Source organism: Drosophila montana, unplaced genomic scaffold (assembly GCF_035044405.1).
Source record: "Drosophila montana isolate Dmon_TW-CO22-7 unplaced genomic scaffold, ASM3504440v1 contig_3218_1, whole genome shotgun sequence".
NCBI lineage: Eukaryota > Metazoa > Arthropoda > Insecta > Diptera > Drosophilidae > Drosophila > Drosophila montana.
In genome coordinates this window covers 1,194,736-1,316,181 of record NW_026998098.1, presented here as the reverse complement: position 1 = coordinate 1,316,181, position 121,446 = coordinate 1,194,736, and the positions used below count along the sequence as shown (strand labels likewise).

At 40.2% G+C, this 121,446-nt stretch overlaps 7 protein-coding genes across 10 annotated transcripts; 1 reads left to right on the top strand and 6 right to left on the bottom strand.

The window, feature by feature from the left end:
• Positions 1-37,442: 37,442 nt before the first annotated feature.
• On the top strand, positions 37,443-38,242 carry LOC135433495 (uncharacterized). Its single transcript, XM_064689604.1, has one exon. It carries the CDS (start codon positions 37,546-37,548, stop codon positions 38,041-38,043), a length of 498 nt encoding a protein of 165 aa, XP_064545674.1. The 5' UTR covers positions 37,443-37,545; the 3' UTR covers positions 38,044-38,242.
• A 794-nt stretch (positions 38,243-39,036) lies between these two features.
• On the bottom strand, positions 39,037-41,764 carry LOC135433737 (glycerophosphocholine phosphodiesterase GPCPD1). The gene has a single exon (XM_064689967.1). The coding sequence runs from the start codon at positions 41,218-41,220 to the stop codon at positions 39,127-39,129; it is 2,094 nt and encodes a 697-aa protein (XP_064546037.1). The 5' UTR covers positions 41,221-41,764; the 3' UTR covers positions 39,037-39,126.
• Positions 41,765-41,876: 112 nt separating this feature from the next.
• Positions 41,877-42,807, bottom strand: LOC135433741 (uncharacterized). Its single transcript, XM_064689974.1, has 3 exons — positions 42,628-42,807; positions 42,474-42,540; positions 41,877-42,407 (listed from the first exon to the last, which is right to left on the bottom strand). Exons 1-3 carry the CDS (start codon positions 42,805-42,807, stop codon positions 42,091-42,093), a joined length of 564 nt encoding a protein of 187 aa, XP_064546044.1. The 3' UTR covers positions 41,877-42,090.
• Positions 42,808-44,013: 1,206 nt separating this feature from the next.
• Positions 44,014-51,892, bottom strand: LOC135433738 (glycerophosphocholine phosphodiesterase GPCPD1). Of its 3 annotated transcripts, none has more exons than XM_064689970.1 (2): positions 51,744-51,892; positions 44,014-46,353 (listed from the first exon to the last, which is right to left on the bottom strand). In XM_064689970.1, exons 1-2 carry the CDS (start codon positions 51,753-51,755, stop codon positions 44,446-44,448), a joined length of 1,920 nt encoding a protein of 639 aa, XP_064546040.1. In that variant the 5' UTR covers positions 51,756-51,892; the 3' UTR covers positions 44,014-44,445. The 3 variants fall into 3 exon arrangements, with proteins under 3 accessions (XP_064546040.1, XP_064546038.1, XP_064546039.1); XM_064689968.1 differs by lacking the exon at positions 51,744-51,892 and adding an exon at positions 48,841-49,177; XM_064689969.1 differs by lacking the exon at positions 51,744-51,892 and adding an exon at positions 47,170-47,247.
• Positions 51,851-54,201, bottom strand: LOC135433739 (tRNA (uracil-5-)-methyltransferase homolog A). Its single transcript, XM_064689971.1, has 4 exons — positions 53,930-54,201; positions 52,585-53,878; positions 52,201-52,522; positions 51,851-52,138 (listed from the first exon to the last, which is right to left on the bottom strand). The coding sequence occupies exons 1-3, from the start codon at positions 54,134-54,136 to the stop codon at positions 52,209-52,211; spliced, it is 1,815 nt and encodes a 604-aa protein (XP_064546041.1). The 5' UTR covers positions 54,137-54,201; the 3' UTR covers positions 51,851-52,138; positions 52,201-52,208.
• A 245-nt stretch (positions 54,202-54,446) lies between these two features.
• Positions 54,447-56,310, bottom strand: SmydA-2 (SET and MYND domain containing, arthropod-specific, member 2). Its single transcript, XM_064689594.1, has 3 exons — positions 55,199-56,310; positions 54,865-55,126; positions 54,447-54,802 (listed from the first exon to the last, which is right to left on the bottom strand). Exons 1-3 carry the CDS (start codon positions 56,213-56,215, stop codon positions 54,492-54,494), a joined length of 1,590 nt encoding a protein of 529 aa, XP_064545664.1. The 5' UTR covers positions 56,216-56,310; the 3' UTR covers positions 54,447-54,491.
• A 1,173-nt stretch (positions 56,311-57,483) lies between these two features.
• On the bottom strand, positions 57,484-103,350 carry nkd (naked cuticle). 2 transcript variants are annotated; one of them, XM_064689735.1, is made up of 5 exons: positions 102,275-103,350; positions 63,987-64,498; positions 61,034-61,888; positions 59,922-60,277; positions 57,484-59,299 (listed from the first exon to the last, which is right to left on the bottom strand). In XM_064689735.1, the coding sequence occupies exons 1-5, from the start codon at positions 102,336-102,338 to the stop codon at positions 58,291-58,293; spliced, it is 2,796 nt and encodes a 931-aa protein (XP_064545805.1). In that variant the 5' UTR covers positions 102,339-103,350; the 3' UTR covers positions 57,484-58,290. The 2 variants fall into 2 exon arrangements, with proteins under 2 accessions (XP_064545805.1, XP_064545806.1); XM_064689736.1 differs by lacking the exon at positions 59,922-60,277 and having other exon boundaries at positions 58,885-59,299.
• Positions 103,351-121,446: the final 18,096 nt, after the last annotated feature.

Here is a 121,446-nt window from a genome sequence, read left to right as displayed (position 1 = left end):
CCAGAAGTCTGTCCTATGCTTCCCTTTTTTTCTATCTCTTTCTAGCTTCTGTCGGTGCTACCCGCATGTTTTCCTAGCATTAAATTCCACATTTTCCATTTTATTTCCGTTTAGGTTGGGTTCTTCAAAGCAAACCAAAACAATTTTCTATACTGACCAGTCGCATTGTTCACAAGTATAGATAGTTTTCTGGCGCGTTCCCAAATTTATTTCCTTCCTAATTTCGTTGAGGAAACTATGCATGTGAACTCATTTATACTCTACATTTATTGGTTGCATTTATTATTTTCCCTATTTTCATTTTTTTCCCATTTTTTTTGGCTGAATGCAGGAGAAACCCAATTTTGGAACTTCATTTTTGTTTTCATTATAAAATTGCTTCTTCAAAGCGCTATGCATGTCACGCTCTATCAACGCAAAGCAACCTAAAGTATTCGAATACCTGATACCCTGTAGCGGATGTTTTCATAGATATAGACTGTAATTATAGTTAACACTAACATTTAGGTCTGTTCTTGATTTCCATTCGGCTTGAAAAGTAAACTCGTATTAATTTCGAGTCGTTTTTGCTTTGCCTTTCTTGATTCCGAGTGAGTCAGAGTCTATTTCGAATCGTTTTCCTTCCTTTTTAACGCCAATTAGTAGCTGCTAGCGTAAATTGTATTTGGTAACATAAATTGTATTGCTTAAAATGTCAATGTCAATGATTTGTGATTGTCCTCAGGCAAAATGACGACTCATGATATGCCCAATTAAGAACAGTTCGGTTTTATATTGATATGACTCGTTTGGCCTGTCGCAGCAAGCTTTTTATGATAATTTTATAAAAAAAAGTGCCCAGTAAAATAAATCAAAGTTACATCGGTGAAAACTGCAATAGTTTCCCCATATAATGACTTTTAAAATACAAAGTATTTTGGTGACAAGGAACATACAGAGCCAAAGCTCAGAAGCAAAACTGAAAACGACTTTATTTGATCAGACTTGAAATAAATAACATCAATTCATTTCAATTCCGAAATGTTTAATCGGAGCCGAAAAAACAAGCCCGATTATTGTTAATATTCTTAATATTAATAATGTCAATATTCCCATTATATTGAATACTATTTTAAGAAAAAAAGAACTAACATGTGAGGACACAAACAAAATATGAGAGCGCGTAATGTGGATGGTTTTCCAAGGTGGAGATTAGCCTCAAGAGGCCGGGTTTTGAGGGGATGAAAGCCCAATATACAGAAAATTTCACTTCAAAAGAAAAGAAAACAATTTTTAACTATTCTTATAATTCGTGCTAGAATTCCCATTTCAAATCAACCTGCCTGTTGCATTATTACAGGGTGTTAGATGCCAAACACCAACTGCAAGGTCCATTAATTATGCGCCCTATTTTCTGTTAATTCGAATGTCAAACAGTCGAACAGTCAGATAGTCAGGTGGTCAGATAGTCAGCACCGTGACACGCACACAGAATGGCGTTCAAATTGCATTATAGTCCTGCCAATTTGCAGGCTCATTTTTGTGGCAGCAAATGAGCTGTCCCCTCCCCCTCCCCCCTCCATCCATCGTGCCTTACCCATTGACCGGGCGCTAAATGCCATACAAATAGTTTTGACTGTGTGCGTGCATTGATGTGTTTATTTTGCATAATGGACTCTAATTGCTAGCCAAAAGTGTGGACCAGACTGTTGCGGTTGCATTGTTGCTAACAACAGAGCTAATTGCACGGCAGGAGAGTATAGTAGTAGAAGAGAGAGAGAGGGAGACACAAGGAGACAGACATCTTGCCGTCCATTTTGGATTTCTTTAGCCCACAAGACTCGACTCGGATTTGGGTGCTATTCACGCCCAAAGGATGACAAATAATGATTGTGTAGCCTTATTTGGGTTATTTCAAAGAGGTGTCGTCTTGTGCCTAGCTCTGCTTTAATTATGGCATAGCACGTGCTAATTATGTTACCAAGATCTTTGATCTTTTAAGCTATTACATAACCGTGTCGAATAGTTCATTTTCGAAAACTTCTCAAGCTCGGCGATTTCTGTTTTATGCGCATTTAGCAAAACAAACGCAAAGCACATGACAAATGAAATGTTTGCCAGTTATACACGCACACACACACACGCACACACACACAACACACGCACACAGAGACATACTAAGCAACGCCCAACGTTCCGCCCATCATCTTAGTGGCAAAGGTCATTGAGTTTTGCTTGTTTTGCCAGCTCGTTGTTGTTTTTTCTGGCTTTCAGCTTAGGTTTATGTTCGCTTTCCAGGGGGGGAGAGGGGTGCCGAATGGTTTGGGAGGAGGCGTGTCAATGATGGCCAACGCCTTGGAGCTGTGAAGTGAGGATGAATGGGAGAGAGGGGAGGCGTGTGGGGCAAACGCACGTAGAGAATACGTGTCGGACTGATTGCATATAAACGCTTGAGAGTGTGCGTGTGTGTGAGTGCGTGTGCGTGTGTGTGTGTGTGCGCGTTGGCGATGTGTTGGTATTTTCGGGCTACATTTGAAGGGGGTAGCGCGAGGGTCGTGACGTGTGGGGCCTTGGACAGGCGCTAATACGACGCATTTTGTGTACAACTTTTCACTTTCAGATTTTGGCTTTCAGTTTTTATTTGCCTTTTAGCTCTTTTGTTATTTGTGCGCTCGCCGCTTTCTATTTATTTATTTATTTGTTTGTTTATTTGTAGTTGTTAGCGTTTATTTGTTAAACTGTTTGGATATTCATTTGAAATGTGCGAAAGTAAATGGCGTTAGCCACATGTTGATTGCTTTGCATACTTAAAATAAAAAAAGAACCCTCCGGCGCCCGGAAAAGTAGGCAATGCCTTTTGAAAACCCTGCATAAAAGAGTTTTAAAGTTTTCACTGGAACAATTTTGTTATTACAAGCTGTGCCCTGAATATCAGCTTAGAATGAGCTGCAATTTGTGGTTATGGCTCTTCTAGTATGCAACAAAAGCTGTTTTAAGACAGTTTGTGCAAATTGTGGTTAGTTTGTGGCTTACTGCTTGGATACAGGCTAAATTATTTGCCTTGGTGACTTTGGTTTCAAACTAGCAAGGGCTTTTTAATACAAGAAAAATAGCTTGTTTTGAATGCCTGCCTGCTTAAATAGTTTATCTTAGAATTTACAACTTCAGTTGAATTTTTCAATATAAGTTTCAGCTGAAACTGCTCAGAACAAATATAATCAATTGACAAAACTAAGCACAATTCTACCGCGAACTTTAAGATTTTCGGTAATTAAATTGAGAGAGACAAGCTATTTGGCATATCTTGTCAAGAAACTAATTATTCTTGTAATAAAACACATATTCAGCACACAGTCATAAGCAATAATTCATGCTGTCAACCTGACCAATTATTCTGGGTAATTCACATAAGCTCATCGCATATTCATGTTTGAAGCCATTCACTCGTTGTAAATTAACAGGGTAACACAAGCACACAAATCTTGATTTATAGTGCAAAATATTTAATTACTCGGCAACGTGGCCCTAATGTGTCGCATATATCAAGTGCGCACCGTAACGACAGCGGCATTGAAACTAATTTATGCCAAACGGCATACGAAGTAATTGCCCCGAATTGGCATGACCGCAAATGTGAGAAGTGTGTACGGAAAGTCTGAGGGCAATGGGTCAGGTGAAGGCGGCGGCAGCTCGTTGAAGTCATATGCATGCACTCTGGTCACATCTAAGCAGCCAGGCAATGCATCAATATTGAAATGGAGCCAGCAGACAGCAGCCAGCAGCCAGCAGCCAGGAGATTGCATCAGAGCCCATTAGGCGCACAGAGCGCTGCACGTGACCTGGTGAAAGAGTTGAGCCGGCATCGTGTGTGATCGATGCCAAGTGCAGGGCACAGCCAGACCGACACTTGCATCCTGCGGCTTGTTCTGCCACACATCAATGTCTGCTTAGCTGAGCATCCACTGTCAAAGTTGAATTACAAATGGGCCCAAGTCGAGAGCCAGCATGGCAGCTGTCTCTGCTGATGCTGACAGTTTTTCACAAGTGAGCGGTTCGAAGGTTTATCATTGTTTGGCCCGGCCCAAATCCGCCCGTTTCTACATGTCCCACAGGCAGGCTTGCAATATAAAAAGCGACTATTCACGTATGTCTCGCTCTTTCGCTCTCTCTCCCTCTCACTCTGTGTGTTGCCGTTGCCTACCGACTGAAGTTTTTTCTGTGCAACTTTTGTCTTTCTCTGCAACTGCAGCCCGGCACTTCAGGTACGAGTAAATATGCATAATTAATTACAAAAAAAAAAAATAAATACTATCAGCTCCGCGCAGTGCCTCAATGTATGCTACGTTTCTTTTGTGTGCTCTGCCTTTGTTCGTTATTATGCAGAGTCAAGTATGGTAATCAATAAGAGTGCGAGCGATGTGTGGAGGATTTAAATGAGGTTCCACAATTTAGAATCTCTTTTATTGTGACTAATACGCAATAGCAATAAGCGAAGGCAAGGCTATTTTATTTTTATATTAGATATTCCCAAGCTGTATACACTTAGAATTAGGATGACAAATTATAATCAGACCAAAATATTATATTGCTACATATAAATTACTCAAGATAATAAAATTTCGAATTATGGATAATATACATGCTTGGCTTATATAAAGAGTACTAAATTCTGATTTCATTTGCACATAAAAAACATGTTTTTCATCCCAACTTTTAATGGCGAAATGCACGCGAAATGGATTTCAATTGCCTGCCCAAAACATACAACAAAAGCTCGACGCATATGCCACGAACTCCTCGTGGCACAGCCGATTGTCTGCCACTTCCGCTCTGCAGAACATTTTCAATAAAATGCGCAGAAATTTGCATATTTATTTGAGTTGAACATTTTTTTTTTGGTTTCCGCCGCGTAACTCAAGACGGAAAAGCCAAATTAAAAAGTCATTTCAAACCTTTAAACGCAAGACGCAAGTAAATTATGTAAACATTATGGTTGGCCCTCGCCGCAAAAAGCAAAAGGACAACGGGCCGCAGGACGAAACTGAACAAAAAAAGAAACTTAACCAAGGTCATATGCGCCGTGGCGTCGCTTTTTCTTGTCCCCTCCCGCTGCCTAGAGGCAATTTTATGAGAATTTAACTTGTTTTTGGTTGGCGGTGAGTTCCTGGGGCGATGGCTTCAAATGACACTAATAATTTCCATTTAAATGAAGCCATGAATAAAACGCAAATGCAAGTATATGCTTCTTATTTTTTATTTTTATATTATTTTTTCATCTATTTTTTGCAAGGGGACCCGCGTTCTGTCAAATGAGTTTTCGATTGGAATTGTGGCACATGGGGCGTATGAGTTACGCGTTTACTGAAGCGATTCGAAATTTGTTCTATTTTCATGCTGTGTGGCAAAAATATTTAAAGCAAATTATGCACGAATTATACCCTAGATTGGTTCAACAAATTTTTGGTTTTTAGTTTCAATAATTTGCAATTTTAACTCATTTAGTTAGGCTTATCAGATTGTATGCTACAAAATTTTAAATTTTATAGATATTTATTCAGCTTGCCAATTTGTGGTTTGCATTGATGTTGACACGTTCAACTGTTCAGTTAAACATGAGCCCTTATTTCTATGATTCCCCCAAAAGCCGTTCAACACAGAGATTGAACACAGTTCAAATGCGGCATTTGACTCTGTAAATAGCTCTACACACACACCAAATACACACAACTGCTGTGTCGTGTCATCTAAATGTGTTAAATGAAAACTTTTGAGCCAAAATCAGGAAACATAAATCAGTTAACTTGTAAACAACACACAGACACCTAGAAAACTCTTCCAAATACCTGAACACCTCAGCGTGTCTCATGTTTGTGTGTGTTTGGGGTTTAGTATGTTTGTGTGTGTGTGCTTTATCGCAAACTTTTCACATGTCTCTAGCACCTCATTTGCAAAACTGAAAGTCAAAACTTGTTCAAAGTTGCTGCCTGGCTTCTCTTTATATCTATAGCTATCTCTGTCTATCCCTTCTCTCTCTCTCTCTCTTTCTCGCTCTCTCTCACAGACTTGCCAAGAATTTTGCCACCACTTGCAAAGAACCTTGCTCTTTGATGCGTTGTCTCTTGTGTGATGTAAAATAAATTGACATTTAGTTGTCAATGCTGCCGCCTTGCCACCCCGCCTTCCCCTGTCTTGGGCAATCTCAGCTGCAGGTGTCATCACGTGTTAATAGATAGTTAACGTTCCCGACTCCCTGACAATGTACTTGCATATTGAAATTTTCGTTTTGTTCAAGCTGTGCAGACAGGCAACAAGCCCGACTAGAGAGCTTCAGCTTTAGCTTCCAGGTGCGCCGACTACGGCCACGGTTAACAGCGAGGCATTTTGACACCACGCCATGTTGACACATTTTGGGGGCTCGGTCTTAAGGGCCGTGTGATGAATTTACCGCACATGTCAGTCCCCAGGCGATGAGCTGCGCTATTCGACTTTGTACTCGCTGCCATGATTGCAATCTCACATTGCGCGGGCTAGTTGCGAAAATTGAATATACACATGCTGCAGATACCCTGTATACGTTATGTGAGGAGAGATTCCTCTATTATAAAAGTGATATTAATAAAAAGGTTTTTCTTGTTGTATGCTTCCAAATTTGTACCATAGAGTATATAATACATATTAAATATAAATTTTAGGTACATTGCAATCAAGTTTTATTACTTTTCTTTAAGCTATCAGACAAAAATTTGTATTTAAATATACATTTTTTGCGAAATAAATGTTCTTTGAGCCCAATAAAGACATTCTTGTATGCGTCTGTTTGTGAGGCGGTTGCCATTTAAGAAAATGCCTTATGGGAAATTCTCTTTATCGTTACAAACACTTTTCATCTGCTATTCATATGCATTTTGCCTGACCCCCGCCTCCCTCGGGGCTTGTGTGCTGTTACTAAAAGACTTAGCCAAAATTAAAGTAGATGCATATTCAGACCACAAAATACAGTGGAATCCAGTTTTGTTAAGTTACTTCAATTTAAAATTTAAAATATTTTCATACAATTCGAAAAATGTGCAAAATATTAATTTAAAAATGTATAATGTATAATGTATTCATATGTAAAATATGAATTTTCAATAACTGTTACAATGAATAAAAAACATTTTGGTTTATGCTTCCAGCTTTAAGCTCTATTTCGCTGTTTAAATTTAAGGAGATCTCCAGCACTTGAGCTGAGCAAATGTTCTATTAGCCAAGCATCTGCCATGAATACTCAACTAGCTGACAAGCTAATGCAATTAAGCCCAATCCAATTTGTATTTTTTCATCAGCTCAACACCCCCGGTTGTCTCTTAGCTTTCCCATATTTTTTTATAGAACCCGTCTCTAATTCCATTACGAAAACTGCAAGTTTGTTAATATTACCTGCTGCTCTGTTGGTTACCCTTTAGCCCGATGCCCGATGCCCTACTCCCAGATATGTTCACTTACAAACATACACACTCAGCGGTTGTTGTTGCTTTGGCCAACAACTTTCGTCCTAATAACCTTTGCAGCTCATATAAGGAGCGCCTTAATGTGTTTTTGTTTAGCATAAGCAGCCAAAGCATTGCCCCCATGTTAGCTGTCAGACCCAGCCCCGGCCCAGCCCCCTTCTTCTCCTACTCCTAGCGAAGACTTCCATTAGCAGCATCAAAGTACAGCCAGCGCACTTAGCATAATAGCAAAGCCAAAATCGAGAAGCGCTCGACGATAAATTGGTCGAAACGCGGTTTCTCTTATTTCGGCTAAGAGAGAGCGCTTCGGCGAGCTTAAGAGCGAAAGCTCGTGCGGCGTGCAACAGGCCGTCGCGACTTTGGCTCCTTTAACCCCCGACTTGGTTTTGACAAACGTGTTTTGATTTCGCCTAACAGAAGTTCGCCTAATGCTGAAATAGTGCCAAGAAAAGTGTGAAACAAAGAAACTGAAATTTACTTTAATGCGCCAACAATTCAGTTCGAAAATTTACGATAATTGCGACAATTACATTTTACAAATGATGCTGCAAACAAGTGAAGGGAATCAGCACACAGTTTAAGGCCCGCGCTCCCGGTGCCCTCTATGACAAATAGTTTTCAACCCCCGCGCCCTAGACGTCCCTCGTGGCTATAAAAGCAAATTGAAGCCATTGACTTGAGCAAATCTTGGCTGGCATTGCATTAGCTTGGCTTGTCCTTCAAGGTTTTATAAATTTCAATTTGTTAAATGCTTAGCATACTTTGGAGCGTTGCACAGAGCTCGGCAGCCGTGGCGACATCTACGCAGCTCGGACTACAATCGTAATCAGCAACTTTAGTTTATCTTGTTTAGAATGTGGGCTTGAGGGTGCATAATTATGTTGGAGTTGGAGCTGCCTTTGGTGCTTGGTGTGCGGCGCAACTTGGGGCAACAAGCTCTTAAGTGCGAGTGAATCTATAAGAATTTCATATTTAGCAGAGCTAAACATAAAATGTTAAAAAATTACAATTGAAAGAGCAAAGACTAGAATATATTTAATGTATTGATGATGTGAAATAATATGTACTCACCTTGAAAACCCAATTAAATCACATTGCAAGTGCAAGCGGCACCGCATCTTCGTGAACACAAAAATCTATACTGTTGACTCTTCTTCTTGATCTGTTTTTCTTATTCTCGCATATCATATTTACACATTTATACTTATCATTTATACTGTTCGCTCTTATTCTTCAATCTGATATGTTGATTTGCTTTTCATTTTTTTATTTATAAACAACAACATACAAATTATCACACCATCTGCACACGGCGAGCTCGCGGCTTCAACTGAAACGCGGCTGCAATTGGCAGCCCTATTTATACTGCTTGCTCTTCTTCTTCGAACTTAAATGCATGATCTGATTTTATATTTTTATTAAAGCACACACCCAAAAAAAAAAATTATCAAACCATCTGCACAGGGCGAGCTCGCGGCTTCAACTGAAACGCAGATTCAATGGACAGCCATATTTATACTGCTTGCTCTTCTTCTTCGAACTTAAATGCATGATCTGATTTTATATTTTTATTAAAGCACACGCACAAAAATATTATTAGACCACCTGCACACGGCGAGCTCGCGGCTTCAACTGAAACGCAGCTGCAATTGGCAGCCATATTTATACTGCTTGCTCTTCTTCTTCGAGCTTACATGCATGATCTTGATTTTTATATTTTTATTTAGGCACGCACACACAAAAAAAAATTATCACACCATCTGCACAGGGCGAGCTCGCGACTTTAACTCAACCGCAGATTCAATGGACAGTCATATTTATACTGCTTGCTCTTCTTCTTCGAGCTTTAATGAATGATCTGATTTAATTTTTTTATTTACGCACATGCACACAACAAAAAATTATCACACCATCTGCACAGGGCAAGTTCGCGGCTTCAACTGAAACGCAGCTGCAATTGGCAGCCATATTTATACTGCTTGCTCTTCTTCTTCGAGCTTACATGCATGATCTGATTTTATATTTTTATTAAAGCACACACCCAAAAAAAAAAATTATCAAACCATCTGCACAGGGCGAGCTCGCGGCTTCAACTGAAACGCAGATTCAATGGACAGCCATATTTATACTGCTTGCTCTTCTTCTTCGAACTTAAATGCATGATCTGATTTTATATTTTTATTAAAGCACACGCACAAAAATATTATTAGACCACCTGCACACGGCGAGCTCGCGGCTTCAACTGAAACGCAGCTGCAATTGGCAGCCATATTTATACTGCTTGCTCTTCTTCTTCGAGCTTACATGCATGATCTTGATTTTTATATTTTTATTTAGGCACGCACACACAAAAAAAAATTATCACACCATCTGCACAGGGCGAGCTCGCGACTTTAACTCAACCGCAGATTCAATGGACAGTCATATTTATACTGCTTGCTCTTCTTCTTCGAGCTTTAATGAATGATCTGATTTAATTTTTTTATTTACGCACATGCACACAACAAAAAATTATCACACCATCTGCACAGGGCAAGTTCGCGGCTTCAACTGAAACGCAGCTGCAATTGGCAGCCATATTTATACTGCTTGCTCTTCTTCTTCGAGCTTACATGCATGATCTTGATTTTAATATTTTTATTTAGGCACGCATACACAAAAAAAAATTATCACACCATCTGCATAGGGCGAGCTCGCGGCTTCAACTGAAACGCAGATTCAATGGACAGCCATATTTATACTGCTTGCTCTTCTTCTTCGAACTTAAATGCATGATCTGATTTTATATTTTTATTAAAGCACACGCACAAAAATATTATTAGACCACCTGCATACGGCGAGCTCGCGGCTTCAACTGAAACGCAGCTGCAATTGGCAGCCATATTTATACTGCTTGCTCTTCTTCTTCGAGCTTACATGCATGATCTTGATTTTTATATTTTTATTTAGGCACGCACACACAAAAAAAAATTATCACACCATCTGCACAGGGCGAGCTCGCGACTTTAACTCAACCGCAGATTCAATGGACAGTCATATTTATACTGCTTGCTCTTCTTCTTCGAGCTTTAATGAATGATCTGATTTAATTTTTTTATTTACGCACATGCACACAACAAAAAATTATCACACCATCTGCACAGGGCAAGTTCGCGGCTTCAACTGAAACGCAGCTGCAATTGGCAGCCATATTTATACTGCTTGCTCTTCTTCTTCGAGCTTACATGCATGATCTTGATTTTAATATTTTTATTTAGGCACGCATACACAAAAAAAAATTATCACACCATCTGCATAGGGCGAGCTCGCGGCTTCAACTGAAACGCAGATTCAATGGACAGCCATATTTATACTGCTTGCTCTTCTTCTTCGAACTTAAATACATGATCTGATTTTATATTTTTATAAAAGCACACACCCAAAAAAAAAAAAATTATTAGACCACCTGCACACGGTGAACTCGCGGCTTCATCTGAAACGCAGCTGCAATTGGCAGCCATATTTATACTGCTTGCTCTTCTTCTTCGAGCTAACATGCATGATCTTGATTTGCATATTTTTATTTAGGCACACCCACACAAAAAAAAATTATCACACCATCTGCACACGGCGAGCTCGCGGCTTCAACTGAAACGCAGCTGCAATGGACAGCCATGTTTATACTGCTTGCTATTCTTCTTCAAGCTTAAATGCATGATCTGGTTTCATTTTTTAATTTAAGCACATGCACAAAAAAAAATTATCACACCAGCTGCACAGGGCAAGTGCGCGTCATCAACTGAAACGCAGCTGCATTTGGCAGCCCTATTTATACTGCTTGCTCTTCTTATTCGAACTTAAATGCATGATCTGATTTTATATTTTTATTAAAGCACACACCCAAAAAAAAAAATTATTAGACCAGCTGCACACGGCGAACTCGCGGCTTCAACTAAAACGCAGCTCCAATGGACTGCCCTATTTATACTGCTTGTTCTTCTTCTTCGAGCTTACATGCATCATCTGATTTAATATTTTTATTTAAGCACACACACAAACAAAAATTATCGGACCACCTGCACACGGCGATCTCGCGGCTTCAACTGAAACGCAGCTGCAATAGGCAGCCCAATTTATACTGCTTGCTCTTCTTCTTCGAGCTTACATGCATGATCTGAGTTATATATTTTTATTTAGGCACACACACACACATAAAAGTTCTTAGACCATCTGCATAAGGCGAGCTCGCAGCTTCAACTAAAACGCGGCTGCAATGGGCAGCCGTATTTATACTGCTCTTCTTCTTCGTGCTTACATGCATGATCTGATTTGCAGCATTTTATTTAAGCACACACACATATAAAAGTTTTTAGACCATCTGCATAGGGCGAGCTCGCGGCTTCAACTAAAACGCAGCTGCAATAGGCAGCCATATTTATACTGCTTGATCTTCTTCTTCGAGCTTACATGCATGATCTGCTCTTCATTATTGTATACAAGCGCTCGTTTGTTCGATCAATTTTAACAAAAATTATTTATAAAACTTAAAAAATAACAAAAGCGAAATAAAATATAACTAAAAGAAAATGATCATAAATCCTGGTATTCAAATTTTAATTCTTTGAATATTTTATTAAATTTGCAAATTTTCTTTACGATCTGTTAAATATTGTATAGGCACGCCTTTGTTATTTGTACATAATAAAAAAAAAATATGATTGCGAACACTATCTATATAAATAAAACTGATTGATTGATTGCTTGACTGATTGGTTACTAACACATAGCCTAACCCGTAAAAGCTAGGAATCAAATATTCTTTTTTGAAATTTTCACATGGAATTGTAAAACATTGATAGAAGATGTTGTTTGAATATTTTATTTTCTTTTTTGGTTCCCAATGATATTTGTGAAGAGGAAATTAGAACAATTATCGTAATTTTTGTAAAGCTCTTCATTATGAATATTCTACCAGTTTTTGAAGTGAACAAACCTGTTCAAAAAAACTTCGTTTAATATTTAAAGTGTTTCAATAATATATCTTTGCATTAAAAGCAGTGTAAATTCAGTGTAATTTTATATAATAAGGATGCACAGTCAGGCTCCCACTGAAACATCATTTATATTATATTCATAGAAAATTCAATTAGCGCACATCCACACATACGCACCGAGACACACAATGATAGCGCATAATTATTGCGTGTCATATTTATTGCTCATACGACATGTTGTGCACACAAATATACTCCCCATATATGAATCATAATCAAAATGCAACTTGCTGCTTTGACTTTTGTATATTAATTTGGCACGAGCGCATACTCCTAATCACAATCATAATAACAATCATGAGCTTATCACGCCTCGTAAATTAATTTAAATTAGAACATGACAGTCATACAACCAAATTAAGTGAATTGCAACTTCCCCATTAATAGTCAAAGCAGCTGAAATTAAAATGTAAAGGATTTATTTCCAGCCAACAAATCGAGCGATTTGTCAAGTTTTGGTGTTGATTTTTACGTGTGTTTTATTGCATTGCGGTTGGCACTGCAAATTGTCAAGCCACAGAAATTTATCGGCTACACCGACAATTGCATTATTAATGGCAGCTTAGACCACATGCAGTGGACAACGGGTCCGCACACGTTTTAAGGGCCTCCCCAATGGTAACAGTTGCTCTCAGTGGGAGACCGGAACGACAGCATTCACAGCAGCAGCAGCCACAACAATAAACCAATTTAAAGAAACCTTATATACACAGCTTTATAATGGATTATATGTGTATGTGCGGATTATATAGGTAGCTGCTGCTTGGGTGTCTGCATTGTGCTTAAAGATCATTGAGAAACAGGGGACAAATTTAAGATCAAAATACAACATAATTTATCAAAGAATTTATACTTAATTTCTTTGGAATATATTCTTAGTTATTTAAAAATTATATGTATTTATTTTAATTAAATTTATTAAGGACAGTGCTTAAGTTTGAAACAGATATGTGAGAAGCACGGTTAATAAAGCATGTAATCGATGAGTCTGGTGGAAATATCTATTGCTATTGGTTATTTCAGTTCAATGTTGATACGATATGGATTATAAATAGGGAGTAAAGTGAAACTAGTTAATGCTGCATTTAATCTAAGTATATTGATAAGCCACAAAGTTGTTCATACAAGAACTTTATTTTTGACCGAACATTCCTTTGTGAGCTATACGATATAGCAATCCGATAGGTCTGGTATATTTGAATACGTAACACACTTTATGACAAAATATTAATTCCCTTCAGAAGGGTATAAAAACACAGAAAGCAAATGAATTAAAATGATCCACTAATAAAATGCAACGAAAGCATTTAACATAATCATTGCATGCTGATTGCACATTTAACAAGCGCGCGCCAATTATCAATAAATATAGAATAATTACAACAAACACTCCGTCTCGGCAACTGCAACAAGATTAGCATCTGCTTATAGGGTTATAATCAAAATAATCTCATGATCTTCACATTTCCCTGTAATTCCTTGAAAAATATCATCCGATTTTTTCTATAAAATAACTCTGTGCACCTAGCTGATGCTCAGTTTCCAAAAGACATTCAATCCTGTCAGGCACTTTTGCAATGGATCACAATGCTTGGGTATATATGGCTATCGCCTTGTGCTGCCTCATGCTGCTTCAGGCACCTGTAGTCCAGTCGGAGTGCTGCGTCGATGCAAAGAAACTCGAGTACACTGTGGAAGATGGGACTTGTGCATCGGCTGGAGGAAAGTCATCCGACAACGGCAAATGTGTTATCACCATATGCGGCAATGGAGAAGCTCTCAGAGGCGCTTACTGTGGCAGGGGACCATGCAACGTGTTCGGCTGCGATTGCGACGGCGGTTGCCTTGGCTCTGGTTGGGAAGAAACTTTTCTCCAAAACGCAGTGCAGTCCAAAGTTTCCCTCTTGGGATGGTCATGGACAAGTCTATCTGCAGCAGAGCGCGTTTATGAAAGCGGATTGAAGATCTTAGACAACGTTAAGGTCGGTTAGATGTGGGTTGACTTAACATAATTCTCCATTGTACAGACATGCGATAAGAAACTGAAATTGGATTTGGCTTATATATAACAAATGAATATTTTTGCTGCAATCCCATTGTACTAAATATATAATGCTTTTGACTATGAGCATAATAAAAATTCAATTTTTTAATATTATATTATCAACTTTGATTCAATTTTTTAATATTATATTATCAACCTTGAGTCTACAATGCAATGAGAAAAGAGCCAAAAATGTGTTAAGTTCATAATAAATGTGCCCATTTGCATTTGGGGATACCCTGAACCCTTTTTTACCAACACCAAATGCAATTTAAAACTGAGAGACTATTTCGCATAAAAACAGACAGACGTACGGACGGACAGACGGACATGGCTACATCGACTCGTCTGTTGATACTGATAAGGAATGTATATACTTAAAGGGCTCAGAGAAAATGCAAACACGCCCAGGCAAAACACACTTTCTTTCTTCTTTAATAACTTTTGTTTTTCTAAACCAATCTTGATGAAATTTTTAACAGTAGATATTATTGTGCTCTTAAATATTCGTACATTCTCAAAAATACAATTGCATTTAAATTGCGGCTTTTGTTGGTGAGCATTTCAAATTGGCTATTTTATTTGATTTGTAGCTATGGTGTGTAGGCGGGGGGCGGCGATAGCTATAAAATGAATGATATTTTATATAAATACTATTCAAGAAGCTATCTATATTTAATTTGGTTGCTCTAGCTCTTATAACTTATGATATTATATTAAAAAAACACAATTTCGATATCGATTTTAATCGATTACTTGGCAACGGGGCAAGTTATCAAATATCGGAAACAGACTCGTTCTGCGCGGGCACTAGGATGACAGCTACAGCTAAAATTTGAAGTCGCTAGATCTAATAGGTTCTCAGATCCTTGCGTTCATACATACGGACAGACGGATGGACAGACAGACGGGCGGACAGACAGACGGACAGACAGACGGACATGGCTAGATCGACTCGGCTTGTGATGCTGATCAAGAATTTATATACTTTATGGGGTCGAAGATGCGATTAGATGTCGCGCTGTCGAGGCAATTAAATTAATTAGGCGCACTGTCGTAGAACATCGAAAATGTCCGCCTAAATTTATACCACAGATTTGCACTGCGACAATCAAATTATTCTTTTGATGAATAGAAAGCTGCAAAATTAGAAGTTATTTAAATTAACGTAGTAGGAAAGGGATAGAGAAAAAAAAACACTGGAACAATATAAGTGAAAGTAATAACAATGTTCACGTGTGCTAGTATCTACTTATGCTAATGAAAAAAAATACCTGAACTGAAGTTTAGCCATTTAAATGACAATAAATCTTGAAATTGTATTATGAATAAACCATCGTTGCTAATTTAAGGTTTGCTCCTTAAGACATGGTGACATAAAGAAAAAGAAGAAATTTTGATGGGATCTTCGCTAATTATGCGCACGAATAACATCTGAGACCTCACCTTTAATAATCAGCAATTGTGTTTGTTTGAATATTCAAAAATAACAACAAGCACTACGTTTCGGCAACTGTTCATTTCATCAGAATTTGCTTATCTCCACATTTCGGCAGAATTCATTGAAAAATAGCATCTGCTATTCTCCTATAAAATAACTCTGTGCACCTAGCTGATGCTCAGTTCCCAAAAGACATTCAATCCCGCCAGGCACTTTTGCAATGGATAACAATGCTTGGGTATACATGGCTATTGCATTGTGCTGCTTTATGGTGCTTCAGGCACCTGTAGTCCAGTCGGAGTGCTGCGTCGATGCAAAGAAACTCGAGTACACTGTGGAAGATGGGACTTGTGCATCGGCTGGAGGAAAATCATCCGACAACGGCAAATGTGTTATCACCATATGCGGCAATGGAGAAGCTCTCAGAGGCGCTTACTGTGGCAGTGGATCCTGCAACATGTTCGGCTGCAATTGCGACGGCGGTTGCCTTGGCTCTGGTTGGGAAGAAACTTTTCTCCGAAACGCAGCGCAGCACAAAGTTTCCCTCTTAGGATGGTCATGGACAAGTCTATCTGCAGCAGAGCGCGTTTATGAAGGCGGATTGAATATCTTAGACAACGTTAAGATCGGTTAGGTATGGGTTGACTTAACATAATACTGCATTGTACAGACATGCGATAAGAAACTGAAATCGAGTTTGACTTAAATATAACAATTGAGTACTTTTGTTGCATTCACATTGTACTAAATATATAATACTTTTGAATATCAGCATAATAAAAAAGTATATTTTAATATAATATTATCCACCCCAGCTTGGCTCCATGTTTGAGAGAAGCACCAAAAATTTGTTGAGTTCAACAGCGTTAATAAATCAAAATCCTAAATAGATTCTGGTTTGTGCTTTACAAGGATTTACCCGAGATGCCCAACAAGGAGATATACCGAGCCTTCTAGCTTGCTGTTGAAATAATACAAAAAAAAAGGGGAATATTGCAGCGCAGTCTATGAAAAATGTGAATTGAAATTGATCTCTCTTATCCTAGTCAAGTTTCTATACTTTAAACTTCACTTTTAAATCTTCTTCTTTTTTAAATCTAGTTCTTTCTTCACCGGAACCATATCCTTGTTGCTGTCAGCTGCTGGCAGCAACATGTTGAAAATTAAAGAAAGTCAGCTGATCTGAAACCCAGCCAGATGCTAAACAAAATTGAAGTATATAATACTATCGGCAAACGGCAAATAAAAATGCATATTTTAATATATTACTAATTCCACAGAAGATGTGGTAAGTCCTTAAAAATAATTGTGCCCATTTCCAATCTTTGTTTCCAACCTTGTTAGTAAATGGGAAACCCTTAATAGAGTCTGTTTTGTGCCTTGAGTTGATTTGCTTACTTGGCACATAATATTGAATAAAATATGCGATTGTATACCTTAAGAAGAAAACAACTAAAAATACCCGACTAAAAGATACTCTGAGCCCCGCGCCGATCTATACAGCCATTCTAGCGGTCTTTGTGTAATTCCCATAGCATGAATATGGCACTCTATCATTCTAGGCTCTGGGCGTGGTTCTTTCTTTCAAACTAAGTTTTTTTCAAATTTGCGTGGTGAAGGTATATATAAGTGAAATACTTTAGGCTTGAAAATACATAGTATACGAGAACCTACGCTCCAAACTTGGTGTATATTGTATTTTCTTAAGATGTGATCCTAAAACCATGTTCCAAATCTTTTTTTGAAATGCGGCAAGATATTGACAAAAGGTCCGTATGGTTAACTGGAATATAAATTTCAAGTTTCAAGTCTCTAGATTATGTACTTACCGAGATCCGCAGTCAGATGGACGGACAGACGGACGGACAGACAGGCAGACATGACTGAATAGACTCGGATAATATAAATGGAAATAATATTAAATATATAATATAAATACAACTAAGCCATGCCAAAATAATAGGAATAATAAAATTAGATTTCATTCGAAAAAATAAAATCAAACATCACATTATGATCTTCACACTTCACCCCAATTTCTTAGAACACAGCAGCTCTTATCTACTGTTCCCCTATCAAAGAACTTTGTTGTATGGCTCATGTAAGCATCACTGAAAACACACTGAGAGATAGACTGCTAATTAGTGTTAGAGTGTGAGCAGAGATGCAACTAATTAATCAGTTATAGTTTTAATTCAAGATTAATTGAATTATACGTAAACATGATTTTTATAATTTGCAGCATAATCTATCTGTTTCGGGGGGAGACGATAGATTAATAAATCTTCTTAATGGAAACAATATACAGTATATATTTTCTCCCTAACAGTTGTGTTGGTTAATTGAAATTAGCGACTGCACATAAAGAATTTCAAATTGGAGAGTTCTGAGTGAGCTCTGGATCGAGATAATTCTGCATATTGAGTGATTCTCAATGAGTGAGTCTCTCTCATTGAGTGAATCTTAATCAATGCTGTGTTGAGACTGGCATTGAAGACCTCGCATCAACACTATCAACAATGTGAGGTGAACTTGGACTCTTTCGTGTCCTAGTAAAGTTTCTATAGTTTAAACATTACTTTTCTAATCATTTCCCACTGTGGGAGCACTTAAATCTTATTCTTTCTCCGCCGGAACCATGTCCTTGTTGCTGTCAGCTGCTGGCAGCAAGTTATACTCCTGGCAACATGTTGAAAATTCCATTTGTTTGTCAAGCACAAAGGAGAACTGAGCTGATCTGAAACGCTGCCACATGCTAGGCAAATGGTCTGTCTGCATACACGCACAAAGTATAGAAATTCATATTGTGGTTGTATGTATATGGTCGTGGTACAAATATGAGTACAGTCCACTAAGCATTAGTCCGCCTCTCATGGCCGTCGAGCTGTTGACCACCTCTGGCGCAATAAACGGTAGCACAACTTGCAATGCCACCAGGCAATCCAGCTGCCCCTCTTCCCGCTCCCTGTTTCTCTCTCTCTTGCTGCCTCTGTTATCTGGCAGTCCCTGTTTGGCTCTGCAACAGACGCAATTGGCAGCCATTGTCAGCGGGAGTTGCTGACCACACACAACAGTTCCAAGAATCATTAGCAAAGTCAGGGTGTTGTGCAAATTTGTATGCGCTGCGAGTGAAACTGTTCCTGACGCTTGACAGGTCAGAAAATTCCATAGAATTGCAAACTTATCAATAACATAGTTAGGTATGCCAACGTTTAACTATGCCTCATAGTAGAAGCGGGTAATTTAACATAATACATTCTGATAACTGGAGCAGAGCTTTGCAATAAATAAGAGATCAAATTTATATATCTATTTCTACCAAGGAACTCCGAATGTGGATGATTATTATTCCGATTGTTAACTTAAAAGGTCAACTAATCCATAAGAACTTCTTTGCTTTTCCTTAAGGAAGTATTCACATTTTCATTCTATAAAACTTTTTATTCTAGTCTATCGGGATACTCATCAGGGCCGTTTGAAGTTAGGCATAAAAATAAACTATTGCATATTCTGGGAGATGTCTAGAGACGACAGCACTTAAGTTGCTGCAAGTCGCCTTCCTGACCGCCTCCCTGCCCGCCGGCCTGCCCGCCTGCCGCGTTCCTTTGCCTTTGTGGAAATTGGTATTTTCATTTAGAGGATTTTTCCCTGTGGCAGAGAGCAGTGTTCAGCTCTTGAGTTGATGAATTTAAGGCTTTAAATGCTTTCAGCTCTGGTGCTTGCATATAATTTGCATTAAATTGCGTGGAAATCAATTTTTTGAGAATTTAATGCTTAGCAAGGACACATGTATAATATAGCCTAGAGCTAAGCTGTCCTGGAAGTATGCCCTCTGCGATGCGAATAATAAATGTGAGCCGAAATGGAATTATGTCTAGGCAACGTCAACGCTCGGGCATATTGAATCGTAGGGCACACACATTCAAATCACGCATACGCCGCGTGTGATATTTGTTGTTGGTTTTTATTTTATTTTATTTTTTTGCCTCGCCTGACAGCTGTCAGCACTGCGCAGCTCTCAATTCGTCTGTCTGTCAAATCAATTTATGCTGTCATATAATTATACAGTCGCTGTAGGGCTGAATCAATTAAAAAAGCGTCTGGCTGCATACAAAAAAAAAAAAAATGAAAAATTGATTTGCAAATTGAAAACGCTGCGAGCTACTGCTACTGTTGCTGCTGATGTCAAGTATAAGCTCCTACACGCAACGAAAACTTAATTTCGCCCCCTTGATAAATCACTTGGCAGGAGGCTTCACTGTTTGCGTTTTGTAAATTTTAACGAATCCGCTTGCAGCATATGCAACATGCCCAGCATTGTTTGGCCACGTGCTCAGGTGCCGCTGCCACATCAGTCGTTTCCAGTGATTTCCGTCCCAAAAGCCCTAACAGGCATTGCCTTGCCCACATACCAATGAGGCGGGCATTCATTCGGTTAACTGGGCCATGTTCTGTGCCTGCCAAACACGCAATGCGCATTTTAAGTACAATTTAAGCACATTTTCAATGTGGAAGCAGACAAACATCTGAGCGGCATGTGTCGGCTGGGAGCCACCATAAAGGATGGAGAATGTGTCATTCGAACTGAATGTTCAGCAATGTTCCCTGTGAACAACTGAAACCTAGATGCGCTTTCTACTTGTCAAATATATACCTGTTCAAGAAAATGCTAAAAGTTTTCAGCCTGGGTAGCCTTGTAGAGAGAAAAAATTTAAGCAAACAAATAGTAAACAGGCAACATGACGGAAACAGATGTTGTTTGCTTTGATTTATCAAAAATATATAATAAAAAAATTTAATCAAAAATATGTGCAAAAAGTAAACCAACTTTAAGCTCTGCAGCTTATTTGTGTTTAATCAGAAAATATAAATATAAATATATATATATATATAATCTTTATTACGTGGCAGACTTTACGTGACGTGTATTAACTTAATTTTTTTGGCTGAAATCACATTTTTTTTTTTCGATAGAATTTGTATAAATTGGTTTTATCTATCTGCACACTTTTCAATATGAAAGCAAACCTATGATAAATTGTTTTGGCTTTCGATCACATGTTTTCTTTGTTTTTGTTGTTTGTTAAAAATTGCTATCTAGTTACTTTTTACATTTTTATTGTCATAGGTAAACAAGCCACTGTGTCGATAGATGTTGTCTAATATATAAATTATATATATTATATTTAAAACTTTAATAGACTGGCCGTGATGCTGAGCGTATTTAATACCAACCGGAAAGCCCTAAAGTCATGAAACTGTCTGATTTCTCGGTTGGCTTAGTATCCGTTGCTCGGCTTAATTTCAAGTTGGGCACTTGAAGCAAATTAAAATTTTATGGACTTCAGAATTGGCAACTCTGTTCAGGCAATGCCTTGTGTACAATTTTAATTGAGCTGCCATCCTTGATTAATTGACAAATACAAGCCAGCCAGCAGCTAAAAGTTCTTACTCCACCAGCAAACCACCCAGGTGTACAATCGTGTGTAACCTTGCTTAATGACAGCCACAGGTGCGATGTTTACCAGGCAAATTAAACCCTATACTATACGCCTTTTTGCCAGTGTTGCCATGCATTCGTTTAATGGCCAGTTTTCAAATTAGCAGCTCATTCAAGAAGCAGCAGGCAGCAGGCAGCTGGTTTAAAAAACACTTTAATGTTATGCTTGAGCAATGCCCATAAATAAGCCAAAAGGGTCGCATAAATTTGTGCGAAACCCTTGGCTACAAATTTTCGGTTTTCAGTTCGATTAGATCGGTTTGTGTCTGTTTGTACGACTGTCTGTCGAAATGCGTAAATGTTTCAAAGTTCTTGAAATGTGTTCAAACTAAAATACTGCTCGCTGCTCAGCTGAAAACATAAGCGCATGTTCACTGTCCGATTCGAATGCTGTGCAAACTTTGAACTGGCTATGGATTCAATGAATTTATTCATTAGTTCGCTTTGATATGCACTTCACCGCCCATCGGCCCCTCCCCCCCTTCCCCCTCTCGCCCGTGCAGTCGCCTGGCTACACACAGCAAACTAAACAGGCAAACTTAAATACTATTCGCCACTAGACAGCACTTCACACTGGAACAAAACTGTATAAATACAGCATTTCGTATAATTAAATTGATAATAACGCGATTCAATTAATTGTTATTCCAAAAGATAATCTACCCAAAAGCTTGTTCAATAACAACACAGATAGAATTTATGATTGAGAGTTATTTTTTAAACATTGTATTATACATTTATGTGCAGGCTGTTGAGCATGAACTTTAACTTCTTTTATTTCAATCAACAGACTTTACCTTTCTTTCATTAGGCAATCAAACGACAGGGGTTCTTTTTAATCATTTTTATTCCTTAACCTTTAAAACTGATAAGAATTAATTGTTTATATTTTAAACTCAAATTTTCAACTATTTGTATTTTTGACTGCTACTTTGTACACTTTCGTCCCAGTGTGCAGGCCGCGTAAGCAGCGGAAAGAAAGCATGTGTGTTGGCAGCGTCCAGCAGCATGCATCCTGTGCTTACCCACAAACAGCCGCACCCACACACACCCACACACACAAACACAAGTTGGCACACACATGAGTTGCCAACTTAAAGGCTTAGAGGTGTGCGAACCTGGGCCCAGCTAATGCGATTTATTTTTATGGTCAATTTGCTTGATTAGGTTTCGATTTTCATGCGCCCGCTGCACTCGCCGCGTTTGCAATCGAGTTCATTAAAGTTGCGCAGCAACAAAGTTTATTGAAATACGGCTTCCCAGCAGCCGTAGCAGCAGCTGCGAAAGGACCCAACTTTTCAGTCGTTCGACAGTTAATAAAGCGCCAAATGGAAAATTAATTAATATTTTCCTAGGCGAAAGCAACAAACAACAACTATAACAACAATTGTGGTGGCTAACTGTATTCAAGTCTCGCTCTCATTCTCTCTCTGCCACGGCCACACACACCCAATCGAAATCTGCGCGTGTGTGTGTGTGTGCTTTGTTATGTTTCCTGCGCACGAAAGTATGCAACGGCATTGAAAACGTGCAGGCGAACAACCAGAAGAAGAAGAAATGAAAATATGCTCAAACAAATTAATCGACTCAAAAATGCCCTGAAATCATGAAATTAATCAACTAAAATCGAATTAAGTTTGGGCAGCAATGAGGCGAAAAATTATGAAAAGTACTTACAATATTTTCAGCACTAGCCTCAAAATCAAAGGTAGCTTGAAAATCATTGTAAGTAGTGAGATATAACATACTACACTATATATTTATTACATAGATATATATATATGATGTAGCGGAAGTTATCTGCAATGAACTATTGCTTCTACAAGGACATTAACATTTAGTCGCGGATATGAATTACATAATATATATATTCTTGATCAGCACCAATCACTGAGTCTATCTTGGCCTAACCCTCTATATCTCCGTGCATTGCACGAATGGACCTCAGATTTCATACGAGCTAGACATATTACATTTAGCATGGTGCTCAGAATAGTTTTCCGAGTAATGTTGATTTTCATATTCAGTTCTTTGAGTACATATCGGAGTTGTTTGCCTTTTTCAACTAAAGCCGAATGCAGTTTGGGAAACTACCTATGAAGCGAAAAATGATGATAAATAGTAGCAATATTTTTAGCACTTTCTCATAGATATCGAAAGATCCTCGAAAGTGGAAGGTAACTTGCACAAGCAATATAAGTAAGATATGTAATATATATAAATTACAATATTACCTATATTGTGTATTTAATATTGCAGTTAATTTTTCACTTTAATTTGATACTAATATTATAAATTAAGATTTCAGGCTTGGATATAGGCAATGCCTCATTAAGTTTGGCAGTTGTTGAATATAAATATTTGAAAATAAGAATAAAGAAGGTCTTAACTTGTAAGGCTTCAAGCAAAAACTGATGCTTTAAAAATATTAATTTTATATTGTGTAGTAGGATAAATGCACGAATGAACATACACATAGTCTAGGCCATTTGGTCAGCAGTTCCCTTTTAACCCAAGTTCGCTCAATTATAATATTCCACTTGTACTTTAATTCTTGCAAAAAGAGCTCGATAAATCGGATTTCTTCTTGTCTCGTTAACTCATGCACAACACTTTTCACATTTATTTAGTCTGCAAGTCGCGATCGAACATCAGAATAATTTGCAAGCGACATTTGTCTTTTACAATTGTTAACAACGATTTCATCTTTCTAATAGAGAATATTGAATTTTATACACATTTTTATCTATTTTTCGTTATGATTCGTACTGCTTTTCCAACTTTCACAGTTTTGGTAGAGTATAATAAAAATGAACATCGATGACACTGCAAATAGTGCGGGTTGACTTGTTTAGGGTGGTGAGGGGGAGGAGGGGAGACAAGAATCGGAAATACCGCATGGCATTATGACATTTGTGTGCCATAAAAATATGCTGCACGCTTTTGTGGTCCAACGTGCGTGTATTGTGCGCCATCGTGGAACGAGAACTAAAAAATGTCGCAGCGTCTATATATACACAAACATACACAAGCATTTATGTATATGCGTGTAATGTATGTGAGTATGCAAGCTTTTGCGTGTTTTGCGCTTGTGTGGATGTACAAGATTCCAGGGTAAATAAAAAAGTTCGCAGTGACACCCTGGAGACTCGGGTGTTCCTAGAAATAGATGTATGCCAGAAGCCCTTCCTTCATTTCACATCAGGAAATGTTTTCAGCATTTTTATACGCTTCACTTTTTATTATTATTATTTCCATAGCATCCCTTTCATATTGCTCATACGCCTCGGGGCACTATGGTGTTGCCATGTGCATGCGGCGTGGCTTAATTAAAATAGCTCCGATATACTAAAAGTAATTGTATATGCACACATATGTGCGCCAGCATAAACTAAAAGTGAACAAATTTTCTATGGCAACTTGTTAGCCAAGGAGCAGAGTAATCACGATAAAGGCAATAGCCCGGGCAAAGGAAAAAAACGCCATCGGAAACGTGACTAAATCAGTTTTGCCAATAAGACACGAAGCCGGCGTCAAGGATAGCATTGCCAGGAGCAGCCACTGGATGCTTATGGCCGGCAAAGATGAAGGAATAAATATAATATATACTTGTTGAAAAGGACGACGCTTCTAGCGGCATTGAACTGTGAAATGACTTCATTAGTAAAAATATTGTATGTAGTCCTTACATTAAAGATGCAAAGAGATCCTAACTAGGCTCATAGAGGGCCTGATTTATTGGGTATGTGTGTGTGTGTATTTATTTATTACTTGTGAGCAGAGCTGCGTCCCCTGTAAACACACCCAATTTCACACATTTCAGCAGCTTGTATGCGAAATTTTATGTAAATTTAACAAGGGCAGCAAAAAGTTTGTCATACGAGTAGAAAACATAAAGCACAAATTAATTGAGGCAACAAACACGAATTTGGCAACTTGGGAGAGGGGAAAAAAAGAAGGGAAAATCGAGGAGGCTGCCGTTGCCTGTGGGTAATTTTATTCCTTTTTTTTCGCTCAGGTTTTTGGGCAAAGGGTCGGAAATGACAGGAAGTGGTTGCCAAAAGCTAAAGCTAGGCGACGCCTGATTCCGGTATTTGCTTAGATGCCGTAATTATCTTATGATACGTCTATTCCAGATGGATGACTGCATATTCACGACGTATTTGATGTCAGCTTAATGATCTAATTTGTAGAATTATGTTGGGCTTCAATGCATGAGAACACACTTTGTGGTATAAAATATTTAAATTTTGTTTTACTTAACTACTTTTGTTAACTACTCAGTTTTTATGCTGGATGTTCAAACTTAGCTTAGTAAAAGTAACAGACAGTTTACTGCAATGAATTATTGCTTATGCAAGGGTATTAACATTTAGTCACGGATATGTACTATATATATTCTTTATCAGCATCAACCACTGAGTCTTTCTGAATAACCATTCGACCGTCTCTCTCTTTGTATGCATGAATGGAACTCAGAGAGCATACAAGCCAGACATATTACATTTAGAATGGCGCTCAGAGTAGTTTTCCCGATTAATGTTTCTGATTTCTATACCCAGTTCTTTGAGCACATATTGGAGATGTTTGTCACTCATCAGAATTTCTGTTGCTGTTATATAAACAACCTTCAAGACTAGACAACATTAAACAGCTTAAGGGTCGCTATTATCTAGACACTTATTCAATAAGGGTTTCATCTGCAAAACAGAGTAAGTTTAAGAGCTTGAGGGTCGCTTAATTCGAAAACCTTATTCAGATGAGTTTTGATCTGCAAAACAGAGACAAAAGACTTTGGTAACTCTTTTCTGTTTGTACAAATACCCACATCAAAAAAATGTATCCTTTCTACAGGGAGAAAGCACTTAGGAAAATGCTTAGCATAACATTTTTATTTAATTATTTTTCTATCTATATTTCCATAGTTTGTTTCCAAGTGTATTCGTGTATTCAGAGTTTTTGTTTATTTATTTAATATTTTTTTGGTGCTTACATGTTTGTGCGATGTCCCTGACGTTTTTGTTGAAAAGAGTGAATTACCCAATTCGTTACCCATTTCATTATTTTTGCTATTCCCCATTTCCAGTTTCCTGCTCGTTTCGTATATATTAAATCACCCTCGTCAATCAAATGCGTTGACATGCAACGGACACGCAGCTCGGGCTTGCGTCAGATTATTGTGTTTAATAAAAAATTAAGTGCAGGGTTCAAAGTTGAAAAATTCGCCAGCTGCTTTAAGTGAAAGTGCGGAGCACACCAAAAAAAAAAAATAAAAATCGCTCATACGCCACGTTTGTCGCGTTGCCAATGCGCGTCACGTTTGAATTGTTTCAATGTGTGCGTGAACAAACATGTGCGGACAAAAAAAACGCATATTAAGATATAGGAAAAGCAATACCATATAGTATAAAGAAATATTTGCGCGCAAAAGCCAGTAGCGAACGGTCACGGCAAGGACAAATGCCAACAAGTGCAAGGACATAAACGTTATCATTCCTTGGCTAACTGTTGAGCAAGCAAAAAAAAAAAGCCAGCTCCAGTTCTTGATTTATTCAATATTAAGTGCTTTAATAAAAAGACAGAGGAATTGAAACTTGTTAGTTATCATTGACATATCAAAGCAACAGCAAACTTTTGATGTGAAAACTAAACAAAACTGAGATATAAGACATGCTTTGCCCGCAAATTGTACAAAAAACATTAAAATGAGCTCCACAAAGTTGTTTTTTTTTAAACAATTTGAAGCTACCTTAGTTAGGAACTCGACTGTACGAGTCTCTGTTGTAAAGTTAGCGTTAGTTTAAACAAATAAAAAGAATCCATTTATAAAAGTACTTAAACAATGCTACGTGAATACAAGGCTTGCTTGAAACAGACACAAAATGTATATATTTGTGTATTTGCGGAGTAAAAATGAATTTATGAAGTAAGCTGAGTAAAGAAGAATAAACTATTTTCAAGCACTTAAGAACTACTTAAAGGCTAGCCAGAAAGTTAGGCATTCAGAAGAGGGTTGGCAAACAGAAATATGAATAACAAAATGTGGCAGAAGCGAATAAACTAATAACAAACAAGTTTTCGTTTTATGCATCAAGTCGGAAATATAACACAAAAGGACTAGAAACGGGCACTATTCATTTTATGAATTAAATACTAAATAATTTTGTGGTTTTTTCATTTAAGAGGCCACGTTTGGGAACGAACAGATTAAAGCAAAACAAAAATGAAATTTTTTATGAATCAAAAACTAAAGTGTACAAAAATGAAACTGGCTTCTAAAGAGATGTAGAACTGGAATTTGGAAGAGATTGCGGAGGATCCAATCAATCCCTCAGATCGGTTCATATAACCAACCTATCTTGTTAATTTTACTATGTTAGACATAACTGTAGAATAAGTTGTATTGTAGTTGTTCATATAAGTTGAATTAAAGTTGTTCCTTTAATCAGAGAAAAATTAAAAAATTTAAAATATTAATCAAACTAATAGAGAAACAATAAAACACAATGAGTATGCAACAAAAAGTTTCAATTATGTATATTTTTTAATATTTTGTATTTCGTAAAACTCCTCTAATCAATGGCGCTTAAAATTTTCAAAAAAGTTTACATCAATTATAGTTTCTAATAAGTTTGCCCATGGCCAGCCCAATATCTTAATTCAGGCAAGCTCCATCCCATTGCCATCGCAGCATTTTACCATGTACTAAGCGAAGGAGGTAAAACAAATAAAAACCAGTTAACAACGAATAGAAGATACCTTAAGACCAAAAAACAAGCAATGGTCAAGAGTCGGCTACAAATGGCTAAGGGATTAAGGATAGCTGCAATAACTGTGGCCAATGGGTTTTCAGTCGTGACTCTGGCCCCATTAACCAGCATAGCACAACCTTTGCTATTCTTTATGAGAACAATCGGCTGGAAACCAAAGTTTTGTGGGAGTTTTTCTAGGCCAGCAGCAGCTTAAGTACAAAAACCTAAAACAAAACAGCTTAAATGTTGGCTGAACCTTTTAGGGAGGACTTGTGGACAGGGTATCTACCAGTCGAGCTTTATGCTGCACAGCTTTTACGACAGATGATTCCTATGAAACAGATTTTGAAACATCGAGTTGCTTTTGGCTTTCAGCATGTTACACATGGCTACAGTGCACGCGAATGCCCTCTGTAAGGGCATAAAAAGTGATGGACGCACGGGTGTAAAAAGTTTTTGCGCCTGGCTTCAACTTAATTATTGAATGGCCGCCACTTTTGCCCGCATCATAAACGTAGGCAACAGGAAAACTGGGAAAACGGGAAAACTGGGAAACAGGTGTGCGTAGCAGCCACATTTTGTATATTAAATGTGCGACTTAGAGAAAATTTTAAATTGAAAAACTTTGCCGGGCGAACAAATTAAAAAAGCCCATGTCCAAACTTGGGTTGCAGGCACTCATAAAGAATCAAATTCAACCATAAATCCGCTTAGCTTAAAGTGTCTGAGAGATTGCTAATAGCTATAGATGCCATATGCAGCTGCTTGCATGCCACGATTTGTTGCACAAAGTTAAAAAGTCACGTGCCACAAAATTGATTGCCACAAACAAAGAAAAATCGCTGCAAGAAATAACCACAATGCACAACAAACAAATAAACGGATAAATAAATAAATAAAAAAAAAACAATATTCATAACAAATATTTGTGCGTTATTTCCGCAGTAGCGCATTTTAATTGTGGCCAATTTAATTTACCGATGCATCTCAGAGATTTGACCGCGCCGCACAGTAAATCATGCAAAATATATTTTTATTTACGCCAATTTATTTTAATTTATGCGAGCGCTGAAAGCAAAATAAATGACTTTAATTAAATGGCATGTGTCATTAAAGCATAAACCTATTTGCTGACAGGACGAACAAATGGGACTGCCAACAATAAAGCTCATTAAGCAGCTGAAAGTTAACATATTGAAAACATTTAACAAAGTTTTCGACGTATACTTAATATACAAAGTTAAAACTTCGTTTTTTCTAAGTTTGCCAAGCAGTTATAAAGGGAAGCGCGAATTCCAATCTATTTTAAGCTATGAACCGTCAAACAAACTGTTCCCAAAACTGCAAAAAACAAGTAAGAAGCTCTAGTCGGGAGCTCCCGACTAAGAGATACCCTGAATACCCCGAAACACTTGTCAATATAGCCCACGTTTCCTTTTCTATAACTTTTGTGTTTCTTAACCGATCTTGATGAACGATCTTGGGGGGACGATAGCTATAAAATGTAAGGTACATAATCTTTATATACTTTTCTCGAAACTACATGTCAAATTTGGTGACTCTAGCTTTTAAAAACTAAAAGATTTGTTCAAAAAACAGGATTTCGATATCAATTTAAGTCGATTGCTTAGAAACGGGGCAAGTTATCGATTATCCGAGCATATTCGTAGTACGCGAGCACTTGCAGGACTTATGTTCAAAACTTCAAGAGTCTAGCTCTTATAGGTTCTGAGATCCTTGCGATTATACAGACGGACAGACAGACGGACAAGGCTAGATCGACTCGGCTATTGATGCTGACCAAGAATATATATACTTTATGCGATCGGAAATGCTTCCTTCTGCCTGTAACATACATTTGCACAAATACATTATACCCGTTTTACCCATTTTCAAAGGGTTCAGGGTATACAAATGTGTTCAAGGTGTTGGAAAACAAGGTTCACTAGCCGCAGATAAAGGCAGGGCATTGATTCGAACCCAGAACCAAGCCGCCAACAGCCTATGATCTTTAAACATTTTACTACGACATTTTATTTTTCCAACAATTGTAATTTGTCATGCACAGTGCGGACTATTTCACAGTTTTTGTAATTTTCCCACACAGTTCGTTGTAACTAGGCGACATCGGACTTCTGCTTGTTTAGGATAGCAAACAGTTGGGCGCTTACGTAGGCTTCGTCCAAGAGTCGAGACCCAGTCTCAGCTAAATGCTGTCCCATGGCGACTCCATTTGGCTGCTCTTTGATGGCGCTAAAGTCAAGGCCATTTGATATTGTTGTCCAGACGACGCCTTCTCGCATTTGTTCATGTTGGCTGTTGCCATTAAAGTTTTCATGGCTTGATTTGACATGAGCCCAGAACAGCCCCACCCCCCCACAATATTATTTTTTCTTGTGGCAGCCCCAACATTTATTTGCGCAGTTCCCAGTTGTTGTACTTATTACATGCCGATGGACGCTGTCGCTGGGGATGGGCACCGAATGGCCTATCTGTTTAACTGCTGCAGCTTACACAGGTCTCTCACTCATTTTTATGGGCCTTAAAAAGTTCGGGGCAGTTTAAGTCCATGTTGAGCGCTCGTTTTACACGCCAGCTAAACGACTCTAGGCGCAATCCTTTATGAGCTATAATATTGAACTTGGCTTGATGATGATGCAGTTGGGGCCCGTACTTGATCCACTTGATTTATGCCAAGTGCAAAAGGCAAGGAAGAAAAAACAAAGGAAAACTCATTTTCTGCGCCTGCTGCATATAAATTATCCTCGTAGTTGCAGCCGCAACTCAGCTTATTTCCGGTCTGGCAGCAACGCGCTTTCTGAGACAGATCAGGCCAAGTTTATGGTGCGCCTCGTGTTGCCCGAAAGTATTATAAAGTTTTTTCGGCTCAACCTAGGAGTGCAAACGCCACAGCAAAGAACATCACAGAATATGTGGGCCCCGCCCCCCGCCTCCAGGACACGGACGTGCCAGCCGTTGCATGTGCCTTAACGATTCGCAGTCTACCCTCAGCCGACGTCCCGCTTAACTGCCGCGAAAAAGGCGAATTTCAATTGCATTAATTTTTAAATAGTTTTGTGGCGAGAGAGTAAAGAGAGAGAGAGAGAGAGAGAGAGAGAGTGTAAGACAGAGAGCGAGCGAATGAGATGTGTTAAGGTGTAGCATCTGCGGCCATGTGGCATGCATGTGTGGCACGTGGCAGCTGCTGCACGGCCTTCCCCTGTCTCTGACAAAATACAAATTAAAAGCTTTTTAAAAGTACATTTAAACAAGCTACGGAACAAGCCCGTATAAAAATGCCTTTGTAATGTTTACCCAACCAAAGTGACATTAACCCATTGGCATACGGCCATTTACAACAGCTGTGAAATAACAGCTGACCTGGTTATGTTAATAAGTTATTACTATTATATTGGTTGCTATGGCTTTCGGCTTAGGTAACACCATAGCTTAGCCTGAGATTAATTTGGTTGCTCAGTAACTGGGTCACTCAGAGAGCTCATCTGCGTGGCACAGCCTTGGGTCGGCTTTCAGTTGAATTTGCAGTGAAAATATTTAGCATATAATAAAACTTATATAACAAATATACCATATTTGGGAAAGCCAGGCGTGACACATTTTTTTTTATTTTTGTGTAATATTTAAAGAATTTAATATGCCTATGACATCTGGTGTTCTAGTCGGGAGTGTGGGACTATGAGATATCCTGAACCCAGCAACGAGCTTCCGTTCCAATCATTCGAGCCCTATTCTAGTCCAAGAAACATGTGGACAAGTTTCCATCTATCTGTTAGATACATAACTAATATACCCTTGCCAAACCCATTTTAATGGGTACAGGGTATAAAAATAAATATTAACATTGTCAAAGCCAAGCTCAATGGCGAAGTATAAAATAAACAATCTTAATAATTCAAATTAAAAAGTTCTTAAAGTATTGACTATGCTTAAGCCTGAGACGCATTTATATTTTCTGCTTAATGATGTCTGAAGTTCGATAAATGTTTGTTATTAATAATATGAATTTAAACAATAATTAATGAATATATTAATAAAAAACCCGCAATGAGTGGGTTAAGAGCAAAGAAGTTAAAGTCCAGGTGCAACACCTAAACCCACCAATCCGTCTAAGCTGATGCCTGTAAAGCGTTTTTGCTCTTGGCCATTTTTTATTGCCTGCCATTTGACAAAATGGCGCAGCCATAAAAAATGGCCGACACGCAATGCGGCAACTTGTTGACCCTCCGATTTTTGACGATTCGCTGTAGGCGACTTTGATTTGCGGCTAAAGTTATTAAAGCCTTAATGCCAGCCAAGCTGTTCGGCTGTCGGGGGAAAAAAAAAACTCCTTGGCCCATTTGTATGCAAGCGCACGAAACCTGAACCCGAAAAACTTATGGCCAAGGTTCCGTAAGTTTAGTTTAATAGTTGCCCCGGCAGGCTTCCCTTTCGCGTTTTAATGCAAATTAAAACGTTGCCGACGCCAAAAAGTTGACCGTGCCCAAACATTTTGGCGCGTAAAAGCTTCAATTGAGCGCCAGCTCAAACCCTCCCCGAAACTCAAACCCAGCCCCAAACAGCCCTCGACTGCACCAACTCACAGCCAAGCTCCTGTTTGCAGTTGTATTTTAAGCGTTGCCATTTTCGTCAAGCGCCATTTCTCAATTACTTTTTACAGTAAACACAGGCGTTGGGGGTAGCAGCTTCAGTAAATTTGGATCTAATGCCCATTAAACTGGTGCTGGGTTATGTTAAGCAAACGAAATATATACATTCATGCATATACGTACGCACGAATACACGATGTAGCAGGATTAAGTTTATTTTTTGCTTAAACTGTACCCATTATTGTAACAAGCAGCCCTCACTAAATCTATATATATAAAACTGTTGTCCTGACTGACTGACTGACCGATTGACCGATTGACCGATTGACTGACTGACTGACTGATTGGTGATCAACGCACAGCCCAAACCGTAAGACCACTGTAGTTACCCTATGTGATGTAGGTGCACGTTAAACGGGGTTTCGAGAAATTCCACCCGCAAGTGTGGAAAATTACGAATTCGTTTGTATGCAACTTAATTGATTACCATCCGATCGGTCTCAAACTCATTTTCAAAGATATTTGTTCAAATTCATTTGAGGAGTGTTTTGCACTTTTTGGAAAATCCATCCTTCCTTGGTGGAAATTGATGTCAAAGATTCGGTGGGTGACGTTTCGCACTCAAACTCATTTCCAAGGATCTAAGATATGAAAAATCATTTGAGACTTTTCAAACTTCTTCGGTGGAAAGTGCAACTCAAAGATTTTTTTGGTGAAGTTTTAATTTTTTTCCGATTTGCTTCAAACTTATTTTCAAAGCTCTGCATAAGAATTTAATAAACACGTGTTTCGGCGATTTGGGAAATTCCACCCGCAACAGTGGTAAATTGGCGGAAATCGTTGGCATGAAAGTTGTTTTTTGACCATCCGATCAGTTTCAAAATCAGTTTCGGGAACACCCGACTAGAGCCTCTTACTTGTTATTTAATGAATTTGGTGTGTAGTAATGCTATTCCCCACATTTGGATGGCCTACGTTCAAGTGGGTTTCGATGAGCAGTGCCTTCGTGGGGAGTTACGGCTTTTGCGGTTTTTAGTGGCCAATCGAGCTTTTGGAGCCTCTTTAAGCATTTTGCACTTTTTTTATTTTTCACTGTCAAGCGGTCTAAGGATATGGCTCAGCTGGTTTTGTGAGGATGTGATGCAGGTCTTACTGGGTGTGATTGCGACAAGATCGCGGCAGCTTGCTTTGGTCGTGCCCAGTATGCATCGGATAAGCAAATTAAATTGATTTCTCCAGAATGTAGATTTCTGCGAGAAATCAATTTTAAAAACTTAAGAATTTGGCTTAACAAAGCGCTCGAGTAACTTTGACTCTAGCCATGAATTGCTTAACAAATCTAAATTTTGGTCGCCACCAAATCGGAAAGCGTCCCATTTTTGTAATTTACCCTCTACTTCTGTCTAAACATCCTCACCACTTTTTGTCTGTGCCTCGCAACTTGGATTTATCCCCAATGTTGTCCTTATCGCCCTTATATCATTCCTGTGGTATACCCAGGTACTCCACTCTAATAGACCCCACCATTTTAATTGCAGAAGTGGAACTATGCGCAATCTGGCCCATCTTTAGCCCCACCTACTCCTACTTCGATTGATTTTCGCACCCCTTAGGCAAATCTCTGTGTCCCGGTTTTCTGCTGGCACAACCTGCGAATCTGTCGCTGTTTATATTACTAACGAAAATTATATTTCGCCAATCCAGGAGATATATCATCTTTCAAAATAAATGCTTCTCATGATTCATTCCCAATCATTTGTGCTTCTAATATTCGTGCTCCACACAAGATTATTCACAGAATTTAAGCCAAAACCCTTCAGGTTTCATCCCGACAAGCTTATTTATTTGGAAACTCTGGTATTTTCTCAAATTTGCTTCGACACGGTGTTTTTTTAGGACTTAGGCCTTGGTTTGTGGTTTGTATCTGCGGTTTTTCTCGTTGCCAAAACGTTCACCCCCCGTTCCTCTCCCTGTCTTGTCCTGCCATCCTTTGTTATTGTTGTTGCTCATTTCTGGCTGCTGTTCGTGAGCAGTTTAATTGAATTATTTGTGCGCCGAACACTTTGCTCCGCCTGTGACAGCTGCTCTAATTAGTTGGGCACCGACGAAGGCCAAGTCTGAGGCAAAGGCGTTTAATTAGTTCGTCTGGCGCCAGGAAATGAAGGTGAACCGCAGTAGGGTTAAGCTGCTTAACGGCCACGGCCAACTCTCATCGGGGCAGCAGGCACACGATGCCATCCATTATGTTCAAGTGCTCTAATCAAATTGAATTGCCAACGCACCCTGCAGTACACCCAATACCAAAATCAGAGCATTTAAATTCCTTTTACGTGTGTCCTTTAGTTACACAATCTCCAAAATTTCGACGAATCAGCAAATTGAATTAACCGTGCCAAGGAGTACACATACAGTCAACATATTGACAAGTCTTTATCTCCTACCACCATCTGAATGGAAAAGAGAGAGTATATGGAGCGAGCGCATAGACTATGCACTTGATATAGCCCATCTATCGCCAATGTATTCTTCCCACATGGCCTTATGCTCTGTTCCGAAAGGTTTCTTTAGCTAGATACGATATGCTTAATAAACTGATAACTCTATGTATAGCACAGTTTTTCGTGACTAACTTACTGACTGAAAGCTGTCTAGGAAGCTTTAATTCTTATTGTAGTTACCTTATGTCATGTAGACGGAATATTGGGACATTCGAGCGGAAAATGGGTTTAAATCTTATGTCTAAAACTTGAACCAAAAGCTTGTATCGGGCTACGTCAAGAAAACCCAGCTACAATATATCTGTACACCCCTAAAACTATAATGATTTTTCGTCCCACCCGACAGATCATAAAAATCTATAATTCCCAGTTTCTTAAAGCTAAAATCATCGAATGGGTCTAATTGGATAATTGTAATATCTTGTAATTTCTCGAGATTGCAAAATAAAACAAATATTAAATGCATAGTAAATGTTGGAGAGAGTAGTGAAAAGTCGAGAGAGCACAACCGAAACGATTTTACTTGCTTCTTACCTACCAGGGATGAATTATTGCTGACTGACATTCGGTAGGTTTTTTTTGGTTAATTTTAAATATGCAGAAACTCAAATATTTCGCTATTGTATCTAAGCTACGTTTAGTCATAGCCTTAAACTATACTATTCCACAAATTAAATTTAGAAGGTATATAAATAAAACCCTTAAAGTATGCAAATATTTAGTACTTAAACATTTTTCTGAATATGTTCAGTGGAACGGTGAAATGAAACACGGAACTTTGAATAATATTAACAAACTTAAAATAATAATAATGATAATAATAATAATAGTAATAATAATAATAATAATAATAATAATAATAATAATAATAATAATAATAATAATAATAATAATAATAATAATAATAATAATAATAATAATAATAATAATAATAATAATAATAATAATAATAATAATAATAATAATAATAATAATAATAATAATAATAATAATAATAATAATAATAATAATAATAATAATAATAATAATCATAATAATAATAATAATAATAATAATGATAATGATAATAATAATTAATAATAATAATAATTATTATTATTATTATGAATATTTTGATTATTATTAATTTAATTATTCCCATGATTATTTTTAATATTTGATATATGGTTACTTACTATAAACCTTACTTATTATTATACACAACCACCAAACACTAGTCCTGGATACGAACCAGCATCGTCGATTACTTAATAAGCTGCTTTTCTTGCTTTTCACCGAAATTGCGTCTTGTGAATTCTTATGTCTGTGCAAAAAGCTTACCTTTTCATAGGAATTTGAATGCCGAGAATTCGTGCCCAGCCCTGTTAGCATAAGAATATTCCCTATGGCATCTCGCCTGTCTGTTTATTGACATTGACTAGGCTTGTTAGGCTGGCTGTCATGTCATTTGGAACGGAAAGCTGCCATAAACACGTCGCACACGTGTGCGCCATTTTTAAAAATGGCGTCAGCATCACTTCCGCCTGAGCCAGAGCAGCACAATTTTTAGGTTATATATGTACATTTGAATTGAAATCAAATGGAAATCAGATGGCTGGCACTGCTTATGAAGTCGTTAGCGCGTCTTCTGCCGCCGGCTGCTGTCGTTAGAGATATTGGCACATCGTCGAAAATAATTGCCGGAAATACAAAAGGAAGGCGGCAATGGCAATGGCAGTGGCAATGGCAGCGGCAGCGGCACAAATGAAATCAAATAGAATGCTGCGAATGGGAAAGGCATCGGAATAGATTTCCAATTTTCTCATCATCCTGGCTGCTGCCTTCACTGAGAAGCACCACAAGGCGTCCTAATACGAGTCCAAGTTCTTGTCATTGTCCTTCCCATTGTAGTTGCCTGCCGGCTTACGGGACGTATACTCAACTATAATTAATTACGACTTTTGCACGAGTGTGTGTGTGTGTCTTTTACTTGAGTGGCTTCTTTTCAATTTCAATTGTGGACATGGCGCCCGGGGTTCATTGACTGTCCAGCTAAGCTGACCAAGCGCAATCGCAACATTGTGGCAGCCTATAAAAGCGCAGGCCCTGTGCCTGGCAAGCATCATTCCCATCCGGAAGACCAGAAGGCCCGCAGCTTTGAGGAGCAGCAGCAGCAGCAAAAAAGGAGCAAAGGATCATTATCAACCAGCAGCTACACTAGCATGGCCTCATTGCAGTTGCTGCTCTGCTGTGCGACAACCCTTCTGATTGCCAACGCCTTGGAGCTGGCGCCCCAGCTGCTGAGCGTCGCCACCATCGAGCCGGCGAGCAGTAAGGCCAAGACGCACTATACGCCCTTTCCGTTGGTCGATGATGACGTCGATGTGGAGGCCGTCGAGCTTCCGCTAGATGTGGACCAGGACGACAACGTTGAGCCCACCCGCGTGCATCATTCACTGCCGCCTCCCTGGCTGCAGTTCGCCGACGAGCCCGTCCAGAAGCCCCGTGTCAACAATAAGGCATCCTTCATAAAGCTGCCACCCGCCGGGCAACAGCACAAGCATCCACATGGACATGGACACGGGCACGGGGCATGCACCATTGAGATAACCAGCAAGGTGCCGGGCATCTGCCAGCCCATGAGCATGGGCGTGGGCAGTGCCTGCATTTCGGGTGAATTCATGGAGGTTTACAGTGGGTCCCATTGCTCCAATTTCTAATCCGGAAAGAGAAGTCCCAACGCTCCGCTCTCCCTTACTCCACACTCTCTCTCTCCCTCTCTCCTTGTTGGATCCCTCTGAATGCTTGTTTAGTGTCTATTTTTAGTGGGTTTAATGGAGGAGTACGACTACCTGGTGCGCGTTTTGCAAATAACACTCATTAATATTTGTATAAATAAAGTATATTTAATAACATTTACTTAAGTTTTACTCAACTAATTTATACGATATTGAGATCAATTTACAGCTACAAAACGTCCCTTAAAGATATTTACACGCATTTTGTTTCACCGCTTACAATTCGCAGAATTTATCTATATTATTTTCATGTTTATAATTCCAGCGTATTTTATTTAATGCTAATTTTAACTTATTTATTATCAATGCTATGGCCGGGAATGCGCGGCTACGCAAAGACAGCTTTTCGTCTTTATATATAAATATTATAATTATGCCACGGAATGGAGAGCCCATAAAGTATATAACATATATATTCTTGATCGGTGACAATATATCTCGATACAGCCGATATAGTCCGTCTGTAGTTTTCTATAGAAACCAGCCTCTCTTTTAAAAATGACGGAATCGGCTGTCATATATATAATCGCTCGGAATGTTCTTGTATGAAACATGAGTTGTATGAAACATGATTTAACAATGCTCTCTATATATTATATGCATACATATTCCCATATCAAATCGGCCTGCTGGTATATTACATCACTTCTCAAGAAGCAATCGGTCGGAAATAAAGCTTTTGTATACAAAATCAGTTTTTAGCAATATATCTGAAGGGTATTTAGACTTCGGTGTGTCTGTTCTTTTTTGTTTAATTTGAATTTAAGTGAAAGGTATAAAACCTCCAGCCGAGAGAGCTCAAATCAGGTAGACCCTGTAAACAGGTGTAATCTAATAGACATTCCTTGATGTCCGTATTTTACAATATTATATTTGAAAGATTTTGCAATTTTGCAACATTTAGAGCCCCGTAAATTTTCCTTATATCTTGATCGTAAGCAGAATGCGCTTTAAGAAGTATTCTCCCATATGTTAAGCACATATGATTTATCAAAGGGAACTTACTCATTTTCGCATTTTGGGCCAGATCGTGGGCTTCGTTGGCTTGGCGCCCGGCACCGTCGTCGAGTTGCCAATGGCCACACATTGGCCACCGAACACCTCCAGCAGCTGCGGGGCCTGGAAGAAGGGCGCACGCTTCCATTGGGCGGGTCCCACACGATCGATGCGATCGTAGATCAGGCCAGTCACGTCGATGGCACGAAACTGTTCCTGCTCCTGTACATCCTGCAGATCGCTGCCCCAGATGAAGACGACCTGCTGCAGATCCAGGCCCAGATCCACCAGCTGCTGCTTGTGCTGAAAATTTTGGACATGCGTCGCCGTGCCGAGTAGTTCGGCGCTTTCGGCAAAGTTGATGGCTTGCAGAAAAGTCTGGGTTCTCAGGTCCATATAGGCATCCCAAATGTCCGTTCTGCCCGTGGTCATGAGCATGACCGGAAACGCCGTCTGCTTCAGCCGTACCATGGTGCATATATCAGCATCAAAGCTGGCAAAGATCAGCGGACGTCCGCAACCATAACGCGCTGTGACCTCTATAATCCTGTCCACAAACACATTCTTGTTGAGCGACTGCGTGGACTCCATCACGCCCGATGCCATGAGCTGCGGCCACTTGATCTCCACGATTAGGCCCAGACTCTTGGGCAGCGCCTCGTATACTTCATCTAATTTGGGAAAGAGTCGCTGCGGCTGGCTCACATTGCGCACATTCAAGTGTGTGTACTCCTGCAGGCTCCATTTTTTCAGTATGAAAACACGGCTGCCCTTCAGTTCGGCATAGCTGAGCTGCCGGATGAGCACATAGCGCAGATCAAAACGATCCACTATGGGCTGTGTGGTCGGCTGCTTGGTGGTATAGAAGCCAAAGCTGCGCCAAACGACAGGCACATAGTCTCTGGTCAATTGCACATCCAGGTGCACCATATCGCCCTTGGCGCTGGGCACGGCCAGGTAGCTCTCGATGGTGTTCTCCACCAGCTGATTGCCGGCTTGGTAATAGCTGGTGCCCAGGCCACGGTTGCCCACGTCCAGGGTGGGCCAATTGCTGGGCCAGTAGCGCTGAAAGCTGACACGCAAATTGCTGGCAGCTGCATTGGGCATGGGCCGCACCACCAAGTAGGGCAATGTCAGCTGACCTATGACCTGCTGTGTGACCTGACCCTGTATGGGCAGCTGCAGAATGCCGCGACTGCCGCGCAGCTGCTCGGGCATTATATAGGCCTCACCCAAAGGCAGCTGCCCGCCATCCAGGCTGTATATGTCTAGCCTTAAGGCATTGAACACATCTAGGGCTTGGCTGATGCGATAGATGATTATGGTGCCGGCGGAATACCTGACACCCAGCCGGCTCTGCGGCCGGAAGGACGAACGATTGTAGGCATAGCGCGAGACTTCGATCAGCGCATTGTCCAGCACACTGAGCGATCTGAGCTTAAGGCGCAGCTTCTCCTGGTTGTTCAGGCCTGCGATTTGTAGGTGCTTCTGCCAAATAAACTTTAGCTCAGTGACATATTCCCGCTGGAGCCAGCCAGGCTCCAGCAAGTGCCCGCCGCCCACCGAGCGGGGATAGGCCTCGCCGAAAATGTCCACGCCAGGGGAGCGATAGATCTCAAAGGTCTGCAGCATGCGCGGCACCTGCTGTCCCTCCCAGCGGCGCAGCACACGCTCGCCGGCCGCGTCCAGCGTGTAAATGAGATAGCGGTAATAGACACGATGACTGGCGCATATCCAACGGCGCAGATACCACTTGCTGCGCTGCCTGTTCTGGGCACGCAATGGCAGCGCCTTGGCAATGCTCCAGGCGCCCAGCGCACGATGATCCCCGCTAACGGCGATCTCTTCATCCGGTGCCAGCTGCTGGCCCGAGCGCAGCTCCAGATTGAATACACGAAAGAAGGGCACACAGAGAAAACTACGTCCGGTTAGTTGTGCGGGCTGTCGCTCAGCATCAAATGGCTTAAAGGCCTGCAGCTGGGCTCGACCGAAGACAGACGTTCCATTCAGTATGGGGCCGACTGTGGCTCCCGCTTTGCAAAACAATGGCCACAACAAAGCGATCTTATAGAGTATGCTAATTGATTTTAGCACTCGATACATTTTTCTTCTTCTCCAAATCAAGCGGCAGCATCATCTCGCCTCAAATGAACAAACTTGTTTTCTTCAACCACGAAACGCGGACGGCGCGGCGCGTTGTCTATGACGAACCCGCTGGTGACTCTCTTCTTTTTGGATGAGTTCTTAACCCGGCGCTAACAGACGATCAAATGAAAGAACTTCCAAATGTTCAGCACAGTTTTGTGGCTGTAAATCAGCTGTAATTGCACTGAGAGAAACGATGGCTCATAACAAATCAATATTGGGTATCGCATCCAAGCTGATAACTTATTCAGCTTTTATACACATAAACACAAATAAACGAAATGAATATAATATATTCGGGTTGTCCGCCTGGCTGACCCAACATCTCCCCTTATAAACAAAGTTTTTTATCCCAAGCTTAACTTAATATTAAACTGTAGAATGTAGATATACCCGCGTCAATAAAAGTGTTTAGATTATATTAAGAATGTAGATCACCTCTTAAGATCAATAAAGTAAAAAACGGAAATAAAACCGAAAATCTTTTAATTAATTCACGGTTATTGCTCGCAGTCTATTGAACCCAACTGCAACTTGTTTCTGATTTCTTCTTATTTTCATTTACTTTTAATTATTCTTATATAATTATCGTATAACATTTAGTTCAACAAAAAACACTTCGTTCTCGTATTGAGCACTTGCCACTTCCAAACACTCGCATAAAAGTTTCTTTTTCTTAGGTTCTTTAATGTTTCGCTCAGTGTACACAAATTAGTTGTGGGCTCTCTGGGCTTGATTAATAAGTCGCCACAAACTAATCGGGTTGGCCCCGTAAAATTGGCATAAATATGCAAATGTCTGAGGTTAAAGAAAGTTCGAGAGAGCTGCTTAGATGTTCTTGTCTATTACCAGGGGCTTCACATAATGCGGATTATAGTCCAGATGCATGTACTTGGACAGATGCCAGCGCTGAATGGGCACAGTTGTATGATTCAGGCAACTCGACTTGTCCACCAGACGCAAACCCTTCAAGGATAAATCCACACTGTACAGATAATTTTCCACCTGCTCGAGCACCTGTGCGCTGGGCTCCTGGGCACGCGTATAAATCACATTTTGCGGCCGAAACCAGGGCAATGAGCAATGCAGCTCCACGGCAAAGCTGTCGTAGTCCGTCCAGGTGATGCGGCTCCAGTAGAGATCCACTGCAACAAAACCAAGCGATTAGTACTTAGTTGCCTCGAGTAACTCGCAGCAGCTCATAGACTTACACTCTTCAAACAAACATACGTTGCTTCGCTGAGGATACGAGGCGTAGATCCACCAAATGCCCTTTATCTACATGTTGCATGTATGTACAGATACACGAAATATGTAACATGAACGTTAATTTGGTTATCTGGCTGAAAATCAAGACCCATTCACCCTTTGCTCGTCCACGGGAAACTCTTTGTACAAGCATCTCCAAGCGAAGCCCAAGTCCAGAGCTGAGGCACAAATCGACCACAAAAATAGATACCTACAGGGCCTCAGGCTGCGATAAGCTGTCAACATTGCCTCCATCTTCAAGCAAATGCAAATGAGCCGCTCCATAATTTTAATCATTTCATTTCTGATGTTTCTTCTCGGGCTTGTTATGGATCTAAGAATTCGTCAGAGACTATTAAATAATGGCATATCGAATGTGGTAAATGGCTGTGTGGCATGTGGATTCTCTCGCTCTCACTCTCCCTCTCTCTCCCACTCTCTCAATCTCTCTCTCTCTCTCTGTCTTTCACTCGCTCCATGTGCTTTGAGTAAGAAATGATTTGTATTTTTATGGTAATATTTTATTGAATTGTTTTGAAAGATATTCTTGCTGCTCTAAATATTCTTTGCAGAAAGCCGATTTCCTTGGTCGTGTTTATATATCCTAACAGAGGGTATTATCTATTTGTCATTAAATATGTAACGCTTTAAAGCGAACATCTACGACAGCATAAGGTTGATATATTTTTGATCAGTAATATCAATCGAGTCGTTATTGCCATGTCCGTGTGTCCCTTTCCATGCAAACTACAAAGTCCCCTCCGTAGTTGTATTGCAAGTTTTACATATCAATATATAAGGCATAGGAATGATCCGGCGAAATCTAAATTCTTTTAGGAAAACCTATATTACCAAGTTTCCAAACTTGGCATTCACGAGTTTTTAGGTTTTTTTTTACTTATCAAATACATGAAAATACCATTAATGGAAAACTTGTTTGTTTTTCAGACCGAGCTTATTAGTCATTATTCTTCTCATCTATCTGCAAACTGGTCTCATTGGACTAATTTTGGATCCACCATCTGGTGGAAATAAAGTTTTACTAGCAGGGTATTTGGTCTTCGATGTGCCGAATCAGTTATTCTTTCGAGTTGCTTTTAGTGCTGCTTGCATATTATATGTGTTTTTTTTTTAATTTCATTAACATTCCGCTTTTTAAAATACTTTAATTTATTTATTGTTTTTGCTTGTGTTTATAATTAAATCTTTTTCTCTTCATAAAATATTGTAAATAGCAGTGAATTTATATAAAACACGCTTGAAAAATTATTGTACTTTTAATAATATACAATTCTGCAGACGCTTTCGCACATAAACATATTGTAAGAGGTATTTTTTTTGTTTTTCTTTTTTTAAGATATTTTAAAGCATTTTTCTGTGCTCTCTTTTGTCTTTTAGTTTTATTTATATCAACATTATTTATTTTTATTTGCAGAAGAAAGTGCAAAAATAAATAGAGTATTAGCGATAAAAGATCGGTAACTGGATATCACTTGACCTACATTGTTAGCTTTAGTTGAAAGTTTATTTAGATTTACATTTTATAGAATTTTTACTATATATGTATATTTCATTTTTCCCATCCCTGAGCACGCCTTTTCTGTACAATTTTCTGCTATGCTTGCTTGTTGCAATTTGAATATATAATATTAATAAATATAAAAAAACAATTTATAAGCTTAAATCAAAATACGAATATAGCTTCAATTGGACTTAAGCTGAGTTCACATTGGCATAGATTATTAGAAAATATCAATTCATTAATTGCTACGTTTTTTAGTTATTTACATTCTGGGCAAGAGTACAAATTATTTACATATTTTATGGAGCAGCTGAAGATAAGCTTGAATCTCCTTTGGATGTGACCTCAGCCCAGTGCTTAGACTACGATTACCCGCCTGACGGACCCATTCCCTGCCTCGGTCCGCCATCCCCTTACATCCTGCATTGAGCCTCGAACTCGGCGAGCAGCGCGCTGGAATTGAAGAACGATCGCTGCTTGTTCTCCGGCATATAGAGATCGCTGCGATCGTAGCAGGTGGCTGTCGCTCCGATCTCTGTGAAATACTTGACGCGCTCCTTTGAATTGCAGTCATCGCCCCAGATGACGGCAATCTGTCCCTGGTCGCGTGCCTGCTGCAGCATTTGGGCCGCATTCTCGCCCAGGAAGTCCTCCGCATGGGGCGCAGTGCCCGCCAGTTCGAAGGCCTGCGCGTTGTTAACGGCGGCCATGAAGTTGCGCGTGCGCAGATCGCTGAACGGCTGCCATTTCTTGGTCTCGCCCTGGGTAAGGAACATGACCGGAAAGAGGTTCTGCTTGAATCGCAGCATGGTGCACATGTCCGCATCGAAGCTGGAGAAGATCAGGGGACGCCCACAGCCGAATTGAATGACCTCGTGCAGCACACGATCGGCAAAGAAATTCTTATCAATGGTCTGCTCCGCTTCGGAGCCGCCGCCCTGGCGACGCTGTGGCCACTTGATCTCCACATCGATGCCCAGCGATTTGGGCAGCTGCTGTAGCACCTCCACCAGTCTGGGAAAGATGCGATGCTCCACACGTGGTTCGGCATTGTGTGCAGGATATTCCTGTACTTTGCCATTGATCACCGAGAAGATGCGCAGCCGCTTGAGCAGCTCATAGTTAATGTCCTTGATCAGCACATACTCCAGCTGCTCGGGCTTCTCGATCACCTTGCCCGGCGGCGCGGTGCGCAGGCCAAAATCGTGATAGATCACGGGTATCCCATCGGCCGTCAAGTGGACATCCAACTCAACCATGTCCGCATGATGTGCATGTGCGCTCATGAACGAGGCAATCGTGTTCTCTGGCTCCAGCGGCGCCTCGGCAATGTAGCTCTTGCCGTTGCCGCGATGGCCTACATCCAAATTGGGCCAGCTGCGAGGCCAGTAGTGGGCATAGGTGTTCTTGAAGTCCAGCGGCGAGTACTGATAGGGGTGGACCAGCACGTAGGGTAGTCTCAAGCGGGCCAGCGTCTCGTCAGCCCGTTGGGCGGACTTGATGTGCAGCTGGAGCAGTCCCTCGCTGCCCGTTAGCTGTGCAGTACTCAGGCTGGCGGTGCCAAGGAGCTCGTGCTGCAGGCCATAGCACTCCAAGCGGAAGCTCTGGTGCATCATGCGATCCAGCGGCAGGGTGATATGAAAGATGACAATGTCGCCTTTGGTATAGGATACGCCATGCGCCGGCTGCAGCTGCAGCTGACTCTGGCCATAAAGGTGTTTGGTGTATTCCACAACAAGTCCAGGAGACTCCTCGACGGGCACAACTTTGAGCTGGACGTGCTGCGGATCAAAGGTCTCAATGTCATGGACCTGGAACATCTTCTCGCCATTAAATTTAAGCTGCACAATTGCCTCATGGTTCAGCCAGCCGCGATGCACCTGAGCCGTGGACTCATCCACATGGGTCAATCCAAACACATCCAGCGGACTGTGGCTCTGCTCCTCCATGGTGGCGTGCAGCACGCGTGGCTTGAAGTGCGTCTCCCAGCGACGTATTTGCTTGTAGCCGGCCGCATTCTCCACGTACACGAAGTAACGATACTCCAGCTGGCGGCACGACTGAAGCCGCACGTTGGTCTGCCAGGTGAGGTCATCCAATCGATCCAGGGGCACACAGCGCGACAGCTGCCACTCGCCCAGCGCTTTGGCGTCGCCTGTTAGAGCCAGTTGTTCCTCTGGCGCCAATGGCGCCTGTAGCCGTACATTAAACTGCCTCAGAGTGGGCTTGCAGCTGGTGGAAGGGGCCGCCTCAACCAGCTCGTTGCCAGTAACATAGTTTGAGGCAGCGATGGCAGCCGCAGCGTCCGCATACGAGGCACACTGCAAGACAGATGAGACGACAATGCCAAGGATTAATAGGGAACCAAGCATGGCGACAACTATGAAATCCACACTACAACTGACTGCGAAACGCGGCGGGCAGCGGCTCAAATATGATGTGACGACTCTTTCCCTCTCTCCCTCTGATAAGGAAGCTTTGCTAGCGTCGGAATCAGTTATATTCTATGAAAATAGATCGCAGGTTATCGGACGCGTTTTAAGTCGCGCCCGCTGTTTAAACAGCTCGTGACTTTGGCGCAAGTGCAAACAAAATCACGTGTTGCCCCCTAAGAGATCAGCGAGATAGAGAATAGGCGCAAGTTTCAACAGCTCTTAATCAGCTACAAGTTCAGCTTGTTAATCAAACTAGAGCCACAGCGCAAATGTACCCCGATCCATAGGTACATATATGTATATGGATTCTAAATATTCTAAGCATTTTATTTTGTCTGATTTGTAAGCGTAGACATTTCTATTTAGCAGACGACAGACACGTGAGCGTACAACAAGCATTAACCCATTTACAACATGTCGATATAGTCTATAATACTTTAAAAAATTATAAGATTATTTATGTTGCTTCCTTTGTGTGCCACAGTCATATAAAGGAGAAAAATGGGGGACCATAGAGAATAAAAGCATTATGAAATATTTAATTTTCAAAGGCAAGACTTAAATGTCAAACTTCACTCGAAATGACGTTTTCAATATAAACAAAACTCATTTATCAACTGCTGCAAATTGAATTTAGAAGAAACGCTATTTACCGCTAAAAATTCGCGTGCGTTTTCAACCGCTTTGTGCCGCGCGATTTACCTGCGTATGAAATCGCGCGCGCAAGTGACGTAGTTGTGGCTGTAGCTGCAAGCAGCGCTTCATGACGTCACCGCCGCTTCTGTTAAGCAACCTGCCCGCTGTCACGCTGTCTCCCAGCAACCAATACGGTATATTCAAAATTTATGCAACTTTTAAGGGGCTAAACTCATAAATGTGACAATAATTTAAAGGCTGTTTTTTCTCGCACTGATTTGGATCACGTGTTAAGGCCGCGATTTTGTTTTGATCAAGTTTTCTTCTTTTTTTTTTTTTTTTTATTTATTACAGTTTCACCAGAACTGAGCGCCCACGCGATGAAAGAGCTCGAAACGGGCCGACAGCAGCGAATGCTTTGGCAAAACACGCAAATCTACGTAGAAAACAAAAGGCAAGAACAACAGCTAAACGAATTTCTGGCAGAAGAGTTCGAGATGAAAATTGTGAGGTTTGGCATTTACTATGCCAAGTATATGTACGACTTGCCATAGTATATGGCCTATAGTTATGCATAGTTTTCCGCATGTTCTGTGTGATTTTTCCTCGCCCCAATCCCGTTACGGTCTTGGCACAATTAGCGGAACCTTGCCAACGTTTAAATATACCAAATAACATTTGGCAACGCCTTATCTGCAACAGCAAAGCGAACAGAATGCAAACAAAAGAGAGGGGGGAAATATGAAATAGTATTTGATTCAAATTGTTTTTTTGAATGTTGTTTGTAACATGCAAACTAATTACATTATATTTCGTCTTTATTGCCGTGGCACGTGTTGGCAACAGAATTATATACCATGTGCTCTCCCGCTTCCTCTCACTCTCGCGCTGTTGAGCTTTGGCACTCATATGTTTTTTGTTATGGGAAATTTCATGTCAAAAGCTTTTTTTTTTGGGAAGTTCGTTTGGGTATATTTACATGCATGGAATAAGGCTAGTTCTTTATTTCTAGGGTTTACTTTAAGCACCGTTCTTTTTTTTTTGCATTGATAAGAATCAAGGCGCACTTTAAGTGTGCCTGATAAATTAAATATTTAGATTAGGCTTGTAAATCTAATAAGTCGCAATCTTATCGAAGTACATTGAGAGCCACTTCTGTAGACAAGTTTCTCCGAATACACTGAAACCCGATAGCAACAGCAATTGTGGCATGGACACGTGACGGCGTGCTTTGCAACATGCGGCACTATTTGCAAAGCTTTTACACGCAACTCGACGAGGAGGCGCATACGAAAATGAGGGGCGGACATCGTAGGGGTTAAATTTGTTGATGAGTCAGCTGCTTATTGCATATATCAATTTCCTGTACAAGATATCATATATGTTTAGCTGCAAGTGAAGCCCACTATAGTTTCAGGTGGTCCCGCATTGGTTATAAAATAAGTTGCGAGATTATATGTAGCTATAAACTAAATTCCAAGCTCATATTTTAAGCACTATCAATTACTATTCCTTCGCTCATATTACATTTTAGCGCTTATTGATTTTACTAAAAAAGAAGAGTATTTTGCCCCGACAAAATGCTAAGGGGACACATTTGCATATTACAAAAATGTTGACCTTCAATTTTCCCAAAATGTCAAACCAAAGGCAATTGCAAAATGCACTCTTGACGTCAATGTGATCCCAATGCGCTCTCTGGCTTAGGTTTAATATAAAAAAATTACCCATAATTACATTTTGCATGTGCTCATCTGGCGTCTGGGGTTCCAACGGCGTTAATAACATTGGAACGGACATGTCTTATGTGCTGGCTGGGGGCAATAACACAGTTTGCTGGGGTCCCAATGAATATTTTGATGAAGAACTTAAAAGTTGTATATCACAGTTAAATTTGCTTTGTATTGTATTTATGCACTACGCGGCGTATGCGCAATTATTTGCTTAGCTAGGCTAGCATTTTGTACTGGAGTATTTGAAAAATTCTTTTAATTGTTTTTTGTTGATGGTTGTTTTTTTTTGGTATCCTTCTGAGTTTGTTTGAAGCTAGGACGTTCTAGACGTTCCGTCGTCGTCGCACCGACGTTGCAGTCGCAACTGTTCCAAGCGCTTTTGTTGTGCGCGCAATTTAAACGAATTCTTTTTATCGTAAACAGCTCGTGCGGCGCAGAGCTTTTGCTGCCAGTTTTCATTGTGTATGTGCCGACGGCGACGACATAAACGTTGGCGTTGGGTTTGTTTTGAATTTCGACTCGGGGGTACAGTTGCTGCTTTGGCTTTTTAAAAATGTTGTTGGCCTCAGCAGTCGGCAAAAACAAAAACAAAAACACTTCATAAAACGTGTAGACGCGTATAACACATACTATGCCCTGGGTGACTTTACAATGCTCTTAAAAATTTCAAGATAAGTGTAATATTCAAACAAAGAAAGATATAAAGGAAAAGAAAGTACTCATGATTATTAAAAAAAAAAAAAAGTATTAGAATAATAACAAGTGTTTATTTGGTACCTACGCCTTAATTGGTTCACATCAATCATTAAAAATAAACAATATTTATAATTAATTTATGAGTAGCTGAGATCAAAGTCCTCTAAGCTTGACAAAAAATGATAAGCAGTATCATCGCCTTCAATAAACTTCTTAATATAATGGCAAATAGCTACCGAGGTTCAACGCGTCATGCTAACCACAGATTATCAGGATGCAGCCTCAATAGCTTATAGAGTATACGTGAAACGCACAAATATTTGTAAACAGCCTTATTTTGCACTACAAAACTGCTCAAAAGCTCGCTTCAAACATAATGTGGGAGCGAGAGATAGAGAGGCAGAGAGCAGACAGCAGCCCAATCTCCAAGCATGCATTGCTCCAAACAGAAACGTGTTGGTCGTGTGCAGACGTCGGCGTCGCTGCCGCTGAGCACGTGTAAAGTTTTGCTTGTGTGTGGGGCGTCGACGACGTTTCTGTCGTGGTCGAGCCCTCCTCCCCAAATGAGATTCTGAGCATGCAAAAGCTTTTGCTCTCCTTGTGTGTCTCTCGCAAACCGGTTCACGTCGGTTGTGTGGTCATTGTTTTCCTTGTTTTTTTGTTTACGTCGTTGTTGATAAGGCAACCAAATGCCAACAAGCGCTTTATTCGACTCGAGAGCTTTTCCGTGCGCAAATTGCTTTGAATTCAAAGCTCTGTGGTCAAGGTCTGCTCTCTATGTGGGCAACGATCGTAATCATAAGTTTATAAATGAATATGTGCGTATGTTGCCAGGCACGCCCCTAAACATAAATATAGACATACATATGTATGTAGATAATTTTTGCATGTAAATATGTATGTTTAATGTTGTTTTTGTTCTGTTTTCCTTGTTTTGTTCCCATTTCTTTGCGTGTGCCTCGCATCGAAGCAGCTTTCGATCGTTTTCGATTTGATTTATTGTATTTGTGCTTAATTTTTTTCTTTTTTCATTTCATTTTACTGCCGCCTTTGCATTATTTGCTTTGTTTTTAAATCATTGTGGAGACAAACACCCCATTAAAGTCTAAAGTTCAGTTTGCAACGCTTATTCAGCTCTCTCAACTGTGCATGTAGATATGTATGTGAGCACACATAAACATACATAAGTACAACATACGACATATTTACTACGTGCGCTCGTTTATTTCAAAACTACGTATGAGGACATTTGTTTTTATCAACATGTTCACAGGCACGTTCATAAGCTATTTTGTTATTGTTTTGCATTAATAAAATATTTATTTGTTTACATTTTTGAAAGCTTTTCGATAACGGATGTTACAAAGCAAAACAATGAACAGCTGCTGAACTACATGCGTGAATGGAATTAAGTAAGAATGTTTCTATCGGGTGCAACCGACTGCGTAATACCCGTTCACAATCCAATAACAAACCCAGATCTAGATTTTTCCGATTCGGCATGCAATCGCCAAAATATTTGAAATCAATTCATCAATTCCAAATTTGTTCAGAAAGCTCTAAAACTGTAAAAGATAATATTAACCCTTTATCTGACTAACAAAATGTACTCGGACGGACGAAAGGTAGCGTGAACGGACAGACGGACAGATGGACAGCAAAATGGACACTTCAGATATTCTCTTTCAAATTAAAACTACTTTGGGATTCTTCTCAATTGGTCAATTGCTTCACCCCACTTGCCTAGCAAAGGTGTATAAAGGATGCATATATATGCCTATAGGATGTATCTATTCCATACTCAAGGTACGACCTAGAAGCATAAACCAGTTTAGTTGACGATATATAGTATGTCATGTACCAAATTAGGTGTCTTAAAGCCATCTTCGAGAAAGACGTACTCATGGAGATAGTCAAAACCTTATTGGCTCTACAGCTAATGCTGATTAAATCTATATGCATATACTTGCATATATATATGCATACACTTGTATATATGTATATATATGCATATACTTGCATATATACCTGCATTTACACATGGGCAATACATATTTAGATAACAATGGTCGGCATTCTGATTCGTTTCTCTTTTTGCTTAGCCTCCATTGATGATCAAATTGACGACAACAAATAAAATGAGAGCATATATGCACATGTTTTATATAAAAAACAAACAGTCTATTTCATTGTTAATATAAAATAGCATACCTGTTCAGACATTATAGCGTTGGGACCACTACAGATCGTCGAGCTTCTAATTAACGTTGGCCTTGGAAGTTGGACGTTGTTTTGAACACTTTAAAATCTTTGTCGAATTTTGGAGTTGCAGCTTGTGGAGGTACGCGCTTAGAACTTTTTTGCAATCACTTCTTATCAAGCTCCCGCCAAGAACTGACGTGAATTGAGAATACTGTTCAGCACAGTTCTTAAACTATTAAACAGGAAGTCACTTTGTCGTACCAGACGCCGGAACAACGTAAATACAATTAAATCAATTTAAAACAATAAAACTCGCAGCCACATGAGCACAAAGAGCCGATGATAGATGTCAGCCTCGTGATAAGCAGCAGAGAGAGAAAGAGGAGCGCTAGGCGAGAGAGGGCCTGCAATAAAGTGATTATCAGTGATAATGTTTTGTGGTCATATATTAATTGAGCAACTGTACCGTAAGCATCACGTTGCTGATGTCACGGCAGATTCATTGGTTTCTTTTGTTGCCTCCGTTGTGGCGTCGCCTTTCACAGACTCAGTGATTTGTGTTGACTTGGACTCACGCTCAAACAAGATGACCAGCTCCGTGTGCGTTGTGTGTGGAAACATGTCGACAGCTACTGCTGTCTTGGGATAAAAGGGTTCCCCTTTGTACTGCTTGGACTCCGGTCTAGCTAACTCTATAAAATTACGCTTGGCACTGTTGGGGTTGCAGGAGACATAGACTAGACGGTTGATGGCACTCGCTGAGCGTATGGCTGCTATGGAACGATTGTCTGTGATGAATTGAAAGACATATTATTTTTAGCAAATTTGGAATCTCTTATTTTAAACTTACGCAGTCCAGCACGCGGCGGATCCACTACAGCTATCAAATCCACTGGCTTGCCTGGCTCCTGTCCATACAAAGCCTCACGCACCATGCTTTTTATAAAGTCATCAGCATTGCCCGCAAAGAACTTGCAATTCTTAATGTCATTAGTTTGTGCATTGTATTCCGCATCCTTGATGGCATCTGGAACAATTTCCACGCCCAGCACCTGTTTGCAGTGCTTGGCAAAGGCCAAGGCAATGGTCCCAGTGCCGCAGCAAATGTCCAGCATTGTTGTGTCACGACTGGGCGCGGCCAAATCTATAGCTTGCTGGTAAAGAACATTTGCACCGGCTGTATTGATTTGAAAGAAGGCCAAGGGGCTGACGCGGAACTGCAGACCCTGTATGGTGTCCGTAATGTGTGTACTGCCGGAGAGATGTGTGACAGGATTGACCATTTGGCCCGCCTCGCGATGCTTGACATCCTGATAGTATAGCGAAGTGCATTTGTGTGTAGTATTCTGCTCCGCCTGCTCGTAAAAAGTTCTTAGCTCATTCTGCAGCTCTTGCTGCTCAGTTTCGCTCAAATTGGACGAGTATATGCCAGCTACCAACATTAGTTCTCCTGTTGCGGTGGAGCTGCGCACCATCAATTGTCGAAAATGACCCACGTTACCGACAGGATTGAAGGGCTGGAACTTTGACTGCCTAACCAGCTGCTGAAAGCTTTGCGCCGCCCATTTCGCCTGCGCTGGCAAATGTGGCAACTGCTGCACCTCGGCTACTTCTACGGAACCGTCGCTGTAGCTGCCCAAACGAAAACCAACAACAATCTCTCCGTCCGAGTTTTTGCCCACAGTGAACTCGTTTTTATTCCGATAGCCATCGACAGTGGGCGAGGGCAGAACGCCATTAAACTGAAACTTATCCAGATGCTGTTTCGCATCGGCATTCAGACGACGGAGTTCCTGGGTGTATTTCTTAAGCAATGTTGCCATCTCCTCCGTCTTTTGCTCCAGCTGTTTTTCGTAGGGCATTTCAGCTAGCGGGCATGTGGCCTCCACCGCAGTGCGCTGGCGCTTTGGCTTGATATCACCGGCATCCTCTTCGCCGCGTCTTTTGTGCAGCGGATCAGCGGATGCTTTGGCTGCCATGGCCTTAAGTATCTTTCCCTTCCACTTGTAGCCATTGAGCATCTCTAGGGCGCGCTGCTGGTCTGCCTGACTGCGAAAGCACACAAAAGCAAATTCCTTGCGTGTGGGTGACTTGATTTTGGTCATGTCCAACTTCAGTGTGTTTTTGAGCAGCTTTTTAAATTCCTGCAGCGGCAAGTTAATAACCTAATCTCTGATTATTCTGCAATAACTTACCCCAATGCCAAAATACCCCATGTTCTTTACTTCAATTTTATAGATTTCCGATGTAAATTCATTGCGTTCCAAATAAGCAAACTCATTGCCGGCTTTTTTCACCTCTTCACCTTGTGCAGTTGCCGCCTCTGGCTGATCTGACTTTTCCGAACTTTCCGCAATACTCTCCGTGAACTCGGGTTGATTTTCTGCTGTAGCCACACTCATTTTAATTGTTTAAAACACAATATATCAATAAAAAGTTTATAAGCACGTGCAACACGTGAAATTCTCTTAAATGATGAATGCAAAATACAGACTCATCGTATATCGATTATATGTGGCGGTCAGCCGACTAACCACAAGACGGGGCGAATTTCGATAATATGTGGCGGCCGGTCGATCAGTCGCACCCAGGAATGCTGTTAGTTCACAATAGCCGCGTTGCCAACCATTTTAAAGATTCAAAAAGCAAAATCAACCTTTTGTTCGCGGTTAACCGTGCCGCTGTGAAACCATATGCCTTATCAATAAAAAATATGTTAATAAGTGGTTTTAATAAACAGTTGTTTTGATTTTGTAGTTATTCAGTACCAACTGCATAGCGTGCCACTGCCGCATCCAACATTTGTCTTCGCTCCGCCAGCATTTGCTGCATCTCCGGTTCATTGTTCATAATGTTTGATATCTCCTGCAGGAGCTCGGCAGCTTGTTGAAGCTTCGCTTGGCACTCGTTGGCGTTCTCCAAGCCAAGGGCCTGTGCCAAAACCGTCTCCTGCATTTCGATCAGCAAATTGCCACGAAAGATGCTCCAGCCGCCATCGAAGAGATTCGAAATCTCCAACAGCTCCTCGCAAAGTTCCACTTTGCGTTTTAGAGACTTCTCACTTAGCTCTACGGAATCCACATTATATATGTATACAAAGTAGATATTATAATATTTAATTGTGTCTCACCATCCATAGCAAATCCCGGCGCATGGCCATAAAGCTGAGTCAAGGCGTATTTCGCCTGGAGAATGTGCGTGTTCGTTTCGTGCAGCTCGACGCGATGGCGATAAAGGAATTCCTCCAGGCTTAGAGGCGTTGTCTTGTCCAGTGCCTCAAGCTCCTGCTCTATTTTAGCATCCTGGGTCAGGAATTCCTTGGCGCTCCTTTTCAAATTGCACACCTCGCATTTCCAGTTGGCCGCAAGTTGTAAAGGGTCCATTGAAATGATCTAAGCGAAAGAGATAGATAGATAAATATAATAAAATTTCTCAAGCTTCAATTATAGCATGTCTGCACTTACCTTTCCCACCTTGCACTTGCCGCATATATGTGCACCGGCAAAGGTGCCCAGCTCGGTGGGATCCTCGCACCTGGCGCAGGCGCAATCGAAGCACTTGACCTGCTTCAGGTGCACGCGTCTCTGAATGGTGCTTCTCAGTGGCTGGGTGTAGGATATGCTGAGGATTTCGCCCTTGGCAATTGATCGCTTGGCCAGGAACACGATATTCATGTCGTCGTCGAAGCGATGCCGCATATTGGGCACACAATCGTGGGCGAACATGGCTGCGCCTGGATACAGGCCGCGCACCTTAACGCATCCGCCGAGCTGCCTCACCTCGAAGGCGTTGGTGTCCAAAATGGCGGCAATGCGCAGGATTTCCAGCTCGGAGCAGTCGCTCAAGCCCAGCACCGTCTTGATGAATGTGATCAGATTGGCGCGCAGCACTTGGTAAAGCGGCGTTTCGAGGCGTTCCTTCAGATGATCCTCCAGCTCGTATAGCCGGGCAAATGCTGCCGGGCTGTTCAGCTTCAGTTGCACGCAACGCAACAGCATGATCACACAATAGGCGGACTCCTTATGCTCCTGCAACTCCGCCGCATTGTAGTTGATCTTGCACTCAAAGTTACTCCCAGCCATGAGCCGGCACTCGGCCAGATGGTAAGGGGATTGCTCGCACTCGGCGCTGCACAGCGGCCAGGTGCAGGCGCTGCATTTGTGATAGTTCTGTGCCGGCTTCTCCGGCGGCAGCAGGTTCTTGTGGCAGCCCAGGCAGAGCGGCACCGATGCCACCTTTGGGCCCACCACAAGCGGCGGCTCCCGCATGATCTGCTCGCCCGCCTTAATGTCCCGCGTGGCGCGCAAATGCCTGCCCAGCGTCTCATTGGAACTCAACTCGAAGCACTTGCACTCACGCTTGTGGCCACGCTTCCAGTGCTCCTTCTGGTGCTCCCGGCTGCAGTAGACGACGCTGCGACAGCCGGCGCACAGCTGTGTGGCATGCGATTGACAAAAGGCACAGGCTGTCGGCGGACTCATCCTCCCTGGACTCGATCTTTGCCAGCTCTACACGAGAATCAACTATTTGGTCCGCCTGTTTGCGTAATGGGCAACGTTTGAAAATTCACTGAGAAGCAAACAAATTGCGACTGGCAGCTGCTGCTTTTGTGTCTCTGGTTCTGGTTCTGGTTGTGGTTGTGGTTCTGGTTGTGGCTCTGTTGGATCTCAATCTTCATCTCTTGTCACTTAACGCACGATGATTTATTATTAGACTTTGGCCGAGGCGCGCACGCCAACCAAACAATACACAATTCGTGTTCTTAGTACACAATTCTGCTCACAATTTACATTTTTCTCAGCTCCGTTTCGCTCTCACCAATTTTTTTTTAGCTTACATATTAATTAGTGTTCACCCGAGGTAACATTTCAATTAAGCGTATTTAAAGCAAATCTATTTCTTATTACAAAAATATCAAAGCTCTTATCCTTCCTAGGTCAAAGTGCACCTGACATGTTAAATAAATTGGGAAGTTATGACCTATATTTGATTATTGGCAGAAAAAAAAGGTTCTTTTGATAACCAAGTTTATAAACTCTAATGAAATTAATTCATAATTGATGATGAACCAAGGCTACAGCTCGGTTTCAAACCGAACCGGTTCGATCGCGAAGTCTCAATTTATTCGTTATTATAAACCGAAACCTTGTAAAAACCGAAACCCGAACTGAACCATATTTAGCTTGGTTCAATATACGAAAACCCACTAAAGAGATCTAGCTGCCAACTATAAATCACTTTGATTTGGCCCATGGCATTTATCTAACCATTTTTGGTAGATTGCAATTTGGGGCAAAGATCGATTGTAGCCCGCATTTTGTATGTGAAAATATCTAGAGCTTGCCAATATTTTCAGAACAACGGGCAGTTGTGAATTCAAAAGTTGACTAAAATTACGAAAATATATAACAAAAGAAGTTTGGAATTAAAATTGGTATCAAACAACGAATCCTAGCTTAAAATCGAAATATATATGTATTTAATCAGATCTACTAGGAATATATATTAATTTATATAAATTTAAAACCATTTAAATAATATGCCATTATTTTTTTTTAATTTTAGCAATTCAATAATTTATTTAGTATTTCTCATAAATTTTCTATTATATGTGTGTTTATATATATATTTATTTATATATATGTGTGTGTATTTATTTATATGCAGATAATTAATGTATTGTTTAATTGGAAATCAGTCTTTTTTATTTAAATAAGAGTTAAATGCATTTTGTTGTTGTGCTTGCTTGTCGATTGATTGATTGATGAAACGTTTCAAAAAAATTGAATAATAATAATAATGATAATAATAATAAAAAAAATAATGATAATTGAACTATAATTTATGGTTTTTTGTTGCATTGTTGCGTGTCTTGTTGGGTTGTTGTTGCTTTTACAAATTAAATAGTATTTTAAAAGTACATAAATAAACCTAAATGGAGGCCATAATAATAATTATAATAATAATAATAATAATAATAATAATATTTATAGACAAATGTGGCTCTCTATACACATAAAAGCGGCGCATAAAATTTTCATATAATAGACAACAAATATGTTTGTTTTTTGTTTTTTGTTTTCTTTTTAGTTTTCAGTGAATAATTTGCACTAAACAATAGTTGTTTCTCTTCATTTGTTTACGTTAATTTGCTTTGTTTATACACATAGTACAGCAATGATATGTTGCTAGGCTGTTGTTTGCATAAGCGAAGCAATCGATGCGATGGCTAATGAATGTTTCAATTCTTGCTAAGGCAGAGGCGCACAAAATCTTAACATTAGCTCTAGAGGATTATAGATTAAGGGATTTGCCTAACATTTGCATGGACATGGCATGGAATTCAGATTCGATTTGATGCTTGAGAACGGCGAGAGTTGCCGGAGCTTGGGGATACTCTCTATTTATTTGAATCCCTCGTTGAAGCAGATAAATAATATCATCTTGGATTTTAGTTTGTTTTCTCGGGAATCGTAAAATGCTAATTAAATTACAAATTGCGCTACATTAATCATAAGAAACATAAGCAACATTTATAGTTTGTAGTTTGTAGTCATTAGATATCGTTCTGCTCCTTAAAGTGATGATAGTGATGATGTATATGCTCGTGCACATAGCGATGTATCATAGAGCTGGAGGCGCTCGTATCCAGATCCACGTCTGCGGCCAGCTGAGCCGAGGGATCGTCGGCATCCTTGGCCGTTGTCACGGCGGCGACCTCGGCGACAGCCTCGCCCACCTCGTCGTTCAGATCGATGAGCGTGTCCGTGGAGACGACCTTGCTGGGCGTGCTGGTCAGCATTGGGCTGGCCGGCAGCTCCTCCTCCTCGCTGGCCAGCAGATGTGCACACTCCAAGGCATCGCCATAGATCTTTGAACCCGCCGAACTGGAGCTTGAAGTAGCCGGACGACACGAATCCCGAGTGGCTGTGGGCTTCTGTTGTGGCATCTGCTGTTGCAGCTTGTGTCGCTGTTGACGTCGCTGCTCCCGCTCCTTCTGCTGCAGCTGCTCACTGAGCTTGGCATAGATGAGATTGCCATAGTTCTTGTAATCCTTGCTGCTGCGCTGCTGTTGCTGTTGCTGCTGCTGCTGCTGCTTGTTGTGAGTGCTGCTCTTCTTGGGTATGGGCTGTACGGTGGCCACATTGCTGGGCGTTGCTGGCGGCGAGTGGGCGGCGACGCCTCCGCCACAAATCGTGGCATGCAGAAACGAATCGTAGCCACACAGATTCAGCTTGTTGTGGGCGCTGTTGTGGCTATGCTGGGCGGCCACCACGGCCGGATTAATGGCCAGCTGCTGATGGTAGATGGGTATATGCGGCTGCGGATGATATAGACTGCTGTTGACCGTATCGTGCCCGGTATGCGCCTCGATATGATTGCCCACCGGCGATTGCGTGGGCGGACTGCAGCTGAGCGGCGACTGAGCGCTCTGCGGACTGTGGTTCGCAATTAGCGTCGGAATTTTCGATCCGGTATTGCAGCGTTGGCGTTGCTGTTGTTGTTGTTGTTGTTGTTGTTGTGCTGCCGGTTGCCGTATGGGACTCACATTTGCTTGGGGTTTTCTGCAAAACACAAAGGGAACAAGGTTTTAATTAGCTGGAGCTGGATTATCTTAGGGCTCTGTTAGGTCGCCTTTCAAACAGATACAAAAATAAATGAAACAAACGAAATGGCTTAAAAAAATGAATTAATTAATGAAAACTCAAAAGCTGTGGACAATCTTGATTCAAGCAAGATTTGCTTTACTTTGCAAGAAAATATTATTCAATAATTTAATTAAACACAAGATTCTATTTAAATGTCATTTATGTGAATTTGCCTTTGCCTAATATTTTCTATTGACGTCAGTTAATGAGTTAATGTACTCAAATTGAACTAGATTTTAATCCCAGACTGAAGTGCGCTACTTGAAATATCTTTAGCCATAAGATTATAAAAAAATATATTTAAAAATACCTTGAAATAGAAAATGACTTCCTTCTACACTTAACTTAAGACTTTCCACTTTACCCAACCCAGAGCTAAATGTGAATTGCTTTGGCTTAGATCTTCAAATATTACTTCCGTCTAGTTTGCTCCGAGTTCACATTAAATCAAGAGTCAGTCTCCATATTGTTCGCATGCATCTTTGATCTATTTCTAGAATTGTCTTCTTTTTGCCCCCTCTTCGTGCTTGGCTCTTACCCATTTAGCTGAAAACACAAGCGATTCTTTTCCATGCTCTCCCTGATGATGCTTATTAAATCGTTGCGATTCAGCGCCGACTTCCAGCACTCGGCGGACTTGCGCTGCTGCTGGCCCAGCAGCGATTGTGGGCGTGGCTGGCGCAATTGGACGCCATCGAGCATCACATCGCCCAAGGGTGGCGAGGATGAGGCGCTCTTCTGAGCCTGGCCATGAGTCGAACTGGCCAGCTGCTGCTGCTGCTGCGGCTGTTGTTGTTGCTGCTGCTGCTGCTGTTGCATGTGGCGATTCTGCCAGCAGGAGTCGTTGCCCACGGACAGGCTGCGCTGACGCGTTTCGAGGCAGTGATCCTGGTACTGCACGGCGGGTCGCGGATGGGCGAAGTGATGCAATCGTGCGTAATGAGCGAGTCAACCAAAAACGAAAAGAACAGTACAAACAAATTAAAATTAAGAAAATGAAATAATATTTTAAAGAAATGCTATGCAAATAAATAAATAAACACAATGGAAACGAAATCAAAAGAGCGACATTTTCTAGGGCCTCGACTTACTCTGTGACAAGTTCTTGAGCTTAACTAACTTTTCACTTTTTACAGGCAACTCTAATTAAGTTTGTTTTGTGACTTTACAATTAAAATTCTGTTTGTCCTACGATCAAGTTATTTTTATATAATTTATAGTAATATGTTATAATAATATAAGAAACCATGTCTGTGTCTTAGATGATTTGCCGTTGAATCTCTGACTTAAAATTATTTCGTATGCATATATTCTTTCTCTGTCCTTGTCTAACTCTCTGACCCTCTCATTGTTAAGACAGTTCCTCTAAGTCTCATACTGTATCTAGTTACTTGAATTCATGAGAATCGCATAGGAAGGCGATGCTTATTTGAAAGAAGAGAACATATTATGCCTGGTTATTGTGCTTATCTCATTTTCTGCTATTTTTTGTTTACTAATACTTCAAATTAAGCTCCAAAATATATATTTACTAATTCCACCTGTCGAATATCGTTTGATTGTTCAGTGAATCAGTAAAATATCAAGTCCAGTCATTGTCTGCTTCAGAAGCTAAAGTATTTGATTTGCATTTGTGTACCTTGCGCTTACCTTTTGTTTTCTCGCCTTGCGCAGCATTTTGACGCGCTGTGTTGCCTGCTTCATGTAGACATCGTGGCTGTGGTGTTGGTGTCGCTGCGAGCGCTGTGGACAGTCAACGACATCGACTGCCTCCTTGTTGGCACCGCTGCAGCATTTGAGATTCAGCATATTCTCGCAGGTATTGTGGCCATTGTCCGGCGTGTGCTGCTCCGGCTGTGCCTGTCCGCTGCAGCACTGCTCCAATTTAGTATTGTTCCTCAGATATCTGGGCTTTGGCTGCTTGCCACTGCCACTGCCACTGGGCTGGTGCTCGGCATTGACGGCACCAGCAGCAGCAGCGGCAGCGGCAGTAGCAGCAGCAGCAGCTGTTGCCAGCTCCTTCTCCTTGTCACTGTTGCTGTCATCGTCCTCGTCATCGGACTTAATCAGTTTGCGTGGTCGATGCCGATGCTGGCGGCGTGCGCCGCCGGATGTTGTTAGTGCCACGCCATTCACTGTTTTTGACATGGCCGCCAGCCCCGTGGGCAGCTTCTTCAGTTTGCTGCTGCTGCTGTTGTTGTTGTTGTTGCTGCTGTTGTTGTTGATGCATGTGGAGGCTGCTGCCGCCGCCGCCGCAGCAGCTGCCGCCGCCTGCGATTTCGATTTGCCTTCCGGACTGACGGTGAGGCGCACGTTAATTGTCTTGCTGCCACAGTGGGGCACCACCACGGACTTGCCAATGGACTCGTATATGGTATACACAATGCCGACAATGTCGTCCTTTGTTATTTTGCCATGATGCCCATCCAGATCATAGAATGTGAATGAAAATTGCAGCGGCTGCGACGATTTGCCACCCTCAACGGATACATCGCAGGTGAATTCCTATTCGCATCAAAATATTAGATAGAGAACAAAAAGTTGATGTGAGTTGAAGTTGAAGTTATTTCAATGATTTTTTAGAGACTTTAAATGAACAAGGATTTGGATTTTTATGCCCCTTAAATATATGTTTTTCTTTTAATTTTTTATTAGACGAATAATCCGAATAATTATAATTAAAAATTGATTAAATATGAACTACCTAAATACTCTTAAAAGATTTCTGTGATGCAGCTGCTTCAACGAAATTGAACTTATGTGAGATAATTCAGGTTTGCACATCTAAAAGTTTTTCAGAGCCATTTAAGCTGCACATAACTTTCAAGCTATTCACAAATATTGCCAGCTGAGCGAGTGCTAAAAATGCAAATCGAGTGCAATACTTAACTTTGTTTAAAGTGCATAAGAGTGCAAAAATGAAAATAAAATACATAAAAACACTACTGTAGCATTTACCCACACACCGCCGCGCAGCAACACAAGCAACTAACAAGCAATTTAAAGCGCCCGCCGAAAAGTATGCAGCACTTTTTGCTAACCCAGTGGGGAACTCTCAGCACGAGTGGGTGCGTGTGTGTGTGTGTGTGTGTGTGAGGCAGAGCCGCAAACACAAGTAGAGCAATTACCAAGTAACAGTAACAGCAAGAAAAACAATAATGTCTGCAAGTAGATTCGAAAATTGTGGCCATAATTTGACTAAATATTTAATTTCTCGCACGCTGCGCCACAAACTGCAGCAGAAAAAGAAACAAAAAGGAAATAAAATGAAATGAAACAGAGCAGAGCAGCGCCCCCCCCCCCCCCATTTTGCCATTGATAAAGTGCCGGCAGCGACAACCAGCAAGCAGCCACACTTCCGCACTACCCCCCGCCCCTCCAACAACTCCCACTTGAAATAGAGCGGGAGTCGCGCTCGTGCGAGAGCGAGAAATAAATATAATTTTTAGCTACTTGGCTTGAAGATTTTTAATTGCCTTTAAGTGCTTTCGCTGCGAGTTTTCTTGCTGTGTTTTATTGTTTTGTTTTTGTTGTTGTTGTTGTTGTTGTATTTTCTGCGCTTTTAATGGGTTTTATTGAATTTTAATGTTTTGATATTTTTTTGGGCTGCAGACAGGCGAATGTCTCTTACGGTGGGTGGTAATTGAAAATTGCCGGCAACATTGTGTTAATTAAACATTCTCCCCCAAAGCAAATGTTTAGCTGCGTTCGCTGTTGTTGTTGTTGTTGTTGGTTGGTTGTTGGTTTTTGTATCGCAAACCATTGAAATTTTAATTAAAAGCACATTTAAAAGTTGAGTTTATGCGCTGCCGCTGCCGCTGCTGCTGCTGCCCAGTGGGTCATGAAATATGGCAATGCGGCAGCAGCAGCAACAACAAACAAACCAACAACAACAACAACATCCAGTTGATTAAACTTGACCAGCAGCAAAAGAACTGAAGCGCAATTGAAAACACAAACCACATTTGCACCTGGTTGGGGGTCAATTGAAAATGAAAAACCAAACATAATTTAAATTATATGCGTTCATTTTATAGAGCCTGCCAATTACCAAGGCAGGCAATCAAAAACAACAAATAAAGTTTAAAAAAAATCTAAGCAATTTGTTCAATTGCAGAACCAACAAGCTGCGAATGCTGTAAAATGTACGCATATATAATATAAACAAATAAACTCTATATTTAATAATTAGCATTTGTAATTGGAACCAATTTCAGCTAGAAATTTATGACAATCTCATAAAACCGATTGTTTTATTTGATATGAGTTTTGTAAACAAGCAAATGTACCAATTTATTTTATGGGAAACTCAATTTCTACATAAAACCTATTAACTCATTTTTAATAATATTCAATTCAATATCACGTCTTTTAATGCTCTCCTAAGATTTTCTCTCCAATTGAACAGCAGTTTATAATAAATATAGTTTAGTATAATTAAATTGGTATTTGATTTCTAATATATCCTAAAAGCAAATTAAATTGGTATATGCTTTCTAAAATATCCTTCAATCTCAGTTTTTGCTTTTTTTAAGCAATACACATAGTAAAAAATCGCACATTTAAACACAATTCGATTCAATTGGGCAATCTTTGCACTCACCTCCAGACGGATGCGCTCCTCCTTGCTGTGGTGATGCAAATGTCGCGAATATTGCGGATGTGTTGCATGTGGCGTAGGCATTGCCGCTGCCGCATCAACCACATCCTCCTCGGGCTGCTGTGGCATATTTACATATTTGCCATGCTTGCCATTCGAGCTGCTGCTGATGCGCAAGTGTTTGCTGTGGCTGCCGCTGCTGCTCATGTCCTGCTGCTGCAGCTGCTGCTGCTGATGCCGGGTCACATGATGATGATGATGCTGCTGCTGCTGCTGGAGTGGCAGATGCTGTTGCTGCTGTTGTTGCTGCTGCTGTTGCTGCTGCTGCTGTTTGGCTGCGGCCGCGCCAGATGCATTGCCGGGAGGCGTTGTGATTATATTAACCACGGGCGTTCTCAGTTGTATATTATTGTCACGTTCGCTGACCAGCAACAAATCTGGCGGCGCACTGCATGAGGATGGGGCGCGCACCTGATGATACATCAGCTCCTCCGAGTCTGTGGTGCATTCCTGAACTGTGGGCGAGCAAGATAGAAAGAGAGAGACGTTGAGTACCAGATATAGATACGTTTTAATTAAAATGCAAAGTGGCATGAAATTGACGTCGCATCCAACAGTTGCACATTGTTGTTGCTTATCTAAAGTCCGAACCCTCCTTTACCCCCTCTCTTGATTGTATATCTAATCTGTGCCCCTGTCCCGTAGCCGCTGCTTGGCGGTTGGGCATTTTTCTTTTGGCGGCACATTTTGCCTTTGACTTTGTCTGCGGCGGCGGCTGCTTGCAATTTATTTGCAATTTGCACAAAAACACATTAAAAAAATAAAAACAAAATAACAACTAAGAAACTTTTATGCCTCAACGCCAACACAAAGCGATGGCGACCAGGCGCAGCAGCCAGACAAACACTTGAAAGGCGACTGCGCCGAGAGAATTCCTAATTAATGACGTCGTCATCTCAGTAGAAGTCGCTGCCGTCGTCGTCGACAGTCCGAAAAGTTGTTGGGTTTTTTGTTTGAAAATTCTACAGCATTATCCAAAAAGACGCGGCCCACAAAAGTCTGGTCGCGGGCCAGTCAAAAGTGTTGGCCATTTCATTACTCATACGCCGCGTAAGCCGCAGCAAAAACTTGACTCGCGCTCATCCTGCACTTCGCAGTCTACACTTGGGGTCTGCCTTATTTTAAGCTCTGCCTTGCCTCGCTTCGCTTATACCCCTTTTAATTAATTAAGTAGCACACAAATTGCCAGTTCTCGCCGCGCCCGCAAAGCTGACCCAATTTCTCATTTCACTCTTTGGAGTGCGAGCTCTGCGGCAGGACATGATTTTTAATTGCATAAGCATTATGCAGACGAGTCCCAGCTAGATGCTTTGTTATTTCCCAGCCGAGAGTCGAGTCCTTCAAAGCGACGACAATTGAAGACAATTACCCAAAGTGCCGGAGAAAATGAGTTGTTGCTCGCAAAACTATTGTTGGTGCAGGGCGCTCGACTTGAAAAGTGGATGGCATTGTTTGCCCGGATCACCTGCTGACCTGATTTTGTGCATGTGCAAAATATGGAATTCTGCGAAATCTGACTGTATTTAAGAAAATGCACTTTCGTTTTTAGCTAAGTTGCAAACAGGTTCGAAACACGCTTTCCCATCTTCTATTAAGAAACGATCCTAAAGCTGGTATAATTAAATAAATAACATCTACTCTCAATATACAAGGCCAAAAACCAAACTTTAATAAACAAAAATTTTTAAATAAATTGAAATCAATTAATAATAAGAAGAAACAAGATACGAAGTGAAACGAGTGAAAACTCTGTCTACTATATAAGACTCTAAGCAGATGATTTTACTTTGTTAAGACAAAGCTCTATCCATAAACCAATAAGTTTTTATGTAGCACGTGTATCTGATCTACACATCTCATTAATCTTTAATCGACAATTAACAAAAACCTTTTCCCAATAACCAAAGATAAATAACTTGGCTTGCTCAAATACAAAGGCGAGAGATAGCATTATTTTTGCAGTATCTTTCAGATAGTTTATACCAATTATTCATCGAGTGTTGGCCATTTAAAGTTCACATTTAATCAAGTGCCCTTTTATTCGTATTTAAATTACGGACAGATACTGCCATTTTTTCGAAGAAATCTGTCAGCTTTCAATTAACTTGGACTTAAGTTTCACTTGACAGCCGACAGCAACTTGTAGTTAGTTTGCCTTGAGCTATCCGCAAGATACTTGCTGGTCTTTGGCCTATGCGATGTGCTCTTCTCTGTGGTTTTATTTCATTTTTTTTTTTTTTTTATTATTTTTGTTTGTGCTATTGTTGATCTTAATCATGTGGCCCGAACATTTTTGTGCGTTTCGCCCTCGTCGTAGTTTTATTATTTTTTCTTTTTTGTTGCTGTCTGGTATGCGACTTCTCATTAATTGTTGTTTTTGTTGCTGTTGGTCGTTCGCGTCAGAAACACTTAACTTCATTAACACTTACATGCGAGATATGGCTACAGCTACAGCAACTGCAGCAACAACAACAACAACAACAACAAGAACAACAACTTTTGTTTTTCTTGGCCACACAGACACAATTATGAAGTTTATCTTTAGTTTATATCTTTTTTGGTTTTTATTATTATTTTTTTTTTCTTTTTGTGAAAACTTTGCCTTGTTGGCACATCATCTGTCTAATAAATTGCTGGTGAGCAGCTGGCGCAGAGTCGCGGCTTCGCGGAGTCGCCAAGCTAACGTCGGAGTCGGATTCAGATTGCGTCCGACATTCATTAGCTGTCGTCATTTTTTATGCACTTTGCGCGCCCAAAAAAGGCAACTTTGACTCAAGGTGTGTGTGCGTGTGTGTGTGTGTGTTCTTTTGTTGGGCTCTACACCTTTTCTAATTAAAGGCCGACCACTTGATGTGCTTGCCGTGCGAGTCTTCGACTTCGCCTTCGCCTTCGTCTTCGTGTTCGGCCTCTGTTTGTGCCTTTGGGTCTCTCAGTGTCTGTTCTCGGCCAGCTTTGTTTTGCGTTTAATTATCGCCTTTTGTGTTTTTTGAGCAAATACCGCGCCCGATGCCGACGATCGTGGCGCCAAGATAAACCAAAAAGAACATGTTTTTCTCTCAAGTGGTTCGACCAAAACAACAACAACAACAACAACTAGCAGAAGAAACATGTTGTTGTTGAGTCATCTTGAAAGCATTTCGGCGTCTGATATGAAACATGCCGCCTTGCAAATTAACTTTGGCCTAAGCCACTCTGAAAGATACATATCGTATGTACTTACAGGCGCAAAATCAATTGGAACGGCAACTGGCATGATACATTTTAAATACTCTATACAATTACAATTTTCACCCATTTTCCGCTCGAGTTGGTTGATGAATCAAGTATCGAATAATTTTTGATAATTAAGAAGACAATTAACTTGGACCTTCATCAGCCAGCAAATGAAGTTTTCTGAAGTTAGTATTTACGTATTCTTGCCAAAAACTTATTCTACAATCGCATTTCTTGAATGTAACAAAGTGAACCATAAAGCACATGTACATATATCTGCATAGCTGCTCTTCACATTGAATTGAATTTATACATTACGCAAATGCTGAAAAGCCACCAAATGAAAATGAACAGACTCTGGACGCTCGACGACTCGAGTCCATTAGATGACCACAACACGCACATTGCCTAATAGACCGTGGCTGGCGACTCGGGGGTATATATGTATATCTATGTGAAGTTTTGGACAGGCGTACCTGAGAGGTCAGCGAGGTCTGTGTTGAAATTTGACGCAGCAGCCTCATGAATTTCGTATGATAAATGAACGTCACGGCTCGAGGCTTATCTATCAAAAAGTTGTTTGCGGCGTACGTGGCGTATGAGTAATGTGCCTCACCGCTCGACTCAATTAAAGGCAAACCACACAGAAAGAGAGAGGGAGGGGGGGAGAGAGAGGGGGGGAGAGAGAGAAGTGAAACTGCAAAGCATTTTTGGGTACGTTTAGGCACTGTGTGTTCATCAATTCTCATTAACATATTTTCTTATCGAGAGTGAAAAACAAAAAACAAAAAAAAAGAAAAGAGAAGAAAAAAAAACAATCCAGATGCTGTAGATTAGTTTTCAATGTGGTCAGAGGATTTGCATAATTAATTGGCATGCGTGAGTGGGTTTTGGGCGTTTGCCTTTGGCTTTTATAGTGCAAATCAAAAATGCGCATAATTTGTTAAATGCTCGAACTTAAATATTATAAATCGCTGTAATAAAACAAAAAATTAACATGAAATCCAATATGAAGTCGTATGGAAAGCAGGTGGCATTACATTCAAGCCTTGCAATGCTGTCGTTTATAAATATTTAAAACTTATTTATATGGCTACTAAATCGAGTTAATTACAATTTATCTATAAAACGGCATAAACTAATCAAACGTTAAACACTAAATGCCTGAGAAATATGATACCATAGTTTAAGTACCATGTAAAGCTCACAAATGCCGATAAAAGTGATGTAAATATTTAAATGGTTCAAGAAGTCACGAAACGATATATATTTCAGGTACCACAATTCTTGTAGTTCCCAAATAACTTAAGTCGACAGAGAGAATGGGGCTTTACCTAAAATTAATCAACCTTGCCAACTCGCACGCAACACTGTTTAAGTTTTCATTTTTTAACACTATTTAGCGCATATTTGTTAACCAACACTTCAAAATTCAAGCTAAGCAAGCAAGTTAAATGGGTTAAATATATTTTAATTCATTTTGAAAGCTGACCATTAAGTTTTTTAATATGAATTAATTTATTTTGAAAATTAAACTACTAAAAACCTTTAATGTTAGTTACCCAACACTGAAACTTTTTTAAGAAAGTTTGAGAGAACGAAATAAGTATGATTTATTGGAAACTATTTATGCTTTCCTCTTGCTCTATCTTTGTCGAATTTTGTTGAAGTTTATTATGTTTGTTATACAACACTGCAACTCGCAATCATGTGTAACAGTAATTTGTTTAGCATACAAAAGCTTTATGTGAATTTGAGCTAATAACATAAGTGTGACTTATTGGCGAAAGCTTGGTAGCTCTTTCTCTTTTTAGTTTGTTGAAGTTTTTTCTGTGTGTTACCCAACACTGCAGCTGGCAATCAGCAGCAAAATATAGCTTTTAAAGAACAAGTGCTTTAAGTAAAAGTAGATTAATAAAAGAAATATGTCTTGTTGGTGAAAACTCAACTCAAACTTGCTGCACACATCGGGCAATTGCCGTTGCATGACTAATGCAATGTTTTAATTGCCTTTTATTATGATTGCAGCCTGTTCTTTTGCTGATCACTGCCCGATCACTGTCCGATCACTTAATGGCTAACAACCTATAGACTTTGATAGCGCTTTTAGCCCCCTTTTAAGCTTTTTTTGTTGCTGCAGCCGGCACACAATAAACTCGAATCAAGTGTTTCCTTTATTATTATTATTTCGTTTTCGTTTTTTTATTTTTTGTTTTGTTTTTTCTTCGGGCTCTTGATAATTTACAACCACAATTTGGCAAGGCACTTATCGAGGCTGGTGACGGCGCAAAGGCCGGCAAAAATCAAAAGGCGCACAAAAAATAGTTCACTATCAGCCAAAGAAATCTGCCTCAATTTTTTGTTACCATATTTTTATGCGCCCCCCCCTGTCTCCCCCCTCCCTCTCTCTCTCTCTCTCTGTCCGTTGTTTTTGTTAGGCTGCTTTGAACTGCGCTATCGGAAACGCTTGCTAAATACCAGTAGCAATTATCGCTGCGCCGTGGAATGGGGCAGGTTTAATTAAACGCCGATAATCGATGGGAAAACAGTTACACGATGAAGTCGACATCGCAGTCGCAGTCGCAGCCACAGTCGCAGTCGCAGTCGACTCCTCATCGCTGGCGTCTGAGTTCTTATCAGCGTATGAAGTTCACGGCGACGTCATCCGTGTGCCGATGTTGGCGTTCCCCCAAGGGTACCATTAAATATGTGAGCGATTTGCAGTTGTTGTTGTTGTTGTTGTTGTTGTTGTGGTTGGGGGTCGGTTGCATTTTAGCCAAGATTGAAAGCGACGCCGCGTCGTCGTCGCCGACGTCGTCGTCTGTCGGCATTTTGAAAACTTTGCTTTAATGTTAATGTTACAAATCAAGTGAAACAAATGCCGACATCAACAACGTCGTCGTCGTCGGCCAGATCGAGCGTGCCTTTTATATGATATAGTATACAATCCCTAGCCAACAATCTCCTCCACTCTCCCCCCTCTCCCTCTCTCTCTCTCTCCGCACTCTTCAACACGCCGAGAGCTGAGCTCTGTTTGGGCTCAGCGCGTGTCGCTTATGGAGGCCTTCATCTTGCCGCACAACGTGTTCCGAAACGGGTTTGCTGGCCATATAAAATGTACAAACTACCTATAGATACATATATACACATATACATATGTATGTGTGTGTGTGTATCTGTTGTTTTAGTTATCGACACATAACTTACAAAAGGTCGCTAAATTTTAACATTGGACTTGCAATGTGCCAAATCTCACTTAAACTAATTACGAGTTTTTCAAAGAATCTTTATTGTAACTTTCTTCATAAGAAGTTTTATTCCAATGTGTAAAATATTTACCAGCAGGATAAGTCAATTATACTCACAGTATCTAAATAAGATGGAAAATTGTTTTTCAATTATTGTTCCCTATTTTTAGTGTATTTTTAATGGTACGAACTAGGTTCTTCTCAAAAGTATTATCCGGATTTTTTTAATTTTTTTCCAAACTTTTCGGCAGATATTTTCATAGTTTGTTTATTCATTTTTATTTCTTTCAGCTAAAATACAACAATCATTAAAGTCCTGTAGCTCCCGGAATCATTTAGCAACATTTACACATATTTAAATTCTTTCTTATTCTGGCTTATCTTTTCAGGAATCTTATGGAATTAATTTCTCAACTTTACCCATTTTTTACCGAATTGATTTAATTTGATTTGAATTGTTGATGATCATTTTTATATATTTGTTGAATTGTTTGGGAACTCACTTTCTGTATTAAATATCATTCCTTGATGTTAATATCTTAGAAACTTTGTGACTTGCTTTACTTCATTTTTTTTTTTTAAGTTTACGAATGTTTTCTGCATCTAAGTAATAACATTTTCTGATGTGTAACTTTTCGAATACTTTACGAATTAATATTCTGAATTTTTCGGCTATTCTACGTTTTTATGATTCGTATGCAAATTTAGAGGAAAACACTTTCACATTCTTTTTTAGAGTGTGTGCACGCTTCAATATGTCGATGAGATTTTCATTTATTCTTGCTGTATCATTGCATTTTGTATCTGTGTTTGTGTATTTGAGTGTTTGTGTGCGCTTGTGTGCTTTGGCTGGCTGGGCTGGGCTGGGCTGGGCGGTTTGGAAGGCGGTTTTTGGGGCCTCTCCTGCTGCGGTTTATTTAAGTTTTGCGCCAAAGTTTGTTGCGGCTACACACAAACGGAAATTAATTACAAACAGCGCGCTTAAACTTGCCACAACAGCAACAACAACAATAAAAAAATGAATGAGCGGCATAATGAGTGAAGGTTGTTGTAATTGTTGTTGTTGATGTTGTTGTTGCTGTGGTTGGCTTTTGGCGCGCCATATTGAAGCCAATGGGCAGATGTTGTTGTTGGGGGCAGTTGCTGCTGCTGTTGCTGTTGTTGTTGCTGCTGCTGTTGCTGTCAGTCATTAAGTTTAAAGGCGTTAATTTTCTATCGTAAGCAAATTTTCGTTGTCATTTGCTGTTTTTTATTTTCGCTTGGCGCCATTTGGCCGTTTGTGCTTGGCATTTTATCAGTTCGTCAGGCATTTTGTCAATCAAATGTCAATCAAACAATGTTCCAGTTTTCACGCTGTTGTTGCTGCTTTTGTAATTTGATTGCTAAAGCGTAGAAGCTGCGACGAATTGTGTAAATATGCATGTACTTTATATCAGTAACAACAATGCCAGCAACAACAACTTAGACAGACAACGGCGACAGAGACAGCCAAGAGACTCTTGATAAGATATGTAGAAATGAATGTAAGCATATTGTTTGTGTGAGTCTGCGGAAATATGCTTGCGAGGGTAGATTGATCAAAGAGTCGATAGCACAGCATACATTTAATACAAATTAGTCCATTACAGACTGACTTCCGGTAATTAATATTAAATACTAGACATATCTTTGGTGGGCAAAACCCAATTTAACTTATGTTAGCATATATTGTTTATATTTATTATGGTATTTTCAATCAGAAATTTGATATATACATATATGTTTATATATATCCTCACTTTTGCAAACTTAGTTAACAGCGCTCTTTAAACGAATTCATATATTTACTGAACGGTTTGCTCTCAGACTTGGGATACAACATTGATAAATATGCGATTGTCCATGCATTTCTTTCCATAGTCTTACAGAATTAACCTAAATGAATTAATAGCACGTTTCAAATGTGGCTTTTCATATTTTCTAATTTAATATGATAATCAGCACTTTCTTTAACGGCACTAGTCTGTATATGGGCGCCTACAATGACAACCTGTCGCATGAACCTCGAAATAGATCCATATACGAGTACATATCATAAATTTTCATATACATACAAGTATGCATACATATATATTCATATAGTTAAGCGTATGCCTAGGCATTTACGTAAATTATTGTGCTGTTTTTATTGTTGTTGTCTGCTGGCCCTTTTATGGCCATGTAAAAAGTGGCTGACTAAACAGAGAGAGGGAGGGCGAGATAGAGTGAGGGAGACGCAGAGAGTTAGGCTAAAGCCGCAACTGAAACTCGAGCCAGCAGCGCGCGACAAAATATCTCGAATTTTATGCTCTGCTATTATTACAAATATGCTCGCATCTTTCCGCGGCTCTTTATGGCCACCTGCAATGCCATAGCTGCCGCCCAGCGATAAAAGTTACAAATTTGTATGAATAATTCAGTTCAGAAAAGAAGTGTAAAAAATGTAACGCACAATGCGCTCGTATCGCATACAAGCTAGAAGGTGAGGCAGTCGGAGAGTAAGAAATATCTGCCCAGTCTCGCCATAAAAAAAGAGACCCTACAAATTATGAGCTTGAAGCGTGTCGTTTGCTGCATTCCGCAAATGTCGGGAGCTGTCGCTGTGACATATGCACTCCAAAATTGTTTTTGCGATCCATATACATATACTTAATGTGAATACCCACCCACAGCCCCTCCTATATGTCTGTGTGTGCGTGTGTGTGTGTGTGTGTGTGTGTGTAGGTGCCCTGCCCACGCATTCTTGCCGACACTTCAAAAGCATTCGGTACGCTATAATAAAATATACGAGTATCTACAACAGAATTATTCGCTGCTTTCAACTTTTGCGCCTAATTCACACATTTTTTTTCTCTTTCTCTTCTTTTTTTTTTATTTCATTTTGTAGCTGTGTGTGAAAATTTTATGTATTGCCTTTAGCAGCATCATCAAAAAAGCACAAAAAAAAAATGAATAAAAACAAAAATAAAAAAAAAGAAGACATCAATATGAAATTTTTGTCACGTTTTCTAATGTGCCAAAGGAGCTGCCAAGTGCAGGAGGAGTAGGAGTGAAAGGAGGAGGCGGAGGAGTTGGCTGCTGGGCGGCAACATGGAGACGCACAGCCGCGTGGGCGCGCATTCACGCCCTCCCGTCAGTCCCTAGAGCAAATGTCGCGGCCAGCGGCGCGTTGTCAGAGGGATTGATGGGGCGGCGGTGGGTTTTGTTTTGTCAAGTGGAAGTGTGAAATTGAAATTCATTTTGACACGATGTGACAAGCATTTCGTAGCAGCAGCAAATACATATGCATGTGCAAAAACATTAAACGCATTAAACTAGGCACCTTAACAATACGTTATATACATTTTATTAGCCCAGGCGATAAACCAGCTCATCCCCAAAATATCGTTAAGTTTGTATATAATTAAATACTATTTCAATAGGCTTTTATGGGGCACATTCCTTTCTTTCTTTTCTATTTTCATATTTTAATTGCTACATGATTTAATTTAATATTTATTGTTTATTATTTTTTTTATTATTTATTATTATTTATTATTAATTACTATTAATTTTTTTTTTCATTTTTTTATTTGTTTTTATTATTATTTACTGTTTATTTTTTTTTTTTCATTATGCATTATTTATTATTATTATTTTATTACAATCAATTTATTATTGAAAAAATGTAGGATTTATTAAAGATTTTTTGGTTTTTATAAATTAATAGCGTCTGCATTTTAAATGCTTGGCTTTAATTAACTAACGCCCTGCCCACACAGTGTGGCTGCCCCCACCCCTGCTGGGCTACGCCACTGGCTCGAGTGCTGCGGGGACTGGGCCAACTCAGTCTCTTTATCATTCGCAGCCATCAATGTTTTGTGTTATGTTATGCCATGTGCTATTACTTTAGCATTGGCAACGCCCCACATATAAACATGGCACATTACAGCCAAACCCCCCCCCCCCCCCCCTACTGTAGGCACCTCCCGACGACTGTCACCCGACGACCATTAACATGACCCCCTCCTCCACACACACACACACAAACACAAACACAAATACGCAGAGATTACCCACACAGCTACGCATGACTATAAAGCATATTTTAGCATGTCAAGCGTTGCGCATCCGCTTTGATGTTTATTTGACAGTTTTTATAGCGGCTTTTATCTGCCAACTACTTGGCTAAGGCCTCCCCGCCCGTCCTTCACCTCCCGCACACTTTATCCGAGCGTGCAGCTTCCTCTTTAAGTTAGCTGTCTTCCTATTTTTGCCAAAATAGAAAAAAAAACACAACCCAACCGTTTTGGCCAAGAATGCTTTGAAGATTTATAATTTGTTTTTGTTTTTACTTTTCGGCTTTGACTTTGAGAGCAGAAATGCGTCACACGCATAAATTGCTCATTCATTTGCCAAAGAGAGCGGCAACAACAACAACAAACAAGAACAACAACAACAACAAACAACTGAATTGCCCACGCAGACAGCTCATTCAGTTTTCTTGTTTTCCCTAGTTGTTGTCATTGTTGATGTTGTTGTTTTTTGCTGTCAGCTGAAATGCAACTCAAGTGCAAGCTGGCTATCTCTCTCTCCACCTATCTCTCGCTCCCTCTCTCTCTGTTTCCCTCAATCAATTCGCAATTCGACGAACGCTTTGTTTTGGAATCGTGTGTTTGATATAAACAAGTGTTTGCATTTCATTTTAGTTCTTACTAAATACATTTTATTAATAGCTTTCATTAATAAAATGAAATGAAATTAAGAGTGCTCTAGTCGAGTGTGATCGACTAGGGAATACCCTGAACCGTCTTCTACCAACACTAAATAACTAAAAAAATATTCTCAAAAAGATAACAGCATTGGCGAGAGCTTTTAAATGAAAGATACTTAGTTTGTTTATACTATTCTAGAAGATACATGTCCAGTTTGGAAACTCTAGCTTTTAAAACCAAAGAAATTTGCTTTAAAAAAGGGATTTCGATATTGATATTTATCGATTGCTTCGAAGCGGGGCAGGTTAACGATTATCAAAAACAAACTCGTACTGCGCATACAATAAATAGGAGAATCTACGTTCAAAATTCTCAATAGATTCTAGCTCATACAGGTTCTGAGATAGACGCGTTCATATTTACGGACAAACAGACGCATATAGCTACATCGACTCGGCTATTGATGCTGATCAAGAATATATATACTCTATGGGATCGGAGATGCTACCTTCCGCCTGTTGTACACATTTCCACAAAACCATTATACCCTTTTTACACATTTTCAATGGGCAATGAAACCTAATAGAATCAATAAATCAAAGGATAATTTGGGAAAATTCAGAAATATATTGAAAAATTCCGTAAAATAGTTGTTACTGCTGTAGTTATTAATTTGTTGTTGATGTTGTTTTGGTTTTTATTGTTGTTCTTTTCGTGGCTACTTTGCGAGCAGCACTTGAGTGGTCGCATTTTCCCCAATTTTCGCCCTCTTCCCTGGTTGGAGATTTGTTTGCGCAATTACCTCAAGCACACAAACAAATACTACAAAAGCGAACCGACACGCCGAACGTTTTTGCGCAAACTGCGTCAAATTATATTTTTGGCCATTCAATCCAAATGTCTGCGAGCCGAAAACAAAACCTGGCGACCATTTGGCTAAATATTTTATGAAAATATGCGTAGTCTCCTGGCATTGTTTGTGCTGGGCTTCGTCTTGAGCGTGTTTTTATGTTTGGCTCGAATTGCAATTACATTAGCAGTCGGAGCAGTTGCTTACTGCAATCGGTTGGCACGTTTATTATTCATGCGATGACCCGGTGCGGGCCACGCCCCTTTCATTATTTTAAAATCAACAAGATTTGCATAAGCTGATTGCATTTGTTACACTTCCCTATATCTATACATATTTGATATCTTAAAGCACTCTCGCCAGCAACTTTTATTAAATAAACTTCTGCACTGTCGGGCCAAAAACTTTGGCCATAAAATAGTTTTATTGCTCCGGCTCCATTGTCGCCATTTTTCCGTAAGCTACTTGCCTGTAATTAACTGTTTTTCGACTGTGCCCGGAATATATATGGATGTGGCCTAGAGGGGACTTGAGGAGCTGGGGTTGCGCCAAGTAGAAGCTTGAGAAGTTACGTGTTGGCTTCTCACAAGGAGTTAATATGAAGTTTGTCTGAGAAACTATGTGACAAAGTCATGAATGCAGTGGCGGCAGCAAAAAGCGGGATTGAAGGGATTTGTGATGGTATAGAAGGTAAGAGATTGAAGGAATCAACTTGGCTCAAATCATGTACAGTTATCACTCGAACAATTTAACGATTGAAGAGTAAATTTGATTCGTAAAAATGCCAATTTGAAGGCTTTTGACTTTTCTATGTGAAACTACATATATATTTAAATGTCACTGCTAAATAGTTTCAGAGGAAACTCGATGTTCTTATAAGTACTTCAATCGTATTTAAGCACAGAAATCAAATAGTTGAAAATTATAATCTTTGGATTAAATTCGTTTAGCTTCATGTTGCTAGAGACTGCAGTAAGGAATGTTATTTACTTTACTATATATAGTTATTATTTATTTGTTGCAATGGGTGTCAAAAAACTCATTTTTGCTGCCCCCTTACTTCACATGGATTCAAGGGGCGTATACTTAATGTTCTTGTTTCAGACGCAGCAAGAGCTTTTGCCTCAATCCCAACTTTACTTGACTCAAACTACGCCACTGCATTTCACATCACATATTTTCTCTCTCCGTCTTTCTCTATCTTCCTCTCTCTCTCCATCTCTCTCTTGACTGCTGGGCCAATTTTGTAGCCTTTTGCCTGCCGTTTGTTTACTTTTCATATGACAAAGTCAACCGACGACGCGTCGGCAACTTCTTGGCAAAAATTTTTATTTTATTTTGTTTTTCTCTCTGCCGTTTTTTTTTTTTCAACAAATACTCAACACGCAGCACGTTCCCCATGTTCTCCAGTCGCACTCGCTGCACGTAGCACGTATTTAAAAAGCCCCGAGATTTACGTACAAAACTTTGGAGTCAGACCCGGGGCACACATGCGACAAGCTGTACACACACATGTGGGCAGGCAGTGGATCAGGCTGGGAGCGGGATGGGAACGGGAGCGGGAACGGGAGCGGGAACGGGCATGGGGATTTGGGGCTCTGACAACGGGGCTACTGTTTGGCGAGTAAAGTTTTTTTTGTGGCTTGTCGGCAAAACCAGTAGCCAAGAGGCAGCCAAGCCTCACACAGCCGTACCCAATGCCAGCTCCATGCCACGTTGCACTCGAGTGCCGCCGAAGAGATTGTATTTTGTACATGTGTGAACCCGTATACCCTGTACTTAGTTAAAGGCTAAATTATAGCGCCAGTCACGGATTAAACTATAAGTTAGAGGGTGGGTCAATAGAATATGTTGCGCGAGAGAAAGTGAGAGTATCAATTGCATTTTATGTTTTTGGAAAAAAATTCCTAATGGATCGATTGAAAATTGGAAACGTGCCCTCATTTAGTTCAATATCTTAGTTCCACACGCAAGGATGGAAAATAGGTGAAAAGCTAGCTAGCTATACTGTATTCAAATTCAAAAGGGTATCTCTGCGTCGCAAAGACCCAATTTGAACTGGATGCATTCTTAGTTGATTTCTGTGCAAGTCGCTTTGTTGTTAGCTGCTTTTGTTGTTTTGTGGCTGCTGTTTTTTGGGAATTGTTGTGGCCTCCAATGGATTCGAAATTAAACCCGCTTCGACTCGCTACTCCAACTGCCAGTTAGCCAGTTGGCCCGCATTTGAGGCAGGCCACAAAAAAATATTTGTGGCCCGTCTGCAGCGGACTTCGGCGGGCATCGGCTTCAATTTGATTGCATTTTAACAAGGGGCAGCCAATTTCTTCTGCTGCTGTGCCGGAAAAACAATAAGCGGCGTTTGAAAATTCAATTGTTATTGCTCATAGCTTTTCTTCTTTTATATGGGGCTGCGTCTCGCCAGCATCGTGGCTCGACGCTTTCCTTTTGCCATTTCCCGCTGTCCGAGACTAAATTGTTTTCCATTTTCTGTTTTCTGACTCAGCAGTGCCGCCAAGGGAATGCAGGAACAGCCTCTTCATCAGCTTCTACTGATTGCTGTCCAGCTGCCTCCTCTTGTGTTGCTTTTCTGATTTGTCATTATATTTTTGTCTTGCCCCGACCCAAGTCCGCGCCGTCTGGATGGATATTTATGAGTTATTTCTGCTCTGCTAGTTGTTGTTGCTGTTGTTGTTGTTTTTGCTGGTCGCGTCCACAACATGATTTCCGTTTTAGGCAAAGGGTCGACCGTCTTTCAAACAGCGTTTACAATTACCCCCCTCTCTCTCTCTCTTCAGTCGCCCTCTCCCTCTTTCTCTGTGGGCTAGCAATTAAGGCCCCGACAAGTTCTTTGGCGGAAGTCGTTTAGCTCTCCACGTTGAGTGCAGTCTTGTAATTGATTTTCTTTCTGCTGATAATTGCCTGACACAGGCCAGAAAACACGTCGACCGCATGACGCACCAAAGTGCTATGCAAATATTCCCAGAGCAATAATCAATTCCGAATCCTCGGTCCGCCCATTGGCCACCATCCAGCGCCATATTGTAACCACAACTTGACCCATTTACCAAAGCTGCTGCTTGGCTCATTATAAAACTTCAACACAGTTGCAACATTTATTTGTTGGCTGCAGCATCAAGCACTTAAAGGCCGAGTGGGTGGAATTGGGCGGGCGACTGAAATTGTTTTCCCAAGACTTTGCGAGATAGTCTACATTCCGCTGAGCAGCCGCTTTTGAGCAGCTGATTGCCGAAAGAAATACTTGAAATGCTTCGCATTGAATTAACCAAAAGTTGTAAAAGGAAAAGGTAAACTCTGAAAACTATCGCTAAGTGCTTCAAGCGAATACTTATCTCCCATATGTGCTATGCCCTAAGGCTCTTTAAGGGGTAGGCCTCAAGAATGCATTTAAACTTTAGCAGGACAACGAACTGAGTTTATATAGGCCCTCATCTGGTTTAATACACATCTCTTCAAACGGATCACTGAAGCCTTGAAAAAGAAAACAGAACCAGTTTATGACATGCCCGAAACGCATGACCATTTCTTGAAGAAAGCTGAGAGAATATTTTGCAAAGATCAAGAACATATATGCCCTATATAAGGTCGAGGATATCCTCTTATATGAGTTACACTTTTCTTAAAAAATTGATTTTATCATAGAATACCAACTATCTGCTAGAGTATTTATATTCCCAACAGATAGATCATCTTCATAGTTTATCTGGAGTTGGAGTTCGAACTGATCAACATTCATCATTTATGTCCGCTTTAGACGACCAAATCCTTTCAGCTTGATTTTGTTTTGCCATTTCATTTGGTTAGTTTTCTCATAGTTGCACAGCATAAATGAGCTATTTGCTTTGTCATCAGGCAGAACGTGACAAACCTAACAAATTGACACCCACTAAACCGCATTACTTGGCCATGGCTCATGGTCCGTCCGCGTGGCACGTTAAAGTGTCTCGAACTTGCATAGCTTTAAACTTGATTGAACTAAGTGGGTTGTGGGTTTCGGGCAAGCAGCCTGGGCCAGTTGCTGAGATGAGTGATAAGACCCTAGAGGCAGTAGCTGTGACCGGGAATGGGAATGGGACTTCGGCACGGTCAAATCGGCCACGACTTTCAGTCAAAAGTGCGGGCTGGCTTTGAACTTTTGCTTACAATCCGGGCCCCCGGGCCCCCGGGTTGCCGGGCACTTTTGCTTAGCTTTTGTCGCTCGTCGCTGGCATTGGCAACAAAGTTAACTTGATTGAACTTTGTTGGGCTCTGCCCTTAGCTGCTTTTCTTTTCGCCAACTTTTGTGTTTTGTAAATTCTGTTCTTTGTTGTGTTGTGTGCTGTTTGCGCTTTATAAAAACTAAATGGAAAATAAATTTTGTTTGCACTTTGAAAAGCAAAAGGAAGTCGCAACTTGATAGAGTGTGAAGGAAACTTTCCAAATGTCCAGAGGGGGCGAGCAAGTGAGTATGTGTGTGTGTGTGTGTGTGCTTGTATGTGCCTTGTGCTTAGCTTTCTCTACTGCCTGGGATTAATTATGGCGCATTTCCTTAACCCTTTGCAGCCGAAAAAAAATAAAGTAAAATAAAAAGACGCATTGCGTCATCGACTCACACAATAAACTGCAAAATCCAATGGAAAATGTCTAAAGACAAACCCCAAACTGCGGCTTGCAAGGCCCTGCAGGGGGCCGTTTGTATCCAACCCCTTTTGGAGGGTTGCTCAACGTGGCCATTTCCGCTGCAGCGCCGCCTGCAATGGCAGCGATAGCAAATTCTCGCCTCTTGTCATATTTCCTGACAGTCTGGCACTGCGGCTCTTCTAATTTGGGGGCGTTTAAGCTATTTTGGGGGTGGGAGGGAGGACTAAGGGTGGCTTTAAAAACACGTACGTGACTATTTTCGGTGTGGCTTTTGTGGCATGCCAAAAGTCACCCTCACAGATTTTGGTGGAAAAACTAAATAGGCAAAAGTGCTGCTGCTGACTGCTTTCTGCTTACTTCAATCGATTTCGGTCATTTATCGCTTTAATGCGATTATAATGCTAAGAATATTCTTGAGCGGAGTTCGCTCATGCTGAGATTCCTGTCGCCTGCAAGTTTGTTAAAGCGTGAAAAGCGTGCAACACACCCCCGAAAATAAAAAAACAAGCCGACCATACCAAGCCGGCAACCCTAGACCCTGACGCAGACATCTTTAAGGGTTGCCCGAGTCACTTTCCAAAGAGGGATAAGCTTTAAGCCACTCTGGTACACACCTGCAAATAGAAGAAGAGAAGGGTTGCATTAGTTTTGAAGTGCGTAGATTGGGTTGGGCGGCGTGCCTTGACAACCGAATGAAATCTTCAATCAGGCATGCCATCAATCAGTTTATTTAATCAGCTTGAATTTCATATAGACGGGGTATCTACTCAGTGCCATGCTTAAATGGATTTCAATGGAAGTGAAAAGAAAAGAAAAACAAAAACAAAGGAATCTAAGGATGTGAGAAAATGGCAAAGCTGGCAGGTATTTAAGGGTTGAGTTGTATTAAGATGATGCTGATAGATTAAGATGAAAATAAATTAATAAATAAACTATGAGTAACTGCGTGGCGAACTATGCTAATAAGATAATATTAAAAAATTGTTTAATACAATTTTAGGACTGTTTTTAACGTCTCTTGTTATATAGAATATCAAGGCTGTAACATCCAACAGCTTGTAACAATCCAAACTTTCGTAAAGCATAACCCTAGCCCGGAATTGGAGCCCTTTTGACTAGGTCACTTTGACAACTCGTCTAGCAAAGACAAACATTATGTACACACACATATATATATATATGCCATGTCATATGCCATATGTCTTAACTGAATTATTAAATTTCTTTGCTGCTTTTAGTTTTCAACTCAAGCTGACATAAGTTTTTCTTTGTTTTTCGCCTGTTTGCCGTTTTCCTCTCTATTACATGAACATAATTCCCTTTGTTTAGCACTCTTCATTTACATTAGAAGTGCGGATATATGCACTCGTAATTCCTGAGATTCGCATGCATAACTTTTGATCACATTTGCCTTGTCACAAGACCGTTAACAACAATTTGGCCAACTCCAACTCTGACCCATTTTATATACATATATGTAGCGCTCATCCTCCCACGCCATATGTTATGCCCATTAGGCCTAATATGCGCTAATGTTATAAATAAAGCGACTCCATACGAATATGGCATACTAACCAACTTCATTTGGTTGGCTCTCTCTTTGGCATTCCGTGCTAAATGCGTTGGACAATGGCCACACAGAGGCATAGAGACGCAGCGAAGAGAGTCTTTAATGTCTTTAATCCAATTTCCAGAGACATGAGACCAAAAATGAATACAAATGTGCGTACGTGTTGAATTTTACCAATTAAATGGGTTGTCTCCGCAGTCTGACAACAATTTCTGACATGTCTGGGCCATGGCCTGGCACTCTACATAAGTTGTCTAAGTGGGGAATGCCATTTGGGCCCCATTGCCCATTGAGCTTGTCTCTGTAATCGATATTCATGCTTATTTTGCTTGGGCCATTGACTTAATTTCTTTTCTTCTGCTGCGGAATAAATTATGCAATTCAAATTAATGCTGCCATTACACACGACCCCGCTAAGATTGAGAGACCGACCAACTCGCTGCGCCGAGAGCCCAAAACAAACACAAACGGAAAGGGGGGGGGGGGGGGACGTCCCCCCGCCAATTCAGTTATCCAGATACCAGATACAGAATGAAATTAATCCGAGATGCCAAATGCCAGGCACGTATCGATGTGGCTGCGTTTCTGTATTATGTTTGTCTTTTTCTGTTTTTGGTGCTCTGTTGTTCTGCTGCTCCCCCCCTCTCTCACTCTCTCTCGCTCTCTTGGCTAGAGCAAAGGAAAACCTCAGGAGCTAGCTTAATTCGGTGTGCTTTGAAATCGAATTAGGCTACAACACATGTGTTGCCCGAGTCTGGAGCCCTGTCTTCCATGCAGTTGTCTTTTCTTTGTCGTGGCGTGGGTTAAATTTATGCCAGACCCCAAGCCATGCCCCTTCCCCTTCCACACAGCTTTGCTCACACGTAACCTGGTTGACAGCTGTTGCCTGGGGCGAACCTTGCAGGATGCAGGATCCTAGCTAGATAACAGCAAAAGGCAAAATAAGCACAAAAAAATAAAAAAAAAATAGCAAAAAGAATGTGACAGGCGTTGCCCGTGTTGGAGGCTTTGCATTGTTAGCAGTCGACGTCTACCTTTCCGATATGTGGCATGAGGGTTGCGGCAATACCAGGATCTAAGGGCATGGGCGCCGTGTTGGCTGTGGAGTATGGGGATACGGCCATAATTGGCTACATTGGCATTTCACTTTTGGCGCGACTGCTGGCAGAGCAAAGTAAACGTGGTGCTTAGTAAATGGTTGTTGCCACAAAAATGCCATTAAATTGACCCAGTTTTATCATGCACCCGACAAGAATGTCGAAATGCGTGTTTTCAGAAAACGTTTATAGAAAAATATCAACAAATTTTACTTAAATTTAGGGGTTAAATTGAACAATTTAGTTAAGTTAAAAAAAGAACATTTATTTAAAAACAAGACAAATATGTGGAAAGTTTAAGTAATTTAATTAACTCCGGTTTTCTAATATGTAGGCTAAAAGTTTTTTCGAGTGTAGCCAAAATATTAACTTTATTTAGAAGAGTTTTATGAAATGAAATGAATTGCCAAGAAATAAATAATTTGTTTATCATATGAATTGTTTATTACTTATGCGAATATTTTGGATTGTAAAAAATTTTAGTCTTGGTATTTTTCGTATTTATACTTTATCCTGTCTTCGAACTGTTCAGTTATAAACCAGTTACAAAACCGAATACACTAAATACCCTACTTATATCTAATTGCCTTTCAATTATTATAATTTTTGTCCGCTGTCACCAAATTAAAATCGACATTTTTGTCGCCTGGCATTGCCATCTATTTCCTTGCCACTTAGCCAGATGCATGCATCTTAATAGATACACACAGTACGCATTTCCAACAGCTATCTCTATAGCTTTTCGTTAACGCCAAAATTGCTTGCCTCAAATTGGCCATGACAACGCCCACGCCCATACGCCCACACGCCCCTTCTCAGCCATCCGGCTCCCGGTTTGGTGTCATTTCGGTGCGCCTTAACGGAAATCTTCAATGGCAGTTTTCACGCCCAAAGAGGCACTCGGAAAAACTCCTGTGCATCGCACAATCACAATACCTTCATTATGGACAGCCGAAGCTGGGAATCGAGACGTGTAGGGACCACAAAACGCCATGTGGCATGCGGCAAGTGGCAAGAACTCGAATCTCCTTTGAGCATAAGCGTCTTTTATTTTATTGTTTTGCCAATGCTTAAAAGAAATGCTTTTCCATTTAGTTGAACACTTATGAGCATTGCTACGGATATGTTTTTTCGATTTGCTGCGTGTTCCTTAAAAAAGAAAATGTCTCAAACTTTCAGTGTGTGTGCGTGTGTGTGTGCGTGTGTGTGTTTGCAAAGTATTTGTTGTGTTTGTTGTTGTGTTTGCCCGGCGACTTTTCACACCACATCAAAAGGCGGCGAGACCGAGTGCACTCAAGTGTATAAACAATGGCGTTAAGTGTTTAAGTGCACGGAAATATCAGAGCCATGGATTGGCCCCTCTTGAACCTCACCCCTCACCGCAACCCCTTCGTGCACTCCTATGTAGAGCCCGTAAAGGCAGCTTTAATTTCATTTGATGGCATTGGTAATTTACAAAAAATGCAGACACAGAGTTTAATTGCCGGGCAACAGCTTGAAATAGTTACATACAGACACAGATACAGCTGCAGATACAAATACAGCTACAGCTACAGCTTCAGATACAGATACAGCTGCAGAGACAACCGCAACAACTTTTCATTGGTGTCTGCCCGGCTCTGACTGTGGTCCACGTAGTGCAGATTGCCCAATGGAGACACAGCTATATGTATAATTTTATGGGCGCTATGTGGCCGCCATTTGGCCCCAGATGGACAGACGGACGGACGGACGGACCGACGGATGCCTGCCTGGCGCCAGGGCTGTGCAGGATGAGGCAGCAGTTGCCGTTAGGCTGCTCCCAGTGAGCCAGCAAAGTGCTTGGGTTAGGAAAAACTCAACTCGTATAGTATTTACAGGTAGATTGGCTTAAAGGCAATGAAGCAATTGACGCCGGGCTATTGCTAAGTATATGTGCATGTCCGTTATCTTAATTCAATGAACCAACCGGCTTAGCAGCCAGACCAGACTTTAGTATCTGGCATTAACTAACGCTCGCGTCTCAGCCAGAGTTGCACCGAAAGCAATTAAAAGAGATTATTTTAGAAATTTCAATCAATCGGAATGAACAGTAGTTATTTATTGGCTTCGTCCGAGTGATGAATTGGAAGATGGGAAAAGCTACAGAATCATATTAAGAATTGAGCCATGTTCGGCTTAAAGATTCATGAATAGATAAAGTCTAACAGAGGAAACTAGTTTATATATATGATAAGGCATGTAATAGATGGCCAGCAATAGAAGCAGATGCAGTAATAGGCAAATTAAAATATTTATTATATTAAAAGATTTCAATATTTATATTACAATATTTCATATTATTACCCAGCTTAGCCCGGGCCAAGTTTGTTTTCTTCATTGTTAGACATTCGATTTTTCAACCATTATCTGCAATATCTTGAATTCCACGTTCCTTTTTGCACATATATTTAAGAATGAGTCTTAAGTCGATCGAATGATCGAGTATTAGCTACATAACATAGAGAAGTATAAGGAACTGTAGCTGTTATGAGCACATAGGTCAGAAAATAAAATTTATTAAAAAGTTTAAATTTAAATATCTCAGAAAAAGGAAAGGGGATTTTAATATGTTTTCTATTAAAGCTAAATATTAAACAATATACTATATATATCTCAAAACCTGGTAAATTAAAATAAAAGAATGATTTTTTATTCACTACATTCACTTAACCCTTCACTTTGCAGTCATATTTTTCGCACTGCATTCCATTCAAAAGAGCTACAAATACATATACACGTGTATACATACACACAAATACATATATATATGTATTTATGTTTTATAGCTGCCTTAGCCATTGGCATTGCAGCTCTATAATGGCTGACCGCGTATAGAAACCGTATAGCAGCTGAAGTAACCGTTAATTGCGTTTAACACCACACGGCACAGCTAAGGACGGACCCAGACACAGACGCAGACACTAACACAGAGGCAGACAGTGAAGCCTCCCCGCCAATCTCTTCTATAGTGTACTAAACCACTCACGATGCAGTAAATAGCTTTGAAGTTTAAGTTTATTTTTTAGTGCTGTTTCATAATTAGATGCATGACTTGGCAGCGCCTTTTTACGTGCGCTCCTAAAGCCGCCCCGGCCCCGCCCTGCCGCCTGCTCGTCCGGCTACTCAATTAGCCAGAAAAGACATTAAACTTTCGCCGGTGCCACGGGGCCGCAACCCAGATGAACTGCCAGCGGGGAAGTTCAAGAGTCTGCAGCTCCGCGCCTAATGAAGTTAGTGCAGCAAAAAAAATAAGAAATACAAAATAAATAAAAAAATATACGAAAAAAATTTGAGCGCCACTTTTTAAAGCAGCTGCTAAATTGAAAATCTACCCGACAGGCCCCTGCCTCTCCCCCACTCTCCCCCACTGCCTTCTGCACCGCACGCTAAACGTCAGCCATAAATAAAATGCAAATTTTGCCGGCAAACCAAATTGCAAGGATTGCTGTGGAGCTCCCGACAGGGGGGTACTCGAGGCGTGCTGAAGGGTGGATAGCCAGCTCCGGCTGGCTGTGGTTTCTGTACGTGTTTTGTTATCGGTAACTGCAACATATTTTCCGTATCAAATTTTGTGGAAAATGCTCGCAGCTCGATGAAATTCTATTGGGAAATATTTTTGGTAACCAATTTTACATACATATATAATACACTTTCCTCGGCCCTCAGCACTTTGTTGTTTAATTCTTTGAGGCACAATTTCAATTTCTTTTTTAATTTAATTTAATATTTATACAATTTTTAGCAAGTATTTTATACATATACAATATTTTTTATTTTATATAGAATTTAATTCAATAACAATAATAATAATAATGATAATGATAAAGATGATAATGATAATGATAATGATAATTATAATGATAATGATAATGATAATGATAATGATAATGATAATGATAATGATAATGATAATGATAATGATAATCATAAAAATATTTAAAGTAATAATAATAATAAAAATACTAATAATGTGACTAAAAATAATGTAAATAAAAAGAAAATAAGTAAAAATAATCTTCACAGTTTTGATTGATTTCCTTTATATTTTTTAAAATTCACTTTTTTCGAAATTAAGCCTTGTTGCAAATGCAATTTAATTTTAATCAATAACCGAAACTAAAACTGTGTCTAGTTAAGATACATACTCGAGCTTACATTGGCCATGTCCAGTATATAAAAAGAGTATGTTCGAGCAGTTAGTGTTAAAGCTGTTGTAAGTGTATGCGTTTCAACGGTTTTCCATAAATAACATTTTATTACAGTTATTTTTTTTATTAACGGTCTTGTTGAACTGCTGTAGCTCAGCGCTTAAGCTGTGGAGAAAGTAGAGGGGGAGGAGCTGCTGCTGCTGCTGCTGCTGGGATCATTAAAAATGAAATGCCAACGCACATATTTTATAAACGAAAACTATTTTTCGACGAAATTTGTTGTTGAAATAACAATGAGGCAGGCAACTACTATTAATAACTAGGGGATCTGTGTTTCCACTCGGCCCTATCCAGCTGAACCATCAGCTCGCTCGCTTAACTCCCTAATACAATCATATAAATTACGCTGGCCGAACAATCAATCAATGTCAAAGTCAGGCACTGGCACAGAGCCTGACTGTGTGGCATAGGCCCGACGACGGGGTAGATTTAAGCTAAGCTGCCACGTACTTGGCCGCTCATCAATTTCAATAAACGCGAGCGGCGTCGACTCAGCGGATCAGCGTCCACGTCCAGGTTTGGACAAGCGACCACCAACGCCCCATTAGCACCTAGCTAAACGCTGCGGCATTTGTCAAAGTCCATGAGACGACACCAGCGCTGTCAACAGACCAGCGCAGGAGGAGAAGGTGCTGGTGTTGGCTCCCTTTGTTCCATGTGTTTTGCATTTTAAATTGTGGCACAAATGAAATTGAAAATGGCAGCAAAAGATGCGCAGCTATGCGACGGCAATGTCTCAATGCCGCTGTGTGTGTGCCTCTGAGTGAGTGTGTATATGTGTATGTGTGTGTGTGTGGTGTCAACAATGGCAACGCTCTGGGTGGCATTTCATTGACAACAAGTCATAAATTCAACAAATGACAGACAGCAAGTGGCAGGCGACAGCAGCAAATGCGCCAAAGTCTGTCAATGGCATTCACTTTAAGAAGTTCTCACTGTATGCAAAGTATTGCAATCAGTGCTAACAACACAAGGTACAATAAGTTTAAGGAATAAAATCAAATAGTCGAGGAACACGACGAATACATTAGAGGAATCATTTAATTATCCAAGACCTGAAGAGTTGTACATAAATAAACAATAAGCGCAATTTTACTAAAAGTTTCCCCATCTAAATATTTTTTGAGAATATTTAAAATATTAGCAATCATATCAATAAACTAAGGGCTAAAATTTATTTCATTTAAAATCATTTATATTTTAATTTAAATGTAGTGAGATTCATTGTTCATTCGGCACACTTTACTAACAGTTTTCTGTAATGTTAAGCAGCTGTTAATCTAAATATTTTAAGTTGATTCACAATTCAATCATTTAAAAATTAAAATTAATTGCTTTTGTATTATTTGAATGAGATTGCGAGATTAATAAGATTATAATGAGATTTGGTATACCTTTAGCGTCCTTTCACTAACAGTTGTCTGTTAAGTAGAGCAGCTGTTAAGCAGCATATTTCAAGAGTTACCTTTCGAAAAGATCAATCAAATAACCAATTTGTATTATTACATTTCGATTTAGGGCTTAGAATCTATCCCACTTTTCTTTACCTTTAATATGCCACACAAGCTGTCCTTTATATTCAGTTGACCATTTGACAACAAGCTCGTCAAATCAATCAAACGACATTAAAGTATTGTACATGTACATCAAAGTAACTTTAACGACCCAACCAATTATCTGTCTCTTTCTAGCTGCTCAGTTCAGTCAAACCCAGCCAACTGGACGGCAAATCAGCTTAATAAGAAGTTTACAACGTAACCAGCATTTCAGTTGGAGGCAATTGAAATTTAGTTCGCTGTATGAAATGCTGGCAGCAGAAACCTAAACCGTAACAGAAACAGAAACAAAACTCAAGCAGCGACCACACCCAAAGCATTTCCTCGAATTGTCCGACTAGAGGCAGAGCCAGAGACAGAGCCGGAGTCGGAGCCAGAGACCGAGCCGAGCCCGAGCCAGACCAGAGCTCAGAGTACAGAACATAACGGACAACACCTGCCTATCAGGTGGCCATTGTGCTGGCCATGAGTGCTGGGAGCGGAAGTGCGGCTCCAGCAGCTCTGGTTGATATCAAAGGCGAGCAATGCTAATGGATGGGTATTATAGCCAGGCCGAGTGTGAGACAAGGGTAAGAGGGGGAGCGTACAGAGGGGCCGGCCACAGCATTTGGAGCAGCTGTGCATGCGGTTTATGAGCTATGCAGGCGGAAGTTTTAACTGCGCGTCGCACACTCAAATACACACACACACACACACATAACATACAATATAAATCAATTGCATTGCAGTGGCACACAGCCCGCAGTCGAGGGGTAGTCGTCGTTATACCCCCTGCCAACAGCTGAAGAGAGACACACACGACGCACCCGTCATTTCGGCTTCCCGTCATTAGCCATGTCGCCAACGAAGTCGCGTAGTTTTGTGCATGTGTCACGCTGTTTGTTGCCACGAAAATCCCAAAAACCATACTGAAAGATTGCTCGCCATGTGTCCTGACTGTGTTCTCTTCTATCTCCTGGCTGCCTGTCCGCCTGTCTGCCCGTCTGTCCGTCTGCCCGTCTGTCCGTCTGCCTGCTGACGTTTTTATAGCTGCTAACAATGTGTCAGGTTTTCTTAGAACTCACGATGAGACTTTGGCTCTGCCTGCTGCCATGAATATCCGTATCTCTGCAGCCGAAAAGTCGACTCATCCCGAGTTGATAATTAGGCGCAGTTGTCTTACAAAAAAACGCACACACACACATACCCATAAATACTGTTGCCGCCACAGTGTTTAGTGGCTATAAGGAAAAACTGTTCGAGACTAGCGAAAACTAAATAAAGTAAAGAAGGAATTTTAAAAAGCACAGCCACTTTAGTTGGGTTTAGATGGATAAATAATATATGAAATTTAGAAATTGGAACTAAAAATTAATTCAAGAAAAATATTCAGTAAACATTAGGAATTTGTGCGAGAATTTCAAGATTATATTCGGATTTTAATCAGCAAAATTATTATATATGTGATATTAAATTACAGCTTTAGAAATGTATCAGAAATTATTAATTTCATTAAAATATCAGTAAAGTCAGAAGTTTCATAATATTAAAAAGAGTATTAAGATAAAACAAATATGATGTATAGAAAGGAACTATGGCAAACTGTTAAATTGACTTTCTGCACTTTTAATTCAAGTTTAGTATATTATACAAACTATATAATGCTGTATCTAGTTACAACTCGGTGAGTTCTTAGGCATACTTCCCGACAACTTAGCTGCATCCGCTCGTACTCGTACAGCTGCCCGCTTTTTATAGCACCTCAAGGAAGTGGTTTTTCTTTTTTTTTTCTGTGGAGCACGAGCACACACTATGCCGTCAACAAATTGCATGTGGCTTGAATATTTTTGGCCTACCCCTAGTCTATTTTTATGTTGCCTTGCCCGAATGAGGGCCACACAAATTATGCGTAAATATGTGATATTCCCCCTTGCGGGCTCGCCAAGCGGCGCAATAATTCTCGTTTATCGTTTTGCGAAAAGTCAATTTTTATAACGCACCAAGCGACGACGAGTCATATAACCCGCTGAATATATAACGAAAAAGAAGAAAATGATTTGTGGTTGGCTGAAATTGGCGCACCAGGCAACACTGGGCGGAGGCGGAGGCGGGGCGGGGGCCGAGGGGTTGGGGCTCTATTGGAGGGTCGGGAGTCGGCCATGCGTACGAGCTGCGACTTCCTACGCGCAAGAATATGTAACAAATTTTGTAATTTGAACGCCACAAATCATAATTTTACATAATGATCAATTCATATACGTCAAAATGTTGTTGTTGCCATTCGCAGTCGCTCGTAAAATGAATTATGTGGCCCGCGTCGCCAATTTCGTGGAATTTTCCCTCATTTTCTGACAGTTTATATGCCAAGCGAGACGATTGGCCATGTGTCCGAAGTGTCTGAGTATCTCACTCAGCCAGCGCGTTACTAAACTATTTCAAACCGGAAACGCATAGGACATAATGCAGACATATATAGGGGAATAGGGAGTTTGGCTGGGAAAAAACTTTCTACGAAAACTAATTAAACAAATTGCATTTTGTGTGTAATGTTTGTGTTTGTAAAGTTTTAGTGCAATGCACTCACAGATCTGATTACATGGGTGGCCAAGAAAGTTTTCGAAACTTCGAAACGCGGGGTGGCAGCTGAAGAAAAATGTAAGATAATACAATATTACATAATATAAGTGGCATTACATGCGCGCTGTTAGTGATCCGATTTTTAGAGTTCTGTTAACTTAACATACAACTTTACTGTTATGAGAGCCAAATGGAAATTCATATCGATTTCGAAATAGGAGTTATTTAATATTGTTATTTGGTAATATTTACAGATATGTGCAATAAACCTCTTTTTACATTTCCTAGAGTTTTTATTTATATTTTTGACCCCTTTAATAAATTTATCAATATGTCAAGCTACCCTCTGCGTCGAAACGCCATCTAGGGTCCAACTCCAGCTGCAACTACAACTGACAGATGGCGATGGCTCCTTCAGCCTGCAGCATATCAAATTAACACAGACACAAGGATTCCGGCAAAGGGGCAAGGATAAGGGTAACGGGCAGCGGCAAGCGGAAAGCGGGCAACTGTGAAGTAAAACTGGGAGATGCTGTTTGGTGCCCATTAACTGTGGCACTTTTGGGGGCAGCATGCCGCAATTTGTTGGTCAGGTTTGCAGCGGAAGGCAGCAGGCAGCAGGCAGAAGGCAGCCAACCTGGCTGGGCTTTATGCTCGTATGTATGTTATTTTTGTTTTCTTGCTTTTTAATGAGCATCGTGCAGGGGTTTCGGTTCGGACTCGGGCACTGATGTGCCTGCTGCCTACCACTGGCTTTGGCACTGGCAAATTGCAGGTTCTCCTTTCGCTGTGGCTCAAAGTGTTGCACTCATATTTTGCCGGTGTGCGCCTTAATTATATGGCCGCCGACAGAAATTCAAGTGAAAACCATTCGGGTCGGTTCCACGTCCACTCTTACACACACACGCACACACACACACGCACACACACACACGCACAGTGTGCGCGGCAGGCCTAAGCCTATTTCGAGCCGCTGTTTAAAGCATGAAAATTTAATGCCAGCTTAGCCCGAACACACAATGGCCAAGCCCGGCGAGCGATGAAAAAGATGTCGATTCAGCTCTCAGCTCTCAGCTCTCAACTCTCAGCTTAGCTCAGTACGGTTCAGTTCGGTTGGGTTCGAGTGAGTCCCGGACTTCGGTTCGGTATTCAAAGAATCTTTCATGCCGCATTTCCGTTTAGCCTGAAGCCGCTTAACTGCCCAACTTCTCACTTTTCTCTCCCTCTCTCTGTCTCTCTCCTCTGGTGCCGCTGGTGCTCAAGTATTAATTATGCACGCATAAAATATATTTTCAACCTTTTTCTCAGCCTCTCAGCGCTGTTTGGGTCTTTCAACATATTTTCTGTGAATGAGCGGGCGCGACATCAATGGGATGCAAATTAACTGTACAAACATAAATAACACTCAAAATTCTTGGAAAATATCATCGTAACCCGCTCACACTATACCCTCAGCATTTGTCAAAGCAATAAAAATTGTTGGGCTTCTGTTGTTAGTGGGGGCTGGCTGGCTCTCGGACCTTTTTGTTTGATAAGCATTCTTATCATTCTAGCCCTGGGTCTTGGCATCTTTGTTGCCTTTTGCCGCACTGACCTGTAAACGCTGCACGGTGACCGGTTTTATGATATACCCTTTAATGAATTCAAAGGCACGAGCTGCCATTCCTTCTCGTCCGGCCACCCCAGCTCCTTTATTCAAATGCTGTGCGCGTGCTCATTACCCTGGATACGAGTGCGAATGCTTTTTGTGCTGACTGACCCGGCTGACCCGCTTTCGCATTTTGCACTTGTTGCCCATATTCGCTAGAGATATTGCTCATAGCGTAAATGAATTGAAATTGACAACTGATGTTGGCTTTTAAAAAATGTATCTGCCAGATACGACATCAATTATTTAATACACTGCAATGGCAATGCATTAAAACTTTTACGCCCTCTCCCACACGCTGCTCTGGAGATTGCTTTTAAAACAAAAACAAAAAATGATTAATTGGCGCTACAAATTTATGACGTTGTTGGATTTTCCACGCCGATAGCGAGTTGAATGTATGATAAAGCCCTTGATGGAGTTTTCCTCTACACAACATTTTCAGCCAGAAGCGATTAAAACTTTTCGTCAGCTCCCAAACAGCAGCTTCAACTTTACAAATACATCAATGTAATGCAGTGTGTGTGAGTGTGTGCTAGCATGTGTGTGTGAGTGTGTGTGTATATCGTGTCATTATGATGATTGTTATTGTTTTTTGTTGTGCAATAAATTATACGCCATAATAATTATTTATGAAAGTCTCACAGAGCTTGGGGCAATGGCCATATTGCGTATAATATGGTGTAAATATCATTAATGTGCTTTTATTAGTAATGCTAGGGGCTCTTTTAGTTCTATAACACATTAATATATACGAGCAAAGTCTAGAATTTGCAGCTGTGAATGAAACTTCAACTTGGGTCTATACTGAAAGAGGAAGCTATAAAGAACTACTTTGTCAGGTGTATGGCAACGGTTTTAAGCTTAAGCTTAAATAGTTATACCGAAAATATAAAAAATATATATATATAAATATATATAAAAAAATTTACTTTGATTTAAGGTTTGGGGAATGCTACTTTTTGTACCCAAATTTTAATTTGATTTATTGTCACACATATCCAAATAAACATTAATTTTCTCTTCGATCTAAGATCCCACAACAGCAATAATTTAATTTCTTTGATAACTATTTATACACTTTTTTTTTTATTATAATTACTCTTTTGTATAATGAAAAATAGGTTAAATAGGCACTTTCTCGCCTAAATGTCGACAGCTTTAAAAGCACATTAAAGCTTTAAGTTTCACGCTTATGCTTAATTATTTTACTTCAAACATGCTTAATGCTATTGAATCACATAAAGCATTAAAGGATTAAGTTATGATATTAACACACAATCGAACAATTTCGAAGCCCAATTTGAAGTCAGCTTTGTTTAAATACCCCAAATATTATTAATTTCCAATTATTTGCTCTCCGCGCTTCTGCCTAGAACTGAAAACCCACAAAAGCAACAATCTGATGTCTTTTATAATTCGGCGCTTTTGCCAATTTGTTGAGAATTTCAATTTTGAATATTGATTATTCATTTCCTGAAGCGACGGCGGCGCACCTATAACGAATTCGGATGCGATTGCGGATGCGGATGTTGATGCGAATGGGAATGGTAATGGGAATGGGTCTAGCACTGGGACTGGGACTGCGACTGGGACTGCGACTGGGACTGGGGCCGGGTATGTCGATTGCTCCGCTTGCGCCTTTGGCTTCGCTGGAGACGACGTCGTCGTCGTCGTCGCCGACGCCATCATCATTGAAATGGTAAATTGGACTGCAGAATTTTTATATTGGAATTGCTTCGTTGTTGTAGTTGCCATTTGCTATTATTATTGTTGGTTTGCCGTGGATCCCCTTTGTCAGAGTGAGTGTGTATGTATGTGTGTGTGTGTGTGTGTTTGTGTGTGTAATCATAACGGCTCGCTTGTTAACATGCTACATTAAATTTTTATCAAGAGCCATGGCAATAGAGCAGGGCGAAACCAGCGCAAGACCACGCCAACATACATAAATACATACATAAATATCTAAAATAATGATGTTTTTGTTGTTGTTTTCGCTATGGTTGTTGTTGTTGATTCTTATGATTATTGTGGCATGCCTGCAATGTAGCATGATTAACACGGGACACAGCACAGAAATCGAGGCAAGAGAGAGAGAGAGAGAGCAGGAAAACAATAAACCGCTCACAAGAGCAAAATGGTAAAAGCATTGAACAATGCCGTCCCACAAAATACGTCACATACATTACAAATAATCATAATAACAATGGAAGACTCCATCGGCTCGTTACGCATACGCCGCGCAGCCCCAAATAGCCTGAAACTGGACTTAAAGCCAGACATTTCGCTGCGCACATTAAATGCCACAAACTACAAAAGGGCTCCCAGCTAAAGTTGCTTCTACAAAGGGAGTTATAATTCTGGTTGAGCGATGGAAAATTTCAGAATTATTCAACTAATCTGACTATTTAGTTGCCATAGAATCTATATCAGATGATATACAATGCTTGACCTTAAATATATGGATAGAAGCATAAGTTCTGGGCATGACATTGTGTATTTTACCCAGAATTAGGGTTCATTTAAAACTTATAGCTTAAATTATAATTTAAAAAAGAATTTCTTTTACACCCGGGTTGGTTTTGGTTTAAACATTTAAATGTTTAATCTAACCAGAAGATAGTCGGGCAGACTGCATCGTAAAAGAGACACATGCCGAACTCCAAATGAACACTTAATATAATATTTATATTCCAAAAATTGCATTTTGAAAATCCCTATTATAAAGACACAACTCGTTAAGCAGCTAAAGCAAAATATACACTCTATAAGTTGAATTCTTTTTAAGGCAACTTCCTTTTTTATTAAATGATTTTAAAATACTTTACAAAGAGCAAAGTTTTATTATGATAAGATATTCCCTAAGGCTCCCAGCAATATCAAATAGTCTCTAAGCTGTATACACAATATCATATAAATAAACGTAATAATTAATGTCCAAGTTGAAAGCCAGACTGGATTGTTTTTGACATATGCATTTTAAGGGCATTTCAGCAATTTTTTAAATTTGTTTGCCTAGCTTTTACATTACCGGCAATTCATATATTCCTGTCCATTATCTGTAGTCAAGCATTTTACCAAAAAGCACTCAGCAGCAACTTGGCCAGTTTTGCATTTTAACTGAAAGCCGCCCCACACTCTCCGCTAACTGTTTGCCATACTCTCGCGTCAACACGTTTTATCATTTAACTCGGCGGGTCTGGGACGACCACCCACCCACCCACCCACTCATCCACTCACCCACGGGGCATCAACAGCGTGGGAATTAATATCAATGTCGTTGCCGTTGCTGTCCCTGTCTCCGTCTCTTTCTCTTTCTCTGTCTCTGTCTCCGTCTCTGACTGTGTCACTTGATGCGTTTGCTATCAGCTGCACAGCCACCATGGCGTATGTGTAATGCCGTTTTTTCTATGGGTTTATTTTATTTGAGGTGCTTTTTTTTTTTTGCTTTTTATCAATTAAAAGCCACTTCAAAAGCGGAAAGTGTCTGTGTGCCGTTGACACACACACACAAAGGCATGCTGAAAACAGACAAACGCCCAAATAGCACACAAACAAGCACAAACACACACACACCCGCACACAAACAACCACACACACACACACACACACACACACACACACAAGCACGTAGCGCGCTTTTGTTGTCGTCGGTTTGGTTTGTTGGACGCTTTTAGTTTTATCTCTCTGGCGAATACTTTTGATGCCACATTTTGTTGAGTTAAAAAAGAAAATGAAGTGTGAATCGTTTTATACCCTGCAAAATGGGCTTATGTTAAACATGAGCAACTATTCCATGGCTAAATATAAATAATATAAATATATATAATATAAAAAAATAAACAAATGTTGAATGTTCAAAGAAGTTGCTAATTGTGTAACTATAATACATTTATTAAAAAATATAAATAAAAAAATTGAGTTGAATTTTATAGATTGATGATTAAATAGAAAATCTGACATGATATTCTCTTCTACGTTTTAGTTTAAGAATATGAAACGTAATATTTGCTAGGTCTCAAAGTCAGCTACTTGTTTGCAACGTTTTTTACAGGGTATTGAATCAAACATGCAAACAAACACAAACAGCACCCATTTTTGCCATTTGGTTTTGTGCACAGGCTTTAAGCCAGGGCTGACAGATTTTTCACTCTCTCCCGCTCCCCAAATGCGGTTCAACGTTTTGGCGGCTTTCCGCTTTGACACAATCAACGGACCCCATTCGACGATCGCCAAATGCGGCAGCGGCAGCAACAACGGCGTCGGCGTCCACTCAAAGCTAATGACCGACAAAGCGTTTTGTATTATTTTCAATTTCATTTTCACTATGCGCTCCTTAAGACTCCACGCACACACACCGGCACACACACACACGCACACACTCCCCAGCCCGTCGCTGTTCGGACTCCATTTGGATCGGCCTCCGCGCCATGCCATGCATTAAATATTATTAAGATAAGGCGGAGCGCGCTTATCAATCAGACGTCAGACGCACCGACACCGTTCAACCGTACAATTTGCAGACAACAGGGGTGAGGTGTGGGGCCAGGGGCAGGTTTAGCATTTAACTGGTTGACTGGTTGACTGGCTGACATGATTTTTCCATCATATTCATTGAAAGTAACTAGCCTATCTGCCGACATATTTCGTCGCTTTCAGCTAACTTTTATGTTTGAACTAACAATTTACATATAAGCTATATATATTGGGGGGCGAGCAAGACTCAAAAGTCAGAGTCAATGTCTCAGTCGCAGTCGGAGTCGGAGCCTCTGTCACTGTTTGCTCATTGAACTCTGGCGGCACATTTCCAAGAAGCCAATTGCTAAATCAACAAACACAAACAAACAAACTCTGACGAGCAAAACAAAAACCTCAAAAAGTCATTACATATATCTTCTGATTGAGAAGGCCCCTTACCTTCTCCTTTGGCTCTCCGGCCATCTCTGTGGCCGCAAAATGCAGAAGCTACAAGCTAACAGCTTTTTATCTTTGCCACAGGCGGCATTGTTTTTGGCGGCCCAGGCCAAAAGACCTGGCTACAGCCTCCAAGAAACAGCAACAACAGCAACAACAACAAAACCAGTTGGAGCTGGTGTCCAGCAGTCGCTTGCTGCTCGAACCAGGCCTTATAAGGTCGCTGGCATGTCAGGCGGCGGCAACGAGGCAGAGGCAGTGGCAGAGGCAGAGGCAAAGGCAACGGCAACAGCAAAGACAAAGGCAACGGCAACAGCAACTTCCTGGCTAATATTACGAAAATTGCTTCAAGAGGCTTCGCTCTGGTAGGATCAGCCCAAAAGTGCACCACTGCGCGAAGACTGAAGCCTGAGCCTGTCATGAGTGCCTGCCTGACTGCCTGACTGCCTGCCTGCCATTGGAATCGCCTGTTGCCTTCTACCGTAATTCACAACAACGATAATAATAACAACAACGACAACAACAACAACAGAGCCAGAGCTAAGGCAAAAGTTGCGAAACTCGCACCGCACGCACAGTGGTACAAAGTAGCTTAATTTGCCTCGTTCAAATAAATTATACTATTCGAAGTTCTATTTTCTGTTAATATACTTCAAGATGTCAATATTAATATTTGCTTGACAAACAGATTTTAATAAAAATAAAAAAATGTATATACTATTATATAGAAGAAAAAATGAAATAATATCCTATTTTGTTATTATTATTTTTGTGCTTTAGAATCAGCTTCATTTTAATTTAATTTTTTATTAACTAGTAACCAAATAATAAAAAACGAAATCTAAAGCCTAATTGGGTTTTTTTTAACTATATTAAATTGTCAACTGTAAAAATATGATAAATTTCAAAGTTTTTAATTTTAGTTTTTGGGTATTTTAATTTGAATATTATTTTAGCACCTCACGCAACATTTTTCTAAATTTTTGATTTGAGCGAATAAGACATATATTTTTCGCATTAATTAGGACACAAAATTAAATAAAAATTAAAAAAAAAAAAGCATAGGGTGGAATATCTTAGACTATAATTGGGAATCTGACAAACAAAATATCATAAAGCAAAATCATGCTCAAAAATGCATTAAAATGGACCAAAAAGAAACTGTATACTGAAAAACAGTGGTTTTAAGGAAAACATAACAAGTACCCGTTGCAAATCACAGAAGACCTTTTCTAAGTTTGATTAATTAATTCTTAAAAAAATTATAATATATATATATAAATTATTAGTAAATATTATATTATTATAAAACGCTCAGTTTAATTATTAAAAAATATTCGCTTTAAGGATTTAAACCCTTCAAATTTGTAACAATTTCAATAATAATTGAACAATTGAAATAATGATCCCAATTCATATACAATAAATATTAATCGCCTTAAACTACATTCTTGTGTCACTGTGCAATAGTGCATGGCCTCTGTGCTGCCGAACTTAAAGCAAAAAGCGCATCTTTTGAACAGTGCGCAAAGCGCAGCTTGTCCCGCGGCTCAACTCAGGCCATGCCCAGGCACACACACTCACTCACACAAATACAGGCGCGCGTGTTGTGTGTATCTGAAAGATACAAAACAACGTACGCTCGTTTGTCTGTCTGTCTGTTTATCTGTCTGTCTGTCTGTCTGTCTGTCTGTCTGCCCGTCTGTCGATCGTCGGCTCTAAACCGCTTTTGTGTATGGCCGCCGAGATGTTTGGCATAGTTGGAAGCGCGGAACTGGTTGGAGCTGCGGCTGAAGATGGAGCTGCGAGCCGCGAGCTGGGAGCTGTAGATGGAGGAGTCCGCCGCCTTGCAACGCGCCGACGCCGTTTGCCGCTCTCAGTTATTATTATTTTTGTTTGTGGCGGCGACTCAACAATAACAACAACGACGCCGACAACTGCTCGATGTTGTTGTTGTTGTTGTTGCTGTTGTTGTTGTTGTTGTTGCTGTTGTTGTTGTTGTTGTTTATCAACGTGAGGGCTTTAAAAGGTTTTTGTGGCATAGCAGCAGCTGCCTCTACCTCGAACTCTCTACCTCAGCCTATCTACATTTACCTGCAACAGGTAAGAAATTTTCGCTCGCTCGTTCGGCATTTCAATGTGTTTTGCTGCTCTTCTCTTTAGGCTGTTTTTTTTTTGTGTTGTTGTTTTTCTTTTCAGTTTTTATTTTTTGTGCCTTTGCTGCTGCTTTCTTTGAAGTTGCATGCTTCGGCGTGCCTTTGGGTTTCCTTTGAATTCGCTCTCTCCCTCACTCTCCATCTCGCGCTCTCTCTCTCTCTCGCGGCCAGCATCTGCAAGCAATTAGTGTATGGGGGCTTGTGGTATGCCAGGGTTCCCTCTCGATCCTTGGCTGGGGTTCAAAGTGTTGCCCTGGCATTTAATTGATGCAGTAATTGTAACCCGACTTCTCAATCCTCTCCCCTCCCCTCCCCTCCCCGCTCTCCACGGCATGGCAGCAAAACGTTTCCACCGAACTGACACAAAAAAACAAGAGGAAAAAACAAAAAAAAAAAAAGATACACATTGATTGATTGATGTTTCTCAACGCGACGTTTTGTTTGTGCAGAAAGGTCGCCCCTCAAGATTGGCCGCCACTTGGGAACCCTTTCAGCTTGGATACAGCTTGTGTATACATATTTACGATTATGATACACTCTTTTGTCTCTGTGTGTGTGTGTCCAGAAAGTTGGCAAAGTCAAGTCGAGTCGAATCGAGTCGAGTCTCTGGCCCTGTTCTATTGATCACGAATTCGATCTCTTTTCGAGTACATACACAGAGACTTCTCCCTTTTTGGTATCTTCTCCTCCAGCTGCCGCTCGCCCTGACGCATTCTCCCTGGCCACTTGGCCGATGCTCTTTGGTTTTTCCATTTTCTATTTATTTTTCGTGCGTCGTTTTCTTTTGATGTTGCTGTGAGTTGCTGTTGTTGTTGTTGTTCTTGTTGTTTTGGATTTTCTACGTTCTATTTTTGTGTGCCTTTTTTTCTCTACCGACCACAAGCGAACGCCGCCCCGTTCTGTGTATCTTGCAGATAAAGAACGCAACGCTCTGTCGATTGCCTACATTTTCCATTTGCCGTTGTTATTCTCGTTGCTTTTCTTGTTGTTGTCGTTATGTGTGTGTGTGTGTGTGTGTGTAATTATTGGAAAAGGATGTGGGAGAAGCCCTTGACTGAATGAATCTTCAAATTTATTTCACCGAGTGCCGCAGCATTAGACTACACAAAATATCTGATCGTATTTTTGTGAATTTGTAAATGAAATCTTTTAGTTTTGAATGGGATTTATATGCAAGACTAAGTGTGATATACATATGTCACAAATATGAAAGTGTGCTTACATTTTGTTTAATTTAATACCAAATGTTTCTACCTATTATAATTGTTCATTTTGGAAAGGATCTATAAATATGTCTGAACAACAACAATCTGTGCCCTTAAGAGCTTTTATCAACTTAAACGTGAAAAATAAGTTAGTTCAAAAAAAAAAAGTATAATAAATTTTTACAACATTTCGTGTTTAAGCACACTTCTTTATGATAGATAATATTTATAGTCAAAAAAACATAGACATTAATATGTACAAAAAAGTGCTGGCAACTGTTTTCCATTTTTTTTTCGAAATTTCTTGGTCATTGACTGAAAAAAACAAAACTGTTTTTTTCATTTACTAATTGTTGCCATATAATTTTTGCATATACGAGTATATTATGCCTCATGTTTGTTAGGTGTCAACACAGCTTAAGGCATAAAAATAAAATATTTTAATAAATGTCAAACGAAACAAAGCATCATGTTAGCACATTTTTATGCCTTTTTTATTTGAGTTGTGCAAAGTTAAAAGTTTATGATATTAAGTATTTTAACTTGTATGTGCATGTTTACAACAGAAGGACAAGTATCTTAAAGTTTGATTTTATCGTCTACTCGGATAGCCCAAATATTAAGTTATGTTTAGTTTACCTGAGAATTGTTTATAGCCGCCGAGTATCTTGTGTTTCCACCATTTGACAATATTGCCCGCCATCTCTGCTGCTGCTGCTGCTGCTGCCTCTAACGGTTGCAACTACAATTGTTGTTGGGTTTTTGTTTTCGTTTGTTTTTTTTTGTTTTGCTGGCAATTTACGAGCCTGTAGCGACTGTAACTGTAAATGTTGCTTTGGCCAAAATGTTTTACGGCCTTTGTGGGTGGGTTATCCTTGTTTGTTGTCGTTTTTGCTGCTGCTGCTGCTTCTGCTGCTGAGACTAATACACTTGCTCTCAGGTGCCACGGCGCAACGTAGCGACCTTAATTTGTAGCTGGCATTATTTCGGGGCTGTGCGGGTCGGGGAATTGCGTTAAGGTTGGATCGTAAAACTTTTTACAGCCGGGATATGCTGCATTTTAGTTGAATTTTGCGCATATTGTGCGACTTGTTCCCTCTCTTTCTCTTCTCCTATCTCTCTCTCTCCCTCTCCCTCTCTCTCTCTCTCTCTCTATTATTTTTGGTGTGTGTTTGGGTGTGAGTATCTCGCAGATACTTTTTGACGTAGCGCGCGTAATTTTAATTGTAAATTTTTGTTTTGTTGCTGTTGTTGTTTGCGCGACGCGACGTAAATAACTTGGCGAGTGAACAGCAACAACAACAACAAAAACAACTGCAAAATGCTAAGGCGCAAAACACGATTTGTATTTCCAAATGCGAACAGCGACGCTGACTGAGACTGCGACGGCGACCGCGACAGCGACTGCGATGTTGACAGCGTATTTTTGGGGTGTAACGGTTGTTGTTGTTGTTGCGGGGCGGTTTTGTATTTAACGGCACTTGCTTTTTCGCTGCACACTTAATGCACACCCCACAAATTGCAAATATTTTCGCTTAATTTTTCTCGCAAACACTAAACATACCGGACTTCATTCATTACGAACACAAATTTTCAGTCAGTTGTTGTTTTTATTTATGTTTTGTAAAGGACGCACATTTGCCGCGCGTATTTTCTAGAAGAAGACGACAGGCACAACGCGCTACCTATCGGACAAACACAACCAACTCGACTGGCGTACAGAAACGAACTGAAAACGCGGAACACAAAACGGCGCCTTCGACGCTTACCAAAACAAAAAGTGGTTTGTAAGTGAGAGAGAGAGAGCGAGTTAATAACATTGACTCTCTTCTGCTGTTGACGCTGCTACAGTGCGCGACGCATGGAAACGGAACATGGTGCTCTATAATGTTGTTACAGAAATCGCAGCTGCTGTTAGCCCAAGCGATAATACAATGCGGAAAGACTGGCCCGGCGTCTGTTAACCGTAACATACTAGCAATGCTTCTGTTAACATTTATAAACACAACAGTCCAATGTTCGGCATTGACATTTATTTATTTAAGAGCTGGCAATTAAGAGTTTCTCTTGCTCTTTTGGGCTGTGGCAGTGCGCTGTATACCCTGTAGCTACAAATAGGTGTTAATAAGGTATTTAAAATGTAAATAATATTAATTTCTGCACCCATCATATTTTTTTTTAATTAAGGACTTATACATACACAAAAACATGTTCTAAAAATCATTATTTGTTGTTTAATATATTAATATATTATATTTTGTAAGAAAAGGCGAAAGAGAATAGAATATAAAGGGCGAGGACGAGATAAAATGCTATATTATACATTAGAGAGAAGGAAGAAAAAGTATCAGCACCGATAAAGGGATTAATATAATACTTGCTACTTGAATTTATGAGAATCGCATAGTAAAACACTTTTTTAAAGAATGTTTTTGTTTAATGTACAGCACCTTGGCCTTGCCCAAGCAAGTATTATCATAATGTAATAACACATAATAAGTTTAATTGGACTTGACTTGAACTTGCGCCTATACAACCTTGGATTCAATTTTCACCCAGTTCGGGGATTCCTGTGAGAAGTGTGTATTTTTCAAATCCCCCTCTAAGCGTTCATTTGTATCACCATTATTTAGTCAATCAGTCAGTAAGGACAAAAAAAAATATATTTCACTATACCATAATATTGAATGTAACTACCTCGACTTACATATATGTATATTGATTCTTCTTATAACTATTTAGTTATCCCATGAGTTACCCTACCTGACAGTTTGTATTACTTCTTATATATAGACAGAGGCTATACAAAATATCAGTAAAATGTCTCATGGTCTAACTTAATATAAATACATATATACATATGTATGTATTTTACTCGGTCTTCAAAGCATTTTCGAAATTTAATTGTTTTTTAATTTGAAGGATCACTGATCAGACCTTCAGTTTTTTGGCTTCTGAGTAGAAGAGCTCAGTTGTTATTGTTGTTGTTGTTGTTGTTGTTAATGCCGCCGCCCGCTGTGCTCGACATCGGGGCAATTACCCAGCAGCAGCCGCCAAAAACTTGCCCCAGCTGCAAGGCCCAAGCCCGACGATAATAACAGAGCAACCAGAATCCTGAATTACGCTGCAAACCCACCAAAAAAAAAAAAAAAACCAACTGAGAAAAGAGAAAATGAATAAAAGTGTTGTCTTTGGCAAGTGGAGAAGCTGGCGGTACCAGAAATTGTCGGCAACGGCGGCTTTGTGCGTCCAGAGGCCTCCATCCTACAGCCTGGGGCCCGGGCATCGGCATCGGCATCGTCATCGGCACCGGCTCCAGCACCATCACCGACACCGTAAACGTTCCGCATTCGTATAATGGCGCTGTAATTGAAGAAGAACACGCGATCGCAGCGGGACCCGCAAAAGGAGTAACCCCGCCCCTCCCCTCCCCCGCCCAGCCAGAGGGCAGTAGAAGGGTTTCTTTTGACTGCCGGTTCTTGGTCGTGGTCTTGGTCTTGGTCTTGGTTTTGGTTTCGTTTCCTGCATGCGCCTTTGTTCTGGCTTCTTTTGCGTCATCATCATCAGCATCAGCATCAGCAGCATGATTATCATTATCATTCTCATCATCAGCAGCATCAATGATCCGTCGCTAGTCGTCTTAATTTCATGGCGTTCTTTTGTATAATTTTGGCCTCCTACTTGAACCCTCTCTCCCTTTGTGCAGCTCCAGCCACAGGGGATGCGGGCAATTTTTGATTGTTCCCTACGCTCATTTAACCAACTACAGGCTTTTGATTGATGTCGGTTCAATGTCTGTCCTGCTCATTCCCGGCCAGTTTTCTGTTTTGTCTGCCAGCCTCTTATTGATTTATGCTTTGTATGTTCTGTTAAATTTCGCACAATTTTCGCAATTCGTTTGACAAAAGTTGATAGAACAGTCTGTCCTCTTTCCTCTGTCGATGGTCGTCTGTCATATGTCGCCAGCCGTCATTTCATATTTTTTCCCATCCCTTGCTGCCTCACAAATGTAATTACCCAAAACAGGCGCAAAAAGTGGGCGTGTTGTATATGTCTGAGTGGACCTGCAGCTGGACAGGTCATTGCGTTAGAGTTTTAGCACTCCCTACAATCCCTACACGCCCGACGATGACTGAGTGCTGGCCCTGGCAACTGTCACTCTAATTGACATGGGCCGTAGCTGCAACTGGGCACGGGAAGGTGGTTGGTTCGGCTGTCACACATGTGTTGCAGTGATGAGCTTCTGTGGGCCTTACTTGTTGATGGAACTTCATTAGGCTAAATGGCATTTTATAATTAGTTTTCGAAAGAGATATTCGTTGGGAAAACCAATAAAAATTAAGTGCATCTCTTCATAAATGTCCATCAAATAGATACACAGTACAATACACATACTATGTAATATCAACTTATAGAAAGGGAAGGCACAAAACTTTTATAATATCACAGTCGCTTAATTAAATTCATTAAAATCGCATAGAAAGGCGTTGCTTATGTAGGGGAAACAGCGAACAGAGAGCGTGAGAGAGTGAAAAGAAACTGAAAAAAAGCAGTGGGAAGATATACCAAATCGAAGACTTAAGAGTCTTACAAATATATTCATATAATCAATTAACTTGCAATTCAGACTGCTAGAGATAAGGAAAATCGCATAGAAAGGCGATTCGGGATTAACGGGGAAAGAGGAAGATTTATAGGCACATAACTTTGGGATTAGAATAACCAGTGGCAGAAATCTTCAAATGTAAATATTTTTACAAATTTTAAATAAGACTTGAGCTTACACAGACAGATATATACACTTTCTAATCGTCACATAAATCTGTACAGCTTCAGTATATGATTTCTAATTAATTTTATAGATGCATGTTAAGACAAATCTGAGCAGTAAAATAATTGCGTATGATTGAAGGAGATGCTTGATTCTTTTGAAATTTGATTTTAATTAGCCTCTTAGATTAGTTTCCCATTGAATTAGTTGTAAAACCTTCTGAGCCTTAGCTTAAGTACCAAATTAGCTTTGGAGTTTGAAGCCATAAAATCTGAATTCCCTCACACTGCAATCGCTTGTTTTCAATACCAAAAGTTTATCTGCTGGCATCGTGTTTTTGGCATCGTTAATCTCGCCGTAAATGTATCCCAGCCGCAATTTGGAGGCTCTATGTGGCCTAATCGCTTGTTGATAAACCTCTGGACATGCGGCGGACTCTTGGCATCTCTTGTAACTGAAAATCATAAAATCAAAGAAAGGCGGCCAAAAATCAGCCCGAAAAAAGCTCATAAAATGTGCCAGCAAATTGAATGGCTTCATTTTGTAGACAATTTTTTGTTGGTTGTGCGTGTGTGTGTATATATGAAAGTGTGTTGGATAGACTTTTAACGATTTCGGCCTAATAAGCAACAATTGGTCTCTGCTCTCTCTCCCAAGCAATCAATAGAACAACTCGAACAACAATTTTTTTGTAAGTTGTTTTTCTTATTTTTTTTTTGGGGTAGGAGTTGCATATACATATGTACATAGGCGATGCGAGGGGCGTGTTTATCAAAATTAATTGGAAATTTTCGTTGATTTTTAACGACTTCTGCGTAAAAGTCATTTGGAAAATGAGGCACAGACATCAAACGGGGCAAGTTGCACATGTTGCTGCCAGCCAGCCTTAAGAGATCTTTGGATATTGTGAATGGTTCGGCTCGCCTGTCACTTTTATGGCCCGACAATATAATTTCCTGTCGTGCGACAGCCGGACGAGCCCAAAGATAATTCATAATTGTTTTTCAAAATTTGTTTATAAACACACTGGGCGCCCTCCCCCCGTATCGTCTATCAGTTCCGCAGCGCCACACCCCGCCCCGCCCCGCCCCTATCGAACTGACCGACGACAACTTCATTTGAATTTGGAATTTTATGACAGGCCAGGCATATAAATATTTATGGCCAGCACTTACAACAAAGTTAATTTATTTAATAGTTGCCTGCGTACATCGTTTCTATATTTTCGATTTTACATTTTTACGAGTTTCGAAAAACTTATAAAACTATACATATATATATATATATAGTTTTTTTTAGGGTCCCTCTAACAACGATCAGTTGTTGCTTTTAATTTTGGGAAATAATTTTTAATGATCAGCACGGCCTGTAACTGGCGCTGTGGCGCAATCTATCCCATTTTATCTGCGTATCTAATTTACGCTCCACTCATAATTTAATGAAAATGTTTTTATTTCTATACCCTTTAAGAGGGTATTATACTTTTGTCATGAAATGTGTAAGAGACATTTCCAACTCCATAAACTATATACATATATTCTCGACCCGCATTAACAGAGGAGTTGATATATCCATGTCTATCTGCCCGTCTGTCTGTTTCTATGCGAACTAGTCTCTCAGTTTTAAAACTATCATCCTGAAACTTTGCAAAGAACCGTCTTTCTGTTGCAGGCAGGCATTTGTGGGAACCAGCCGGATCGGATCACTTTATAATATAGCTGCCATAGTAGCAATCGGTCAAAAAGTAGGTTCTTGTATGAAAAACTTTTTTCATCTAGATATCTTAACCAAACTCGGCATTTATAAGTTTCACAATGCGCCGTACATACATGCAAAATCTTATCAACATCGGACCACAACCTAATAAAGATCGGTGGAATATTGGATACTTGTATGGAAACTTTTTTGTTTAATAAGAAATCTAACCCAAATTCAGCATTTATAAGTTTTACTATGCTCCCTATATATAGTATATGCAAAATCTTATCAACGGACCACTTTATACATAGCAATATATATATATAGCTGCCATAGGAACGATCGGTCGAAAAGATGTTTCTGATATAGAAACCTTTATATTAAGATAACTTGACTAAGCTCGGGATTTATAATATACTATAATATAGCTTTATACTATTATATCATATAGCTGATATAGAAAAGTTCGATGGAATAGGCAAAATATTCTGTTTTCAAAGATATTTCAACTACCTCAGCATTTTCGAGCTTCACTCTTCTCACAAATCTGCAAAAGGGAAATATCTACAAGGGTATTAAGTCTTCGGCGTGCCGGAGATATCCTTACTTTCTTGTTATTTGTTAAATTTTGGTTTGTTGCTTCGCTTGGCTGCACCCTCGAAACATTTAGCTAAATAAATAAAATGCACGAATTGTTGATCGGCACTCGCATTGAAAATATACAACAAATATTCCAACTAATTGAAATTTATGGGCAACAGTTGAGCAGGAAATCAATGAAGTGTAGATGACTGGGAATTTTTGTTTTGATTTGCAATCTCTATGGCAAGTTCGACATGATAATATTTTCAAAACAATAAATAAAATTATGGCCAATTAAAATACTAGAGATTTTCCTGCTCAGAAAATGAATACAAGAAAATAAATAAACTTCTTTAAAATAAATAAATAAAAAGTAAGTACTGCATGAAATAGTTTGTGTTCATTCGCTTAGAAAATAATTGAATATCAGAAAATAGCTGTCTACAAATTAGGCAAAATATTGGTCGTGGTCGATTCTTGTTTGAATGCAGCTATATATATTTTAAGATCGGTGTCCATATAATCAAATAGTTATCAGATATATCTCAAAGACTTTTATATACATTGTTTTTAAAGCAATTTTATGATATGTAATATACAATATAAGTAGTTATGTTGTTGTATATATGTAAAGAATTATAATCCAGGAAAACTTCTTATTAAACAAAACCATGCTATGCACATAATAGAATATATATAATTTCCAGAGACACAAAGCCTGAGATGTAGTTTTTTGTCTACTTCTCACAATTAGTTTTCCCCAATTTTTTTACCCTACACTTAACCATATAATTTTGAAAAATAATATATATTTCTTGCACAAAAACTAGCCTGCCGACTTGTTACTCTATTCAACCGCTAGCTACAAATAATTTATGCATTTTTATGATAGCCCCAAAAAAAAAAAGAAACTCATATCCAAGTAAATATATGGTACATTTTCGCGGTAAATTATAGTGAGATAGAGAGAGCGAGAGCTCTAAGGCCAAACAAAATACAAATGAAAATAAAAAATAATTTTTTAAAGTGCGGACACAAAACACTGAAAGGCGTTGCCACAGTCACAGCCAGAGTGCCCCATGCCCAACCCAATCGACTGAAAACTGAAAACTCAAACTCAAACTGAAACTGCAGCCCAGACTGAGACTTCAAAAACCCAGCCCGAACACAGTCTCCAAGCGATGTGGCAGCCTCCGGAGTCGGGCATTATCTGACTGTCATGGATAATGATCAACCGTTGGCCACCGCCTTTGCCTTTTAATTAAACGCTGAAGCCGCTGCTGCGGCGGGAGTCGGAGACGGACAGGGGCATGGGCACAGGGACGGGCACGGGCAAAGGGGCGAACTGTTTGAGTCTTCAATTCGTCTCCGAGTCGTGCTGCGTCGGCCTGGCTCTTTGACGCTTTTCATTCGGTGTCATACCCCACCCAAAGCGAGCGGGAGAGGTAGACATGATTAAGCGGGGGCATACCGAACAACAACAACAACAACACAGACATTGCCGCCTCATTCAGTTGTTGTTCATGCCGTCATAGCTTCATTGTCCATGCGCACATCACTCAGCGGGCACGCAGCATTCAAGGCGGCGGCCATCCAAGAGAGAAGCACCCCCCAGTTGAGTGTGTGCTCCTCCGTATAGCCAGCCATCCATATTCATCTATCCGTGCCATACCATTCATCCAGCTGTCTAGCTGTCCATGGCCCAAGTCTCGAAAATCAATTTTCTGCTGCGTTTTCAGTGTGCTCAAAGTTTTTCTTTGTGGCACATCTTTCGTCATTTTATTATTTAACAAAAACAAAAAAAAAACGAATAAAGCAAAATGTATAAAAAATTTTAATTTCTTAAACGTAAAAAATTGATTTGTTGTGCAATGCGAGACACGAAGACAAACCGACCCGACTGAGAAACTGCGAGACAATGCCAACACTTCAATGCCTCGCATATGACCATATGAATAGCATATTGCCGCACGTTGCTTATGAAACTTATTTTTTAATAATTTGTGAGTACACTTTTGAATACGTGCTAATGAATAACTTTGGATATGTACAGCAGAGCTAAGCACACAGTTAACCTGGCCAAGGTTATGGATATTCACAAATTTAATTCAACTTTTTCAGTTTTATGGGAAGTAATTTATTTTGCATTAAGATGTTTACTATCGTTATTTAATTTAGTTATGTTTTAAACAAAAAAAAATATGTAAGAGTACTCAAAAACAATTATTAATGTGAAATTTTTCATTGAAATAATTGTTTTCTAGTATTTTTTTTTATTTATTGTGATAACAATAGCTCTAAAATCGTACTTTTTTTAATTTGCAAAATAATAATTCAATATAAATCAATATTATTGTTATTCAATATAAAGTATTATGTAGTTTAAAGTTTTCATAATAAGATAAAAACATTTGGAGTTTTCAGATATTTTAAGGGAACCTCCAAGTCTTTCAGGTAGAAAAATACAATTCCGCACAAGAATACCAAAGGGTATAGTCTCCATATACACAATAGCCCCTATTCCTTCGTGATTTTAATTATATATTATTTACTTAAGTATTTAATGAGTTAGTAATAGGATACGACAGTAAAGCTGTTCTCAATATGTGCTTAAAACCCTTTTAAACCGAATTAGTTCCAATCATTCCGGATTATTCCTATTTCTTACAACTAGCGGGTATATCCCGGCCTTGCCCGTGGCACGTATGTTATAAAATCAATGTTCTCAAGCAAATTTGAAATGATTTTGAAACTGATCGGACGGTAAACAAATAACTTTCATACAAACGTTTTCCGCCAATTTACCACTGTTGCGAGTGGAATTTCTCAAATCGCTGAAACACGTATTCATTACATTCTTATGTAGAGCTTTGAAAATGAGTTTGAAGCAAATCGGACACGATTTAAAACTTTGCACAAAAAATCTTTGAGTCGTATTTCCCCCGAAAAAGTTTGGATTCTGCGATAAGTGTGAAACACGTCTCAAATGATTTTTCTTATAGATCTTTGGAAACGAATTTGAGCGCGAAACGTCACCCACCAAATTTTTGACCTCCATTTCCACCAAGGAGGAACGGATTTTTCGAAAAGTGTGAAACACCCCTCAAATGAATTTGAACAAAGATCTTTGAAAATAAGTTTGAGGCCGATCGGATGGTAAACAAAAAAGTTACATACAAACGTTTTTCGCGATTTTTCCACACTTGCGGGTGGAATTTCCCGAAACCCCGTCTTAACGTGCACCTACATCACATAAGGTAGCTACAGTGAAAATTTCAGAGCTTCCTAGCTCTTACGGTTTGGGCTGTGCGTTGATCACCAATCAGTCAGTCAGTCAGTCAGTCAGTCAGGACAAACAGTTTTATATATAGAGAAAATGAACTGAAACTTAAACCAAATCTGTTACACCAAAAATAACTGATCCGACAGCAGAAGCGAATGATATTTTTCTTAAAAAACGTATGAGCAAAAAGCAGCTCCAAAGCATTAATAAATTAAGCCTCTAATATTAGATTTATCTAAACATATTTGATAAATACCAATTTTGGGTGGGAAATCAAATATAGCCCGCAATTTCTATATGAAAATATGTATGATATGCGATCTTTTCAGTCGAACGGGCAATCGTTAATTAAAAATGGAATTAATATTTTTAAAATATGAGACAAGCCCGAAACCTAGACGAGGCAAATCAGCTTTACGAACCGAAGCTTGGGCCTAGAACCAACCAGATGCTTCTTTGGCTTGGCAGCCCTGGTTTATAGATCTTACTTCAGTTTAAACATAATTCTGTGTTTAATACCTCTGGGACTAGCCGGGCTTTAAATGTCATATGAAATTCATATAATTTCTCAAATATTATATCTCCTTAAAACCCCTTTTAGCCCCCTTTCACATGCAGTTTATCGGCAGCCGCCTCTGTGTTATACAATTGGTTCCCTCTACAAGTTATTTTTTTCGGTCTTTTGACTGGGCGTTAATGACTTTTGCGGCTGGTCGTGTTGTTTTTTTTTATATTCATCTCCACGAAAGCCAGACAGATTTTTTTCTTGTATGCCGGCGACAACAAAAACTCCAAAACAAAGCGCGCTTTTTGTTTAACTGAGCTGAGCAAGAGTCAAAAATAAAACGCGCTGTGGGGTTAGCCTGAAGTTATATTAAAAAATATCGCTTCGCAAGAGTTTGACTGATTTCAATTGTTGAAAATTAATTGAGGTAGCTTGAGATATCTTTTGGGTAAGTGCCCAGAGACTGGAGTTAAACAACCAGCTTGTCGCTGTCTCAATTGCAATTATTTGTCGGCACTGTAAATCTTAACTCTGCACACCCACGACTGCCGCTCCATATGCCACATGGCGCTCCCCGTGCCCCTGTCTCATATGTTAATAGCCTTATGCGTCATATGCATCCTGGCGCATTGCAATCCTCCTGCGTTTTCCTTGTCTGCGTGGGCGTTTCCCTCAGCCTCAACATATACCTCTGCCCTGCCCCTGCCTCTGCTCCTGTCTGACTGTTGTCTTGCGGCTTTCTGATTTATAACATTGTTTACACGGCACGCCAAAAATTTGATTTACTAGCCCCTGGTGCTGGCCACACATGGGCCCATTTGATTGCCATAACTCAAGGCTCACGCATGCGCAGACTCGAAGTCCATTCAAACTGTTGCTGAATGATGAAGATATATATGCATGTATCAGCTCTAGAGGTGTTTAATAGCCGATATGACATGTCTGCACATTCCCAATGATTAGGTGTGAATAAGTTCCTCAAGGGACATGTATTTTACCTTTCCTTATCGAGATGTAGACATTTCTTCAATAGATGAAGACGTCTTTTCACCCTTACAGTATATATAATCTTGATCAATATTTTTTTCAAGATTTCCTGAGCAATCGTGGCATTTACGATCTTCAACTTATTATATATGATACATATCGTATAGTTCTATGGGAAGAATCGATCGGTACATAAGCTATTGTATTGAAACATTTTATGTTGCTTAAGAAGTCAAGATCAACCTCAGCTATTAAGAGCTTTAACATTTTAACATCGGACATATATTATATACTTATATAAGGCGGATCGTTAGATATATCAGCTTCTTAAGATATCTAGACTAAGCCCAACTATTAAGAGCGTCAATATTTTCCTTTTACTACAGTGAATGCTCTCCTTACGGGCACTCCTATTAGTCAAACATTCCACTTGAGCGAACATTTTCTCTCAAACCTTTATTAATCAGACCACAGTATACCCCTTCCTCCTAAGTAAAAAAAGATTACTCGACGGATGCGTTCGCCCTAGAGAGATTCCACTGTATATAAGAACACTTCCTTGAAACTAAAGTATTTCTATTAGTCTGCGTTCATTCCTGTTGTAGTATTCGATTATGTAGTACTCGATAATCCAATTCTATTCAATAGGAGACGGAAAGCTTATGAATTGCGGCGAGCTTCACTCTACTCTTTAGATGAACATCAAAGGGTTCAGATTTCATGATTGGGTAGAAACAGTAAATACAAATCAAATTAGTGCTAGCAAGACTTTCATTATGGCCAACCGGGTGACCAAAATGAAAACCCATCAGCCTACACGTACGCAATTTGAAATGTTTCACACACTTATTCGAGAGTTGCATTTGGTTTGGCTAACGAAGGAAGGTTTTTGTTGTTTGGATGAGTGGAAAAGCAACTTGAAAGTGCAGTCGAACCAAGTCGAGCCAAGAGCCGTAGAAGAGCAGGAAGTGTACGAGTTTCCGCAAGGAGCAGTCAACCCAAAGTTGAGGAGAGAGAGAGAGAGAGAGAGAGGGGTGGTGGTGGCCTGCATCCGTTGCAACACACTCCGCACCCCGCACCCTGCCCAGACTGCCGCTCAGTGTATGCCTGTTAGATGCAGATAACAGGCATATATATGCTGTCAAGATTTGCTTTGATGTCTTTTTCATGTACCGACTGAGTCGAGCGAGGCAAACCGAACCCGAACCAAAGCCGCCCCGAACCGAATGGAGGGCCAGGCCGAGGCAGAGGGGCGACGCTTTTGGGTGCGGCTGCTTTGTGTCCATCTCTGTGTGGGTTGACAACAATTAAAATGTGACGGAGTGGCGCGGGGCGGGGTGTGGCAACGGGGCTGCCAACTTAAGTAGGCAGCAAATACATTTATGTACAACAAAATCAACAACAATAACAACAACAACAACAACGAAACATAAAGCTTGGCAAATCTGTGGCCCGCTCTCTCTTGCTAAGCATTTCAATTGCCTATGTTTATGAGCAAGAAACCCCTCGCCCACCCAATTTGAGGCAATGCTGAAAAACGCTTTGAAGTTGAGACCGTCTAGCCACGTCTCTCTCTCTCACTGTCCGAATGTATCAGTGTATCTGTATCTGTATCTGTATCTGTATCTGTATCTGTATCTGTATCTGTCTCTGTTTTATTTTTGGACCAATTTTATTAGCAAAGGGTTGGCCGAACGCTTTGAAGTTCAAGTATAGCGACTGAAGCATTAATATTTTGATGTACATATTTATATATATATGATATAACTATGTAGGCACGTTTGTGCACATCAAAGATTAATACACGAAGCGTCGTCAAGCGTCACAAATTGAAATATCACATCAATTTGCCATGCGGCCGTCGCGCTTTGTAATAAAAGTAAATAATAATTTAATAAAAGCCGCAAAAAAGCATTTAACGCTGACGGCAAAGAACAAAGGCAACAACTGAGGCCAAAAGGCCGCCGACAACAGCTGGCGATTCGAGGATGGCGGATCGAGGTTGGCGGATGGCGGATCGCGGTTGGAGATGAAGATTCAGATACACGAGTATCTCATGTCCCGCATTTGCAAGGCGCGCGCGAGCGCCCTCTATGTGTCAGTCATTCAAGTTGCTTTTAAACGCCGCGCATGCGCATTGCAAGCGACGGCCCCCGGCCCCCTTTGCTGTCTGCCCCCGCTGGCTTTGTGTGTGGTGCGGATGGCGACCGCTTCAAATTGATTTGAACGAGCGCAAAAGCTTTGGACAGTTGATAAGAGCGAGCCGACAGCAAACTTTTCGCACGGGTGGCGCGGACATCCACGGACGGACAGACAGACAGACGAACAGTCAGACAGGCAGACTGACCAGTTCAGCTAGCCAGTCAACTGTTCCCGCGTTGGCGATGTGGATGGCGGCACATCAAAAGGTGCAGGCCACAGACGCCTTCGGGCCAAAATGAGCACATGCACATTAAAACACGCTGCAGTATGGAAGGGGAGGGACACACACACGGACACACACACACGCACACTCTGTGAGTTGGCGCGGGCGAGCGACTCAGTACGTCCAGCTGGCTGGGCTAATCAAGCAAGATCATCGCATGGCCAAGTCTTTTGATGCGGCATTAACAGTTAGCTGGGCACACGTGGCAAATGCATTAGCTGACCGCAAATGGGAATTTCAAAATTAATAACGAATAATTAACTATCGATTATGGTTGAATATATTTTGTTATTTCATCACGTAGATTGGGTAGCAATGACTTTTTGTAAAAAAAAGGTAGTTTTTTATTTATTTGATTTAAGCAAAAAGTAACTATCTGGTCTAGGTATGGATGCATCCATTTCATAGGCTATAAGAGACGGATATTTACAATACTCTGTTTCAATAATTCCCCCTCTTTCTCTTTCTTTAAATCCTTATCAAATAATCCGATTTATATATATATATATATATGTAATTGTGTACTCACCTGAATATTCACAATCTCACGCCTGATTATTTTATTGCCATCCCTTTGTAGAGTTTTTTAAAAACACCTCTCTATAAGCACAAAAGAAAGAGAGAGAAATGAGATGAGACTTAGTAAGAGTGAGAGTATGATCAGAGAAAAAAGCCACTAGCTGGCTAACATCGCTTATCATTAAATCATTATTATCGTGAGGCCAACTTGAATTCATGAGAATTGCAGAGTAGAGCTGTAATTAACAATCATTTTCCTTCTTATTTAGCGCAGAATCGAAGGCTATCAAAAAAGTAAACTCAACTTGATCTACGTTTGTTAAAAGAGTATAAATGCCAACAAATATGCATACATAAAAACAAGAGTGCAAGACTAGAAGATACCCTCTAACTGTGCTGAGCTGCCGTTGCAAACATTCAAATTGAGAGCATTCAAGATTGATTTTAATGTACAGTGAAAACTCTCAACTATTTTTGACAGCTTAATTGAAGTGTCCGTCAAATGGAAGTAATTTGGTATATAAACTTTACTTAAAAAATTGTATAGAAAATCCGTTAGGATTTCACTGTATATACAAAAAACCATACCTAAAAAACATATCTTAGAGTAAAGTAATTACAGCAAAGAAAGTCCACCTGCTGTCTGTGAGGGTTTGGACCGTGCGTATATCACCAAGCACTCAGTCAGTCAGTCAGTCAATCAATCAGAGCAAACAGTTATACATGTATGTAAGTCGCTTTAGAACTGGGTACAGGGTAGTTTTTAGTGTAATACTCTCAGTCATGGTTTAATTTGATTTCTGCTGTTCTCAGGTTAACTTCTCACACATGTATCCCCTGACTTTGTTGTATCTTTTTTGTTGCCGCTGCAACAGCTGCCACTTTGTATGTATATGTATGTATATGTATGAATATGCTATGTATATAGATATATTTTTAAAATTTGTGAACATTTATGCAAATTTTGTTGTTGTTATTGTGCGTGTGTATGTGTGTCACACACTGTGTCCAGCGATCGATAATGCAAATGTGAACAACAGCTGGCAAAGTTTTTGCAGATACAGAGATACGAGATACAAACTGTATCTGCATTTCTCACACTGCTCAAGTTAACGCAACATGAACTTTAATTTGGAAATTATGAATTTTGAATTCGAAGCTGGGCACATTTAATCTGGGTACTGCCTGCCGTCCTGCTGTCCTGCAGGGTCCTGTTTGCACTGTTTTGGCCAACTTTGTGCCGTTGTTTGTTGCATAACTCAAAAGTAATTAAATTGCAAACTGCACACAAAGGGGCCACACACTCCCACACACACACACCCACCACACGCACACACTGTATATGCATGGGATTTGGCCTGACAAAAGTCAAGTGCTGCAACTACAAAGTGTTGAAAGGGAATGAAGCGAGCCGAGCAGAACTGGCAACATGTTGACAGCATTCCCAGGCGGTGCGGCAGGGTACAGCCGGTCGGTGTTGTCCATGTCTGGGGCAAAAAGTTATAGTTATGATGATTGTTGATTTACAGTTCTCAAGTTCTACAGTTGCACCCTCTGTGGCTGCATGTAGCATGCAATTAATTTTGTAGCTTGCACTTCAAAGGCGCCACAAGCCGCTGCGCATATTGCAGATGGCAGGGAGGAAGAGAGGTAGGGAGGGCGGGCAGTAGGACTGCCGCTGTCAATGGGCCTTTGATGCACTGGGCCCCTTTCAATCCTTACCCGCTTGCATTTGTCACCAACGCCGGCAGCTGACAGCCGCGCTAATGGTCTGGCCTGGGCCTGGGCCTGGGCCTGGGCCCGGTTTCGATCTGTGTTCCCAGCGGTAACCCGAGACCTTTGGTATGTCAAAATGTCGGCAGCTCTCCGCTGCGGCTGCGCTTCAATGCATTGGCCTGTCAAAGTCAAGACTCGACTTTGCTTCTTTTCTGGTTGACATCCATGACATCCATGCTGATGGTGCTCCTGCTGCTGCTGCTCCCGGCTGGCAGGCTTTTCGTCAGCCTACGCCTTTTGGCCAGATTGGCGAGTGCGTCCGCTCGACCTTCAGAGTGCCAATATGCGAGTTCTTTGACTGCAAATATTATAGGCTTGACGGCGTAAGATGAGCTGCATGTTTGATCTCTAGCTAAGATTTATATTACACCGCCTATTTTATGGAATGTGACCAGTAGAGGCTGTGCCGTCCAACTTTCCATGCATTACATATCAAATTTCCCATGTCTAACCAAAAGTATGCGCATCAAAAAGGCTTCGGGAGTGAAACTGAATGCACAAAGTGCACTCTGTGCCGCAGTTGAAAAGTCAAACGAAGCCCTTTGCCATAGATGCACCAGCCACATAAGCGTGCTGCATAATTACACTTTTATTAACATGCAACAAGGAGAAGCCAACTGAATAATTGCCCCAGCTGCTGCTTGCTCTATGCGATGCCACACACATTCCCCAGCCAGAGCCAACGGCAAACAACTGCCAAAACCCATACTGCCGACAGAATTTCAGCTCCTGGTTTTGTTTAAGCATATGCAGCCTCTCTCTCTGACTGTGTGTGTGTGTGTGTGTGTATCTGTGCGTGGCTTGAATGTTGAATGCAAACAGGTGCCGGCGCAGCTACCCTTTGCACCCCGTTCTGCAGCCAGCTATTCCCAGTTGGGGCCCGCTGGCTGCATCCGTTGAATCGCATCGCATCGCATCGCATCGCTTGGCATTCACATCCTTTAGAGACACTTGAGGCGCACTCGGCTTAAATGAAGTGCACACGCCGTCATGCACATCAAAGCGAGCCGACAGACGCCGCCGCTGTGGCAGCTAATTAGACACGCCTCCATTGGCTTTGCCGCCCATAATTAACATTAACTGTTACTCACACTTGAATGCTACCAAAAACTGTTTTGTCTCTCTCCTTATTTTTTTTAATAATATCCGCTGGGTGTGGTTTTTTCTGCTTTGTTGCACAAGAGAAATAACAAAAGTTAAAAAAAAAAAAACAATTAAAGGCAAAAATAATGTTAATTTCGTTTCATACAGCAAATCAAGGTGCTACCTATAAAAGTTATTCGCTTTTAATGGGCTTTGTATAACTAATTGGTGCTTGAGCCCCAACAAAGAAGTTGCCAAAATCTGACCTCAATCGACTTAAAGCTTATGTAAAATGTTAATATTATCAAACAGTATGGGATATAGTTAAAAATATATTACCCGAGGCAATGTGACTTTATAAGAAGAAGAGAAGACTCCAAGCAGAACACTATATAATGCTTGTTGTAACCATCACAGAGGACCCTGAACGGTTAATGCAAGACATAATTAGTTGAACAAAATTAATGCATAGGAACATTCTTGCAGTCAGAATCGGAAAGTTACGTTAATCGATCCACTTGATGGGTTTGGTTAAGAAATCTTTAGAAACAGCTTTAATTTTGTGGGCAAACCAACGGGTCTTACTTTATATAAATAAATTTTAATATTTAATTAAAGTAAGAGGCGTCTTATTTAAGTTTAGTTGAATAAGCAGCTTAGTTTGATATGCATATATATATATGAGTATATATATATATCTAGCGGGTACAACCCGGCCTTGCCCGTGGCACGTATGTTATAAAATAAACGTTCTCAAAAAGCTTTGAGAATGATTTTGAAACTGATCGGACGGTTAACAAACAACTTTCATACAAACGTTTTCCGCCAATTTACCACTGTTACGGGTGGAATTTCCCAAATCGCTGAATTACGTATCTATTAAGTTCTTATGTAGAGCTTTGAAAATAAGTTTGAAGCAAATCGGATACAACTTAAGACATCGCCCAAAAAATCTTTCTTTCTTTCTATCTTTTCTTATAGATCTCTGGAAATTTCCACCAAGGAGGAATGGATTTTCCTAAAAGTGTGAAACACCCCTCAAATGAATTTGAACAAATTTCTTTGAAAATAAGTTTGAAGCCGATTGGATGGTTATCAAAAAAGTTACATACAAACGTTTTTCGCGATTTTTCCACACTTGCGGGTGGAATTTCCCCAAACCCCGTCTTAACGTGCGCCTACATGACATAAGGTAACTACAGTGAAAATTTTTCAATACAATGAATATTAAAATACAATTATATTGTTGAAAAGAAACACGTACATTTTGTTTTATTTTGTCAATTACTTTTCATACCGACAATGCAAAGTAAACACTTTCGAAAACAACTACATATTGATAGAAATCAAAACAAAGAACACCAATCAGTATCGATTTCGAAAATAATGATCAGAATTGAAACCTAAAACAAGCTTGAACATGTCTTTAAACTAAATTCGTGTAAGCAAATTGAATTTAAACGAGATAGAAGGGCTATCGGCACGCCGAAGATTTGATACCCTTGCAGACCGAACCTTTTCATAATGCACATAATGCTTTGCTCGTATTTAAGAGGCACAGGGAAAATGGTTAATGCCGAGAAAGGTTCAGATATCTTAAAAAACAAAAAAAAAGTCATATAAGAACCTAATTTTCGATCGTTCCTATAACAGCTGTATGATATAGTGGTCCTATGTACACAAGATTTTGCATTAATATAGGAAGCATAGTGAAACTTATAAATGCGGAGTTTGGTCAACATATCTTGAAAAACAAAAAAGTTTTCCATAGAAAAACTTAATTTTCGACCGATCGTTCTTAGGACAGCTATATGATATAGAAGCCCGATGTTGATAAAATTTTGCATATATATGGGGAGTATAGTAAAACTAATAAATGCAGAGTTTTTTCAAAATATCTTGATAAACAAAAAAGTTTTTCATACAAGAACCTACTTTTCGACCGATCGTTCCTATGGCAGCTATTTGATATAGTGGTCTAATAGGGCCCGTCCCAACATATGTACTGCGTGCAACAGAAAGAGGTACATGTGCAAAGTTGCATGATGATAGCTTTAAAATTGAGAGACAAGTGCGCATAGAAACAGACAGAAGGACGGACGAAAACACGGACAGACGGACTCGGCTGTTGATACTGATCAAGAATATATATACTAAATGTCTTCTTCTATGCGTTACACAT

Bases quoted from the DNA above. Each gene is read 5' to 3' on its own strand.
- LOC135433495 (XM_064689604.1), top strand. From the start codon at position 37,546: ATGGCCTCATTGCAGTTGCTGCTCTGCTGTGCGACAACCCTTCTGATT.
- LOC135433737 (XM_064689967.1), bottom strand. From the start codon at position 41,220: ATGTATCGAGTGCTAAAATCAATTAGCATACTCTATAAGATCGCTTTG.
- LOC135433741 (XM_064689974.1), bottom strand. From the start codon at position 42,807: ATGATTAAAATTATGGAGCGGCTCATTTGCATTTGCTTGAAGATGGAG. The intron at 42,541-42,627 runs GTGAATGGGTCT...TGCAACATGTAG, and splicing joins TTCCCGTGGACGAGCAAAGG to ATAAAGGGCATTTGGTGGAT. The intron at 42,408-42,473 runs GTAAGTCTATGA...GTTTTGTTGCAG, and splicing joins CGTATGTTTGTTTGAAGAGT to TGGATCTCTACTGGAGCCGC.
- LOC135433738 (XM_064689968.1), bottom strand. From the start codon at position 48,903: ATGTCCGTTCCAATGTTATTAACGCCGTTGGAACCCCAGACGCCAGAT. The intron at 46,354-48,840 runs GTAATTATGGGT...TCTGTCTTGCAG, and splicing joins CAGATGAGCACATGCAAAAT to TGTGCCTCGTATGCGGACGC.
- LOC135433739 (XM_064689971.1), bottom strand. From the start codon at position 54,136: ATGAGTGTGGCTACAGCAGAAAATCAACCCGAGTTCACGGAGAGTATT. The intron at 53,879-53,929 runs GTAAGTTATTGC...TTGCCGCTGCAG, and splicing joins TGGGGTATTTTGGCATTGGG to GAATTTAAAAAGCTGCTCAA. The intron at 52,523-52,584 runs GTAAGTTTAAAA...AATTCATCACAG, and splicing joins TCCGCCGCGTGCTGGACTGC to ACAATCGTTCCATAGCAGCC.
- SmydA-2 (XM_064689594.1), bottom strand. From the start codon at position 56,215: ATGAGTCCGCCGACAGCCTGTGCCTTTTGTCAATCGCATGCCACACAG. The intron at 55,127-55,198 runs GTAAGTGCAGAC...TCTTTCGCTTAG, and splicing joins GCAAGTGCAAGGTGGGAAAG to ATCATTTCAATGGACCCTTT. The intron at 54,803-54,864 runs GTGAGACACAAT...TGGATTCCGTAG, and splicing joins GCCGGGATTTGCTATGGATG to AGCTAAGTGAGAAGTCTCTA.
- nkd (XM_064689735.1), bottom strand. From the start codon at position 102,338: ATGGCGGGCAATATTGTCAAATGGTGGAAACACAAGATACTCGGCGGC. The intron at 61,889-63,986 runs GTGAGTGCAAAG...TGATGCGAATAG, and splicing joins AGGAGCGCATCCGTCTGGAG to GAATTCACCTGCGATGTATC. The intron at 59,300-59,921 runs GTAAGAGCCAAG...TGTGTTTTGCAG, and splicing joins TTGTGTTTTCAGCTAAATGG to AAAACCCCAAGCAAATGTGA.